The 142,392-nt window shown below is 44.2% G+C and overlaps 1 protein-coding gene and 1 pseudogene across 2 annotated transcripts; one reads left to right on the plus strand and one right to left on the minus strand.

Moving 5' to 3' along the window:
- Nucleotides 1–1,053: 1,053 nt before the first annotated feature.
- On the minus strand, nucleotides 1,054–99,233 carry PIK3AP1 (phosphoinositide-3-kinase adaptor protein 1). The gene is made up of 17 exons (XM_081104812.1): nucleotides 99,170–99,233; nucleotides 93,341–93,757; nucleotides 47,377–47,513; nucleotides 44,945–45,089; nucleotides 41,877–42,019; nucleotides 41,617–41,749; nucleotides 38,425–38,621; nucleotides 35,423–35,612; nucleotides 27,468–27,563; nucleotides 25,366–25,560; nucleotides 23,346–23,411; nucleotides 21,013–21,218; nucleotides 19,576–19,648; nucleotides 12,957–13,112; nucleotides 9,969–10,039; nucleotides 8,498–8,616; nucleotides 1,054–3,695 (listed from the first exon to the last, which is right to left on the minus strand). The coding sequence occupies exons 1-17, from the start codon at nucleotides 99,180–99,182 to the stop codon at nucleotides 3,638–3,640; spliced, it is 2,415 nt and encodes an 804-aa protein (XP_080960938.1). The 5' UTR covers nucleotides 99,183–99,233; the 3' UTR covers nucleotides 1,054–3,637.
- On the plus strand, nucleotides 77,140–77,527 carry LOC308528927 (large ribosomal subunit protein P1-like; annotated as a pseudogene). The gene has a single exon. The product of its transcript is annotated as a large ribosomal subunit protein P1-like (transcript).
- Nucleotides 99,234–142,392: the final 43,159 nt, after the last annotated feature.

The raw sequence follows: 142,392 nt of genomic DNA on the forward strand, positions 1-142,392 counted from the left end.
GTGTGTTCATTCCTGGCCATTAGGAATGAATGAGGAAGACCATGTTGTCTTCTTAATAACACACTTGGAAATAAACAGAACACAATTTATTGATAAAACTGAAGCAAATGTTTATACAGGCAGATTCCTCAAATTTGAGGATTAATTGTTAGGATGAATCTTTCAGAGTTATCCAAATTAGCCACTTGTCTTTCTTAGAAATAAATCTGTTACTAATGCTTCCTCAGCCAACCAGCTGCAAAAGCACACATTATTCTTTGAAAGAGGAGCACAGAAAACCAGCTTACTTCCTGGGGCCTACGGGAAGGAATGTGAAAACCCCAGCTATTGGGGTGACACAGGACAGACCAGGACCTCTCCTTTTGAATAACAAAGCAAAATAAAGGGGTGGGGATAAGGGCGGGGCATTTAGATTGACTTGGAAAAATACTCGTTGGGGTCATTTACATAGTATCACTTTGCCTAATTATGACAAAGCATTGAGGATTACTCACCTCATTAAATATGTCAAGTTCAATTATTTGATTGCAACAACCAACCTCCTGTTCATAGTATCTAAGTCTTCATACTTCGTTGCTTATATAGTTGGGTTATGTGCTCACAGGTTTTAATATAATATAAAGGAAGAGTGCTCACCTAGAAACTGGAGGACAATGTACCTCGTACAGTTAGAGGCAAAGGCAATGGCAATGAATATGACTAATTATTTTACTTCCTATTGCACCAGCTTGTAAAATCTTGGGGAAGGATGGCGACAGCAGAGCTGCCTTCCAAAGCATCATATAGGAAACTTTTTCATAGTTTCTTTGGACACCTTGTTATAACATAGTTTGTGATCCTCATTTTATTAAAATCTATGGTTTTGTTACATAATGTATTCCTAAAAATATATACAAAAGTTGGGTAGTGGAAGTTGAATAAATCTGTATTATAGTGGGTGGTTCTTTATGTAGAAAATGACAATTTTTTTTTTTACCTCATCATCAGAGTGTCTTTGATAACACACGGTAGCAGTGTTTCATCCAAATTTTTTCATTTTCTTCTTTTATTTTTACACATGACCAATCATTTTGGAGGTTCAATGAACACCTAATGAGGGTTTAAGACTGCCATTTTTAAAAAAATATATTTTAATGATTTTTTACAGAGAGGAAAGGAGAGGGATAGAGAGCCAGAAACATCGATGAGAGAGAAACATCGATCAGCTGCCTCCCGCACACCCCCCATTGAGGATGTGCCCGCAACCAAGGTACATGCCCTTGACCGGAATCAAACCTGGGACCCTTCAGTCTGCAGGCCGACACTCTATCCACTGAGCCAAACTGGCCAGGGCTAAGACTTGACACTCCTGATCACCTCCATCCATGTCTCAAGTATATCACATTAATGAGACCCAGGTTTCTCAATAGCACTTTCAATTTTATGTTTTCCACTTATTTTCACATAGGCAGTAAGATATTTCAGTATTGCACAAACAATGATGTGCATATAAAGATGCTGACACTATTGACTGGCAATAGGTTTCATCATGTTATTGATTTAAATGTTGGTCAATCAGAGAATGCACAAAGATATAAGTCTGGCATCCAACGCAGGGATTAGAGGTATTGAATATTTTAAAAGTGTAGCTTTTATCAAAATCAAGTGTGGCAAATACAGAGACTGTCTATAAATAACAGGGAGGACAACCATACCAACATGATAATGTCTTGTTCTCCTTTTATCTCACAATTCCCTCTTTCTCCCAAAACAGTGGCAAGGAGAGTAAAAGGGCCATTGCAGAGTGGCTACCATGTGCCAGGCATAAGGTAGGTAATTTGCATAAACACACACACTGTCTCTCTCTCTTTTTCTTTTATCCTCACCCAAGGATATGGAGAGAGAGAGAGAGAGAGAGAGAGAGAGAGAGAGAGAGAGAGAGAGAAACATCGATGTGAGAAACATTGACCTATTGCTCCCCTTACATGCCCCAACTGGGGATCAAACCCACAACCTATGTATGTGCCCTGACCTGGAACCGAACCTGCAACCTTTTGGTGTATGGGACGATGCCCCAACCAACTGAGTCACCCAGCCAGGTGCACAAACACTCTCTTGACGGTCATGGTCAATAGTGTATTTTATGTCAGGAAAAAACAACCACCAAGACCTCAGAAGCTATTAACTTCAATAGTCCTTGTTCGCTGGTTTGAGGAATGAGATCAAAAAAGAACCTTTCATTATTAAAAAAGAACCCAATAAAACTATACTAAATGATCTTTAATAGTGTGGCTTTTATACATCTGTGTGGACAGAGAATAATTTCCTGGAAAACCACAAGATTTATGACATTTTTTAAAGAAATAGGTCCAATACTAATTTTATTATATGGTTAAATATCAAATTAAGGACCTGTGTTTTGAAGGTAGATTGATGTGGCAGGAACTCAAAATTAATGACATACTTTAGGCTCTATCTTCTCTGCACAAACAGATTTCCCAAGCCCAGTGGTAATAATAGGTGTATAAGGGAATAACTATTTCTGCTTTAGGTTTCTTCCTTCCCCTTCGGACCCCTTAGCAGAGAAAATGCCAAGGACCCCCTCTCTCTTTATGGCCAGAACTAAGACCTGTAAAGACGGCAGAGCAATAAATGGGTCCCATCCCAAGCTTCTGGTCCCAACCACTAATAGATGCTCCTCGGCAGCATCACTTCTTTGAAAGCACACTGAAGTGTTAATGCCAAGTTTGGGGGGAAGTACATGGTAGTTCCATACCTGGGAGATCATGGGAGAAAGAAAGTTCTGGAGGACAAGCGTCAGTCACTGACTGAATTTCTACATCTGGGCACTTCTTGAGGGAGAGGGCTTGGCTCTTTGGAGATGGAAAGTGTGGTCCCCTAGAATTGGCAGGCCCAGGTTCTGAACTGCCTCTTCCTCTAGCCAACCAAACACTCTCAGCTCCAGACTTCTGAGAGCCTCAGCTCCGACTTCTAGATCAGGGGAGATGGCACTAAAGGCTTTTTCAGATTGTTGCCTGTGACCAGCCCTGGCATTTACACACCCTCCCGCAACACCAGCCTCCTGTTCACAGTCTCCCAGTCTTCATACTTCGTTATGTACATAGTTGGGTATCTGCTCACAGGTTTTAACACAAGATGAAGGAACAGTGCTGGCCAGTTCAACAGAAAAGTTGAAGAATCGTTTAAAAATCAGGGTATGTCTTCTTACTTGAATACTGTAAGTACTAAATCATAACCACTTGTAGAAATTAGTCTGGACTAACAAATAAGGAAGGCCTAATATCAATGCGTTTCAGTAAAATCACTTGCAATGCACATTTCTAACCAATCTTTCAGGCTTCCGACATGTCAAGTTAGAGGTAAGGATCCCCATTAAGTCTCCATCCTTTCGGCAAACGAGGGTATGGATCAATATTCTTGGCAATGGGGACTGAAGTCCTCAGTTTCCCCCTCCTTCGTGCCTTAGTAATGTCTTCTTTAAGGAAAGCCCAAACCAGCAGGCCTGCAACAAGGTCAGTAATGAGAGTGGGTCTCAAGGTCAGCAGTCATGCCATAAAACGTAACATGAAGACATCATTAGCAGGCTGGGAACTGCTCGTCTCAAAGTCCTGGAGCAGGCAGCTTCTAGGAGGCGGAATCAGCGACCTCTGCGTGGAACGGGCGGAGGAGGATGGAAGAGCTCCCTGGCTGGAGGCCTGAAATGAAAGATAAAGCACAAGCATGACCTTGCAGATCATGATGTGAACAGGCGTTCCCTATGTCAAGCACTGCGAAGGAGAAAGTGTTTGTCTCTCCACGTTGAAAAATGCACCGTAACAGTTTGGTGATGACCAGAGGGGAAGGGGGCTGGGGAGAGGGAGAAAAGGGAAAGAGGGGATGAATGGTGATGGAAGGAGACTTGACTTCGGGTGGTGAACACGCACAATACAATATACAGATGATGTATTGTGGAATTGTCACCCCAATAAATTCAGTAAAAATAAAAAAAGAAAATGCACCGTGATATGTATTGGAATCATTCTCCTAAGGTACTATGCTATGTGTATAATTATAATAGATGTTTTTATTTGAGAGGGAAGAGTCTTTAACCTTTGTAATTACTGCATAATAATTTTTTAAAAGAGAGATAAAGCAACTATTTAAAAATGAATTTGATTAAGTAGTTTTTACGCATCCATGATTTGTTGTAAATCTGGTCTGTTATACAGAGGACGTGTTCCTTCATTAATGAAACTGGCCACACATAGGGACCTCCGAGTGCCATACATGCTGGCTGTGGCTCACTATCCTCACGGCACATTAGAATCACCAGTCAAGCTTTGAAAAATACCAACCCCCAGGCTCTATCCCAGACCCATTCCATCATAATCTCTAGAGGATTGGGCTCAAGCATCAGAACATTTTAATAGTATCTCTCCCCGAGCCAGTTGTATTAACCAAGCCTTTCGTTTTCTGATGCTTTTACACCTGGGGCCTTGCTGATCTGGGCCTGAACAGGCTGCCCCTCGGTGGGTAAACTAATTCCTAGAGCTAGTAAACAATGTACCTGGGAGCACACCTTTCACAGTGCCCAGAACTGGAGCGGGGACTACCCACCTGCCCTAACCACCTCAGGGCGAGGTGCCTGACAACTGGAGGCAACCCCTTTGCCCCAGGCCGACTGAAATTACTCAATCTAGTCAATTCTAAATCTGCTAACCATCTCACTTGTTCCTTCCTGTGGAAACCACAACAAAAGCTCCTCTCACCTACGTTTTCCCCTCCCATTCTCCTGACTAAACCCAGTGGTGCCCCTGCTTAGGATCTGTGAGTATAACAGACTGTCTTTTCAACAGCAGTCATCCCTGATCTGTTGACCTTGCCACACCTGAATAATGACAAAACCTTTATTTTAAAACACCAGGAATTCACATATGCAGCCAGGCAGGAGACACACTATAGCAGGAAGGCCCCTTGAGAGAAGAATTGAGAATTTCCGGTCTGCTCCTCACAATGACTTCCTCGGGGATTACTGAATGTGTTATCCCAACACCACATTTGCTTTCCTAAAGCCCTCTCCCTGTTATTTGGGATGGTTTTTGAATAGTCTTAAATGACACTCCAGAGAGACTTGGGTAAGTCCTTTTAAAAACAGGTTCAATGATTGCGGGTGGTATTTCCACATATGTGCTCTAGAACTAATATCAATTCTCTTGGAAGCAAGTCAATAAGTCAAGAAAGAAAGCTTTGTCAGGTGCTGCAATTGAACTGTGTTACCCTGGAGTTGCGTACTTGAGGATTAAATGAATCAATGAGTAAATATTTACTAAATGTCTTTTGAATGCACGTTTTGTATAGGTCAAGGAAATGACAAAAATGGGAAAAGAAAGGCTCTCTCAAGAATGACAGAGAGAGGCAGAAGTAGGAAAAAATAACCACAGATACCCTCAGGAAGGTTGCTGTGGCGCCTGGGAGTAGCTGGTTTTATGTGGTTGTCGTTTTATCCAGAGAAAACAAATGGGTAAATCCCCTTCCATCTCCCCAGTCTACCCTATGAACTGTGGCTTATAGGGGAAATCCAGAGGACAGTCAGATGATACCACTTCTTCCTTCCTTCTTTCCTTTCTTCTTTCCTTCCTTCCTTCCTTCCTTCCTTCCTTCCCTCCTTCCTTCCCTTCTTTCCTCTCTTTCTTCCTTCAGTTCCTCCCTTCCTTTCTTCCTTCCTTCCTTCCTTCCTTCCTTCCTTCCTTCCTTCCTTCCTTCCTTCCTTCCTTCTTTCCTTTCTATAATAGATAAGCATTTATCTATTATCCATCCACTCCTGGATATGGGATGAAATAACAGCAAGTAAAATGGGCACAGATTCCATACTCACGGTGCTGAGAATGTAACAGATGAGAAAGACAAGGAAAGTCAGTACACTCTACAATGTTTTGACCAGGGAAGTCATAACCTATGGGAACATATAGCAGAGACATTTATGCACATGTCTGAAGGACAAGTTCAACTTCCCTGAACCTACCAAACAGAGGTAATGACACCTTCATTGGAATCTTTTGTGAGGATTGGAGATAACTATTGGAAAGAGGATAGCACAGTTTCTGGCTTAGAGTAGGCACTCAAGACGTAAAGCTAATTATTTATCAATATAATTAAAGATCTACTCTTAGCTCTTTTTCCTATGTATGCTCTATGAGCCATACTTTTATCTTCCACCACGAAGATCATCATGATTCCCTCCTGGCCCCACTCCGCAACTGGAGTGGGTCGGCAAACAAACCATCTCTAAATTTCATCCTGGTGAACAGCCCCAGTGGAGGTTTGGAAGTCCCATCTCAAGGAAATGGATTTGTGATTTTAAACATCTCAGATCCATCGGAGAAAAGAAGTATTAAACCAACCAAGGGTGGTCTGTGGGGAGACAGCCTCTGCAGGACCCTGAGAAGCCAGAGCTGGAGACACGATTGTCCAGAGACACTGGGCACTGGTTGCTTTCTCCTCCCTGTGGAGGGCTGAAGTCTCCAAGATAAGCTTAGTTCAAGAACCCAGCAATCTGATATTGGTTAACATTCTTTTAAAGCAGCGCTGCTGTTTAGCTGGTATCATTTTGTAGGGTCATAACATTGGTAAAAAAATATATATTTTTTTAAGTTTCTCTGTTAATTAGTAAATAGCCTTGGTCTCAAGTCCCCTCACTCCCTGACCACTTCAGTCCCTGCTGGAAACTCCACAGGCCTCTTTACAAGTCCAGCTTTAGGATCAACCTGGTACTGCAGAAGTCCCCAGAAGCGTGTTCTGATTCGGTGGTATGCAGGCTATGCCTTAAAGGGGACTTCACAGATTGTTAGTGACTGTCAAATCACTAGTAAATGGCAAAATAAGTTCAAAAACAAAGGGGCTCAGCAAGATTTTGTGTGTTTTTTCTCATGTGGCAGGACCTTACCTAAGAAGAGGATGGCATTGCCAAGTACCCACCCTATAGGGACTAAGGAGCCGTGCAAAGATAAAGTGCATCTATCTGTCCCTGCTCTTGTCACATCTGCCTTCCCTGATCTTGAAATATGCTGGGAACCTACAACAGGTGGGAGTGTGAAGCCTCTTTCCAGTAACCTATAGTCCACCTGTGGTAGATGACTTGAGACTAACTGTTTCATCCAAACTAAACAGTACCAGTCCATGCATCCATCCATTCATTCATTTACATGGTAAATGTGAATATTTGTTAAATTTCTAGTATGTTCTGGTTACGGTGGTAAGCATGGAGAGAGTAGAAAAAAAATTTTTTAATCAAAAACAGTTTCTATTCTCTCGAGGTTCACATCAACTTGAGGAGACAGGTATATGAACATGGGCCACAATGTGGAATGAAGTGTAATAGAGGTGTTTGGGGAAACACAAGAAAGTTCACCCAAGAGCATCAGGGAAGGCTCCAGAGAGGAGGTGATATTTGGACTGAGTCAATCTCCTAAGCAGAGATTGAAGACAGCATTTCAGGCGAAAGGAGCAGATTGATCAAAGACATGGTACCAACTGGCACAGCTCCCGGAGAATTTTTAAGGGGTGGAGCCTTGGTGAATACAGCAGGGTGGTGGGACTTAAGGCTTGATGGAGACTAGAGCTTGCTAAAAAAAAAAAAAAAATACAGAATTAAATGTGAAAGCGTATATGCCAGGAAGTGATATCCTCAGCTATTTCTGTTCTGGAAAGTGCTCTCTGGTTGCAGTGTGGAGGAGGGACCGACTGGAGGCAGAGAGGTAAATATGGGCCTATGTGGATGAACTTAGGTACCGGCAGATGGAGGGGGGGGGGGGGCATCTGAGAGCTGAAAGAGCAGCAGAATGGACAGGGCCTGGAGACACACTGGATGTGGGAGCTGCGAGGGAGGCAGGAATGGAGTTAAACTAAGTTGAGGCACATGAATGTTAATTAATTCAGCCAAGTTCACAAGTGACAGCCAGAGGAGACCTGTCTCCAGGTAGCGTGGTACTAGAGCCATGCTCCTCGCCACCATACCATGCTGCCTCTCACCTTAATTTTCATTCCCAATTCCATCTTGCCTCCTGGTTCCCAAAAGGCACTGTCTCCATAATACAGCCAAGGGAATTAGTTAGTAGGGAGCTAAATTCTAATAAAATAGATACAAATTATTCAAAAAGTTGATGTTTGCCAATGTATTTCATCGATGAAATATCCCATTTGCTATTAAAAATGTGTGCAACTGAATAAAGCGTCGCTTAAATTAATGAAGCGTCCACACTGAAAAATCACAAATGCAGACACTCATTCTCAGGTCATCTTAGATGTCCCAGCTCCTCCTCTCCCCTGGGATTTATCTTCCACCACGAAGATCATCATGATTCCCTCCTGGCCCCTCTTCTCCCTGATGCCCTACTCTGCAACTGGGATGGGTCGACAAACAAACCATCTCTAAGTTCCATTCTGATGAACAACTTCAATTAACAACTTAAACAGGATTCAGAAAGTGAGGGAAAAACTTTCCTATCAGCTTCAATGTTACCTCTGTGAGGCCGCTCGGGGAGGCACCCTGGGGGGCCTATCGATGGGCAGGGTGGATGTTCCGTCCACTTGTAGGGGGCCTGGACTCCGACTTCTGGTAACCTCAGGGACTTCATTATCCTACAGTAACAAAAACACAAGAAGGACTGGTGAAAATTACATCCAGCAACCAGCATGTTGAAAGTTCCCAGCATATTTCAAGATCAGGGAAGGCAGATGGACAGATACCACTATCCCCAAAGCCCCTCAGCCTCCTCAAGCTTTGGCTGAAGGTTATTCACAAACTTATCATCAACCCAGCAAAACCAGGGCAGCTTTCCATTGACTCATGGAGCCGCTCAGGAGACAATCAGGCCCACAGGATCATTAATGGTCCTTGCTATTCAAAGCACAGTCTCTGGGCCATCGAGGTCAGCATCACCTGGACGCTTATGAGAAATGACAGGATCTCAGGTTCCTCCTCGGACCTGCTCAATCAGAACTTGCATTTTAACCAGATCTTAGGCAATTCTTATGAATATTAAAGTTTGAGAAACACTGCTCTATATAACCAGATAGAGCTGGAGAATTTTTATTTTTAAACAAAAGTCCCTTTGGTGGACAACAGAACCGTCATAGGGTAAAACAAGCTGTGCACTGAAGGGGTGGCCCACTCCTAGGACCCTTTCTCAGGGAGTCTCCTGGGCGACCCTTTCCCATGTGACCCTTCCACTTGTCCCAGCCCCTGGTCCCTGAGTCAGAACCATAAGCCAAATTGGGCCTCGGCCTAAGTCACCCAGCTACTCCCTACTACTAGGAGGTCCTGTGGCTCTCAAGGGACTAGTTGCCACTCTACCTGTGGAGGCAGAAAAGGCCAGGGAGCTCTGAGAAAAGAGAGCAGATATGCACAGAGAAGTAGAGACGATAGAGTTGCGGCCCTGAGAAACACAGACCGGTGGAATTGGCTCTAGCATCTCGCCATCCTGATTTAGGCCCCAAACTGTGATCACTGTCCCTGATTCCCTGAGGCTCATCTAGCTCCTTCTCATAGATGCCCCTTTGGCTTAACTAGACTGAGTGGATTTCTTCCCTCCCTCCCTCATTCCTTCACTCCCTTCTTTCCTCTGTTTATTGAGATGAAATTCTAAACGTAAATTAAATCATTATAAAGCCAGCAGCTCACAGTGGCATTTAGTATATTCACAATATTGTCCAACCACTAACTACCTCTATCTAGTCCCAAATCATTTTCATCACCCCCAAAGGAAACACTACCCTTTGAGCCGGTTCTGCTTGTTTCCCCCTCCCCCCAGCCCCTGGCAACCACCAATTTGCATTCTGTCTCCATGGACCTACTTATTCAAGACAGTTCATATAAATGGAAGCCCACGGTATGTGATCCTTTGTGTCTGGCTTCTTTCACCTGGATTTCTATTTCTTGCAATAAGATGACCCCTAGGACAAGACAGATGGGGGTCTCGGCTCTCACTCACCTCATTGTCCCCCTCCATCCCGCTGCTCACACTGAGTAGGCTCCGAGTGCTGGATCGGTTGCTCGTGCTGCCTGAAGGGTACAAACAAAATCAGTAGTACCTTCGATTCTCTCAGGCTAAAACACTATGCACAACTCTAGCACTTACTTTTTTTTACCAACAGCAACAATACACAAGCTGTGAATATATATGTGTCTTCAAATGTTGCCATCTTATACCATTTTAATAGAGGTCAGTTTTTCTTTCGGTATAAAACAAAATGGTTCACCTTTTTATTACATATCTTGCTTTACAGCTACCATTTACGGAGGGCTTCCCACACATTATCCTATACAGTGGTTCTCAACAGCGACCTAATGCCGCGACCCTTTAATACAGTTCCTCATGTTGTGGTGACCCCCAACCATAAAATTATTTTTGTTGCTATTTCATTACTGTAATTTTGCTACTGTTATGAATCATAATGTAAATATCTGATATGCAGGATGTATTTTCATTGTTCGTGACCCACAGGTTGAGAACTGCTGCTATATAATAAAAGGCTAATATGCAAATCAACTGAACAGCAGAATGACCGGTTGCTATGATGCACACTGACCACCAGGGGGCAGATGCTTAATGCAGGAGCTGCCCCCTGGTGGTCAGTGTGCTCCCATAGGGGGAGCGCTGCTTAGCCAGAAGCCTGGCTCATGGCTGGCTAGTGCAGCGGCGGTGGTGGGAGCCTCTCCCACCTGCACAGCAGCGCTAAGAATGTCCAACTGACGGCTTAGTTGATGTCCTAAGAGCCCCCGGACAGCAAGAGGGCCAGGCTAAGGGACCCCCCAAGTGCACAAATTTCATGCACTGGGCCTCTAGTGTGGTATAAAAACATGATTGCTTAACCCCTATGAAAATGCTATGTGGTACTAGTGCTCTGATTTGACAGACAGGGAAGTGGAGATGCTCTATTTCTCACTTGTTTGGGCCACTTCTGAAAGCTGCAAACAAATTTTGTTGAAGTTTTCTACTTAAATTATGTCAAACATGTGCATGTATCACATTGTACAATCCAGAGGGAATGTGGGCAAGCAAGTCATCAGCCTGCAGAGGGTGAGGGCCTCAGCCTCCCTCATAAATGAATGGTCCTTTCAAGCCACTGTGTTTGGGGCGGTGTGTTACATAGCAATAGGTAACTGAAACTGTGTAACAGGGACCGGATGCAGTCTATAGCCACAGGGTAGGGTAAAATCCATCAGTGTCATTTAATAATATTTTCTAGCCAGATGAGCTAGCCATCCTAGGTTATAAATGGTAAGAAGCACCATTCATGTTTTCCATTCTGTTCCTACCCCAAACTAACTCAAAGTAAAACACATGCATAAAGTCTTTAAAATTCATCTGTACCTGAACCGAGGACTTTGCCTTTGTCTTGTTAAATTTCCCCTCTCCCTACCCTACAATGGACGGCCCTCACTGTGAGAAGGTTTATACCACTCCTGTCCTCCAAAACATCTGAGAGATGAGCCACATGCCCCTTGCTTCCTCCATCACCTGTGACCACTGGAAAAATCTCTCTCATTTCTGGACTTGTCAGAATTCTCTAAATTGCCTTAAGGGAATTTTAGATACACATTATCACCCTCCATAATGTAAGGGGAAGTTCTCTCTGTCCAGTCTAGATTCCCATGTGGTCATGTGATATGCTTTGGGTCTGTTTTGACAGGTAACAGTGGCAGGAATGTTAACCTGAGAGGAGCTGGATTCCACTCCCATTTTGCCACTCACTGGCTGTGTGACCTTGGGCAAAACTCTTTCCTTTTCTGGGTTATAAATACTCTATCTATATAGTAAGGAGGGAGACTAGTTCAGAGGTTCTTGACCTAAAAGTGAGCATTAGTGTGTGTGTGTGTGTGTGTGTGTGTGTGTGTGCGCGCGCGCGCGCACAAGCATATGCATTTTTCATAAAGTGCATCGCGAGCAGGTATCAGATCCACCAAGGGGTTTGTGATGCAGAAAAGATCAAGAACCCTTGGGTTCGATGACCTTCCTGTTCCGGATTAAATAATCACTATTGCCATCATTCCCAATAGAAACTAAGGCACAGAGAAGTGAGGCAGCACGCCCCCATTATACCTCTATTGCCTGACATTCCTATTCCAACATCCAATGCCAATGCCTGCCATTTAGGGAGACGTGAGTCCTGAAAGTCAGCTTGTCTCTGGCTCTTTCACGGCATTCCTAGCTGTTTTGATAACACTAAAATGTATAAAAGAAAGTAAACTCCATCTACTGGGGTGGTGAAGTCAGCTAAGACCGCCTTGGATGTGGAAACAAGTCCCCAGCTCCTGCCTGCACATCAGCGCCTATTGTCTACTGCAATCAGGCTCCTATTCAAGCTTTTGAGCCAAAAGGAAGACATTTCCTAATTAAATCCTCACCCATATTGTTGGAATTCTCAAATTTGAGTCCATTGTTTTCTAATGTTTTTGACTTTGTGCCCTTTCCCTCTACTTAACACCGTTGAGGAAGCAAAAAGAATAATGGTTAAAGTCTTGGCCCTGGACCAGTCTACCTGAGTTCAAATCCCAGCTCTACCACTTACCAGCTATTTACTGGAGGGCAAGGCACTTAGCCTCCAGTCTCCTCCCATGCAGTCATTATGATAATTAAATTAAAGAAGCTATGGAAGAGACTTAGCATGTAGTAAGTGCTCAGTGTTAACTGGTATTATACTAGATTCTCCTATTCATAAAAGGGATAGGGTAGCAATTATACAATCTGGCTTTAGGGAGTATTTGTGTAATGGATCTTCGGTCCCTGAAAAAAGGTGAAACTCACAGGTTAAATGCCCCTCATTTCTTACACCTCCCAAACCCAAAGCAGGTTCCTATTGAGATGTGCGGGGCTCATCACAGAGCCTGTGTCCAAGGCCCAAAGGCACCAGCCAGCGGGAGTCAGCTGTGAAAGCACCTTCTCCCCACCCGCCCGCACCAGGCTCAGCCTGCTCACTCGCTGTGCTGGACGTGCTGTCTGTCTTCCAGTCTCCCCGCCTTAGCTCCGTCCTTGGGGGGAAGACGCTTTTCCTGGGGCCACTCTCATAGACTCCAATCTCCACTTTGCTGGGCAGCAGCTGTGAGTGCCTAATTGGGACGGTGATCTCCAAGGCTGGAATGAGAGGAAAAGGGGATTAGCTGCAAGGCACGAGGCTGCCATTTACCAAACTGCTCGGCTGTTCCCTCTCCATCTGCCTCCCTCACCGGAACCTGGACGGTGTCTGGAGGAGAGCAGAGAGGAGGGGAGGGAAGAGGAGAGAGAAAAGAGGAGAGGAAGAGGAGGGAGAACAGATGGGGCTCTGCCCAATTCAGCACCGAAACTCCACAGAGTCCTGTGTGACCATTGTTGGGGAGCAAAAGAGAGAGATGGAGGATGTGAGAAAGAGCAGGGAAATGCTTCCTTCCTGGGTAGTAGTGGAAAGAACATTTGATTAGGGAAAGGTCTGGGGCTCCAGCTGTGGAACGGGAGTCATTCAGTTGACCTCTCGGGATCCGTTCCCTTTGTGAGGAGGGGGTGTGAACATCATTGATCCTAATAATAGGTTATCCTGTGCATTAGGTAGAATTCTCTTTTTTCCCCCATTAATTTCAAAGAGGAAGGGAGAGGGAGAGAGAGAGAGAGAGAGAAACATCAGTGATGAGAGAGAATCATCGATCAGCTGCCTCCCGCAGGCCCCACACTGAGGATCGAGCCTGCAACCCAGACATGTGCCCCAACCTGGAGTCAAACCATGACCTCCTGGTTCATAGGTTGATGCCCAACCACTGAGCACACCAGCCAGGCAACATTAGGTAGAATTCTAAGAGCAGCCATATTTTTAGCTCCCTGAAACCTCCCAACACCATGAAATAAATGCTATTGCCATCATTCCCAACAGAAACTAAGGCACAGAGAAGAGAGGCAGCACGCCCCAGTATACAGCTGGCAAGTGGGACAGCTGGGCTTCGAAGCAGGCTCCAAAGTTCAGGCTCTTCAGCGCCACTCACACTGCCTCTCAACCCTTAATAAGTGATGGATGATGGGTGGGTGGCTCACAACTGACAACAGAGAGTTGTGAAAGGAGGCCCAATGGCCTGAGAAAGATTTCGTACGTGGAAGACTGATGGATGGTTTTAGACCCCACAGATTCAGAAAGATAGATTATTTCTTTGCTCTGCAAAGCATTGACCTGGTATCTCTCTCTCTCTCTCTCTCTCTCTCTCTCTCTCTCTCTCTCTCTCTCTCTCCCTCTCCCTCTCTCTCTCTCTCTCTCTCTCGTTTTTTAAATCCTCACTCAAGGATATGTTTTCCATTACTTTTCACAGAGAGTGGAAAAGAGGAAGAATGGGGGGGAGAAAGAAAAAAAAAATTTATGTGAGAGACACACTGATTGGCTACCTCCTTCAAGCTTCCAAACGGGGCTAGGGGTCAAACCTGCAAACCAGGTATGTGCCTTTTGACAGGGAATCAAACCTGAGACCTTTCCATATGTAGGCTACAACTCTAACCACTGAGAAATACCAGCCAGGGCTGACCTGATCTTTTTATTGGCTTAGCCCTGCCCAGTGGTTGGTCTTTCTCACTAGATTTCCACCCCTGGGTTCTATGCCCAGAAAACAACTCCTGCTGTATAAGCAGAACAAAACATCTCTAGGCAGCACGCTAGCTTCCTCCCCTGGGAAGTGTAAAAGCCAGGTGAGCTCCCCTAGCTGCCATGAGGCAGGACTTCTGGGGAGAGGTGCAAGCTCAGGTGTACATGCCACCTTATCTTCCAGGTACCACTTCCTCCTCCACCCCACTCTTCTATGAGATAGGCATAGCAGGAAGTTCAGGGAGTCCAAGGGTAGGTGGCTCTGTTTGCCAAGGCCAGAAGTCTGCCAATAAGGGCACACGGATAAGCTAGACCAGTATGAAAGAGCTGGTGTGAAGACAGGATAGACCAAGTGTATGAAAAACACCCTGCACAGAGAATATGAAAAAGGTGCATTTTTGGCCCTGGCTGGGTGGCTCAGTTGGTTGGAGTGTTGGCCTGTACACCAAAAGGTTGCAGGCTCAATTCCTGGTCAGGGAACATACCTAGGTTGCAGGTTCGATCCCCGGTCGGAGCATGTACAGGAGGCAATTGATCGATGTTTCTATCTATCTATCTCCTTTCCATACTCTCTAAAAATCAATAAAATCATATCCTCAGGTGAGAATATTTTTTTTAAAAAAAAGGTGCATTGTTGGTTTGTGAAGGCACAAGCTCTCCTCATTCTAGAGACTCCAGTTCCAAGTGCAGTGCATGGCCTTAGTATTAAACCAGCTTTCCAGGTCTCTATGTAGCACACATCTTTCTCACCTCCTTGGGCTCTCTTGGTTACAACTGAATAGTGGGAGCACCCACCCATGCTTGGAACTACATGAGCAGAGACCAGCAGGGTGTACCCGCATATGGGTGTGAGCCTATGGGTTTTTAGAGTCCAAATAACTGTCTTACTTTTCTGTCTCTCTCAGCTTTGACCTAGCATGTTTTGTTGTTGTTGTTTATATATTTTTTATTGATTTCAGAGAGGAAGGGAGGGGGAGAGAATCATTGATCAGCTGCCTCTTGCACTCCCCCTATTGGATGGAGCCAGCAACCTGGGTGTGTGCCCCAAGGAGGAATTGAACTGGACTTCCTGGTTCCCAGGTGGACACTCGACCACTGAGCCACACTGGTTGGTTCCTGGCATGTTTGTTTTTTTTAAACAACAATCTTTTAAAGGGAGGCTCCTGTTTGTTTCACTCACTTCAATGAGACAATAGTCTACTCTCAACCAATTCTAGGAGGAAGAAAAGTAGAATACATAGGGGGGAAAAAGGGGGAGTCAAAAGTTAAAAAAATCAAGTAGAGCCAGTCTAAATGTCTACAAAATCCTGACAGCCTTTGAACAAAGGAACAATGCCAGGAATACTAGTTATCATTACTAGATTGCGTAGGACTTTCCCCAAAGTGCATTCACATGTGTTATCATACCTCCTTTGAACGTCACCATTTCTCCATTAAGTAAATAAGTCAGGTGTAACCATGAATGAGGAAACTGAGGCACAGAGTGGTTCAAGGTATTGTCCTGGATTATAAAATGATTCAGTGACCAAGTGGGGATCAGAAATCAGGTTTCCTGGGACCCAGCCTGCTGATCTTGGACCTGCCCCGACTGGCCACAGACACACCCAGAACACAAATATTGATTGTCTTCTCTGTGGGGCCGGGGTGTTCAACAAGTCAGGAGCCACACCAGCCCTCCTCTGCTTTCCTACACCCTCACACCGCCCTGCACCATCCCAATACGAGCAAAATAGTTCCCTGGGCTGAAGAAAGACTGGAAAGTTATTATGAACAGATCCTTACTTTTTAGTTATCCGTGGTGTGCTAACCCAAATTAAAGGAAAAGGGTCATTGTTTTTCTTTCCTAAGGCAAATGAAGTTCCTAAATGAAGAGGGGCAGTCTTTCTGTCTAGAGTGGGCTCCATTTCTGGGAAATGTCCTTTAATCAGAAATGCCACCATCAACCCTCATTTTAGATCAATGTTATTCTGTGCCAGCGGTTTTCGGTTTTTTGTGAAGCAGAAATCTTTCCTCTAGTAAAAACAGAAGCTCGGTGTAGAAAACAAATATTTTAAAGGAGCTGTGATGGTTGAAGCAGAGTAAGTGGCCTCAAACTCTGTTCCAATCCTAATCTCCTCCCCCATCGCCCACCCCACCCCCAGTTCCAACCCCCCATCCCCACAAGCATGCACACCATGTGCAAAATCCCTGGAATAGGCAATTACAAGTTAGTATGTTACTAAACATATATATATGTAATCGAGTTTTATGGAGATAACTTATAGATCATATTTACTCAACCACAAATAATGCCTTCTCTTTGGCAGGTGCTCTGAAGCCCTTGGGCCACACCGTCCAGTGCAGGGTCCAACTCCCAACTGCTGCGGCTTCCTCTGGTAGCCAGATTGCAAGGGTCCCCTGCCCCCACCCCCAGCAGGCCTCAACCGAAGACATGGGAGCCGTTGTCTAAATGCCCTGGCTCTCTTACCCCTCGTGCATCCCCACATGCATCACCAAATTGCAGCTTTCTTGATGCTGCCTAGATTTAAAAGCTTGAATGCTTCCCTTAATCAAGGCTTCTTTTGTTGAGTGTATGTGTTCTAGTTTTAAAAAGCACCTCTGCCCTAGCCGGTTTGGCTCAGAGGATAGAACGTCGGCCATCAGAATGAAGGGTCCTGGGTTTCATTCCGGTCAAGGGCACACACCCCGGTTGCAGGCTCCATCCCAACTCTGGTTTGGGGCATGTGCAGGAGGCAACCAATTGATGTGTCACATCGATGTTTCTCTCTCTGTGTCTCCCTCCCTTCCACTCTCTCTTAAAAAAAAAAAAAATCAATGGAAAAATAACCTTGGGTGAGGATTACCAAAAAATAAAAATAAAAAGCACCTCAGTCCCTTTACTACCCAGAACCCTACTGTCCAATCCAAGGATGACTTGCAGATCTTGAACCAGATTTTCTGCCTTTTCTCCTTTCTCCTCCTCTCGCCAGCAGGGCAGACAAGTGTGGACTTAACTAGTGGCGGCACACATTTAAAATCCGGTCGCTCCAGCAGACATAAGAGGTCATCAGGATGATCCCTCTGACCTTCTGCCATGGGTGTAACCTCTTTACATCCTTCTTCTCCCAAATATTAAAAATCATTAATACTCACTAGGCTAGTATTCTATGCAAAACACTGTGCTAGGCTCTCGCCGGGAAAACCAGACTTACACAAATAAAAGTCTAACTCGTGAGCTACTGGGTAGCGAAGATTGTGTCTTATGGGTCTCTGTCTTTGGCAGGGTGCTCGGTGCTCAACAAGTATTTGTGGAATGAATGAATGATGTCACCAAACATTTTACTGAAACCAGCCATACCAACAAAGATTTCTTGAGCCCCATCAATGTACTTGCTACGTGTATTGGATTCAGTCGAGACAAAATTCTTACCCTTACAGAGCTTACAACAAATAAGGGGGTGGTGTGTGGGGGGAATAACCATGAGAACAGGAACACAGGATCATCCAGTCTGTGACGTGTAAAAGGAGAGGGTAAGCAGTGGCACAGGAAGTGAGTGTTGGAAGTGCTCTGGAGAGAATGGCAGAGAGGGCTTCTCTGAGGAGGAGAATTTACAGCCAAGCACTGAAGGATGAAAAGAGCCAGCCGGTGAAGATGTGGGAGAAAAGTAGAGAGAGGACAGCATTGGGGACAATGCTCTTGGCTTGACAGAGCGACAAAAGAGTCCGTTTATACTGGAGAGCACAGAGTGGAGGATGAGCCAGGGGGCAGTTATGCAGGACCTTGGAGGCCAGAGTATCCTTTTCCTCTGTCTGGAACAAAAGTCCCTGGAGGGTTTTGAGCAAGGGAATGGCACAATCTGATTGTTTTGTTTGTTTGTCTGTTTTACAAAGTCTTGGCTGCAGTTTGTAGGATTAACTGTAGAAGAATAAGAGTAGACATGGGGAGACAATGGGAGAGGCTCCTGCGTTAACCCAAGAAAAGGTGATGGCCGTTTGGCTGCAGCTGCAGCCTGGGAGATGGTTGGAAATGAGCAGATTTAAGTTGCATTTTGGAATTGATGCTTTGAGTGAAGTATCGGCACTCAGAGGCAGCAAAAAGAAGCATCAGATGAAAGGGAAAACAGCAGTTCTATAGATGCTCTAGTGAGGAAGGAATGCAATGGCCTGGAGTGGTCCAGGAAGGCTTCACCGTGAAGGGCTGCCAGACTGGGTCCTACAGTCCAGTAATTTCATACAGATGACATGGGAGAGGCATGAGCAGGAAGTGGCAGGAAGACGTCCTGTTTGAAGACTAGGGTGCTACCAGCCTGTCCAGGTTCAGGGGAAGTTGGGCTGTTGATGGCAGCTGGAGAAAGACTTAACTCTTTATGTAATGAGGCTCCATTCAATATCTGAGAGCCCCTGGAAGCTTTTTTTTTTTTTTTTTTTTTTTTTTTTTTGCCAGCTCCTCTCGGTGTAAGGCTGGCTAGAATAAACCGTAGAGGCCCACCTGCCACAGGTTCTCAGTGGGAATATGCAGTGTGAGCAAATGCCCACTCCTTGCAGGGTGGTGGTGCCACATGGAGGGTGAGTCAAGGGGAGCAGAGGGACCTGGTCCTCAGTATGCACAACTGGGATTCATGGCCATGACACATGGCTGGAGCCCTGCTCGGCTTCTGAAACAGTGTGTGGTGTGGACACCGATGGCACAATTCCCTGCTTGAATCAAAACAGGTACTATGCAAACGGGATTTTCTCCTTTATCTGCACAAAAACCATATCTTCTTGGATGCCCAGGGGACAGTTGGTGCCTGGAGAGAAACCATCCTCTTTGAGTGGGAGGGTAGAGGGATGCAGAGTTCAAGCCATCCATTCATTCACTTGCTGACTAGCAGGTCTTATGTCCCAGGTACCAGACATAGAGAATTAACAAGACGAAGCCATTGCCCAAAAGGACCTCACAGTCTAGCGGGGGACCCAGTTATGTAAACAGGGTGACAGGTGCTGGGCAAGCAGCAAAGTCCCTCACCCCAGCAAGCCACATACCTGTCTGCTTTCCTGTTTTTTGCTTCTCTCTCTGTCTTCGGGTGATGCTATCTCTTAGCCGTTTAAGATTTTCCTGGGGAAAAATTAATTTGGTTTTAGAGTATGCATCAGAGTTATATGCCCTCTAGACACTAGAGTTTCTTTCTGATTTTAGGCTGTTTGTAAGATATATCACATTGCAATAATATCTCCAACATGCAAATGAGGCTGGGTGCATTTGCAATCTGCCCTCGGAGAAATCCAAGTACTCTTAGAAGTTGTGCCTGAAGAGAAGAGACACCTTGTCCACAATAAAGTGTTTCCCAGCTCCCTCCCAGCCTTATAACCCACTGCCATCCTCCTTGTATGCCCCTTAGCCAAGCCAGTCTGTTACCTGCTCATAAACACTCCATGCACATTCCTGCCTCAGAAATTGTGTTCTGATTCCCCTGACCTTCAAGGACATCAATTGCTTTCCATAATTTTGTTGCAAGCCTGGGTCAAGGCTCCCCTTCTCCCTAAAGCCTCCCTACTCTGCTCCGGTCCTTTGTGACTGCCCATGCCATCTGGCACTGGGCTATGCTGGATGCACGTGTGCGTGTGTGTGCGCGCGTGCGCGCATGTGTGTGTGCATGTGTGTTTTCTTCAGAAACACTGTGAACTCTTAAAGGGCGAGACCAGGTCATGCATCTTTCTGTAATTCTGCAGTCAGGTCTATTGTAGTCATTCAATAAATGTTGAATAGACGCGAGGGTAGAAATTTGTTGCTATTTTAGTCAATAAACAACAACCACTGGAAGTGAACAGTCTGCGCATTCTAGGGAAATGTCCCCGGGACTAACATCCAGACATGCAGAAGGTTCCCATGCGAGAGGCCAGACTGCAAGGTGGGTTGGGCTGTGACTGTGACTGAGAGACTAAGGTGGGTCCACGGAGCAGTAGGGAAGCACTGGAAGGTGTGTGTGCGTGTGTGCGTGCGTGTGTGTGTGTGTGTGTGTGTGTGTGTGTAACTTGGGTGGTTTTATATCTATGACTTATTTTATCGTATTTCTTGGGAGCTTTCCAAGTGCTCTTTGAGTTCTAAAGTGTGAAAGTTCTGTGGGAGTCTTGCCACTACGAGTAGAGACAGAGACTCTGGAAAGAAAAGGCTGGAAAGCAAGAGCATAGGGCCCCATGCGGAGGGAAGCCACAGCCACAGATTTGGGGTTTACAGTTGAGTCTTTGTTCCTGATCTCTAGCCTTGCGACAACCAGAAAAGCCACCCAGCTCTCAGCCAGGGAACAGGGGTGGTTACAGGTGACAGATCCACACATGCACTGACTCACAATGACACTCAAAAAACGTTCACCGGCCCTGCCGCAGGGGCTCAGCTGCAGCCACACAGAAGACAGCTGTGGACCTGGCCCTCCACTCCCGTCTAGGAGAAACACGAAACCAATTCCTTCCGGAGCCAGCTACCTGCTGGAAGCGAAAGGATTCCGACCGCTTCTTCTGGTTGAGCTGCCACTCTTTGAAGTGGAGCACGGCTTCGTCCACGTTGACGATGCCCAGCTTCACCTGCTCCTGGAGGGTGATGAGCTGCCGCTGGCCTGGCGTTTTCATCCCAGCAAAAGGATCATATATACTTGACGGGGGCCTGTCTCTCCACGGTCTGACGGGAGGCTCTGGAACGGAAGGCAAAACTCAGCTTGACAGCTCCCCCGCTGGGCCGTCATGGATGAGTGGGGTTAACAAGGCTGGCCCTGGGCTCAAGAGGACATGTCTCACAAGAACAATTGCACGTGAAACCGAGAAGGGGCGCAGATGATATGGAATCAGAGAGAGGGAAGCAGCTAATAACGTCAAAGCCTATTACACGAAAGTAGAAAGGGCCACAACATTTTAGGGAGGTCGGAAATCTGCTGATGAGTAAGTGAAATCCTCAAGCCTGCCCTACTGAGAGGCCTTGAGACCAGCACCTCTCAACCTAGGCACCAGGGACATTCTGGACTAATTCTCTGTCATTGGGAGACTGTCTTGTGCACTGCAGGATGTTTAGCATCGTCCCTGGCCTCTACCCACTAGATGCCAATAACACCCCATTCCTCAGCTGTGATGTCCCAGACATTGCCAACTGTCCTGGGTGGGTGGGGGAGGAAAAAGCACCCTCAGTTGAGAACCACTGCTTTAGCCTAGAATCCACTCCCAGAAGGGAATTTACAGGGAAGTCAAGCCAGGATGCTCTCTCACACTCCTAGCTCTCCCCATCCTCCCTGCCTCTGAGCAGCATGGAGCACAAGGATGGTGGACCTATGGGCATCAAATGCCCGAGGAGACTGGCATGCCAATGGAATCATGACCCAGGGCCAATGTCACCCGGTGTAAATTAGGTGCTGGGTCCCAACGGGCCCTCCTTGGGTTGTGCCAACCTCTCCTCCACATTACAAATTCATAGCTCTCTGCTGTGGAGATTCAAGGGAAATATGAAGTGAACCCCTCTCTCTCCCCGAGGCTGTGACTCCACAACGTTCTGTGGGGACTGAGCTACCTGCAGAGGTGATGGGGCCCCTGGAACATGGGAAGACAACTTGACATTGGACTGCTCGGTTCATGTGGAGCTATCCTCGATTCTACATTTCTCTAGCAGGACCCGATTTGGGCACTGTGATTCAGGGAGTTGGCAAGAAGGAAAAAAGAGAGGTGGCTTCACCAGGGGGTATTCAAAAAAGCCTCAGGGGAGCTTATCTATCAGTCTTCCCAACTATTCGCTCAGCTGTCTGCACACACTCACATGCCTTTCTCCCGGGTTTGTCCTTCTGAAGTGCATTGCAAGATAAAATGTGGGGAGAAAACAAAACGTACAAGCCAACCAATTCCAACCTACAACCTCAGGGATGCCTTCCAATGCTTAGAGGGTGCCGTCGATCCTTTCTAAAGAATCATCAATGGGATAACATGGAACGCCTCTGTTTAGCACAAGGAAATTCATCAAGAAGAAAAGAGCACCTATCTCCTCAAGCTTCCTTAAAAAAGTCTTTAAAAATAAGAAAGATGCTATCCAATGGCAAGCAAATGCCTCTTAAATAAGCCAGAGAAAGACAAGTATCACATGATCGCACATGCATGTTAAATCTTATGAACAAAATGAACTGATGAACAAAATAGATCCAGAGACATGGAAGCATGGAACAGACTGACGAATCTCAGAAGGAAGGGGGTGCAGGATGCGGGATGTGGGAAGAGATTAACCAAGGAGCTTATATGCATGAATGCATAACCCATGGACACAGAAAATAGTGCGGTAGGCTGGAGGGGTGGGGAGGGAGGAGGGTGTGGTCAGGTGGAAGGGGGGGCCCAGGGGGACATCTGTAATACTTTCCACAATAAAGATAAATTTTTTGTAAGTAGTTGCATTAACATATAGTTTAGCTAGGATAGATGGGTAAGTAACATGGTGGGACTGTATCACCGGGTCAAGACTGAGTGCTGGGCCACCCACTTTCATCCTGTTGAGATTGAACTCGATATTCAGATTATACTTTTGTCTGCTGTTACAGATACTTTCTAGAGTGTTACAATCCCTGGTGTGATCAATTCCTACAATATCTGTGGGCACCCCAATCTCTTCTCCCCTCCCTTTCCCATCAGGACGGGATCCTCAGGCAGCTCCACCCCAGGTATCTCCAGGCCCTTCCTATTTATCAACGTCAACTAAGGATCTGCCATGACACCAGGGAATCGCTGAAACGCTAACACTGCTACCCCCTGGAAGTTCAGGTCAGACGGAAGGGAGCTGAGGACAGCTGGCTTACCTTTCCTGACGCTCTCTGAGGAAACATAGAAATTCCCAGGCCGCTCTTGACTTTTTTCTGCAAAAACTGCGAGATAAACAGTATTCTAGGTAAAAGCCAAATCAGATCTCTTTCTAAAGGACTTTAAAATGTCTTACACATTTACAAAAATTACCAAGACCTTGTTCAAAATTAATAATCAAAATCACCTCACACCTTGGACTACTGTATGCATATTATTACATATTTACATATTATTATTATGTAAATCAAAACTCTCAGAGGAGCTACTAATGAGCAGAAGTTGCAGGGATTAGGAGCTGAGGATAAGCCAAACAGACAACGTCTCAAACCCAGAAAGACAAAGCCAGATCATTACAGAGAAGAGTGATGTGAACGATGTGTACTGGATCCCCGAATGCCCGAAGCGAGCCATGGAACACCTTGAAGCTTGCACATAAAAGGAAGCGCCACTTAACCTGTCAACGAGTGGCATAAGACAGAACTCGGGCGGTGGAACAGGTGCAATGGGCACAGCTCCAAAGGAATTTAGATGAAGTCACATGAGCGGCAGACCCATCAAGGCTAATAGGGAAAACTAAAGCGACAAATGGCCCGCTAGTGGCCTGCACAGTGGCTAAGACTCCCTGGGCTCTGCACAGGACTCCCTGGATTCAGATTCCGGCTCGCACTTACGAGCCACGTGATCTCACACAGAGGCTCGACCCCTCCCGGCCTCAGTTTTGCTGTCTGTAGAATGAGAATGATAACAGTATCTTCCTTGTTGGGTTGTTGTGGGGATTACATGAGTGAATACATGGACAGCACTCAGACAAGTGCCTGGCACATGTAAGCTCTCAATTGTAGCGTTGATTATCATTATTCATATCTAAACCTTGAAATTGATGCTGATAGGACAGTAATACCTAGACATGCTACTTAACACGACTTAAATCAATACAGTGCTTTACAGTTTATAAAGTAGTTCCCCATGTATTATTTCATTTGACTCTTACAATAAGGCTATACAGAGTATTATTATGATATATTCATCAGTGCATGCATATATTATTATGATACCCATTTTGTAGATGAGGAAGCTAAAGAGAGTGCAATGACTTAACCACTGTCCTATACTGTGCAGCTGGTAAATGTAAGGGCTAGGGCATGAACCCAGGTTTTCAGGTTTCCAAACCACTGCCCTTCTTGTCATCTCCTACCTCTCTCCTTTCCTTTGCTTACCCACCGTTTCTTAGCAAGTCCGTTAGTGCTCTTTAAGGAATCACCCATGCCCCTGTTTTAACTGCCTCCCCGAAATGAGCTGTGCCATCAACACCTCATCCTTCACCCATGGACACAGACAATAGTGCGGCATGCTGGGGGAGGAAGGTGTGGTCGAGTGGAAGGGGGGAAAAGGGGACATCTGTAATACTTTCAACATTCACCCTCGCCATTTAGGCCCATTTGCATGTCTCTTCATTGGTTCCCTTACAAGCAGACCTGGGACAAGGATCCAAGCACAAGTAGTCTATGTTCAAATCCTGAGTTCAAATCCTGGCTCTGCTATATGGTAATCAAGCAACTTCTATAAGCCTCCATTTTCCTCATCTGTAAAATGGGTATGATAATGGTCCATACCTAATAGATTATTGTAAAGATTAAATGACATGCTCTGGATAGAGCACTCTTGGTGTATTTCAATAAATGTTAGCTATTAAGAATTAATAATAATAAGAGTTTCAAGAGATAAAAATTTAGCAGGATTCTTGTCTTGTGGACTCCCAGGAAACTTGTGTACCTCTCTGTCTTCATGCTGTGTATGAATGCTTTCAGGGAGGCCAGAACTGAATCTGATCATTGCCCCTAGTCTAGTTCTGGAATCTGCCCCAAGCTCTGACCTGTCCCTTGGGGCTGGTTGGAGACCCTCAGACCATCTGAGTGATGCTGGTTCAGAAGCTAGAGGATCTAGGGACTTCCTGCTGAGCAGCCCTGAATAGCCCCCCACCCCCCACCCCCCAGGCCTCATTCCCTGCACACTTGCCTTTGGAAATGTACGGCTCATTGTCGGGCACCTGGTGAGCACCAGAAGCACTGGCCTCTGGCCTGGGCACTGGAACGGGGGGCCTGCTGGCCAGGTCCAGGGAAAAGGCCTCATCGTCTTCCACTGTGTGATAAACATCTTCCGGATCCTGATGGAACGGCTCCTTCTCCAAAGCGGCGATGCCCACATTATTGCCTAGAAACACAGTAAAAGGTGACTGAACGCAGTGGTTGAGAACCCCACGCAAAGCAACTGAGAAAACACTGATGCCACCTTCATTTGCCCCCATCAGTGCAGCAAAAGGAAGTGAGCTCTCGGCTCTAGCATCTTAACTTTACTGCTGAGACTCGGTTATTCATCCCATTCGAACTAAGGCAAGGGGCGTACAGCCCTAAAGCCCAAGGACACTTGGACCCAACCCCTGGGTCTGGGCAGCACTGTGAGGGTGGCTCGGAGGCCTCACCACCAACAGCGCCAGCACCCTCACCTTCAGCATCAAGACGGCTATAGCGAACCCCTCCCAGGACTTCCTCTGGGCCCAGCACTGCTCCAAGTGCATTACCCACATCATTTCCTGTGATTGTATAACAGCGCTGTGGAGTAACGATAATCATTATTCTCATTTTGCAGGTAAAGAACCTGGGGCCTTGGGGATTTAAATAACTTGCTCAGAGTCGCTTAGAGCCAGATTGGGGCCCAGGAAAACTGATTCCAGAGCTTGTGCTCCTAACCAGCACACTCTACTGCCTCTCTCGCAACCTTCGCCGCCCCTCTGCTCCCCAGGGACCAAAGGACTGAAGCTTGCCTCCCACCCTCTGTCCCTCAGATTTTCTCTGCCTCCTTCCCGGTAACAGGCTGAAATGCTCTGAGCTTAGACCCGAACACAAGGTCCTCTTTCTTGGCTTCGGGAGTCTCGGCAGACCTGTATGCCAGCCACAGCTCATACATGAGAGCTGTGTGACCTTGAACATGTTATGTAACATGTTCTCTGAGCCTGATTTCCCTCTGAGACCTACTCACAGGAATAGTGTGAGGAGAAAATGAGATAATAAAGGGAAAGCACCCACTCAGTGTATACTCATAGTAGGGGCTTTCCTCTCCCTTCCTTCTTCTCTCTAGCACCGTTCAGCCAACAAATCTGTATGAAATGCCTGATGGAGATGCAGGGATGAATGTAGCTTGGGTCTTCTTCCTACAGGAGTTCTAATCTAGTATTTATTAGGGATTTTTCATTGCATTTTCTGAGCTGTGGGGAGACTGCTCTTGACTTCCCTGTGATTTGCCTACTAATACAACTTTTCTTTGCTCTTTGCTGTCAAAACTATTTTTCCCATCCTGTGTTCTTAGCACTCTGCCTTCTACACCTATTTGATCAATAGACCCCACTATAAATTATAAATGATTGAACAGAGTTAAAGAATTAGTCAAATAACTTAACACCGTCCACCTTTGACACCTTCAATAATGATAAGGAAAGAATACCAACAATAACACACCTTTATTACCTGCTCTATTTCTGGCCCTGCTCTGAGGCCTAATGTACAATAACCCATTTAATTCTCACAGCATTCATTTGACTTTACCACTTGGGAAACTGAGATACAAAGGAGTTGAGTAACTTGCCCAAGTTTTTCCTGCTAACTGGGGAGGAATTGAGGCTGTGTTCTTAGCCACTATGCAATTCAGCCTCAACTTAATAATAGTGGTGCATATTCTCCTTCATCAAAGAGACAGTGAATCAAATCTTATTTTTCTTTGTGTCCCCCAGCCCAACATCCACAATAGTGATTTGCTCATAGTAAGTACTCAATACATTTTGATTAAATAAAAATAAACATGTGCATTTAAAAAAAAAAAAAAAAAGGTCTTGCTGAAGGCAACTTGTTTATCCGGATGAATCGCTGCAGGGGTGGGAACTTCTGGCCCTCTGGTAACAGGCTGATGGGGGAAGAGCCAGAGGGGTAGAATGCCTTCAATCACCCACATGCCATGGACATGGAAGCCCATTCCTTGAGTGGAGCGACTTTCACATGCAACCAGGTGATGCCTTACACGTGTTTTTCTTCCTCTCTTCTGCTTCCCTGCTCACAGCTACCACTTACCTTCTAAAAACCTGCGGATCATAGAGTCCTTAGTGTCCCGGGAGAAACCTTCTCCGGCGATCGGGTTAGACGTACTTGCCTGAAGCATTTCAACATCTAGAAGGAAAAGGACACTAAGAGGTAATAAGTTGTTCTTCCACACAAGCAAGGAGATCTTTCAGATGAATACAGAAATGTTAACAAATCGAGAGATCATGAACCAAGAGATTCAAGAATGCATTAATCTATTCATCTACTCATCTATTCATCATACTTATCTATCCGCTAGAGACCTGGTGCATAAATTCGTGCATGGGTGGGGTCCCTCGGCCTGGCCAGTGATCAGGGCCAATCATGGCCATCTTGCCCAGTCCCATTCGGGGCGGTAGCAGCCAGCGACTGGGGAGGTTGGCCGGCCGGGAAGGGACCACGGGAAGGCTCCAGGGCATGTCCGGCCCTCTTACCCAGTCCTGATCAGCCAGACCCCAGCAGCAAGCTAACTACCAGTCTGAGCGTCTGCCCCCTGGTGGTCAGTGCACATCATAGCAACTAGTCGAGCAGTCAGTCAACCGATTGGTTGGACACTTAGCATATTACACTTTTATTATATAGGATTCATCCATCCATCCATCCATCCAACTACTCAATAAGAACACATAGTAAATGTGGAGTATAAAGAGCAACATTCACAATCCTCAGGCCCTTTCCTGGACCACAGGGCTCAAAAGGTTAGAATATAGTTTAAAGTTGAAGAGTATACAATCTGGTGAGTTTGTATTCTTTGTAAGTGTGATATAAGGAATTGGATAGAATTCCTCATACAAATTCACCAGATTGTCTTTAGCTGGTCCCCAAAGATCAAAGTAGTAAGGAAACAGTATATGTGTGTATAATAATGAAATTCAAACCATTTTTTCTGAAAGTATACTATTCAACTTCAATCTACATATTTTGCTTAAGCAAGTAAGTCCTCAGTAATTGTGTAATATGAAATAGTGAGTACAACCTCTTCATAATATCAAAGCTCTACTTTATTTTCTTTTTAATTTTATTTTATTGCTTAAGGTATTACAAAGAATATTACATATGTCTCTCTTTTTATTTTTTGCCCCTTGACCTTCCCCCAGCCTCTCCTACCCCTCAGTGTCTTGTGTCCATTGGTTATGCTTATATGCATCAAAGCTCTACTTTAAACACAAGGCTGAAATTTTACTCCAAATACACATATTTCAGAGTCATAAAGAACTGTACTGTTGGTTGCTCAGGTTTAAGTGGATTTACTGTGGTAACTGAATGGTTTTCACACAGTTTTCGTCTCCATGGGTTTATGCTTAATAGTGAAAGCTGAAGGTCACTGTGCTTTCTCCTTATAACGAACCAATTACATGGGTGACCTAAAATCCAAGTTCTTGTTTTGCTTTTGAGATGGTATTATTAGGATTTTGAGGTGGTACTATGTTGCTAGAAGTGGCTCTAACACATACATTCTTTCCAATTGTTGCATAATGTTCCGTTTTTAAATACACCACAATTGATCTACTCTTTGTTGTTCATGATTCCATTTTTTTTTTCTGTTATAAACAATGCCATGGTTACATATTTTAAAATTAAGCCTATTCTTTCAAATGCAAATGCCTTTTGAGTCCTGTGGTTCAGGATAGGGCCTGAGGGTTGTGAATGAGGCATGGTCTTTGGTATCCTGGAGACCTAGGTTCAAGTCCTGGTTCTGACACTAGCTCTGCATCCTTGAGCAAGTTACTTGCTATCACTGAGCCTCTATATCTCCATCTGTAAAGTGGGGATAACTAACAGTGTCCACCTCATAGGAAGACTGTATGTGCCAATTGAGACAATGCTTATGAAATCTTATCAACAGTGCCAGGCACTAGAAATTAGTGGTAATCATTATCATTATATTGAGGTAACCTAGACAGTGTATTGGTTTCTTGCTGTTGTAACAAACTGCTACAAGCTTAGTGGCTTAAAACAAGAACATAACATATTATCTTACAATCCAGGAGCTCAGAAGTCTGAAATGGCTCTCACTAGGATAATCTCAAGGCTTTGGCAGGACTACATCCCTTTCCAGGAGCTTGAGGGGAGCATCTGTCTCCTTGACCTCTCCAGCTTCCAGAGGCTGCCTTCCTTCCTTGGCGCCAGGCCCTCTTCCTCCAGCTTCAAAGCCAGCAGTGTTGGGCAGAAAGCTCGGCTGAACCAAGTCCTCCTCATGGCACCATCTCTGATTTCTTCTTCCATTTTTAAGGACTCTGTGATTACATTGGACCCACCCCGATAATCCAGTACATTCCCTTTATCTTACGGCCAGCTGATAATTCCACCTGCAACTGTAATTCTTCTTTGCCATGTAACCGAGCATATTCACAGACTCAGGGACATTATTCTGCTTACCACAGCTGGGACCAAATTACCAGTACCGTCAGCCTGGGAGTAGGACACACTCAATTCAAGCAAGACCATCGTGTCCACAGAGGACTCAGCAGCCCTGGCCTGATACAGGCACTGGTCTCTATTGAGTCCCTGGATGTACACTGCCTTTAAATGAAGTTACCTGAAATTGATCTTATTGCCATTTATATTTTAAATAAAATGGTTCTTTTCATACTGAATTGAATATAAATATCTTTGAATTAGACCAGGAACAGCAAATACATACATTGGCCTCCATGTCCCTATTCCATACTTAAGGCAAACATTACTGATCCATCATAGCATTGTTCCTGGCCTCAGAATTCTTCTCAACACAGCTCCCCAGCCACTCAATACCAGCTAACTGACACTGGCACTTGAAATTATGTTTAAGACACTATTACCATACCTATCTCAGGCAGTAAGTCCTAGTAGTAGTAGAAACGACCTTTATAATAATAAAGAAAATAAAAAGCACCTCACTGAAGGAGTTCATGAGCAGCAATAAGAGTCGCTCAAACTCTAAATTTGACAACCCAAGAGTACATACAACCCAGGCACACCGTGAGCAACACACGAGTGACTGAAACACAGAAAATTCTGGAGGTGCAGGGACAAAGGACATTTTGTAAAGGAAAGCAGGAGAGTAAGTCCCTGCATTCCTGGGCGCTTGGGGTTTGTACTTCAGATTACAAGTGCTTAACCTTCATCCCTCGCCAGTTAAAAATAAACTGAAATGTGCCGAAACCTGCTGGTCTAAGGAGAAAGCGTGACGTTCTTTCATTTCAGCGGAGAGGAAAGAGATAAAAATACAAGGAGCCTCCGGGGCCACAGTCTCCTCCGGGAAGAGGCAGCTGCGGAGTTATCCTGTACTTTACTGAGGGAGTCCAGCAGAACGAACCCTTTCCCGGGAGGAAAGACGCATGAACAGATGAGAGGAAGCCTGGCAGGCACTTAATTCGGGAATCAGTCCAGAGGAATAATGAATTTGCAAAGAAGCCCAGGTGATACTCCTCATGGGACACAAATGTAGATTACTTAGCTTCAGTAGAAACTCCATTCAGATTACGTGTTGTTAATTTAATATAAAACCTAATCTGGGTACATAATACAGTAAAATGTCAGATACTGAGAGACTATTCTTCTGGAAAAGCTCTCCACCCCTGAAAGCAGGCCAACGGAGTGTTGTTCCAGTAAGTATTTTTATGGCCAAAAAGAGCCTCAGAGGCAGGAGCAGCGTGACTGCCCCTTTGCAGGTAACCTGAAGCCTGACAGGTTTCTAGGTGGAATTGTTGCTTTGATTGACCATGTCACTGAGAAAGGCCAACCTTCCCATACCCCCGTGGAGATGTAATGGGAATGAGACAGAAAGACAGAGAGAGAGAGAGAGAGGGAGAGTCACATATATACAGAGAGAAACAAAAAGAGAGATGGGGCGCGGGGGCGGGGGGGGAGGGAGAGTTGCAGTAGGAGAGGAACAGAGACAGAAAGATAGACAGACAGACAGAAACAGGGGCAGAGAGATAGAGAGGAGGGCAGTCTGAAATGAGAGCAGCTAAGGAATGGTTGGCAATGAAAAAGAAGGGGCTAAGAATGAAGGGGTTAGGAGAGGCAACCAGTTAAGTTCTGTGGGTTCTGATACAGACAAGGGCTTCAATGCAGCACTCTGGCAAGCACAGACTCTCTGCCGTGCAGGAAGGATTGCCCGGAGGGATTCGGGGGGGGGGGTGCAGTGAGCACCATGACTTGCTAAGTCACCCCACCATTCACCTCCATGGCTGCCCGCTCGGGGCACCGTATCCTTTTCCTTCATGGCACCGTCATGGTTTGTAGCTATCTATTGCATTAGGTGGGCCCTTTGATTAATGTCCAGCTCTCCTGCTGCAAGGGAAGCTCTGGACGGCAGGGATCATGCGGCTTTTGGGCTGACTTCCGTCACCTGGCACGGCGACTTAACGCACGAGGGGTTCGGTAAACACTGCTGAATGCATGACTGTGTGCGTGCACAAACCAACGAGGAGCACACAAATGAACGCGTGGAGGTATGTGGGCCTTGTGAAGGAATCTGGGCATCTCCCAAGCTGAGAAAAGAGAAGGGCAACTCGGGCAGCAGGAATAGCACAAGGGAATGTGCAGCAGCATGAAAGGCAAGTCCACCTGGAGCGGCTGAGGGGTTGGTTCCACCCTGAGGTGTCCCCCACTCAGGACACCTAGCAGATGTCTCACTACCACCTCTCGGGAAAGGGAATGTCAACTAACTGTTCCGCCCCATGAAGTCTAGGATGGCTTCTTATTTCCTGGTGCTCTCGAAGTCAAGAAACAGTTGAGCGCCTACTGTGTACAGCACTGTGGATAGCGCATGCTTCCTAGCTGCGGGAGGAGCAGATAACCGGAGAAGAGGGTGCAGAAGGACAGCGCACAGTAGTCTGCATGCAGTGCCCAAGGAAAGCACGGGGGAGCACGTTAAATGATGGTGGTGAGGATTTTATCGTGTTAACTTTAAAACATTCAATCCAGTAGCTTTCACTGTGTACCTATGTCCTCAATGCAATTCTCTGTACATTTGGAGGATCAAAAAGCAATAGACATCAGGAAGTGCCCTGAGCCTCCCTTTGCCCTGCTGGGTCAGTTTCAGGCCTGGACAGGACAGGAATAGAATGAGTTCTTTGCTGGTAAGACCTCATGCCTTGCACCCAGCCCCACTGCCCCTAAAGCATTGATTGGCTCCAGCAGCCAGTGTCTTCCCGAGATGGGAAGCAGGAGAATGGCAGAGCCTCAGCAGCTGCAGGAAAGAAGACTCGTGAGAGTGTAGACAGGGCAGGCGGCATGTTCCAGAAGCAAATCGGTAACCACAATTTTGCTTACAAAGGCGCCTCCTTCAGCTGGGCTCAGACCTGACATGGCTGGGCTGCAAGGCCCTTCACTGTGCCCCCAGCTTGGAAGGGACCTAGCTTGCAGAGAGGGGCTGTAATCGGAGAGCTCAGGTAAAGAAAAACTGGAGATGACCTATTACAAAGACGCCAGTTACCAAGGGGGTTGCTAAGGGCTAAGTCAGCTCTCTGCCACACACAAACTTGAGCTGCAGAACCCGGCGAAGGGAGCAGGGGTGCAAAGGAAAAGTTCAAGACAGGGGTCAGATGAAGCAGAACAGCCTTTCGGATGGATTAGGGTGACTGCTGTGAGTTTAGTTTCTAGGAGGGAGATAGTACACATTTCACCTTTTGCCCCTTTCCCCTTTTGAAGAAAGACAAGCCTCTGAGATAGTTAAGCAAAGCTAAATCCACAAGCATATTACCTTGGAAACAGCTGAACAAGGGCCTCCCAGAAATGGTTTCCGAGGCCTTAGCACCCAGAGCCTCAGGGAACCTTTCCAAACAAAGTGTATTACCTAAGTCAGAGGGCCACCCGGACCACCATATCATTCTCTGAGGCAAGGACAGGGGCAAAAGATCAGGACACAGTGAAAACCCCCAAAGGGAGGTGTGTGTTGATTTTCATTTAGTGTTTGCATAAGCTTGACCTTAATGAAGACATTTATTTCTTACATAGTAAGGTGAGGGTGTTGATGGTTTAAATCTGTGGAATCTTGAACAAAAAATTCTCAAGAGAATTGGGAGCAAAGTTGAAGGTTTGGTAACATAGAAATGTAATTGCCACCTGGTGGCAGCATATCTAAACTAAAGATCCTGAACGTGAGAGGGTGTGTGTGTATGTGTGCATGCATGCTTGTGTGTGTGCGTGTGCGTGCGTGCGTGTGTGTGTGTGTGTGTGTGTGTGCGCGCGCGCACGCGCACTCACCCACGCAAATTCAGGGGGAAGGACAGATTGGAGTAGAATCAAAAATCTCAGGGTCAGAACCTAACCTTGCTCCCCAGACCCCCTCCATTCAACATTGTGAGTTTCCCTGACAACCTTCCTACTTGGTGTTTGTTTTAGACTCCCTTTGGAGAAGAGGGCCCCATTACTCTCCCTTTTCCAAAACTCAAGTCAAAAGAGGCAGATTTGTCCCAACACAGTGAGTGACCTCCGAAGCAGTGGTAAGGAGCTGACCTAACGCCTGCACTCCATGTTTGTCCTGAGAGCAAGTGAATGAATGAATGAACACTATATTCCTTAAAATGTTATTTGCAGGGCAGAAGTGATGATGCATGGTCTCTGGCTTCCCAACTGGGCAACATTTGTTCTCCAAATGTTCTTTTGTGAAGGGGTCTCTGTCCCAGATTAGAAAGGACTGTGTCTTTGCCCCCCTTGTCTTTCCAACACCAGGAGAAGCGAGTAGCTGAAACACAGTAGATGCTCGAGAAATACTTGCTGGGTACATGGACATGTATGGATGTGCAAGGGCAGGGGGCACCAGAGGCTACCTGAGCTCATGTCCAGGCCGTAGAAACAGCAAGCAGGAAGTGAAATAAGCCAGTCAGAGAAGGACAAGTATCACATGATCTCACTCATATATGGAATCTAATGAACAAAATATATCCAGAGACATAGAAACATAGAACAGATTGCGGAATCTCAGAGGGAAAGTGGGGGAGGGTCGGGGGGGGGGGGGGGAAGAGCGATGTATGTATATATGCATAACCCACAGACACAGACAACAGTGGTGGTAAAGGCCTGGGGCGGGGGACAGGAGGCAGGGATCAGTGTGGGGAAAAGGGGGACCTATGTAACACTTTCAACAATAAAGATTTTTTAGAAAGAAAGAGCAAGCAGGGCTGCAGCCACTAAGTGGTTTTTCTAAAGGAAACCAGGACTAAACTTCGTGGTGTTAAATGGAAATTTCTGGCACAGAATAAAGAATATGGTCCTAGACACAGAGAGACCTGGGTTCAAATCTGGACTCCAACAATTGTTGACTTTGGGAAAGTTGTGTAATCTCTCTGTGCAGCAGCGTCCTCATTCATAAAGTGCAGGTTAACGAACACATTCTTGTACAGGTGCTTTAAGGATTTTGTGAGATAGAGGATATGGATGGTGGGGGTGACACCCTCTCTCCTCACCTCCCTGCCAGGTCACCGCTCTTTCGGAAAGAGCTCCCACCAGTCCTTCCAGTCCTCCCAGTCAGGTGCTGAAAGGGAGCTTCTACCACTCTCTCCCTCTTTCTACCCCCTCCCTCAGAGGAGCAGCCAATCTCACCAGCTAAGCACTTAACAACCATTGGACCACACCTTCCAGGTGCTGGGTTTGCAGGGTCAAGGGTGCTGCTAGTGTCAGGGTCTGCCTCTGGCCCCCTTTCACGCCCACTCTCCCTGTTGCAAGGCATCCTCTTGGTGCCTGCTTGTCTATTCATGGGTGGGACAACCAGGCCCACCTCCCTGGGGCCCAGGACCTTGCTGAAACTTCCAGTCACGCAATAGCCACAGCAGAGGAAGTTTGGAGAAGGATTCTGCTTGTCTCAACACATGATGGCAGCTCTAACTTTGCATAAAGCAGGATCTTCATCTCTCTGGGGTCAGGTGACAGTCAGCAGGGACTTCCCCCATCCACCAGAGTGAAGAAAGCCTTTTGTCAGCAGAAACATGGAAGCAGAACTGGGCTGTGCTACTCACAGAGGTCTTCAGTGGCGTCGGGGACGAAGGTGGCCATGGACTCGTACAGTTCCTCATCACAGCCCGGGTTGAGAGAGCATTTCATGAGCAGGTCTGTGGAAAGGTGGGCCATGGACTCATACACGTCGTCGGCCTCCTCCCCTTGCATCAGTTCCTCTTTGATGTGACTCTTCAGCATGTCCACAGTTTCCTGAAAGAGAACAGGGGACCCACAGGCACACTGAGGCACCCCGAGTGGGCTTGTGACTAGCAATGCCAAGGCTCCCATGGGTCAGGGCTTTGGCCCCCAGCACTAAGCACAGACCCACACATCCAGGAGACACTCGTTAAGGTACAAAGACCAGACAATACAAATGTACAACCCTCTCGTGAGCACCTGTTGTGGGCCAGGTCCGATGATGGGTATTTGACTAGACATGCAACGTCATTCTTTCTACCACTGCTTGATGGAGATGTAACATTCCGAGTTCACAGATGAGAAAACCAAAGCTCAGAAAAACCCACTGCCTTACCGTACATAGGGCCTGCAATCCTGGCTGCTGAGCTTTCCACGACTCCTAGTGGTTCCTCAAAAGGGAACAAATGGCATGCGAGGGTGTAACCCTTACTGACAAGCCACATGGAGATTCAAATGGGATAAATGGGCTGTAGCTAAGGTGTGCTTGCACTTCTGTGTAGTCAGAGTCCCTCAGGAACCTCATTCACTAGTCCCCGCTCCTGCCAGCAGACTGCTCCAGAGCCCTTCTCCAAAGTGCCTCCTTGGCTTTATACCCTGTGTGCCCAGGAGAGATGGTGGGGCCGGCTGCCCTCTCTCATCTGGTCTCTAGGTGACAGTGAAGCCGGAGAGCTGGCTTCTCTGAAACCTCTGCACAACTTTTCAAGGTAAGAAACTTTGGTGTTTCACAATCCTTATTTCAGCATCAACCCACAGAGACATGCATTTTCATCATCGCTGCCCCAAGAGAGCTTATCTGCTATCGGCACTCCATGTTGGTTTCCTAATGAGACCCAGGGAGTGGACCAGGTGGCAGCTGTGAGTGTTGGAGACTCAAGGTCTGGCATTTGGTTTTGATTTGGTGGAAAGAGGAAATGGACAGTTCTTGGAGGTCAGAAACAACACGTAGGGACAACCTTTTGGTACAATGCTGAAGATGCATTGGTTGAAGGGGATGACAGCCAGAGAACAAGGGTGATATGAGAAATGTGAGCCAGACTAACTTCCATGCAAGCTGGACATGCATCCTCCAACCTCCCTGTGACATTCAGTAAGTAGGATAGCAAGCCCCGGCGTTGGCAGAAAACCAGGTTCAAATCCTAGCTCCACCCTTACTAGTGTGTGACACAAGGCACAGTTACTCCATCTTTCTGAGCCCTGTTCTTGATTGTTAGAGGGAGAGAACAATATTGTCAACTTCAAAGGATTGTGGTAAGGATTAAAAGAGATCATGCATTTGCCAATCAAATAAATTTAATAGGTAGCAGTGATTACTATGAACACAGTATTGTCCTTAATAAAAACTATTGGCACGGAAATGAAACACTGCATTTTATACATTTGTGACTTCAAAGTAAAGCTGAGTAAACATTCCCAGATGGTGAGCACCTATAGCCTCATTTATGTCAACGATGCCCCAAACAGGCATTCAGGTTATTCTATTCACTCAACATACTTAGTCACCCCCAGACTTTGGAAAGACCCCTCTATGTGCAACAGCGAGTCATTGTCTTGTAGACTGTCAAATACAGAGCAGAGTTCAGTTTCTGGGGCTGTGTTGGGCTCACTCTTGTCTGGAGATAGAGAGCCAGACAGGATTGTGTTTATTGTTCCTTTTGAGGTCACAACCCCATTCCAGAGGCCGAGGTATTCCTACGTCCTGATAATGGAGGAAAACAAACAAAAAAGGGTAGAGTCAGGGGGAAGGGCAGCTGCCTCTAAGACAATGGACGCAATCCTGGGTATGGAATAAAGTCTAGCCACGGGGTGAGATTACACTCAAAGAAGGACCAGAAGTCATGATGAAGTGGGATCTGAGGGTCCAAAACCAGATGAGCAGATAAGCTGGGCATATCTACCTTAAGACAGGCAGAGGCTCAGAAAGAGACGAGCTGTCAGCAGAAGGTGGGCCTTCACGTTGGACTCCCTGAAACCTCAGGTGCAGAGTTTTATAGTGCTTTCTGCTGAGAAAGGAACCAATCCTAATGTTCATCTGAGCCTGATGGTGGGTGAGGCAGCTGGGAGCGTCCCACCAAGGGGCCTTGGAAGTGGGTGGGGAAGTGATTAGGGAAGAGGAATCAGCATCAAACCTTCAGTAGATTCATTCCACAAATGCCTCTTTAAATTCTTTAAAGGTGGGCCTCAGTACCTTACCTATCTTGTTTCCTTTTATCCTCAAAATAACATATGGGTAGAGTTATAATTATCTTCCTTCTGAATACTAGGAAACTGAGGAGAGAGAGAGAGAGAGAGAGAGAGAGAGAGAGAGAGAGAGAGAGAGAGAGAGAGACACGATTTGTCCAAAATCATGTGGCTGACAAGTGTTAATGTGGGAATTTGGACTCAGGTCCATGTGATTCTAAGGCTCTTCTTTTTTTATTCTCATCCAAGGACATATTCATTGACTTTTTTTTTATTTTTTTTTTAGAGAAGTGGGGAAAGAGAGAGAGAGAGAGAGTGAGAAATGTTGATGTAAGAGAGAAACATTGATCAGTTGCCTCTGCACATGCCCCCACCGGGCCAGGGATTGAACCCGAAACCTAGGTATGTCCCCCAACTGGGAATAGAACCCACGACCTCTCAGTGTACGGGATGACACTCCAACCCACCCAGTCACACCTGCCAGGGCTCCAGGGCCCATTTCTTAAGGCCACACATATTGGCCCCGCCAGAAGAGCCACACAAGGACATGCTAGATATGAAATCTGACCATGTCTCTGCTGAAAAGACAGCCCTAGGACAACACAGTGCATTTCCAATCCTGGGGCCTCTCCCGCCTTGACCTTACCACGTATTCGTCGATGAACTGCCGCAGATCCCTGAAGCCATGTTTCTCGGCAATGGTGTTGGGGTAGTGGCCGTGTTTGTTGGCCACACTGTATGCTTGTAGGGCTCCCGGGCAGGTGAGCAACAAAGCAGTGAGGTTCTTCAGTCCGTACTTCGCAGCAAAATGCAACAAGGTGGGCAGCTCTTCATCCCTCTGATCTGAAAAAATGTCAAGGAAACTTAATGGGCAGATAACATTGAAGGCAGAGGGCACCCTTGTTCTGGGATTCGAAGCTGGCATGCCTAATATGGTATCTAGCAGGCACTCAATCGTTACTTCTTGGTTGATTGACTTCACATCTGACAACTTCCTCAGGGCATCACTGAAGATTATGCCCTCAGATGACAGAAGAAATGGTATTTTAATTAATTAGAAAATCTAATAATACCCTACCTTCTTTCTCTAAAAGGATCAGAGAATCCTGAGAAATAATACTAATGCAAAATGTGATTTTCTAAAGGTGTAAATAGCAGCCACAAAGTACAACAGGAACCATGTTTTGACCTCCTCTGCAAATTCCAGGGTACTTTAAAGCAATTGTTTTGTGCTTTAAAAAAAGAAGAAGCAGCCTGGCCAGTATGGTTCAGTGGTTGAGTGGTCAACCTATGAACCAGATGGTTGTGGTTTGATTCCTGGTCAGGGCACATGCCCAGGTTGCAGGCTCGATCCCCAGTAGGGGATGTGCAGGAGGCAGTTGATCAAGGATTCTCTCTCATCATTGATGTCTCTATCTCTCTCTCACCCACTCCTTTCCTCTCTGAACTCAATAAAGACATCATATATATATAAAGAAGTCCATCTTCATAGCTCTTATTCCTAATTTCATAAAGTATGTCAAGTAATTCTGAGTATGTTGCTTAGTCTTTCCCTGGGCCTTAGTTTTGAACCAGAAAGTATTTTCAGGCAATCGTAAAGGGAACTAAAAAGATTAATGGGATGGGATGCAGTAAGGTCCTTGTTTAAAATAGGTTTTGAGCCGAAACCGATTTGGCTCAGTGGATAGAGCGTCAGCCTGCGGACTGAAAGGTCCCAGGTTCGATTCCGGTCAAGGGCATGTACCTGGGTTGCGGGCACATCCCCAGTGGGAGATGTGCAGGAGGCAGCTGATCGATGTTTCTCTCTCATCGATGTTTCTAACTCTCTATCTCTCTCCCTTCCTCTCTGTAAAAAATCAATAAAATATATATAAAAAAATAAATAAAATAAAATAGGTTTTGAATGTTCATATTAATGCAATGGGAACCCTAGGATGTATGTTAACCTCTGATTGGTGAGAAACAAAGTACTGCTGAGAGTCACTGGATCCCCATGACTCCCTCTACCTACTGATAACTGAATACAGCAAGTTAAATTCAACCAAGAAACAGACACCAAAAAATCTTTTTTTGGTCTTGTTTTCATGAAAGTTGACTTCTAAACCCAACAGTAATATTTAGACAGATAGATAGATAATATATGTATCTAGAAATACACATATATGTTTCTGTACATTTATATAAATATATGTATATGTATATATATATATATATATGTATATGTATATATATATATATATATATATATATATATATATATATATATATATATGTTTTTAAATAAGACAAACCTAGCTTCCTGTTCACCAGGATATGATCCTTGGGATGAAGGGTCTGAAAATGTCCCCAGGATCCCACATTATCAGGCTATGACATACTCCTTCCTGAGCCCCATGTTTAAGAATAGAGAATATTAACACCTGCTGGAAGTGATGCAAGAACATTCCATAGCAGGACAATGCGGAGAGGTACAGGAGATTGCCCCCAGGAGAAGGACTTGAAGGCAATCTAACCTCATCCTGTGGTTCTCTTAGGCTATGGAAGGACAGAACACAGGCAGAGGGTAGCCAGGACGCGGGTCCCATTGTGCAGTGCAACTACGGCATGAAGGAAGAGTGGTGTCCACGGAAGCACCAGCAGGCCTCATCAGAGGCCTCCTGTCCAACGTGCCACGCACCCTCCCCATGCAAATGGTTCTCCCAGCTCCAGCCATGTCACACATGCACCCAAGACTGCTCCTTCCTCATCAAACAAATATTTGTTTTGAGCCTACAGTGAGCCACCAAGCACAGTCCCAGCCCTCACTGAGCTAGCGAAGAAGACAGACACAGCTGAGGAGCACTAGGACAGTGGATACCCAACATGCTAGGAAAGTCCCCAGCACGCAGATGGAACCTACCGAAAGTTCCAGAAGTCTTCCTGGGAAAACGCAACCTAAGCTGCTATGGGGAGACGAAGAGAATTTAGCCAGGCAAAAGGCAGTCAAGAAGAACCGGAAGAACTGTATTCTCAAGTCAAGGTGGCAAGAGGCAGGGCAGAATTTTCATTAGGTGAAAGGAGTTCATACCTTCTGTAGAGCAGAGCTCAGAAGCCAAGGGAGCGAGTAGAGAGAAATGAGAGCAGAAATGCAGCAGGAGCCCTTGGGAAGAATTTTGCAAGCAAGCTGAGGAGTTTGGGCTTGTGAACAAACTCCCACGAGACTGCCTATTGTCTTCACTGGCAAAGAAGTACAGACAGAGAACCCAGAAGGCTGGTGACCCTTGAAGCCCTAGCAAGGTCAGAGCTGTGCACCCAGTTAGTCCAGACAATGGTAGCTGAAGCAACTTCCCCACCAGATAGTCACGTAAATCCTTATTGATAAGATAGTCTGCCTATTACTGGAAATTGTCTGATGATGGGCTAGTCTGTGTGTTACTGGAAATTGCCTGCCTAAGGGCTATGCTATGGGTGTATCCCAGATCAATAAAACATTGGTGCGGCCTGAGCACCAGGGGAAGTCCTTCCTCTTGAGTTGGACTTACCCGCCTAGCCCCCATTATTTCCAAATTATCTCTTGTCTCTTCTCTTTCATTTGTGTGCGGCTCCTCTTCCAGATCCTGAACCCTGAACCACGCGGGAGGTGGAGGGAAACATTTACAACAAAAGGGTCTTTAGGAAGGGGGTGTGGTACTCAGACGTACAATGTGGAAGAATCTCTGGCTAGCCAGTGAGGAATGAATGCTTCTCAAAGGAAGGGCTGTAGAGCAGGAAGCCCTCAGATGTATGGGTTGACTCTATGCTGAACAAGCAAACTGGAATCACCCACAGATGGCTTCTTGAGGTTTGACTGTTGACTTACTTGTCATCATATCTTCTTCTTCCAGCTGGTTGATTCCAAAGAGGTGCAGTCCACTTGCGGGGATGTTGTTCTTCAGGGACTCAGTGAGCAGTTTATCGAGTGTCTCTGTGTTGTAGGGCACAATTTTAAAGGCCTGAATACAAAAGTGAAGACAGTCAGATTTTAAATCAAGCTAACCCCACCCAGCAGATTCAAGGCTGATAAACCAGGAGCTGAAATTACATGTCCAGAAGACTCAGGTTTCCTTTCAACATCTTTACCTGACACATGAATTCCACAGGATTCGCAGCATTGGACAATAAATTCCCGATTTCTTCCATGTCAGTGTAATAGCTGATACTGGCTTCGCACACCACTAAATCCCCGGAATATATCTTCAGAGAAACATTCCCAGATGAAAGGGCTGAACAGAAGAAAAGATACTTTATTTTTTTTGTTGTTTTTTTTTGTTTGTTTGTTTTTTGTTTTTTGTTTTGTTTTGTTTTGGTTTTTTTTTTTGAGTTTTAAGGTAGTTTTATTTTATTTTTTTTCCTTTTTTTTTAATTTATTGCTTAAAGTATTACAAAGGGTATTACATATGTGTCCATTTTATCCCCCCGCCCTAGACAGTCCCCTAGCCTCCCCTATCCCCCAATGTCTTATGTCCACTGGTTATGCTTATATGCATGCATACAAGTCCTTTAGTTGATCTCTTACCCCCCTACCTCCTGGCCTCCAACCCTCCCCGGCCTTCCCGCTGCAGTTTGACAATCTGTTTGAGGCAGCTCTGCCTCTGTATCTATTATTGTTCAAAAGTTTATAATGGTCTCTATTATCCATGAATGAGTGAGATCATGTGGTATTTTTCCTTCATTGACTGGCTTGTTTCACTTAGCATAATGCTCTCCAGTTCCATCCATGACATTGCAAATCGTAAGAGTTCAGAAGAAAAGATACTTTAAAAGTGCCCAGGAAGAACAAGTGTCCAGAGAAACTTGTTATGGATTCGTCTTAATGGTGAAGAAATTAGTTGGGGGCTGGAAGAAAGAACCTGGAGGTGAGCTGGGGGTGGGGAAGTGAGGGAAAGGACAGAAGCAGATGAAGAGCAGACTAGCACATGACAGGGCTCAGAGTCAGAGGAATTATTCTCATTGGGTCTGAAATTTAATTTTTGAATGATTTTCATGTTTGTTCAGTACTATAGGTCCAGTGCTGCAATAAATAGGAAGAAGAGTTGAATTTAAAGCAATTTCTATAAAGGCCAGTGGTTGCCAGAAGGTGGGAGGGATCCTGGTAGGTGGAACTCCACACTTTGGTCACATCTGGCCAGTAGAACTGATTCACTGCGCTGCTGTCATTACTATGAGCTCTCTCTGCGTGCTCTCTTCTGCCCCACAGGAAGGGGTTTTGAGGGGAAAAGAAAAAAGTAAAAATACCCCAACCACAAAGATTCAAGTCATAAAAGAGGAAATGCGACAAGTAGAGAACATGGAAAAAAATTCAACCTCACTAGTAATCAAAGAAATGCAAATTAAAACAATGGGCTACTTTAAAAAACATATCAAATTAGCAAAAATATTTAATGATGATGGTGATGGTATAGCAAAATAAACTCGACAGTAGCAATATTTCAGAAAGCATTGTTTTCCAGGATCCTTAAAAACACCCATTATTTCAGAGATTCCATCTGGAGGAAATAATCCTAAACACAAAAGGGAAAAACATCTGCTAGCTAAGGGTGCTCAGTACGTATCCTCATTTAAAACAATAAAAATACAACAAGAAATCGAAAATTACATAAATATGCAACAATGAGGACATGAAAAATGAAAAGATAAGACTTATTCTCAACTGAGTATCATGCAGCTTTTTTTTTTTAATATATTTTATTGATTTTTTACAGAGAGGAAGGGAGAGAGATAGAGAGTTAGAAACATCGATGAGCGAGAAACATCCATCAGCTGCCTCCTGCACATCTCCCACTGGGGATATGCCCGCAACCCAGGTACATGCCCCTGACCGGAATCGAACCTGGGACCCTTCAGTCCGCAAGCCGACGCTCTATCCACTGAGCCAAACCGGTTTCGGCGAGTATCATGCAGCTTTAAAAATTATGGTTAGCTCAGCTGGCGAGACTCAGTGGTTGAGCATCAACCTATGAACCCGGAGGTCACGGTTCAATTCCTGGTCAGGGCACATGCCAGAGTTGTGGGCTTGATCCCCACTGGGTGGCGTTCAGGAGACAGCTGATCAATGATTCTCTCTCATCACTGATGCTTCTTTCTCTCTCTCCCTCTCCCTTCTTCTCTGAAATCAATAATAAAAATATTTTTTTTAAAAAAAGTATGGTTATAAGATACAAGTCCAACACAAGGAACTGGCTTTATAAATTATGGTGCATCTAAACAATGGCTTACCTTGCAACCAGTAAGCATCATGTTGTAAAAGAATATTTATTAATGTGGATAATGGAAGTGGGCTCTGAGACAGTATGAAGCCATGTACATAGATGTGGAAAAATACAGAAACCAGTGATTTCCTTTGGGGTGGGCATATGGGTAATTTTCTACATACTTCCCTTTATGGTTACTTTATTCTTCATGTTTTCTGTATTGAACACACATTATTTTTGTAACAGAAAATAAATGTGTTATAAAATGGAAAGTTATCCCCTAGCTGGTTTTGTTCAGTGGATAGAGCATGGGCTCACAGACTGAAGGGTCTCGGGTTCGATTCCAGTCAAGGGCACATGCCTGGGTTGCTGGCTTGATCCTCAGTAGGGGGCATGCAGGAGGCAGCAGGTCAATAATTCTCTCTCATCATTGATGTTTCTATCTCTCTCTCCCTCTCCCTTCCTCTCTGAAATCAATAAAAATATAAAAATTAATAAAATAAAATGGAAAGTTATAAAGCCCATGTAATAGCATGGGGGGGGGGGGAGGGATGGGGAGAGAATAAATATAAGATTACATAAAAAGAACAGAATATCAGGTAATAGATACTACTGAAACAACTATGTTTTTAAAAATTGTGAAAAAGGCCCAAAAGCCTGAATGGTGGTCTGATGACTTTTTTTCTGACTTTTCTCTAATTTCCAAGCAGTTTAATATGTTAACTTTCTAATGATAAAAATTTTAATATAGCCATTGTCTTCCCCCCCCCACCCCACCCCCGCATCACACATCGATGTTTCTGCCATTCCTTTTCCTTTAAGCAGAACATGACAACCAAATGCAAACCTTGGCTGACACTTTGCTCAGCTGTTGAATAGACAGACAAGGAAAAGAAAGCAAGAGGGGCCCTTCCCTGGCATGATGCCTAATCTCTGGAGGTACCTGGGGCGACTTACCGGGAGCCTTCACGGACACGGTGTACTCATTCTCCAGCTTGCCTTCCACCCTAATGGAGGGAGAATCCTCTGGAGAAAATTCGGCTTCGGTCGTCACTCTCTCATCCAGCTTACATCTCACAATGACGTAGACAGTGGTTTCTGCCTGAAATGGGACACCAGTCATCATCCCCTTTCCCTCCTGGGTCCCTTACGAGGGTGCCCAGCCAGCCGGTCTCCCGCTCCCTGAGCCCCAGCCTTATCTAGGGAGGCTGTTCTAGAACAGGGTGGGTCTGCGGTCCACTGTTTGCTTCAGGCCCCAATGATATAGGTTCCCAAACCCAAGAGTAAACATTTATAAACCTTTATAACAATTTGATGGAGTAATCTTTTGTATGTTGAACCTAATAGAAATAATTTAAAAACCCGAGTGTTATATTTTATATGCCTTATGATATCATTTTTATAGCTTTTCTTTTATATTGTATTTGATAAAAGCATCGGTCCATGGCAGAATTGGAAATTTAAAAATAAAATTTCTAAAAGTTCCTCACCACAGACAGTTGGGGAAGCACTATCCTAGACTAGTCTTGCTACCCAACTTGAGGTCAAGGGACCAGAAGACCTGATTCCCCTGGAAGCTTGTTAGGAATGTAGATGCTCAGGCCCTACCTGGACCCACTGAACCGGAGTCTGATTTTACCAAGACCTCGGAGGACGCATGCACCTTATAGTGGGAGAGGCACCTGCCTAGAGAAGCTCTTTTGTTCTGCAACTGAATGCTGTTCATGGAAGGACAAAAATAACTTACTGTGGGATTAATTCTCCAAAGGCACTGAGCACACTGAATAGCTATTTTGCTTTGCTTTAAGATCTCTTGCTGAGCCTGCCAAATAGAATTATCTTGTTTCACTGGGCCTGATTATTTCCTCTAAGACACTGAACTGGTAAGAATAGCCCCTCCCCCAGCCCCCACCCCCAAAAATAAACGTGCAAAGGAGATATTTCTGGCCAAAGCGAATCCCTCAATATTTACCCTAAGATTCTGCTATAAAGTCCTTACAGTACCCCTCATGACAAAGGCTGTGATTTCACAACAGATGAGGAAGGGGCGTGGTCCTGGCTCCTGGGGGCTGCTGAGGCTGAGGGTGAATGGGTTGTGGTTAACCTGACTCCTGCTGCAGGCCCAGCCAGCTCCTCCTCCCAGGGAGCGTGGGGAGCCAGACAGAATGAGTGCCTCTGTTCTATTGACAGTCAGGACCTAACCCCAGCCCAGCTGCCTCAGGACCCAGAGATCTAGAGTAGGCAACAAGGAGCACGCATCCTGGGTTAGGGAGAGCCTAGATGGGAGAAGGAACAAAAGCCTGGAGAACCAGGGAGGCATGCGAAGGGCATCGTTCTTTAGTCCCAAACCCGGCACTGACTGGCACCCACCATCCTGATTACAGGATGAATAGCAGGAAGGAGTGCGGATCGAACTGCGAGAAGCATACTCCATTTAAATGGCTGCTTGGCCTTGCCAGTCATCTCGGGCCTGGTGTCACCAGATTCTGATTCCAAGAAAGCTGGAAACACAGATTTTCACGCCTAATTTTTAAAACACTCAGCAGTCCAAAACAAACACGTTTGGGTTCCATCCAGCCCAAGCAGCGGTTTGCAACCCTCATGTAGAAAGTCCTTGCCTTGTGGCCTCAGGCAGCATGGAAAACCACTCACACGGCCAAAGAAGCTGGTCCTTCCCATTGCCACAGCTCTCCTGCCCTCATCTCAAGGAGCTCACAGGGGCAATTTAGCAAACTTATCCACAGGGAAGCATTTTGCTGCTCTGAACTAATATAACACATTGTTGATCAGGAAAGGAAAGACCTATCAATTGATGAGAAACTATCAATACTACAGTAGACTTCAAATGACAGTGGCCCTCACAAGTCACCTGTTAGCTTATGTCCCATCCCTGAAAATGATACATTATGCTTAGGCATCAATCTTATCCCTTTAGCAAGCAATATTTGCCAGCAAATTTAAGCCATCAAGTTCCATGGCACTCACTTGGGCCATGCCAGTGGCCAGTAAGTGACGAAGGCAGCTCTCAAATGCCTCTCATCCTTTCCTCCCAGAACTACACTCCGCAGGTGGCACAAGTGTCCTGTAGTGCTCATGTCTGCTGGTCTTCCACCTGTTCTAAGTTTTGGATCCATGAACTAAAAGTCTTAGATTGATGGCACATACATTCCTGGACTTGTCTCTCTTTCACTTCAAAGAGAGAATTGTGCCCAAGGCCCAGATACTGGGGTTCCCAGGGCAGCTACTATACAGGGAACCCCACAGGAAGGCTGGGATTACTCTAAGGTGCAACAGGTGAACCCGACTCCCTTTACTCCAACAAATGCATCCATTGAAAAGCCTGAAAGCCCATGTTCTGACATCAATCCACCCGCCCCAGAAGTGCCTACCCCACAGCGAATGCGGTCTGGCTGCACCACCATCAGGTTCCCGGGGGAAGTTTCCAGCGGCAGGCTCTGCTGCTTCGAGTAGGGCAGGACCTTCTCGTCCTCAGTTTCAGTGTCGGTGACTGAGTCACAGCCAGAATCTATAGAACAGAGAACAATGTTGAATGGGATAGAAGGAAGGAGAACTGATGGGCAGGTTCCACACCATGAAAGCCCCAAACATTACCAAATAGGAAATGGTTCTGAATGTTATACAAATACAAGCTGAAGGGAGTGACTCAGGAAATCGTGAAAGAGAACCTAATTATGAGAAGTCAACCACCATGTAGGCCACCGGGAAGGGTGACAGCGAGGGGCTGAGGTGGAGAAGAAAGTCTGAGGCAGACAACTGTCTGAGGCTGGCAAGTCCAGGCTCAACCAATAGGCTTCCAGAAGCTTTACCTCGGGACTTATTGCAGGGCGGCCTTTGGTGGGCGTGAGGAGAGGAGGCTCCTTCTTCTCAGGTTGGGTCAAGAATGGACTGTCCATGCTCGCCCAGCATGGCTCAGTGGTCACAGTTTGATTCCTGGTCAGGGCATATGCCCAGGTTGCAGGCTTGATCCTCATGACTAGCCAATGTATCCTCTCCCGAGCCACAGTGAAAAGCAATCATTTTTAACAAATTTTAGATCGATGTAACCAGGATTCAGATCAGTACCACAGCTAACACCTCTACTAGAGCATGCACAGATTCAGAGCAGGTGAGCAGGAGTGTGCAGATGTGTGGGTGATGGCACACACAAAGATGGTCTTGAGATGGTGTGAATGGAATCTGCCAGAACTCCAAGGCAGGGGCTGTAAGCCAGGGTCCATCCATTGATAGGATACTTGTGTGCAAGGTTCTGGGTGTGCATGTGTGTATGTTTGCCTGTAGTTTTCTGGCGACAGTTCCGAGATTTAATCAGATCCTCAAAGAGAGACAAATGGTAAAAAATGGTTAAGGGGAGAGGGAAGGTTCACCGTCCTGTTCTTGGGCTTGCTGTCTGTATTCCCAAACCACTTACAGAGCCAGCCAAGTATGACAGGCACTGAGAGGACATGAGGATGGACCAGACATTGATCCTGCCTTCATAGAGCCCACAATCTAAAAGGGAGGCTGGATGAGAGGTCAGGGTTAGCCTGGCTGATCCCTACAGGAGGGCCTCCCAGGGAAGGAGTCGGCTTCCTGCAGAGCTTGTGGTGATCAGTGCTGGGAGAACGCTGAGGTGACTGGTGGGCATGTCCCCACAGAAAGCTATAACCACAGGCTTGCACACTAGACCCCCAGTTCTTGCCAGCAGAGAAGTTGTGCTCCCACAATCTTGGAGGTTGAGGTGGGGGGAGCAGAGCTAGGGACAAGGTCCTAGGCAAGGACCCCAAGACCTGCTCAGGCAAGGGGAGGGGCTAGAGCCTGATATCTGTGTTGACAGGTGTCTACTCACTCTCCCAGAGTGTGATGGGCATTGAGGCACACAATCCTACTGCTCCTCCCTCTCCATATTTTCTCCTAAGGTGCATTATTCCAGAAGGCCTGGCTGAGTAAGTCCAGGTCTCTGATCTTATTTGTGCAACAGAAAACCAGGCAGAATATAGTGCTAAGAGATGGGGCAAAGGACCCTGGGAGTTCCAAGGAGCGTAATATTGTTTTTCACTAGACATCAGAGCTATCATACTCCTATATCTCTCCTTTCCTTTCCATTCCTACTGACTCCCCTCACTCAGTGCTAATATCCCTCTCCAATCGTCTCTACTTCCCTGCTCTCTCAGCCAAATTAACTGAAGGCTACCATTTTCTCTGCTGGATCTGCCCTTTCCCACACCCTTCTCTCCTTGATCAGCTATTTTTAAAACATCTAGGGCTCATCCCCATGACAGAGCTGCACACGCCACCCAAACAACTTCCATTGACCATGGAGCCTATGAATGAGAGAGTCCAAAAGATCAGGGATAATGAATATTACTCTTCTTAATAATTACATGCTATTATATCAAGCTTCAATTTTTTATTATTAGATGACTGAACATCCCAATTTTTCATTTCTGAGGTTCTTCCTGGAAGAGAAAATAACCCTACTGACTTAAAACATTCAGTCAGTTACTTAAAACTGCAAAACACTACCCAGAACTACTTATTAGTCCAGAATTGTTTAGATACTCTCTTGCCAATTACCGATTCTAATTGATTATACAGGCATAATCTCCTTGGGATAGACCAATCTACCATTGCTTCAAAAAAGAAAAACTTCTTTATTTCTTCCAAATTGCTGACCCATTTGTCTAGCCAAAGAGTCAAAGCTCTGGTAATTACAGTTAACAAAAGAAAATATAAATAAGCCAAATGAGAAAAAGATAATAGCAGATATGAAGAATTTTTAGAAACACATTAATGTGATAACTCTATGCTCAGAATTTTAACAATTTCAATACAATTTTTATAGAAAAACATAAATAATCTCAAAATACGTAGAAAACTAAAAATAAATAAATAAATAAAAAAGAAAGAAAAATATAAATGTTGATAGAAATAAAAATACGTAGAAAACCTGACTAAATCAATAATCATGGGGAAAAAACTTCATTGGTTTTCAAATAAGGCCATATACCATTTCTTGCATTGTTTTTTAAATTGTTGTTGCAATGATGTTCTCCTTTATAATATTCATTTTCCTATCTAAGAAAATTATCCAGCCTTAATCGGTTTGGTTCAGTGGATAGAGAGTCAGCCTACTGACTCAAGGGTCCCAGGTTTGATTCTGGCCAAGGGCATGTACCTTGGCTGTGGGCACATCCCCAGTAGGGCGCGTGCAGGAGGCAGCTGATCGATGTTTCTCTCTCATCGATGTTTCTAACTCTCTATGCCTCTCCCTTCCTCTCTGTAAAAAAATCAATAAAATATATTTTTTTTTAAAAAAAAAATTATCCATATATATAAAACCCTAATAGGCAAATAGACGTAACGGCAGAACAACCGAACAACCAGTCGCTATGATGTGTGCTGACCACCAGGGGGCACGCATGGAACATGGCTGGCGTCAGCAGCAGGAGGCGGAGTGTAGAACATGGCAGGCATCCACTGTGACGGGATGGTGGAGCAGGTAAGCAGGAGTGCCAGACCCAAGGCAGGGCACCGGTCACTGTCATTGGGAGAGCCTCCGGCGGTTACTGAAAATTCTTTGCTCCCACACAGTCCTGCCCGGCGCTTGCACCTGCTGCTGGCACTGGCCCTGACCGCACCTGCTGCCAGCACTGGAGCCACCGTTCACACCTGCTGCCAGCCCCGATCGCTTAGCACCATCAACAAGGGTGAGCGGCGGCTGCCAGCCCCAATTGCCCCTCAGGGCTTCTCCACCTCCACTGCTCCTGAGGGGCGATCAGGGCTGGCAGCCTATCGCACCCACTGCCAGCAATGGCTCCACTTGCACCCACAGCCACACAAGAGCCGCTGCTCACACCCACTGCTGGTGTCAGCCCCGCTTGCACCTGTAGCCAGCGCCGGAGCCGCTGCTCACACCCGCACCTGCGCCGGCCCCAATTGTTCCGTGCCCTCAGCAGGTGCAAGTGGGGCTGGCACCATCAGTGTGTGGGAGCAGTAGTGGCAGGAGTGAGGCTGCTGGCAGACAGGGGACCGGGGCCCATGGTGGGAGGGGCCGGGTAGGGGCCCAGAGGATGGACTGAGACCCCCACCTGTTCCCATAGCAGCCGCATGGCCCAGAGTCCCTTTCAAGGTGCATGAATTCGTGCACTGGGCCCCTAATATATATATATATAATATGTATCCTACTAAAGTTTTTTAAAAAATCAAGAGTACTTTTATTTTATATTAAAGTTATAAAAAAATTAAACAGAGTAATTAAACATAATTGCCCACAAACTAAGCTCTGTTCTCATGAAAACATAGTATGTGATAAAGAAAGCATTAAAAATCAGTTTAGAATAAAGAAAATAGTTGATGAGAAAAATGGCTCAGGAGATGGTGCTAGAGAAATTCAGCTATTTGGGGTGGGTGTGGAGGGGTAGAGGGGTTATTTAGAGTCTTCCTAATTCTCATAATTTCCAAAATTAAATTTAGATGAATTAGAGATTGAAATTAAAATAAAGTAAAACAAATTTTAAAACTTAAAATTATGAAAATGTGGTTGAAAGTTTTATCATTGGCTTAGGGAAAGATCTGTTCATCTTAAACACATGAAGAAATACAATCCAAACAAACAATAGAGTTGATGACATGAATTTAAAACTTCAATAAACAAAAATGTAAAAACATAAAAACTCAATCATATGTTTATAAAAGCATTAGTCATAATAGTCAAAAGTGGGGGAAAACCGAAGTGCCCATCAACTGATGAATTATATCATTCAGACATAAAAAGGAATAAAATATCAATACATGCTACAATATAGATGAACCTTGTAAACACTATGCTAAGTGAAATAAGCCAGCCACACAAAAACCCCACACATATCATAATATTCCAATATATGATATGTTAGTACAGGCAAATCTATAGAGACAGAAAGTAGATTAGTGGCTGCTGAGGGCTGGGGAGCTGGGATTGGGTGGGGCAAGGTCAGGAAATGATAGTTAAAGGATATGGGGTTTCTTTTTGAGATGATGAAAATACTCTAGAATGAGTTGTGGCAATAGTTGCGCAAGCCTGTGACTATACAAAAAAAATTATTGGCGGGAAGAGATTAACCCAAGAACATATGCATATATGCATGACCCATGGACACAGACAATAGTGCAGTGAAGGCCAGGGGATTGCGGGAGTGAGATAGAGAGGGTCAATGGAGGGAAAAGGGGGAAACAGCTGTAATATTTTCAACAATAAATATACCTTTTGAAAAATCATTGAATGGTACACTTTAAATGGGTAAATTGTGTTATGTAAATTAGATCTCAATAAAGCTGTTACCAAAAAAATCCCAGGGCAAATCACAAACTGGTTAAACTTTGAAATAAATATGCCAAGGAACTAATCTCCTTATATATATTAAATGGTCATAGAAATCCGTTTAAAAACACCCAAAGCCCAAAAAGTAGATAATTCACAAAGAAAAAAATACATATTACCTCTCTCTCTCCACACACACACACACACACACACACACACACAAACACAAACACACACTCATTCATTATCACTAATCACCATGGAGTTACAAATAAATACAAATAACATATTGCTATTTTACCTTTTCAAATAAGGAAATGTTTGAAGGTGAGGTAGGGTAAATACTCTCATTTGATGCTGACAAAAGTATAAACTGTTACGATCTTTCTGGAAAGCCATGTGTCCATATACCGAGAAAGGGAAAGTCTTTTAAATGTTTACACTTTGGGCCACATAATTCTACTTCTAAAAATCTCTCTTGAGGAGGAAAATAAGTGTTCAAAATGTAGACAAAGATAATGAGCCAAGACCTCTGCTAAATCATTCTTTCCATCAGTGAAAATCAGAAAGTAACCTAACTGATGAAAAAAATATCATTTTCAGAGACTTTTAGGTAAAGGTTTACCACATTATGGGAAGCAAAAAAGGCAAGATATAGAATCATACATCTTAGGGTGTTGGATATTGATTATAGAAAGAAAACTGCATTTTAAATGTCAGAAGAAAATGCGTGGTTGGATTGTGCACAGTCCTTCCCTCCCTTCCTCTTTTCTTCCTTCCAACCTTTCATGTATTTTCATATTTTCTAAGGTGAGAAGAACCGTGGTAATGGAGCAGGGGGTAAGAAGGAAAGTGGCAACTGAGTGTTGGCTAATTATTTCACCACTTGGCACAAATGAGATTGATCCTAACAGTGCAGCACTCGGCAGCTATTCCCCAGATCAGATGGGCCGTGGAAACAATTCCTTGAAACAGGGCTATTCTTGAAGTCCCCTTAGACAGCTATCAGCAGCTAATTCATTTAGGGAATCCAGGCAGGAGGCCACTCACTCCCCTGGGCAATTCTGGCGGTGCTGATTGACAAGCCATCACTTTGTTCCTCCCAGCCAAGTTGGCCTCTTCCATGGCCCACTTCAGACTGGGCCAGAGTACAGCAGATGCAAAGTTTCCTCCGAAGGAAATGCCAACCCAGACATAAGCACTACTGAAACCCACCTGGCAGAGTGAGATGACCCCAAACTTTTTTTTTAAACATGGAGACCCGCCTTGATCCCTCACCACCTTGAAGACAATACCACCTTTGCTGTCCTGAAACTCCAAAATTACATGTTTGAGTGAAAACATTCTGAAAACCCCAAGGATCCTCCCTAATATCAAATATTATTAAGATACCAATAGTATCCTCACTGCTTTAAAATTTAACAATGTACCTTGGCTTTAATGAGATCTAGAGATACTGTGGAGATATTATAGAAAAATACTCTCTTTGTGCATTCAGCTCCCCAAAGTCTAATCTATAAAGGACCCAAGTGGCAAACACTCTTAGAATCCAGTGGCAGGAAAAGTTTATTCTTCGGAGAACCTGCTTGCTTTCCCTTAGACGACAGTAAGAACAAGCTAACATGAGGGTGTATTTCCCCTTTTGCCCTTGCTGCCAAGTGATAATTTTGGTCTTTAACTGCCACTATGTTCTCAAGACCAAGGTCTTTGGTCTTGCCTGGTTCTCTTTGTCTTCATATTGTGTTTAATATTGAAGCGTGCTTCCAATGCTTTGGAGATTGGGCAGGATGTGAATTAATATTTCTCAAACTAGCAAAAAGTCCTCAGATATAGTCCCTGTGAGAATCTCTGCTTGGGCTTTTCACTTCGATAATAATGCCTTTATTGTGGGATCCAAATGCAAAGATATTCCAGGTTATCTGGATGGTCATGTTATAACTGGGTCCTGCCACAGGGCTGTGGGGCCCATGTATGTGTCTGCAATCATTTTGCAGCTAAGGTCATGCTCCACTGAATGTCAGGGACTAATGAGGAAAGAAGGGGGGGCGGGGGTAAGATGATATGTAGATGAGGCACTTGTGACAAGTGAATACAAGGTTTCTGGCACCCTACTACACCTGGAGAAATGTGGGGGGGGAGAGTCAAGTCCCAAAATACAACACCCCACCCGGCAGAATCTGCGAGCACCACAGCCTCATGCCCCGTTCATGATGCTGCTCCAATAACCAGCATCGTCTATGACACGAATATAGTCAGCTTGCCTTTTAATTTATAAATCTATTGGTATCTTGTTCATGTGTTTTGCTTTCAAAATTGGGAAATAACAGTAAGCATAAGAAGTTGAATATGTTTATACATATTAAGTGGCATCATAATAATCTGTCAACAACTAAAGGTTCATAATTTTTCCCCTCCACAAGGGAGTCTATATAGTATTTGGACCTAAAAAAAAACAACAACAACTATGCATTTTAAATAAAACGAGTATATGTATGCACTTGGATTCACAGCCAGCCACATGAAGCAGCATATCAGGCAAGAGGACTGGTGACAGACACCCTGCTATTACTAATAATGTTAACAATAAAAGTCACTATTTACTGAACAGTGTGATGACTACTTAAAAGTCTTAATCCTCACAATGACCCTGTGAGATGGAAATCACTATCCCATTCCCATTTTACAGATGGGAACACTGTGCCTAAAGGATTGAAGTAACCTGACTAAGGAATGCAGCAAGCCAGCAAGCAAGGGGCAGGCGCTTGCCCCAGGTGTCTGTGCTGCCTCCTTGGTTGATGTGGTCCAGGGCAGGAAGCAGCGTCACTTACTATTCCTGGTCTGGGTTGTGACTGCAGCTCAGGAGACTTGATGTGGGTTTCCCCTTACCAATCCCTGGTGGGGCTGCCTTGCTCTGAGCAACGCCGCCCTAGTCAGGATACAGTGACGCGCCACCGGGGCCGACAGGCACATTTCAACAACAGGGTTCAAGTCAAGAGGCACCAAAAGCCAACTGGTCCAGCGAGGGTCCTGTGTGCTCGAGGGGCCTCTGACCCAAGGCTGCGCTCTCTTACTTTCCAATTAACTTTTCTGACCATCGCGCCAGTGTTTACTGCATCTGTCCTGCATGCTGTCTGACACTCAGCTGGGAGGACAGGGTAAGGAGAACAAGAGAATGGCATGTGCTGATTTTGGAGAGGTGTTTTCGGAGTATACAAGCTAACTTCTCTTCTAAGGTAATGCTAAGCTTTGGGAAAAGTATAAATAAAGATTGTTCTTTAAAGCGACCACGGTGGCCATTTGTTGAGCATTTACTATATCCCGTACAAAATCCTTAACATATATGATTCTATTTTATCACAACTAAGGAACTGCTCATTCTGTCCATTTTACAGATGAGAAATCTATGGCACAGAAATTTAAGTCAGTTGTCCAAGTCATACATACCTGCTGTATGGAAATTTCACCCCCAAATCCATGCTCTCACGCACTCTGACAGCATTTCCCACAGTGTGAGCCACGCACCCTGGTGGTACGAGACACAATTCTAAAGTGTACAGCAAACATTCAGGGATACTGAGAAAGCAGTGTGAGAAGGTGGTCGCATTCATTTCTTTTAATCCCACTTATATCAAGAACAAAGGCTCCATTGGGCAAGAGGGGGCCTTTAATTCCTCTTTAACATGCATATCCTCTTTGCAATACAGAGAGAATAGGCCATAAGCCCACAGGCTTCTGTAGGCATGATTATCTAGTAGAACTGAATACATTACTTTTCATTGTTTTATATTTATAGTTACCTTTTTATATCAAGAGACTGGTTTTTCATTTATAGTGACAAAGTTTCCTTTTAATATAAATTGACAAGGAAAATATTGTAAATAGTACAACGGAAAAGTTCTAGAAATAGTTAGTGGTGATGATTGCACAACATTGTGAATATAATTAATGCCACTGAGTTGTAGACTTGAAATTGGTTAAAATGGCAAATATTATGTTATATATATTTTGCCACAATTTTTAAAAATTGATAATGTAATATACCCCCTTAATTCATTGACTACTTTATTTTTTTAAAAATATATTTTATTGATTTTTTACAGAGAGGAAGGGAGAGAGAGATGAGAGATAGAGAGTTAGAAACATCGATGGGAGAGAAACATCGATCAGCCGCCTCCTGCACATCTCCCACTGGGGATGTGCCCGCAACCCAGGTACATGCCCTTGACCGGAATTGAACCTGGGACCTTTCAGTCCGCAGGCCGACGCTCTATCCACTGAGCCAAACCGGTTTCGGCTCATTGACTACTTTAAATGCGTGTATTGGCTCAGACAGTGTGGGTCAGTGATTGAGCATCGACCCAGGAACCAAGAGGTCACCGGATCAATTCCCAGTCAGGGCATATGCCCAGGTTGTGGGCTCAATCCCCAGTACAGGACCTGTAGGAGGCAGCTGATGGATGATGTTTCTCTCACATCAATGCTTCTATCCCTCTCCTTTCCTCTCTAAAAATCAATAAAAAACATATTTCAAAATAAATAAATAAATGGGTGAATTGCATGGCACATAAATTATTTTAATAAAGCTGTTACAAATAAACTGAAAACCATGTTGATGATTCTCATATGACTGAAGTTTGAGAAAAGCTGAATTATACAATTCTGCTCCATTTTGATAAGCAAAGTTTATTAGTGATTTTTAAAATAAGGTAAAGTGCAGGTGGAAAAAGGGGAAGACAGCCTGTAGCATAAACATGTTGATTTATTTTCTCTGAGTTTTGGATGCCAAGGAAAAAGAAAGTGAACAGAGAAGAAAATTAAGGAGATTACATTTCAACTGAGAATGAAGAATTTTTCACCCATCTAGCCAAAAATGGAATAAAAAAGAAATGGTCATTGGGGCCAGACAGGGAAATGTGTGTCTCTGGGCTGAAATTAAGTAGGAGATCATCAATTTGTGTCCAGAATTTCTAGTGTGGCTGATACAAGAGAAAGTGGAGAAAATTCAAGATTTCTTGGAAGAAGGCAGAAATGAATTGACAAGCAAGCCAGGTAGTGGGGTCCACAAATGAAAGGGGCCATGTTCCCTCTTCATTCGTATCCTGGGCCCGGGACCCAGATTTAATATTGCACAGATGGGGCAGGAATACAGAGAGGTGCCTGAAGTCTGAGAAACCTCCGAAGGCTGTTCCACTCAGAATAAAATTTCTCATCTATTATAAGTCTCATCCATCTAACCAAGCCACAAGGATGAAGTCATAAAACAACTCTCTCAAAGCCCACCATAAAATGTGCTGAAACCTGAGCCTCCTCAACACCTAGCAAGTGTCTACTGAACGTGAATGACATGGGTCCCATGGGGGATCCCAGAAGCGTGTTCTCTATAGCCTGGGCCTTACGGAGCTTACAGCTGAACTGGGAAGACGGCGCTCCACTTACAGAAACTGAGAGCTGTGTGATGCCCTCCTCGCAAGTACTAACCTGTGTGATGAGACCGTAAATATCACTGTTTATGAAATGAGTTTTGTTTCTATGTGTTTAGAAAAGTGCTGGGAGAGAAGTTTCGTGAAATTGAGAAAGAATTCCTGAAGGATAAAGAAGAGAAGTTAACTTACTTCAATTAGGTCAAATAGTTTTTGAGCACCGAGGCTACCCTTCTGTGAAAAAGGTATATTTTCTATTTAAAATAATAAAATAACTCATGATTCATTTCTTTATTCCTTCAACAAATATGTATTGCCTATCAATGAATAACACATATTCAAAGCCTTGGCTAGGCCTCTCCCCTAAGAAATGTTAGGATGAGAAAATTTCTGTCCTCACTAATTTTGGGGGACCAAAGAAGAAACAGATTATTTCCAACTTCCAGAAACAAATAAGAACAGGAATAACTTTAAAATAAAACATTATGGGAAATAAGCAGGGATTTATAAAATGCAGTTTATGGGCACCAGAAAAATCAAAGAAGGAAGGACATCCCCAAAGAGTTGACAAGTTGAATCTTGAAAGGCACAGAGAATGCCGAAGTGGGGTCAGAAAGACTTTGCTCGCAGAGATAAAGGTATGATTAAGGGCACAGAGGCATGGGAGCAAATGATATGCTTGGGCTACAGAAAGCAAAGTGGGGGCAGTTTCTAGACTGGGGTGAGGAATGAGAAAGGTAGGGGAGCCTCAGTGTCAGTCAAGGAGTTGGACTGTATGTCAAAGAGTATTCATGAGAAAAAGAAATTCTATGAAATACAGATCGACCCTGGCTAGATGGCTCCGTTGGTTAGAGCACCATCCCATACCCCAAACGGTTGCAGTTCAATTCCCAGTCAGGGCACATACCTAGGTTGTGGGTTTGGTTCCCGGTCGGGGCACGTATGAGAGGCAACCCATCGACATTTCTCTCTCATATCCATGTTACTCTCTCTCTCCCCCTTCCTTTTCCTCTAAAATCAATGAAAACATATCCTCGGACAAGGATTAAAAATATAGATAGTTAGCGCTGGCCAGTGTGGCTCAGGTGGTTCAGTGTCAGTCCACCTATGCACTGAAAGGTTGATGATTTGATCCCGAATCAGGGCACATACCCAGGTTTCAGGTTTGATCCCAGGTAGGGGTATATGGGAGGTAACTGCTCAATGTTTCTCTCTCACATCAATGTTTTTTTTCCTCACTCCTTCTCCCTTCCTCTTTCTCTAAAATCAATAAAAACATATATATGTATGTGTATATATATATATATATATATGTATATATATATATATATATATATATATATATAGTTTTATTTTTTAAAGGCTGAAGAATTTTATTTGCTTGTTTTTGCTATAATTCCAGACACACAAACAGGATGCATCAGCTTTTGTAAATCTGGGTCAGAATTGAGAGGGCGAGAAGCTGACCACCCATCACACTCTGAGCAAGCTGCTGTTACCAAGCCAACATCTTGCTCTAACCGCTTTCAGGAGCAAATAAGATGCTATAATTAACCTGATGTCTGAAAGTGTACCACAAGCATGGTTCACAAAATGCTTAGAATAATGATTCTTAAGTATATCAAGCATTTCTCCTACTACCTATCTTGTTTGCACCAGCTAGTAGCTAAGAAAATCAATGTCATGGCTATTGTTGTGTCCTTAGAAAGCATGAGGGAGACCTCAGACCCGGCCTTGTCCCCAAATTCCAAATGAAGGAGCCAAATGAAGGAGCTTTTCCTCCACTGTCAAGGCATGTGGGTCTGAGGGGGGAGGTGAGAGGCTGGCAATGGTGGGACTCAGATCTTGAGTTTCAATATCCCCCTTCTCCCCTCAGCTTCCTGGCAAACATCAAGACTGCTTTTTCATTTTCATTTTAGTCATCACCCTGGGTCTTTCTTCACCCTTGTTTACCCACCTTGGTTAATGGGTATTGAATTTCCCGTCCAACCAACCCCTTTCATTCAAAAAGGTTCCAACACAGTGAAAAGTATACCCAACCCACAAGTAACCCCCAAATGCACATACAGTTATCAATCAGAATAAAATTGAGGGTCAGTAGAATACCAGAACCCTTCCCTCCACATTCTTACAGGCACTAAAGCCAGGGGACAGAGGAGGTGACGATTATTTAGTGGCATTAGAGTGAGTTCATTAAAGTGACATGAATAATTGTCCTTGTCACCTTCATCATCATCATCATCATCATCATCATTTGCCAGAAAGGTAAGGCAGAGTCCTGTAGACACATATCCAATTCAGGCTTTAGATAAACTCACGGTGACCACTCTGTCTCCCTGGAAACAAGAAGAGAGGAATAGAAGGGAGGAAGAAGACTGAATCTTCTCCTCCCACAAGGCCATGCTGACTTCCTTTCCCAACACAGGCTGGCTCACCTGTCACATCCAACCTGCTTTGGCATCCAGATGTTCGGTGCCAGCTGCAGATACCTGAGGTTGCCCAGCTGCACTAGACATCGGTGGGTTTGCAGCGCTGGGTAGAGGGTTCTGGATCAGGAATCTTCCCCAGTCTTTTCCAGCTCATGTACACAAGGAGTTATTCTTCTTTTATTCACCAGGTAATCCCCATGATTGTCCCTCAAGACACTTAAAGTTCAGGGTAAGGGAGCAAGGCAGGAAGGAGGAGAGCAGACCTCAGGCTTCTAAGACCTTTATCCAGCCCCACCTAGTTGCTCTAAATGAATTAGTCAAAGTGTTAGTTTTGTTTTGTTGTAAAGCAAAGGATGACGGTTCTTCCTTCCCCTCCCCAACTCACCCACCCTGCTCTTCAGCTTGAATAAAAATAGCCCCACATTGAGACTGCCATGACAACCAACTTGTGTTGTCCACCAATGATAAAAATCTGTCTGCACACCTCCCACCCTCCCAGATGGGGCTGGAGCCCTCTAACCCTCTCCCCAGTTCAACTTTCAGCAAATTTCCGATAGCTAGATCCAATTTACTCCAATCTCATCCAAGAAGCCAAGGGTTACTGGGAGTTCTGGCACCACCCAGTGTCTCAGAACTTTTTAACTTGTTCTCATTTGCTCCTTTCACTGTCGCCAGGTACATGTGACAGATGTGACAATCTCCATTTTACAGGGAAAACTGGGGGAGCCCCACGTCATTAGCTGCTGGTTTAATGACAGAACCACATTTAGAACTCAAGGTTCCCATCTTCTAACCAGTTCCCAGACTGAAGGAAAAGCTGATCTCAGGACCCCAATGGAGAAATAATTCTCCTGGGTGTGCAGCTTTCTGGCCACAGACGGAAGTTCCCTCAACCAGTCTCTGGGATAAATCTAGGAAGGCTTGCGGGAAAACTCTGCTGCCTCGCCATGGGAAACGGGTTTCACAGAAACCCACCTCTTGGACCCAGCATCTCTGGGACTGCTCTAGCCAAGCACAGCTTCATTGGCCAAGTTTGCCACGGTCCTTAAGGAGCACTGTTCATACCTGCATTCCGAAGGCCACCCCTGGGGAGGAAGTGCTCCACTCGGACTCTCAGGACTGGGGGCCTGCAGGCCCCTGTTTCGTCGTTCAGGAAACCCCAGTGTTGCTAATAAAGCTGTAGATACCACAGCCCCGGTGAAGGCTTCCTCTTTCTTCATCTCTTTCCGACACTTATAAATGTGCTTCCTCTCTCTATGTAAATTTTGTTCAAGAGGCCTGGCCCAGGCTTGTGATGAGGCCATTAATAACTAGTCTTTAAACAGCCTCTTTTTGGTTTCCTGGTCCAGGAATCAATTCCAATCTAAACAGACACTAATGCCTGGGTTTACTAGTGTCAGGGCAGACAAATGGGCTTCATTTGTGGAAGGCCACAAAAATGCGGTTCCTTTTCACTCAACCAAGAACTGGGAGGTCAAAGGCAACTCTTGATAATAGAGCTGAGCTTAGGAAATTGTGAAGAAAATTCCCTTTCTTTGTCTCCCTACCACTCAACCTTCAAACTTCCCGGAAAGGCTGAGAGGGTGTTTTCCTGCCCTCACTTTTGCTGACCCTTAGCACTCTAACCAGCTGAGACTCCGAAATTGGACTGGTCAGTTTCACTTTCCATTTCTAGGATGAGTAACTTTCTCTCACTCCTCACCCTGAAAGGAGTATCTGGCTTCACATTATGGTCAAGTTGGGGTGGGGACGTGATCCACCTGGGTGATGGTCTTAAAGAGATACAAAACAATAAGATGGCACTCCAAATTTGACTTAAACAATTATGGGCCAAAATAAAAACTCTTTAGCCCTGGGCTGCTGATTGTCCCCGGTAATTAAAACCTGAGCTACTAAGGGCAAGGCTCTAAAGCAGTGATGGCGAACCTTTTGAGATTTTGAAAAACCCTTACCTAACTCTGGTGCCGTGTCACATATAGAAATTTTTTGATATTTGCAACCATAGTAAAAGAAAGATTTATATTTTTGATATTTACTTTATATATTTAAATGCCATTTATCAAAGAAAAATCAACGGGGGAAAAAAATGAGTTCGTGTGTCACCTCTGACACGTGTATCATAGGTTCGCCATCACTGCTCTAAAGACTTTGTAGAATATTTCCTAGCAACAGAAATGCAGCTACTGAGGGCTTCTGGGACAGTGCAGTCAGCAAGGCCACAGAAGGCCTGCACTCAAGTCCCAACTCTATTTACCAGGGTAATCATGACTTTTCTAAGCTTCAGTTTTCTCTTCCTCAAAATGAGTTTATACCTGTCTGGCCTGCAATAAGCTTGTTGGGAGTAAGTGACAAACACACAGAAGCCCTTTGAAAACTGAAAAGTATTAGATAACGTTAAGTATTTGCTATTTTTGTTATTATTCATTTACCAAATGGAGAGTTTCTACGAAATGATGCTCCAAGTAGAAACGGACAGGTGTGCACCTCTGCTTCCCATAGTCCAGAGCTACACAATCAAATGGGCCCAGGACGTGAGTATCAGGCAGCCTAGGGATGCTCCAGATAGCCAAGGAGACAGGAGACAGCTGAGATCCAGCCACCTCAACATAGGAGCAGTGAGTCGTGATTCTCTACAACATAATTGGCGTTCTGCCCCCACCGGATAACCCAGCAAGTTTGTTCTCACTTGGCAGCCAATGAGGATTTTAAAGCGGGAACCAAGCTGCTTTGGGCTCAGGGTTATTGCTGTAGTAGAAGCCTGCACTCCCCAGACATGGTGACACTCTCTTAGAACAAGGCAGCAAGGCAAGGGGCAGCGTGGCACAGCAATAAGCTCAAGGGCTCTGCCTGCGTTCAAACCCCACATCTGCCACTTTCTATCTGCCACCCACCAGTGCCTCAGTTTCTCCAGGTGCAAATGGAGAGAATAATACCACCTACCTCATACAATAGTTGTAAGTACAGAATAAGTTGATTCTTATAAAATACTTAAAAGAGCACCAGGCAGAGAAGAAACTCAAGAGTCATTAGCAATTACTGTTGTTTATCTGTTGACCAAATTGTTCTTCCACAAAGACTGTGATTTCCCTTAGGGCAGATTCCCTGACATTCATCTTTGGATCCCCAGAGCCTAAGACGCAGTGAGAAATCAATAAATGCTTCTTGCATGAATAGATGGGTCAATGGATGAGATGAAACCAACCACCTAAGTGACTAACAAGAGAGAAAGTACAACACAGGGAGGACCACAGCAAGGCTTCACACCTTGTGGCTTTTAGTGTGGAATCTGGAGGGAAACAGGAAAGTAACGTCCCAATTCATGCTAGCAGGCTGAACCCAGCTGCCCTGAAAATTCGCCGTGGTGCACTGCGTTAGTCCAGGTTTTCTGAGAAGCAAACAGTAAAATGGGATTAAAATGCGAAGATTGTATTAGGGAAAATGCCTGAGACAGAAAATGGGAGTGGGGCTGGGAGACCTATCAGATGATCTGGGTCCAAATGAAGAAGGGGGGAAGGAAGGATGGGTGGGAGGGTCCTAGACCACTGAGCTGCCTAAGGAAAGTTCTGCAGATCTGTCAGGGGATCCTCAAGCTGAAGCTGACCACTGGAGGCCCGTGTCTTCCAGGAGCCGCCCTGCTATAGTGTCCCTGCGGAGCTCGGTCACCGGAAGGGAGCAGCCTGTGGGAAGCGCAACCTTGGTCAAATGCTGTGATGGTTTCACAGCACAGCCCTGGGGCCCTTGGTCAATGCCACTCCCAGCAGCTAGGGGTCTGCCGGGTGCAGACAGGCTAGCCCTGAACAGCATGGAATTTGGGGCATAGACACCGTAGACTTGATCTCGGCTCTTACCAGCTGGTTACCTTAGGCAAGTTACTCAACTTTTCAAAGCCTCATTTTCCCTATTTGAGAAACGGAAATTATAATTCCAACGTCTCAGAACTGTTGTTGTCAAACACTCTAACCCACAGTAAGTGCTCCATGAAAGGCAGTCGCCATATCCCTGACCATTATTATTATTAATAATGAAGGACTTCTATTAGCAATTAGGACATGAGAGCAGCCCCCACTGTTGCACACATGTATTTTAGTTTTATGTCTACCCCAAGGACATGGAACATAAGCCTGGAACCATGGTTTGGCAATATCACAATTCAAACAACCAAACCAGTTTGTCTACAAATTAAAGGTCACAGGGACTTTCCTAGTTGGGCTATTTCCTGGAGGGAAGGTCAAGGTGGGTGGTAGTGTGTCAGAATCCATCTACAGCCACAAACCCCCCTCTCCTTTCTACCATGAGCCGCTGTCTGTCTGCAGGGTCCCTCAGCTGTCCCCTGGCAGCTGTCTGTCCTTCAAGGAAAGCGAGCCCAGGCGACCCTCCCCCAAGAAGAGTACCATTGCTAGGCTCTTTGCTATGCTGCACACGTTCTGAGCACCTGTTTTGGAATTCTGCTTGCTTTTGTCTCTGTGACCTTAATATTTTTTAAACCTTGGCCAACATTCTGGTAGTGGCCATCGCCTGGCTACTGCTGGCTTCTGACCGGTATATCTGATTGGAGTCACAGAGTTGTCACCTTCGCAGCCTGGCGATGACCTGAGGCCATGAAAGCTGTAATTGCCTCAGGTCGGCGGGCTCACGCCTCTCCCAGCCTTGCTGACCCTCATGCCTTGGTGGCAGTAACAACTAAGAACCTACAAGGAAGGAAAAGGAGCCCCCAAACGGGAAACCACACTGTTACCTCTTCCTCCATCACCTCAGAGGCCATTTCTGCAATCCCTCCCTTCCCAGAGAGTCACCAAAAACACACATTGGGATTTCGGGGCGGAGGGTGGGGTGGGGCTGTTTGGTTTTTGTCTTTGAAAAAATGACCTTCAGTTTTTCTAACCGAAAAGAGTAAAACTTAAACTAAAAAGTATTGATTTTGTTTAATAATTAATGGCTTAAGAAAGCTGATCAAGCTGTACTTCTAGAATAGTAGTCTCCACTTTAATAGGAACTTTACTGGGGAATTTAAGTTTCTGTGTTAGCACAAGAGTCCAACCCTGGAACTGCTTTGTTTCAGCCTGAGGCTGGAAAGCAGAAGGCAGAAAATACAGGAACTAATTGAACCCTCCCAACAAAGCTGAGCTGGACCTTCCCATCTGAGGGACCAGAAGGTCACTCTCTGAAATGGAAGTAAAGCCACAAAACAGAAACAGGCTGGCCACTTGCTCGTCAGCCTCCAACATGAACAGTAAGCCCATCTCTGGACGTGGCTTTTCCCCATGGGTCCCCCCAGCCAGAGCCAGAGAAGCACTGGGCCAACCTGACACCAGACACGCCCAGTGTCTGGGACAGAGAATTCCCATCACCAGAGACAAACCATGGTTGGGTCACCTTTTGCCCCATTTACACACAAAAAATATTTACAAGTACAAGTCAACAGCCTCTTGACACCACCTTTGCCTCTTATTTACATTAATCCCTCCCAGTAATTTTTTAAAATATATTTTTATTGATTTCAGAGAGGAAGGGAGGAGAGAGAGAGAGGAGATAGAAACACCAATAGTGAGAGAGAATCATTGATCAGTTGCCTCCTGCACGCCCCCTACTGGGATCAAGCCCACAACCCGGGCATGTGCCCTTGACTGGAATCAAGAACCTGGGACCCTTCAGTCTGCAGGCTAACGCTCCATCCACTGAGCCAAACCAGCTAGGGCCCTCTCAGTAAGTTTTTAAAAAATCAATCAGATGCTGTTTCCTTGCATATCCAAGTTCTTGGGAAAATTATACCCTGAGGTAAAACCTAACGTTCTCATACTCCTTCCTACCTCTCAGGTCAACTATCCATCAGCTACTTAACCCCAGATGAGTCACTTCTCTGTTCTCAGCTGTGCTCCTCTGTGTTAACCCAGAGTGGACAATACAATTGGACTTTGGAGGCCCTGTCCAGCCCTGCCACTTTGTGAGTCTCACCCTACTAAACACAAAGTGCAGTCCTGTGATCTTCTGCGAACATTTCTCTCCCACAAGCCCAGTTTGGTTAGGTACAGTATGAGACCGCAGCATGAGAGACACTTTGTGGTTCAGAGTCCAGAGCACGAGCGCAAAATATCGTCTTCACTGCTATTTTAGATTAATTACAGGAACCGCTAGAAATCTGATCAACACTGGGACCGGAGTCAAGAAAAATCTATTCTAGTGATTCCCATCATCTCACAGGAGAGGTGGGAATGTTTGTAAATGTCCTGCCAGAGTAATGAATTAGAGTGGAGAAATTGTGTAGTTCTTAAAGCTTAGTCAATATTCTGACATAATTTTGTATTTAAACTTTTAAAAACTATTATTTTTATAATATGAACCATGGGAGGGGACATCTGTCAGAAGGGTGGCTGAGTTCAGGCAGGTTGGAAACTGTTCCCTTGCAACCTTTTGTCTCTCTGTCTGCCACTCTCCTCAGCACCTGTGCCCCTCCCACTAATACCCATGATCCACAGGACCCTGTTCATGGGCACTCTTCCTCTCCAGGATTTTGCAGTCCCTTTGTATGTGGTGTTTTGCAGATCCAGCAGTCACAATACGGTTGATTTCCCCTTTGGTCAAGGTTCAGCAACCTTCCAACGGTGGGCGTGCCAGACAGCCCCTGTAGGGGGCGGGGAGGGTGGCGCGCTGGTATGAGTGGGCAGAGAGCACCTGGAAGGCTCTGTGCACAGAAACCTCCCCCACCTCCACATCTTACTAATAAAAGCGTCAGTGGAGTTACGACACAGGGGATAATGCAAATGCCCTGGGGAAAGGTTCAGCTTCATGGTCACACCTTAGAAGGAATTATTTTTGAACTAGAGGCCTGGTGCTCAGATTTGTGCACCGGTGGGGTCCCTTGGCCTGGTCTGCAGGGATTGGGCTGACACTGGCTCTCCGACATCCCCTTAGGCGTCCCGGATTGCGAGAGGGCACGGGCACAGGCCAGGCCGAGGGACCCCACTGGTGCACTATTGGGTCAAGGAGGGACCACGGGAGGGCTCCAGGGCATGTCCGGCCTGTGTCGCCCAGTCCCAATTGGCTGGACCCCAACAGCAAGCTAACTTACCCATTGGAGCATCTTCCCCCTGGTGGTCAGTGCCCATCATAGCAACCGGTCGAACGGTCGGACACATAGCATATTAGGCTTTTATTATATAGAGTATTAGATCACCAGGGCTTAAAAGACACTTAAGAATAAGTTAGAGCAAAATTCCACTCAATAAAGGATTTTTAAAAATCACGATCAACTTCTATTTGAACACTTATTGTAACAAAAACTCCCTTCTTAAAAGGGTCTACTCCACTGATGGGTGTTTGGAATTATCTGTGAAAGCTCATCTTTATATTTTGCCAACCCTGTAGAATCTGATAAAATGGTTCTCCTGCAATAAAGAAAATCCCAACTTAAAATGCCTTCAACAATAAGGACATTTATCTCTCAGACCAGAAAGTACAGCAGTTGGGGGTTGGCTAATATAAGGGCTCAATGACATCATCAGGGCCCCAGGTTCTTTCCACTTCTCTATTTACAGAAATTTTCAACTGGTGTGCTGCAAGAATTTTTAAACATGCAATGCCTGACTATTTAGTCAGTGACATTGAACTCTTTTCCCTTAAATTGTTAAATAAAAAAATGACTGTAGCCAACACAACAATAGCTGTCTGGTGTAAATGCCCTGTCTGGAACCATAAATACATAAGTCATATGTAAAAAGGTAGCACCCAGAATGAAACACCATACTTGGTGGAATGCAGTGAAATTACAATATTCCAAGATTGGGGAGCTATATTTTTATTAATGTAGCTTAATATAGTTATAGTTTTCAGTGGCAACATCATACTGTTGGTTCCTTATCAATCAAGTAGTCATCTATAACCTGCAGTTCATTTTTACAAGTTAATGCCACAGGGGATTTCTGCCATGCTGTGTTAGTTGAACTGCTTTTATGGACCTAGGAGCAGAATTTAGGATCATCCAAATTGAACTGGATCAAGATAATTCTGAATAATTCTTATAATTCTTATAATCAGATCATTATGATAATTCTGAATTCTGCCTCTCAGTGTAATAACTACTTAGCCACCTACAAATGTTATCCATCTATAAATCTGTATTAGTTTGCTAGGGCTGCCATAACAAAACAATACGGATGCGATGGCTTAAATAAAAGAAACTTATTTTATCATAGTGCTGGAGGCTAGAAGTCCAAGATTAAGATGTTGGCAGGTTTGGTTTCTTCTGAGGCCTCTTTCCTTGGCTTGCAGATGGCTGGCTGCCTTCTTGCTGTGTCTTCAAATGGTCTTTCCTCTAAGCACACACATCTAGGTCCTAATCTCTTCTTATAAGGGCATCAGTCATATTGGATTAGGGTTTACCCTAATGAGCTCACATTCCCCTTAGTTACCTCTTAAAAGACCTTATTTCTAAATACAGTCATAGTCTGAGGTACTAATGATTAGGATTTCAACATATGAATTGGGGGTGGGGGTGGGGGTGGAGGTGGACATAATTCAGCCCAAACAAATCTGAAATCTGACTTTTGTATTTGCCTCAAAGGCAGAGAAAAACTGGACAGGAAATCTGAGACCACAGTCTCTGCACTCCACTAGACAATCCTTTAAGGATAATCATTAAGGGATAACCATTAACCCAATTACCTTCTTGTGTTATGCTCAGATCAGCCTCTCTGGAGAAGGGATTTTGACTAAGTTTGGGAGAGTGTTGAAGAGAGAGATCATTCTGGAACTGGAGTATTTCTAGTTGAGCAAAAAGAGGACTCGATCAGGGTGTTTCCACAGGCAGAGTGGGTGACTTTGGACATAAAGATGCTGAAACAGGAGGCTGCTGAGCAGTGAATCATAATGGAAAAGGCTGAAGGAAAAAGAGCTAGAAGGTTATCAAATTCAATTACTTCCCAATTTCACTCAGGACATGCGTAGGGGCAACTGAAACTGAGACACTGGTAATTATCCTGAATGTTCATAGCGTAGACTGACTAAGCCTGTCTTCATCACTTTGGTCTGCAATTAGCCAGGTGGGCAGTGATGACTTGGCATTTTGCCTGGACTTGAAGAGCCATGTTTCCATAGACATGATGAATGGAAAGCAATTGGTATGCTTTCTCAATCTTCTCTTTTAAAAATATACACACACAAATATAAACAATAAATAAATATAGGGGGGTACTATTAAAGCAACTACACATAAATACTAAAGAATTAAGTAGGTGGCACTGAAGAGTAGGATTTACATAAACAAACACCTGTTCTAGTTAGCTCAGTTACTCACTGATCCTTAACTGTTCCTTTTTATATTAAATTGCATAATTTAAGAGGCAAAAGTCTGCTCTCCAGGTGCATTTAGAATTCTAATGCCTGAAGCTTTAGGGTACCATGATGTTATTAACCCCTCTGCCAGGGTTTGTTTATTTGTTTGTTTGTTTTTAATACTCATCCAAGGATATTTTCCCATTGATTTTTAGAGAGAGTGGAAGGGAGGGAGGAGGGGTTCACTCCCACACACGGGCTAACCTGAGCCAGGGATCCAATCTGCAACAGAGGAACGTGCCCTTGACCCGGAAGCAAACCCCTGACCCTTCAGTCTGCAGGCCAATGCTCTAACTCAGGGGTGGGCAAACTTTTTGACTCAGGGCCACAATGGGTTCTTAAACTGGACCGGAGGGCCGGAACAAAAGCATGGATGGAGTGCTTGTGTGAACTAATATAAATTCAAAGTAAACATCATTACATAAAAGGGTACGGTCTTTTTTTTTTTTTTAGTTTTATTCATTTCAAACGGGCTGGATCGGGCCCGCTGACTGTAGTTTGCCCATGGCTGCGTCTAACTACTGACCAAACTGGCTAGGGCTGTTTGTTTGTTTGCTGGTTCGTTCAGTTTTCCTTCTTGCTAGTTTGAGCAAGCGCTCAAAAGATGGGAAATCGTGGTTGGAGTGTCTGTAAAGGTCACTCAGCCCAGCTCCTATATCAGGTGCTTGAATCTCCTTTCCCATACCAAATGCCTACTTAAAGCCAATGATACTGGCACATGGGAGTTCACCTTGGCAAGACCCGCCTCCTCTGGAGGAAGCTCTCTCATCTTCAATTTCCTCAAAGAAAAAATTATCAAGGGAGAAGAGAAGCACCGTTTTTCATTCCCGACTCTAATTTGTATTGCCTTGGTCACCGTTACAAAATTAGTCTGTGATGCCATGACACCTGGGTGGAGAGAGAGCTGTGTCACCCCATCTTTTTTTTGGCGGGGGGGCCCATTAATAGATGCTTTTTAGCCACTTACCAACTGACACCAAGCCTTGACTCTGGCCTCTAATCAAACCCTTCACAGGGTTTTATATAAACTGAAATTTACATTCAATCATCACCATAGCAACCATCACACAGAATTAGATACTTCTTCCCCTCTGACATAATCTACTTTTTCAAAAAAGCTGTTTTTCTCTATAGTTGAAAATCCAAGCTATTCAGAAGATAACCATTAAAAATCTATTTTGAAAAACTACATTTAAACATAATGTAAAAATGTTCTAAAAATACACATTTGAAGTGGTTTCTAGACACTTAGCACGATATACTTTCTGCCTCTGCTGGTGGCCATACATTGCTGAAGTCTTAAGGATTGGGTCCTGTGTTGGAAATTATTAAAATAAAGACAAGGCTTCCCTCCTAAGTCCGACAACCATCTCTTGCAAGATGCCCCAGGATAACAACCCCAAGCTAAGGCAGAAAATTCTAATTTCAAAAAGGACATTTGTACTCATCGCATTACTCCTGTGCACCTCAAGATCTTTACTTCTCTGATTCTTTGGTATAGCAGATGTCCTATACCAAAATGTCAGAAAAATCTTAATGCATTTTCTCTGAATGAACACTCAAGGTTGTGTCTATATATATAGGAAATGAATGAAGCCCATCCCGGTCTCAACACCAGAAACTAGACTAATGGCTAATAGTTCACTTTTATCACTAAGAACTGGTACACCTCACCAGAGTACACACACTTTGAGATTCCTGGAAACTGACTTGCTCCCAGTGCAATTCTGCCGCTTAGGACTTATGGCTGAATTTCACCCCAAATGATAAAGAAGGCTCCCCCAAATGCTCCTACCAATCAGGTGTTGTGAAAAGCAATGAAAGACAGCTCTTTAAGGTTTTCAGTCATTCTTTTCTATCCAAGACCACTGACAGCTACTGGCAAGGAAGGGGGAGGGAGAAGAGGGGAGGTTGGTGGACAAAGGGTATTTCCAAATAGTTGCCAAAATATCTGATATGCCTAGAAGTGAGAAATCTTACATACTAAGTGAAATAACATATGTGGGGGAAGTGCTAGACCAGACAGGGGATGCTGGTTTTCTCTCAAGTGCCAACATCAGTGGAATGGGGTGGATGTCTAGAACCCTGAGTGAGACCACTGCGGAGGCCAAATCCCCACTCAATGAGAACAGATGCCTTGGTCCATCAACGAAGTCTGACCTGGAAGCAGGCAAGCTGCACTTTACAATATGTCCCACTGTTCCAGACCATGGGAGGGGGAGCCCAGGTAGTGCTGGAGGGGGACTGGGGAAATGCATGCTCTATGTTACTTGGGAGAGTGTGTAGCAATAGTCAAAAAGAAAATCCAATGAATTCAAAACCAATGAACATGTGTCACCAATCTTTTTTTTTTAAATATATTTTATTGATTTTTTTACAGAGAGAAAGGGAGAGAGATAGAGAGTTAGAAACATCGATGAGAGAGAAACATCGATCAGCTGCCTCCTGCACACCGCCTACTGGGGATGTGCCCGCAGCCCAGGTACATGCCCTTGACCGGAATCGAACCTGGGACCTTTCAGTCCGCACGCAGGCCAACGCTCTATCCACTGAGCCAAACCGGTTTCGGCATGTGTCACCAATCTTAAGAAAAACTTTTGAGGCACAACTGGCAAAAATTAAGGCAGAATGAGTAACTTCCAATGTCTGAAAAAGATAAGAGCCAACCAAACACAATCCATATTAAGGGGGAAAATGTCCCAAGAAGCATAAAATGTAGAAAACTTAAATATGATCACAGAAATCATCGATCGGAGCATTGGAGGTGACACCCTCTAACAGTATATCATGTTGCAAATTAACAAGACAAACCAAGGATGAGATTCAAGTCCTTTATAAGAGATGCAGGGTCTCATCAGTAAATACAGGCAACCAACACTGGAGTTCTTGGCTTTTTGTTTGTTTTTGCTTGTGTAAAGATCAGTAGGAAGATTGCACTCCCCAGCACAGCCTCCTGGTAATGATGCAGATGTGTGGCTTTGTGGTCAAAAGGAGCGGAGCAAAGAATGTCATTTTTAGTATCTTAGGGCAGTGGACTTACTTCTTTAGAAAAATATAAATAAATATATCCACAAAAGCCACAAAATTCAGCTTGCAAGTTATTTATGTCGATTTTTTTTTCAGAGTTTCTTAGATGATCAATATAGAATCTATAATGATCCCAGGGTGGCTGTGGGGTGGTCATTCCAGTGGTCATCAAACCCACGATGTACAAACCTGTCACTGGTGTGAATTTAGCAAAGCGGGAGCACCTCCAAGTCTCCCCAACTCTGTTCAGGTCCATGAAGGTTGGAGTAGAGGCAGCCAGACTGTAGTTCAGCAAGAAAAGCTGGGGACCATCCTCACCTCCCTCGGGTCCCTGGTGCCACTTCTAAAACTAGATTGACAACAAATGATGGGCCTCGTAGCTCCTGCAATGGAAATAACTGCATCTCCTCACCCTCATCGCAGAGGGAATTGTCATACCTGACATGCGTTCCAGGGATGAAAAGTTTATTGAGTATTTACCACATTCCAGGCAGCGAGCTAGATACACGGACGACCCAGCTGGATAGATTCTGCTTTGCAGCTTGCTTTCTATTTTAGCTCATGGACAGCTCACCTCTGATTGGTCTTCTTGCTTTATTTCTCAAGGACCTCACTGTCTTTGGGTCATGAGATCTAAGCATAACAACTCCAGAAGAAAGAGAAAGGCTCAACAACAGGAGAATGCTTCATGTGTTCACCATGAAAGAGGACAGAAAAGTGACAACAACAAGCTCTCCAAAGCTCCATGTCTGAGAGAGGACATCTTAGAATCATTTAGGACATGTCAACAAAAATCTGAAATTCATTTTACTTCAGGAAAGAAGGTTAACAGAAAGCTTCCAATGGCTTTTTTTTTTTTAAGCATTCGGTTGCAGGACCATAATGAATAAAGAGAATTTGAGAAGGTTTGTTATATCGGTCTTTTTGAGGCTAGTCTCAAGAAGGACCAACATGCCCTAAGACAGAAAATGTAACAGGATGGAGAATGGGGCCCGGGTGACAGGGCAGGGTGCCTGAGCCAGCTGAGGTCTAGAGGACCTGACATATGTACACGGGAAACCCAGGAGCTCCATGTTTAATATATTGGAGTATACATAGGTTTTTTTCAGAAGACAAAAGGCGCTGCTGCTAAAAGAAAAAAATAATCTAAGAAGTACTCCAATAAAATTGCAGAAGTCAGCAGGACCCAGATGGTAGAGAGCATTGAACTATTCCCATGGTCATTGGTTCCCCATTTGGATTTTAGAGAACTCATTCTGGTGGAGGAAGGGCTGGAGAGGTATGAGATGGAAATGAGAAGCCAATTAGAAGGCAGGTGTTGATGAGCTAAGATAAAAGTCAAGCTACATAATAAACACGATGATCTATAAAAATTATATAGATCCACATGTGTAGGTGTTATAAATTCACAGAAAAGGATCAATTCATTGAAAAAAATAAGTTGCAGAATAATACATACACAATGACTCTACTAATTGTGAAAAAATGCCTCTGTGAATGTTATATAAATTCATTAAAATGGTCTGGAAAAATACACACCCCACTGTTTATGGTAGTTAACGTTTAAGGGATAGAATAAAGATTTGGGGAAGTAAAATGAATATTTTTACTCTTTCCTCTACAGACCTCTGATGGTTAGAAACTGATCCGGAGACAGAGAGGCATTGGAGTCAGGTGGACTGTCGGGCCTTGGAGGGAAGGTAGGGGAGGATGGGGGTAAGGGGGAGAGATCAACCAAAGGACTTATATGCAAGCATATAGGCCTAACCAATGGACACGGACAACTGGGGGGGGGGGGGGTGAGGGCATGAGCGGGGGGTAGGGGATAATGTGGGGATAAGGACACATATGTAATATCTTAATCAATAAAAAATATATTTAAAAAAGAATGTATTACTTTTATCATTGTAAGAGATTTCTAAAACTTAAAAAATAAAAGATACAGTTTCTGTGACAAGAAATGATTGGAGCCTACATAGCCATGAGAACAGAGAAGGGAGAATAAACCGTGCAGACAGATGCTGACAAAAGAGCAGAGACCAGCCTGGGTGAGGCTGGAGTCAGTTACATTTCCTGATAGCCCCAGGAGGTGGGCATTTGCACCTCGTTTTACAGATGATGAAATGGAGTCTTGGAGAGCCTTGCCCCCAAATCTAGAACTGGTTACCAAAGCCAGACTAGAACCTTGGCCCACCTGACTCCAAATCTTTCTGCCTTAGCCAACTGATTACCTTCATATCCAGGGCCTTTTTAACTTCCTTTCCCTTGCTCAAATGCGACCTGATGCAACAGTAGGGAGCTAGGGCACTAGTTCTAACAGCACAGGAGAAAATGATAAGGTTGAAACCTGCTCCCATCTTCCCGATGGGCAGTAAGTCCCAGATGCTGAAACCAGCTATTAACAGACCAGTGCCCGCACGCCAGCTTAGCTCCTGTGGATTCTTGAGTGGAGGGCCTATGTTTTCTACAGAATCCGTAATGCCGCTGCAGCAACTAATATAGCACCAAGTCCTCACTAAATTCACTGAGTGGGTGTTTAATAACTATATATTAATGGGAGGGAAGCAGGCTCACCTGAAGCAAATATGAAACTGCATTTGATTCTGAAAGCATTTTTCCCCCCAACAACTCAGGATGTAGGCAGTGAATGCACAATTGTGACAGATAATGGCTGTGATCCTACTGAGAGAGTAATTTTATCACTCTGTTTTAAAGCTGCTTCGGTAGGAAAGCAACTATAATATCTGTGCTCCAAGACTTCAATCAAACAGACAACCAAGCAAAAAGCCGTTACTAAAATCTCTGTGTGCCCACACCATCCCTAGGCACAATGGCGAACCCTATAGAAGGAAAATCCATGGCCTCTTCCTAAGGCATTTACACTCTGGCTGGGAAACCAACCCGAAATTCAGAAAATGATTAGATAAAAGCCTGTTTCCTCTGGATATCCAACAAATGAGGTCCATAGGACTCCAGAGAGAGGAGAAACCATGGGTACTAGAATCTAAAGAAGAGGGACTTGGGCAGAGGAGTTAAGGCTAGAGACACAAAAGAGACAGGGCTGCTCCCCAGCTTCTTAGGACCATCATGGCATTTCACAGCATCCAGAAAAGCACCCACAGATGTCAGGCTATTCGCCCCCCGCATGGCATGGCTGCATGGCCAGAACTATTCAATGTCCTGACCACCACTCCGTACATTTCTGTGCCGACAGGCTATTGCAGACTTAGGAACAAACAATCCCACGCCATATACCCCTTGGGATTTCCACTGTTTATTCAATAGGCAACACTGGCATCAGTCTTTGTCATTCCAGCCGACCACCATTCCCCACCCACACCACAGATGAGATGAGGCCTGTGCAAACACACTGCCTAAGACCTGTAGGGTGAATAACTACTGATAGCAAAGGGGGGTTGGTGATAAGAATCAAAGGGCGAGGATATGTCAGAGGAACTTAGTGCTTGATGCTATCTCAACAAAATACACTAGCCTGTGGAAATTTGCTATAACATCCGATCAGAAAATCTCATTTCTCATGTAAGTAGGATCTAAATGCATTCAGCTCTATGTCCAACTGACATTGGGGAAAAGACTGCCTCCAAAAGTAGGGCCAGCCCTGTCACTGGGCTGAAACAGTCTCTCCAAAAGCCCCAACCAACAAAAAGTCCTCTGAGATAAGAGGGACAAAGCTCTTTAATTTTTTTTTTAATTTTCCAATTATAATGAACATACAATATTATATTCGTTTCAGGTGTACAACATAGTGATTTTGCATTTATGTAACTTACGAAGTGACCACTCTGCTAAGTCTAGTATTCATTGGGGACAACCTCTTTATTCTGCTGAAGGTCCTTATCCCACTGACTCAAGTTGATCTTTGTAATTTTTCCCCCCACTCTCCCTCCCCAACCACTTCTTAGCTCCAATAAAATGCATTCTGTGGTTTCCTGCCCCTCTATCCTGCCCAAGGTGTTCCCTCATCCTGGGACATCATTCCCTCCCATTCGCACTAATGCCCCTGAAATCCAACCCTCTACTTCGGTGCCATCTCCTCCATGCAGTTTTCAACTGACCACCCTGTTGAAAGTGCTTTTTTCTGAATTCTATATGCATGCCAGTCCCATAGGAGGCATCTTTCATTCTTATGGACTGAACTCACCCACTAGGTTGAGTCTGCTTGCTTTTCATCTCTCCAAAGTATCTCTTCCTCTCCATTCTCACCGCCTCTGTTGAGCTCAGGCCCACATCACCCTGGAAGACACAAATAGCCTCCAGCCCTGCCCACATAGCCACCAGACTGAACTAAAAAAAAAAGTCAATTCTGATGATGTTAACCCTGACTTTCAGCCCTTCAATGTCTCCCCAAGGCCTTCAGAGCAGTCTAAGCTGCTTAGGTAAGTTAGAGGCTTTTTAGTATCTGATCTTCCCTCTAACCTTCCCAGGAAAGCAATGGACAATTCTAAAACTTTAGTGCCCATTAGAATCACCTAGGGTACTTGTTAAAAAATACATATACCCGCTTTCCCCAGCTGCCAGGAAGGTGCTCGGTTCTTCCGAGGGAGCTAAGGCCGCATTGGGGTGAGGCCCTCACTTCATCCAGCGACTAGCACCGCTCCCGGAAGCACTCGCCCAGCACCCACCCACACCATGGCCTCAGTCTCAGAGCTCGCCTGCATCTACTCTGCCCTTATCCTGCACGACAATGAAGTGAGGTGATGGTGACAGAGGATAAGATCAATGCCCTCATTAAAGCAGCTGGTGTAAATGCTGAACCTTTCTGGCCAGGCTTGTTTGCAAAGGCTCTGGCCAATGTCAACATTGAAAGTCTCATCTGCAATGTAGGGGCTGGTGGACCTGCCCCTGCAGCTAGTGCTGCGCCAGCAGGAGGTCCTCTGCTGCTGCTGCCCCAGCTGAGGAGAAGGAAGTGGAAGCAAAGAAAGAATCTGAGGAGTCTGATGATGACATGGGCTTTGGTCTTTTTGACTAAACTAGCTCTTTTGTAACACAGTCAATAAAAGCTGACCTCTGTTGCAAAAAAAACCCCAAAAAACAAAAACAAAAAAACAAACAAAACATATACCCAGTCCGTTCCACCAGACAGTCTGGTTCATTAAGTAACTCGGAGACCCCAGGAGCATGAATATTGAAAAAAACAAAAAAGGAGGTGTTCAATTATTCATGGGAAACATGAGTAGTTACAAAATTTGAGGTTCAAAATATTTGGTTCTTCATCAAAACGAAAAATATATGGTTCTGATGAAGGTATTGTGAGGATCACATTTTGAGAACACTGGGTAGACACATTGTGCAAATGGGACTAGAAACAAGTATTTTTTGAGAAGCCATTGAATGCAGTGGTTAAGAGTAGAGGCTTGGGAGCAAACCTGAATTTTCCACAAGCCATTGGGAAAGTAACTTACTGTTTCTCTGCCTCATCTGCAATATACACACACACACACATATATATATATATTATGCAAAGTGTCCCCTCGGGAGTTTGACCAGGAGACCGGGAGTTTGATCACTAGCTATGATGTGCGCTGACCATCAGCAGGTGGTGCGGAACATGGAAGATGACCAGGGGTGGTGACGGGGCACTGAGGGAGCGAGGAAAGGAGGAGGCGGGGAGACGGGGAGGCAGGGAATCTAATGGGCCCTGGTCGCCGGCCAGGCCTAGGGACCCTACCCAGGCACGAATTTCATGCACCGGGCCTCTAGTAGAGATAACAACAGTATTTATCTTATAGGTTAAGATTAAATGAGATGATTATTATAAAATGGTTAGCACGGCATTTAGCACGGTAAATCAGTTCTATAACTGGTGGAAGAAAAACAGTGAAAAGCAACAATGTCCAGGTTTTTATTTTGTAGTGCTTCTGGGGAAGAGATTTTAGGGATTCCCAGTATCATTGGCAAACGTTTATCTAACTTTAACCTGAAGGCTTCCAATGATGAGGGCCTCCGGGCACTACCTCCTGAGGCAACCTTTCCCTTGTTAAGGCATCACAGAGGTTAACTTCTTTCTTAAGTCTAGTAGAATTCTGCTTGTCAGATATCACTGTCCATGAATTCTAACCTGCCCTTTGGAGCATCATCAAACAACACCAGTCTTATTTCCATAAGAGTCCTTCAAAGGTTTGAAGGTAATTACCATGGCTTTCCTTGGTATGTATTTTCTTCTTGATGAAGATAGTGAAGTACAGGGATGAAACGCTGAGCTCAGAGTTAGAGGCCTGGGCTTTTATCATGACCAGCTGGGCATCTGTGGGCAAGTCACTTGACAATGCTGAGCCTCCGTTCCACTCTAGCCCCAAATTCCATGATTCTACTATTTCTTCTATTGTTTATTTCTTCTATCCTCGGGCACAGTTATTTCTTCCATTCCTCAGGCACGTTTCCAGACCCCTCATTGTGGCGGTTGTCCTTTGCATTGTTTGACAAGAACAGAACAGCAGTCCCCCTTTGGGAAAATCCTTGATTTCTCACTCACACCAAGTGGTTTGAATGGAAGATACCAAGTTTTTAGACATCTCACACCCCAGGCTATCAACATGGGCCAATCCCCTGGCCACAGCTAACTGGCCTCGAGTTAGGCACCTTACCCAAGTTTAACTAATTAGACCAGAGAGAACAATTATTAATTCCTCTCTGGAGCTGGAATTGAAAGGAGTGAGGTGACAGCTCCTAGGGGCTATAATTCTCCTTTTTGGAGCTGACTTACCAGAGAATGACACCTACATGCAGAGAAACACAAAAAAAGAAGGGTGGTGAGGTAATCTCATGAAGTTCAAGTCCTTGGTTCCAGGTTCTCTCTGAGGACCAACTGCACTCCTGCCCTTCCCATCATTTGGTTAATTCCCCTTTTGCCCTAGCTGGGGTTCTCTCCTTACAAACAAACAAGTCTAGAGTAATACACGCCTTTCTAAGCAGGCCTCAAATGGAGATAGCTCTGGTTTATCTGTCCCCCTTCCCAACCCTTTCAGCTAACTCTCCACTCCCCCAACCTTCTGCCAACAGCTATTTCAGATGGGTAACTAGAGTCCGTGTATAATACAAAAAGGGCTATCACACCCTGGCCAGTGTTCTCAGTGGTTAGAGCATTGGTCCAAGCACCGAAGGGTCACTGATTCGATTCCCAGTCTAGGGCACGTACCTGGGTTGCAGGTTCAATCCCCAGCCCCAGTCAGGGTGCCTGTGGGAGGCAACCAATCCATGAGTCTCACATTGATGTTTCTGTCTCTCTCTCTCTCTCTCTCTCTCTCTCTCCATCTCTGTCTCCCTCCCTCCCTTCCACTCTATCTAAAATTAATGGAAAAAATATTGAGACCGGATTAATAAAAACAAAAAAGGGCTGTCGCTTTCTTTAGTCTGGCCCTTGTTCAGAAGGGCATTTCAAGACTCCATCTTAGAGCAGTCGTGCTACTTTGCTGATTCATATTGAGCATGTGGTCCCCTCAAACCCCCAGCTCTTTTTCATGTAAACCATGGAAGCTAGGCCTTTCCCTTCGCTATGCTACAATCCTATAGTTGGGTCTGTTCTGTTTGGGGGGGCTGGGGGGTGAGGCTTGTGTCCGAATTGCAACTAAACACTTAGCCTTGTTAAATGTTATATGTTGGATTGGGGTGAGTGTTCCAGCCTGCTGGGACTGTTTGACTAGGATTCCATCATCAGTGACAAAGCTTCCCGACGGCTCTACCAAATGCACCGGGTTACAGATGTGCCAGGGTGTTCATTCCCTCGCTTCTCTGCTTGATGGAATGAAGTTTGGGGTTCTGAACCCACATTAGCAGCTTCCGACTCTGGCAGCCATATCATTTTCTGAGTATTCCTATTTCAAGTCTCCACAGTTATGGTAACATAGGGAAACTAATTGTTTTATAACATAAAAGTATTTACTAACAAAATGCTCATTTTCAAAATTGGTCCCCACTTAAACATCTCCGCTTGCTTCATCTTAGTCTATAGTCTCATCCCTCAAGTCACACTTTTATTGCTTGTTCTCTCCAATATTTAGGATTTCTCCACAATAAACTATAAATGCAATGCAATTTTGTTTTAGGGGTAATTCTAGATTTTGCAAAAGATGTAGAATTTTATGAGGTTGATGAAAGTGATGTTAGAAACCTGTTTGAATCACAAGTAAAGCCACTGTCCATTGGAAAGGTTACCAACTGAATGGGAGAAAGTTCACAGGGACATTGCCCAATAATTAAAATCCAATGATGAGAATATATATATATATATATATATATATATATATATATATATAGAGAGAGAGAGAGAGAGAGAGAGAGAGAGAGAGAGAGGCTGGGACGCCATAACGGGTCATGACTGGACAGGAAGAGGTTGCAGGCACAAGTGAGGCCCGGAGCAGAGACAGATACAGAGATGGGGAGCCAGCGAGCCACCGCGCCCCGGCTCCAGCCGGCCCCCTGGAGCCAGAGCGGACACAGACAGGGACAGGGACAGGGCCGCCCACAGCCTCCCCCCACCTCCCGCGGCAGCAGCGCGGCTCCTGGGGAAGCAGCACAGCTCCCAGCGGCGCTGCGGTTCTACCGGCTCCGCGGCGGCCTGCTGCGTGCGATATCACACAACGGGCTACTGGTACATAATAATTGAGAAGAGGCCTTGAAAACTGTCAAAGTCAAATGTGTTGTGAATTATATTTCAATTACAGTCATTCTTTAAAAAGTCAAATGTGAACTAAGGAATATCATCTTATAAAAGCATCAAATTGTGTAGAAACATGGACTCAACCCTTTTTGCATAAAACCCAGGAACAGTTGACTCAGTCTTTGTGTGGTTTAAGAAATAGCATACAGCTGAAATTGGAATCAAAACGGTTCATATGATCAAATTTACTTTCTTAAGTTTTAGTTTTGCCTTTCAAAGTAAAGTCCCAATAAAAATTTTTCTCAGGATCAGTAAATCTTTGGATTACGAGGGCGTCCTAAACTTGAGTTGTTGCCATTGTTGCAACTTCTAAATCACTCTCCGGGAAAACAACTGCCCTGCCCGGAAGCCATGGTTAACTTGGGCTCTATGTTACCATTAGGTAATCAAGTGCATGACATCTGTCATAACTACAAGCCACGCCTTTTCTTCTCTCTTCCTAGATGGATGCTCAGGAAACTCATTCTTTCCTTAATGGATACTGTAAGGAACTATCAAAGGAGCCTGCAAAATATCTCAAGTCCCTTTTATTATTCAAAGAAAGATCCCTAACTTCTGTGTACACTGGACACTTCTGGCATTAAGTAACTAATGGGACAACCGGTCCCCTCCCTCTGGACACATGAACTCTGCAAGAGCTATAATTGAGTGTGACTTTTTCATCAAGTCTTCCCAGGACCTTGCAGAGTGCCACCCCCTGGCAGGCACTCCATAAGCTCCATAAATATTTATTGAACATAAACATAAATTAACAGCTTCATCTCTGTCACTTACTGTGTAACACTGGACAAGTCCTCTATCCACTCTGGGTCCTACTTTGTTCATTTTAAACTAAAGGGGCCGGGCCAGGTGATCCTGAAGTTTCCTTTTCTGATGTTAATATTCTGTATTCCCACCTTGTGGACTAGTGGTTCCTGACTCTGTTTTCCAATCAGAGACTTGAAAGCTAGATCGTGTCCATAGGACAGGCAAGTTTTAATCAGATGTACACCCTGGAAGGCGGGATGTTGAAGGATTTCTATAACCTATGGGACTCTAAATTCTAAGTGACAACAAAATAAACATTTAGGCCACCAAATTACTGTATGGTTATCTTGGCATCCCATTTTTCCTGAAAAACATAACACAAAAACCCATACTCACAGTCTGAGGCTTTGAGAAATGATATTCAGAAGGTTTTATGAAATGAAAGGGGGACTCTGTTTCAGAACAAGTAACAGGTTAACTGCATTTGGAATGCCAAATGCCACATCCTGCCACAGAACTGTTTCCTCACATTTCACATGCTCACAAACAAACAAATATATACATACACACATACATACATATACATACATAAATATATGTCAATAGTTAATGCTAATATTCTTCTACCTGCAAGCTTTAACTTTAGCCACGGCCTCAAATATTAGCTGTATATGTAAAAGGAAGCGTATGTTAGTCCAGTTTAAAAGTAGAGCATTTTCATTTCATCATCAGCCTCCCCTCCTCTATTTCCTGTGTTATCAGATGTTAGAGAGAGAGCCAGCGGTCTGATTGTGAAACTAGCAATTTGGCAGACAAAATACACACGTTCAACCAGCATTCTTTCAAATAAGAACCTAGCATGGATCTAACCTCCTGAGAGTCACAGTGAAGATACACACCAGCAGAAGGCATAAACCCAGAAAAATAAAAAAAGGTACCAAGGAATTCCTGACCCAACAGAGCCGACTCCAGAGGTCTCCTCTAACTCCAGGGATTTCTTCAGTTCCATATTCTCCTTCAGAAAGCGCACACTCAGTTTAACCTCTGCTCCTAATAGACTCCCATAGCCCATGGAGCTAACAAGTCCAATTGTTAACTAGCTTCTGTAATGGCATATCTGATTCTTTTGTGGGACAGGCTGTCCTATCTGGTATTTTTAAGTTTGGAGATAGTAAAAAAGACTCACTCTGAATTAACTTGGAGAGTTTCTGTTTAGTCACATCCTGACTATGTGACCACAAGACATGGAAACTGATGCTCCAAATGGCACCAGCAGTGCAGGCCCCTAAGGAGGATGCTCATGGGGGAAAATTTTTTTCCTCCAACTGGGGCATTCAAAATGGGCTCAAGTGTAAGGAAGATGGACAGCCATCCATGGATGTACCCACTCATCTAGTCATCCACCCATCTCTCGTTTACTAGGTAGGCGCCTACCATGTAAACATTGTCAGTAGAGACCAGCATTGTCTGTTTGATTCTTGTATGTGCCCTGACTGAGGATCAAACTCGCAACCTTGGTGTATTGGGATGATGCTCTAACCAACTGAGCTACCTGGCCAGGGCAAGACCAGCACTTCCTTTAAACACAAACACAGTGAAAATGAACTAGTTGCCAAATGGTTTCTTTCCCCACAGAAAAGACATTTTTCTGTGTCTTGGGAAACCAACTGACTGGTGTTTGTGTGTCAATTTTACCAGACTGGGTAAATTAGGAAGTTTTCTGCTCATAAGGCCATATGATGAGCCTACTGTGGTTTCAATGATTTCTCTAATGGGCAGCTAAAAAGTCATTTACAGCATAAATCATCCTATTTCCTTGGCCATCTCAGACATACTTTCAGTCATGTGAGTGGCACTGGAAACAAACTGAAAGCTGTCAAAACATCCTGTAATCGTAGGGAAATTAACAGACCCACTTTGTCATGCATATTTGCCCCCATTACCTTCCTATGAACCCACATTCATAAATCTACATGTCGACCATAACAAACGGTATGTGTAAAACATGAAATACATGAATTCTTTCCTTCTCACACAGATAATAAGACTGAACTTGGGCTAAGTCCATAAACAGGAAACTATTTTTATGTCATTTAAGCTCCTGTTTAAAATTCTGGTGTGAAAGATAACTTGTTAGCTGAAATAATATACTATATCTTCATGGGATTTTGAAAACTATCAGACTGAGACCCAGCAACACAAGGTAAGAAATGTAAACATCACACAGAGTTAAAATCATGGAACCTCCTGGCAGTAAAGGTTTGAGATGCTAGCGTGTGCTCTTCCGAGCATTTTTAAAGGGTAAGAACTGGCCCAGGGTGGCCAAACGACTTGCCCAAGGTGGCAAACCAGTTAGTGTCAGCGTCCGTTAAATATACGCCCACATTCTCTTACTATTTGTCACAAAGAGCGTAGTAACCTAAGAAGACATCAATTCAAATCTGATTTGACAAGAGTAAGCATGTCTCAAAGATATGTAGCTGCCCCCTCTTTGAGCCATTAACCCACACCCAGTCAGTGACGCTACAGATATTACAGCAACAGCACACACCAACACCATGTTGCTTCCCCTTACCCAGAAGAGCAGCCTGATGAAGTCGAGAAGACCCAGGAGTTTACACAACGCAACTTAACCTGAAGCTTGACCTACTCGGATTAGCTGGGTGCAAGCCCAACTTGGTCCATAAAATCCCCATGACACCAACATTTTTCTCTTTTAAAATCCCTAACTGAAAGTAAAACATGAACACAGTAGAAAAATTAAAACAGTGGAGAAATGTCTAAAAGAAAAAGTTCAAAATATCCTTTATTCACCCAAAGCAACCACTACCAACAATCTTTTGTGTATTCTTTCAGGAGAAAAGTTACACATACACACACACACACACACACACACACACACACAATTTTAAAAAGTTATGTATAGTTGGTTCTAGCACGCACATGCGTGTGTGTGTGTGTGTGTGTGTGTGTGTGTGTGTGTGTGTTTTATGAGCACCCTGGTTTGATTCTGTCTTCACATTGCTTGCCAGGAGCTCAATCTCACTAGTTCAGATGATATACTGGTCACTTCAAGGACAGAAACCCTGTTGTTAATCAAAGTTAATTTGCTCTTAACTGACATTGTATTTCTGGACAAAGGGACAGAGAAAGCGGAAGATTAGGGATGGAAAGTAGGAAAGAGGAAATTAGTGAGAAAAGGAAAGAAAAAGATAAAGAAATAAAGAGAAAGAGAAAAAGATAAAGATACAGACCAGCACCTGACAGATGCTCATTCAGTACTTTCTGAATGACTGACTGCCAAATAAATGAATGAATGAAGAAACTGGGATAGGCATATTTTTACACATGACATTTAATATATCAAATGATATGGCCCAAGTTCTCTAAAAAGTAAGCATCCTTTTTGATCCACGCTCTCTAGTATGGTAGCCACTGACCATGCGTGACTATTGAATATTTGAAACGTGTTCTTTCAGTGTAAAATATACACCAGATTTCAAAGACTTTGTATTTTTTAAAGGATGTAAAATATCTCATTAATAATTCTTATATTGATTATAAATGAGAATATTTTAGATATGTTTAGGTTAAGAAACCATATTTTAAAAATTAATACACCTGTTTCTTTTTCTTTCTTTTTTTACTGCAGCAACTAGAAAACTTTAAATTTCATATGTGGCTCACATTATACATTTTTTTTGGATAGCACTGGTCTGGACTGTAGATACTACTATAGCAGTGACTATATCTGTCTTTCTCTGATCTATCCCAGCACCTAGTACAGGGCCCTGAGAATAGTGAGTGCCCAATAAAGATGTACCAGATGAAAGGTTGTCTGTGATGTCTAGATCAGGCAATAACTAGGCCTCAGACTGCAAGGCAGGAGGCCCTGGCCCTGATCCTAGCTCTAACGTAAAAGCAGCTCTGTGGCCTTGGGTAAGTCATTGAACATGGCGAGGCCTTGTTTTCCTCATCTTTAAATGGGAGATAATATCTGCCTTTTAGGAAAACTGCATGGACCAAATAAAATAATGTCTATAAAGGGCTTTGAAATGGGAACATAGATGTCCGGTCCCTCCAGAGTTGCAGTATTCTCTTCCAGCAACAGTCCCAGGAGAAGCCAGATGCAGAAACTACTGAAACAACAGGGTATGAAACTAGCCGACTAAACTCCTGTCGCTGATACTTCGGTTCCGGCGCATTAGAAAGCTTGGGTCAGGACAGGGCAGACTAGAGAGTCTCACACTCGTGGCAACGCCAGCATTCATTACCCCTTTTCACTGCGTCCACCAACACAGCTGGCAACGGGGCTTGCAGATACTTTCCTTGAGGGGCCACAGAAAGACCAGCAAACTGGGAGGAGAAGGCTGTCTCTGGGCGGTTGGCCAAGCAGCAGAGTGGCCATTTTCACTATGACTCCTGGGGCTCACAGCCTTGTGGGAAGTTTATAATCCTGGGGGACTCTCAGGCCTCAAGGGAAAAGTTCCATGGGCACAAAACTCTTATCATGGGCATTCATCCTCGTTAACGGTTTTGGGCACAGCTAGGAGGGTGGAGGTATCTGATTTTACAAGGCGATCAGGGTACCTGGCAAGGGGAGTCCAAAGGACACTTAGGTCAGGACAGGTGCAGACATTTTCGTGACACCAGGATGGACTTCACCATCTCAGCTGGGCATCTTCTTCCCCAAATCAAAGATCATTTCAAAAGGGAAGACTGTGTGAAGAAAGCGTCCTTTAGCAGGGGGGGTCTTGAGGAGTTGACTGCAGCCGAACCCACCGCAGAGAAAAAGCAGACCCAACAACCCACAGCCCCGAAGTGGGAGACCAGCAGAACAAAAATAGTCCATTTCAAGCGGCCCCAGGTCAGATTCTTCCCTCAGGCTCTGCAAGGCACCAAGGAAGCCCCAGAAGTCAATGACTTACCATCAGCAAGGCCACCACACCTAGGACAGCAAGGAGGGTGCAATGACTTCCCCTTTGCTGTGAGGGTCTGACTCTTCCCCCTCTTTAAGGGCTGCTGCCTGTGACGTGGAAGGGAGTTGTGCCATGGCCAAGCTCGGAAACCTTGGGACCAGTGCCCCGTGACCTGCATCGTAACAGCCCACAGGGCCTGAGCTGCTGCTGACTCGTCCAACCAGAACACCACGGACAGGACAGCAGGCACGGAGCAGAGCCAAGAACACGACTACCCAGCAGAACCAACTGTGGAGGCTCTCTGAAATTCATATTCCCGGGACCAACCCCCCAAGGTTCTGGTTCAGGAGGTCCGGACTGGGGCCCAGGCGCCTGTATTTTAAACAAAGTGCGGGGCAATGCCCGGCCTGACGTGGGAACCTGTGGGCTAAAGAAACTTTGTTTTCCCTAATCCTTTCTCGATCCATGAGGTTTCTTCATCCTTCTTATCTCCACGAGGATGAGGAGAGCGGGGAGAGGGGACTTAGAAGAAAGCAAGGCCGAGTGGAGAGCATTCGAGAGTCTGAAGGCCCGAGGTTCCAGAGTGAGCTGTTCCCGGTTTTACTCGTCATTTAACCTCTCTGAACTTCAGTTTCCTCCTCTGTGGAACGGTGGTAAAGCCATCTACCCACTCGGGGCTGTGCGGGGAATAAATGCATAGGCAGTGTCCATGACTCACAGTGGCTGCCATACAAGCATTTGCCTGATTATGAGCTCTCTCTGTGAAGGGAAGGATGGGTGCAGAGCTGTTCTCCGTATGAGGATCTTTGCAAGAGACACTGTAAATCTGAATAATTGACTTAGGCGTAAAGGGGAAGAAAAGGCGAAATAAACTGCAAAAACAAAAACCTGTAGAAGGGGGGCCATGGATTCAGGTTAACGGGGGAGGCTGGGAGGTGCACAGAGGAGGGGGGAGAACCTGTCTCTGGGAGGCTACACAGATATGTTTGGGAGGAAATCAACAGATTCACAAAGTCTTAGGCACAAAGTTACATGAAGATTTACTGCAACGTTACGTATAAAGGGAAAAATGGAAATAACCTAAAGATATCTTTTTCTTTTTTAAACATTATGATGAACATACATCACTTTATTTCAGGAAAAAAAAAATGTTCCTTTTCAAATGCAGGGAAAGATTTTGGAATCCATGGATTAGCTGAAAGCATGTTTAAATATCTCAATGGTTCTTCTTTTAAATTCCAGTTTAACATCCAGATTAGAATATTAATATCAACAAAGGAAGGCCAGATGTGGGGCAAAAGAATCATGATCTGGGGTAACATCAGAACTTCTGAAGCACAATGGGTATGAGAAGGATGGAGGAGGCAAAGAGAAAAGAAATCACATAAAGAAGCAGACAAGATCTCTGAATCATATTAGGAGAATCAGAGCTAGTGCTTCCCTTCCTCCTCCACACAGACAAACACACACAACGATGAGAACTTTTGAAATAAAACTCAATATCGCCCACCAAGTCCTTTCCCACACAGGCTCACAAATCTATTTTTGTATTCCAGTGAGATTTGCAGCAGAGAATAGAGTTCCAGTAAAGAGGAAATAATTTCTGTGCTGTAACTGGGGTTTTCTCACTTCCTTCTTTTAAAATAATCACCCAACACGTCCAAAGTTTCAGAACAACAATATAGTCTCTTTTTTTTAATATATTTTATTGATTTTTTACAGAGAGGAAGGGAGAGAGATAGAGAGTTAGAAACATCGATGAGAGAGGAACAACAATCAGCTGCCTCCTGCACATCTCCTACTGGGGATGTGCCCACAACCCAGGTACATGCCCTTGACCGGAATCGAACCTGGGACCTTTCAGTCCGAAAGCCGACGCTCTATCCACCAAGCCAAAACGGTTTCGGCTCAATATAGTCTTTTATGCACTAAATATATATCCCTGCAGACATTTTGGAACTAAACTGCATCCGTGAAAAGTTCTAGGTAATTTGCTTAGAAAACTTATAATAATATATTACGGCGCAGGGGCTGGAAGCAGCCTTCTACATCATCTGGTCTAACCCATCATTTCGCAGATGAAGATCTTGAGAAATAAATTGGTTGCTCCAACACACTGAAGTCTCTAATTAAAACATCTGCTCGATTTTAAGGTAGCTGATAAATTTGGAAAGAGGGGGTGGAAAACAAAACCTCTAAAACATTTTTAGTGGAGTAGTAATTATGAACAACGGGCCTATTAAATGAAGACGCCGTAAGGATTGTGATGAAAGTGTACTTCTACTCCAATAGCAGGACGACTTACTTACATCTGGAAAACTAAGAGATTAAAATCTGCCAGAGCTAACTCATGGACTCTGTGAGCAGGGGCATAGGAAGAGAATTCAGGAGCTCTACCCTGAAATCTGCTGGCCTCAGCGCCAACACTAGCCTAATTTTATACTGAAATCAATGGGCATCCAGGAGTCGCCCTGATGTGATGATGCCTCCATTTCCAGAAAAGTGAGAAAATGGTCCATGCACAGCAGAGGTGCGTGACTCCTGACCTGGTAAAGGGAGGGTGGCTTAGAACCTTCCTCAATGTGGACCCCTGACCGGAGGCACCAGCATCACCTGGCTGCTTGTTAGAAATGCAGGATCTTGGGCCCCACCCAGACCTACAGAGTGAGAATATGTGTAGTTCAAGATCCCCAGGGCCTCCTGAGAAACACTTAATTACATAACGCAGCAGTAAGAAAAAGTATAATTGATGACCGGTAACTGCATTTAACCTAAGTTTCTGGAATAATTACCTCCTTTACCAGTTCTACTCTCTAAAGCTTTTTTTTAAAAAAAAAAATATTTTTATTGATTTCAGAGAGGAAGGGAGAGGGAGAGAGAGATAGAAACATCAATGAGCAGAGAATTATTGGTTGGCTGCCTCCTGCATGCCCACACTGGGGATCAAACCATGATCTCATAGTTCGTAGGTTGATGATGCTCAACCACTGAGCCATGCCAGTTGGGCGCTATTGATCTTTAGGCCTTATTTTAAATTTTAAATGGTCTAAAAATTAGCCTACATTTTAAATGGTCTCATTGAATATCTTATTAAGTAGTCATGTTTTTTTTTCACAAAACATCTCAAAGTTAAGAAACAATGTAAATATAAATATTCTGAGAGCTTCATCATCTCCAAAGGCCACCCCCTCCATCTTTGCATGCTCTAATTGATATTAAGCTTTCCTGAAATTTGTCTCCCCGTAGCTTTCAATAACCCTACAATCATAACCCCATGATTATTGGCCCTACCAGTAGTTTATCCCTTTATCAAGTTTTCATTACATTTCCCACTGGGATTTTTTTTTAATGCACAAAGTCAAAGAAACAAGTTTCAGGTATTTATTTCTCATAGACCTGGGGCAGCTTATAGTAGTGGGGTATATGAAATTTTTATTTTTTGCTTTTATTTTGGGATACCTTAGGAAAACCTCACAGGTACAAGTAGAGTATTAAAATAAACTATCACAATTTCTAGAGAATGTAACCAAGGACATAATTATGCCAGATTTCCAGTGTTGGGGATAATACTATCCTTAAACATTCTTTTAGCCTGAAGCTTCCTGGGAATCAAAGCAGGTGTGAAATAGGGCAAGAAGGTGATGCTTCAAAAATGTCTGAGACTCCCTAGCCTAGGAGAGTTGTAGACTATTAGCCCTGGAAAATGTCATAGGTCAAGTCTAATTCCGCCTCCTACAGAAAAGGAAAGTGAAACCCAAAGAAGCTGAGTGACTTGCCCAATATTAGCCATCTCCTTAGCAGCAGAGCCAGGCAATGGAGTGCCTCTATCGCAGTTCAAAAGTCTTTTTGCTACATTGCCAGGCTCAGAGTCTTAAGTTTGTTAAGAAAGCTTGTCTGGCCCGGCCAGGTGTGGCTCAGTGGTTGAGCATTGACCTATGAACCAAGAGGTCACAGTTCTATTCCTGATCAGGGCACATGCCCAGGTTGCAGGCTCGATCCCCAGTGGGAGGGCCTGCAGGAGGCAGCCAACCAATGTTCATCTCTCATCATTGATGTTTCCATCTCTCTCTCCCTTCCTCTCTGAAATCAATTTTAAAAAAATGTTTTTTAAAGAATACTTGTCTAGCATAAAAATCAGAGCTATTGCACATAACTGGGCTGACCAAGGGCAATGGCTATGGAGACCCCAAAAGCAAATCCAAGCCATCCTGTTACACACCTCAAACCCCCAAATTCACAAATCTAATACCAACAAGTTACACTGAAGCCATGAGGCTCCTTCCTCCTCTGTTTCCTAGAATTTCACTTGTCCCTGTGTATCCACCGATTCTGAGCTGCAGAGATTTTCTACTAAGCAGCTTATTTTACTCTCTCATTAAAATCGACTTTCTGATGAAAGTTTCTTTGCTCTCAGAACAGGAACACCACTATGAAACACTTCATTCTTTCTGAAACACTTGACACTAAACACTCATAGCATACTGAGCCAGAGTTGCTAGTAAAAAGTAAAATACAGGCAATCAATTTATCCAGGCATCTAAACATTGGGTACATCCAAACAAGATTTTAGTGCCAAAGTGAGCAATCCAAACAATATTTTAAAAATCCTTTTTACCACCAATTTTTAAAAATAACACCACTGTAATGTTTTAAAGAAAAATCAGTTAGAGGATAGAGCATGAGGTGCCAGTACAGTGATATTTCATCCAGGGAGCTCTGATTGATTGGTGGGTGGGTCCCAGTGGCCAGCCCACAAGATTATAATGAACCATTGCAGTGACATAATCTAATCCACAGAAATAACCAGTTGTGCCTCACTTCTTTGTAAATGTAGGCAGATCACAACTCTCTCAAATCAATGAAGTGTGACCAAGCAAGTATGAATCATGTGCTTTTTCTACCATCGTGATCGTGTCCTTCTGAAATAAAAATGAGCAAACCCAGGAAAAATTGCTAATCTAGGTCCCAAGCATCTCAGGTGAGATCTTTAGGCTAACACTAGTCATTTATGTGACAAAATGAGCTGGGGTCCCACTGTGTTCCATGACCTGCTTGTACTTATTGATTTAAAGCAAACTATTCCTGATTTAAAAGCATCTAGGGAGTTATACAGTATTAACTTTTTCTTAATTTAAATACAGTTTTATTGATTTCAGAGAGGGAGGTAGAGGGAGAGGGAGATAGAAAAATCAGTGATGAGAGAGAATCATTGATTGACTGCCTCCTGCACCCCCCACACTGGGAATCGAGCCTGCAACCTGGGCCTGTGCCCTGACCAGGAATCGAACCATGACCTCCTGGTTCATAGGTCGACATTCAACCACTGAGCCACGCCAGCCAGGCTACAGTATTAACTTTTTAAGGTCAATAAAAATTTGTGAATTCTTAATTCGGTTCACTAAATGAGATAGATAGGGGACGATGAATTAAATTAATGCCCAAGTCCCACCAGGGATAACTGAACATAGTTACATCACTCCATAATTTTCCAGGCTTCTTTGTTGGCATCGGGTTTACAAGATCTTAAGAGAACAGAAGAAAACGCATAGCCTGCTCATAGCCCACGGTGAGGCAAGAATGGAAAACAAAAAGAGGAAGAAAGCCTGTGACATGTATTCATCCAAAAGTATATCTTCCGTTACTGTTCATCAGAGTGTACGTCATACTTCCTGGGCCACTCAAGTCGTTAGCCCTGGCAGAGGGGATCGGAATGTTCCCACTTTACAAGAAGAAACAGGGCAAAAAACAGAAGTTAGGCTGGCGGGAAACGGACGGTTGTTTCCCTATAAATATGTTATCCAAAAGTGATACCTTTTCAACAAAAATCTTACAGTCATGTGATGGTAAAATGGAAATGGCTTGCAAGCCAGAAGGTTGGCAGTCTTGTTCCTCACACTCCCACCAAACTGAGTCTCATCCTCCCACCCCCACTGCCCTCTCCTGGGCTGGAATCTGTGTCCTGCATCTCCCAAGGTGTAGGAAATTCCAACAGGCTTTTGTCCGAGCTCAGAACCCAAGGGAAAGGTTCACCTTCCTCACCTTCGGTCCCAGAGACCTATCCTATCATGATCCCATCCCAGGAGCAGGCTGCTCTACACCAGTGAATACAGCTGGGGCTCTTAGCATAGTGAGGTCCAGGTGCGTTTTGTAAAATAAATGACTAGTGTCGACATGACGGAGTCTCACCTGAAATGCCTAGGGCCTGGGTTACTGTTTGTTTTTTTAATCCTCACCCAAGGATGTTTTATTGATTTTAGAGAGAGGAAAGGAGAGAGGAAGAGGGAGAAAGAGGGAGAGAGAGGAAGAGAGAGTGTGAGACAGAGGAAGAGAGAAGCACGGATGTGAGGGAGAAACATCAATCCCTGCCTCCTACACACCGCGACCAGGAACGGCACCTGCAAGCTTCCTGGTGTGCTGGGCAGCATCCCGACCAACTGAGCGCCCGGCCGGGGCAGGGTTAGCCATTCTCCTAGGGCTCGCTCGTCTGTACCTCGGAGGAGACCCTTACCTTCAGAAATGGCTTTCTTCACAGCTGCCACGTACGTCTCGGGCTCGTCGTCACAGGTGAGCTCCTGCCAGTGCGCCCACTCTGGAAAGAAGTCCAGGAAGTCCTTGCAGTTCTGCACCCCGCAGAGCAGCCGCACCATGCGCTGCGGCGGGTGGAAGGCTCTCTGCAGCAGCGGCAGCTGGGCCGGCCGGCCGAAGTGCTGCACCAGCTCGGCGGACAGCAGCACCACGATGCAGCGCGTGCTGAGGAAGAAGGTCAGGTCCTCAGCTGAGAAGAAAGTGTCCGGGCCCAGCCGGTAAGTCAGCGTCTTCTGGCCACGGACCTGCCGGCTGGACAGGAAAAGGTCCTGGAGGTATTGGCACCATTCCTCCGCGTCCGGGCTGTACACCAGGAGAATGTCACACCTTCGGAACACCCCTGGGCAAGAACAAGGCACTTATGTCAATACGCCTGCTTTCCATGACCTGCAAGATATACCATCCCGATGGAGAGCCGGGCACCCACGGTCTCCCACTGTCCACCTCCAGCGGGCCTGTTTGACTTCTTTCCCGGCTTCCAGCTGGTGTTACAACTATACCAGACTCTGCTTTTGCCCAAACATGCAATGCCACGCCAGATGCTTGCATTAGCTATTGCTTCTGCTGGCCTACTCTTCCCCCCATGGCTGGTACAATTCACGATTGAGTTAAGCAGGGCTTTGGGGGCCCTGGCCAGGGTGGCTCAGTTGGTTGGAGCATCATCCCCTGCACCAAAAGGGCACGTACCTAGGTTGTGGGTTTGGTCCTCAGTTGAGGCGCATATAAGAGGCAACCAATTGATGTTTCTCTCGCCTCTCTCTCTTTCTCTCTCTCTCCCTTCCTCACTCTAAAATCAGTAAAAAAAAAAAAATGTCCTTGGGTGAGGATTTAAATAGCGTGTGTGCAGGGGAGAGTGTCTTTTGGGGATCACTTGGCCCAAATGCCTGTTTTACAGATAAACAAACACTTCAGCTGTGAAGATGAAGGGAATTACTTAAATTCACACTCAGTAATTAGTCACAGAGCCAAGACTAAATGGGTTAAGAATGAGATCTCAGAAAGGCTGTGGTCCTGTACATTAGTGATGAAGAAGCCGTTGGCATTGTCCTCAGTGGGTTGACAAGTGATGGCAAGGAAGTGAAGAAGAGATTGCTAGAGCATAAGAAGTTCCCTTAAGAAGACAGTGTGGGCCTAGAGCAGTGATGGCGAACCTATGACACTCATTTTTTTGGTGGATTTTTCTTTGTTAAATGGCATTTAAATATATAAAATATATAAAATATATATATGTCTTTGTTTTACTATGGTTGCAAATATCAAAAAATTTCTCTATGTGACACGGCACCAGAGTTAAGTTAGGGTTTTTCAAAATGCTGACATGCCGAGCTCAAAAGGTTCGCCATCACTGGCCTAGAGCATCATCCCAGTACGCCGAGGTTAAAGGTTCAGTCCTCCATCAGGGCACATACAAGAAGCAACCAATGAAGGCATAAGTGGAACAACAAATCCACATTTCTCTCTCTACTCAAATTTTTAAAAAAAACAAGGCAGTGTGGCTCCTGGAACACTGGCTGATGAGCAGGAAACCAGTGACTACAGAGCCCTGACCACGTGGCCCTGAGCCACTTATGCCACTTTTATGAGGACATAGTGACCCAAAAGCAAAACAGCAGATTTAAGATTGACGACTTCTAGGCCACGGAGGGAATAAGTACTCACCCCTCCCTGCCTCTCTGTTAACAGACATCACAAAACCTGTGGTTCATTAAAGAGCTCTTGTCATCAAGGAAAGTTTAAATGTTAATAACAGCAGGAACTGAGTGTGGAGTATCCGGGAACTCTCTATCTTCACAGTTTTTCTATAAATCTAAAACATCTAAAATAAAAATTTAAATATACAGTTGAAATAAAAGGCACTTATGAGATTGGCCTCTTCTAATGAAACAAGGCTTTTAGTATCTTCACACAAATATACATATTTAAAATGTCTCATTCCAGGGGGTCTGGTGTTAAATTTTACCCCCTCCCTCTCCCCCCTTCCCCGCCCCCACCGCCCCCCCCCCCCCTGAGCAAAAGTTCTTGAGAAGGAAGTGGTCACTTCCTCAGACCAGTTAATATCACAACCTATTTGGTCACCACCAACTTGTAGTGTGACTTCCGACCAATATACTAAATCTAAGCAAATTTTGCCTCAATGTAAATGAGGACAACGGGATCTGTCGCCATCCTGGATTTTGCTCTGCTGCTGAAATTGAAAGCTGGGGAAGTTGTAAAAAAAAACAACAACAAAAAAAAGGCCAAAGTGAAAATTAAAGTCCCTCCACAACATGCTGAGCAATGTTCTAAATGCCTTGTAAGCAACTCTATCTCCTATAGGGGGCACCCCTTTCTTCAAGAATAATTCCCTTCCTTTAACCAGAAATCACTTCTTCAAATATGCTAACTCAATTCTCTCATTTTTTGGTTATTAAAAGAAATGAAATACTTGAACCGACAAGTGGTCATAACTGCTAGACTGGAAAAGGTGTCTGTAGAGCTTAAGGGACAGGTTTGGCTCTAGAAGGAGAGAGGAAGGAAAGCAGAAGAGCAGGGGGCTGGCTGGTGGCAATAGGGAGTGAGGGTCGCGGTAACAAACACAGTGGCTGAGCAGTTCCTTTAAAAGATTCAGAATCCACCTGAGGAGAGAACAAAGAGGAAGTGCTTCTCAGCCCAGGCCTTTTCTGTAATCTGTGGGTGGCGCTGGCACATGATACCTCTGTCCTGGAGCCCCATGTTTGAATCTGCACTGAAGAGGGATGTGACATAGGGAAGGTCACCGGGGTAGGGAGAGAGCTGGAAGTTGCTCAGAATTTTCAGACTCTGAAGATTTCAAGTTTAGAAACTTGTTAAGAGTACTGAGGGACCTCAAGGATCAGACGGAAAAACTAAAGGTTCCTTCAAGCCTTGTTTTCCTATAAGTACAAGGATGGTAGAAGGATCTGGAGATAAGATAAGCAGGAAGAGGTAGGAGAGCTTTCTTCAAAGGTCTGAAGATGACGCATGGAGAAGACAATTCTAGTCTTCATCAGCCACACTCGCCACTAAGGAAAGTTATGTATGGCCTCCTTCTCCTCTCTCTCATGTGCAAATTCAAGAGGTGCCATCAGATGCCAAGGACAGGGAGCCAAGATTTTCCTTGATTTCAACACGCAAATACGTCTTTCAAAAACAAAAGACTAATGATTACCCGTCAGTAGAAGGAAATTTAAGGAAACCACATGATTCAGCCATGAAAAGGAATGAGGTACTGCTGATGCATGTTAAACCTGGATGAACCTAGAAATTATTATGCTCCATGAAAGAAGCCAGTCACCATACTACATGATCCCATTTATATGAAAGTCCAGAGTAGGGAAATCCATGGAGACAGAGAGTAGAATTTGGGAATGGGGAGAAGGAGGGAAGCAGGGGGTGGTAGCTGAAACAGAAGTTTCTTTTTGAGGTGATGAAAATGTTCTGAAATTGACGGTGGTGATGGTTGTGCATATGTGTGAAGATACTAAAAACCACTGAATTGTACAGTTTCAATGAGCGGATTGTATGTGAATTATATCTCAATAAAGCAGTTTAAAATGAGAAGGGAAAGGAGGGGGAGAAAAAGGAGGAGCAGGAGAAGGTGGAGGAGGAAGAGGAGAAGGGGGAGAGGAAGAAGACAACATGGAAGAGTGGCCGGGATGACTCCAGAGCCGACAGCATCTTGGCAAGAGATGCTCTCACCACTGTGAGCTGCCACCATGGGTCACTGTATCTCCAGACCTCAGGGAGCCCCAAGGGCCCCAGAGACCCAACTCCTATTGGCAGCACCTCGCCGCAGAGGATGCTGACACTTCCAACCATCATAGGCGTCTGCAGAAGCCACTACAGGGCCCGTAAACCCCAGGGTTGGCCACTGGCTTTGAGTTCCTATCAGCATGGGAGCACACCGTCTAGCTGCTTCAGCCACACTCACTTGAGTGATGCACACAGGACTCTAAGGGAGGGCTTCCTCCACCTCCTCCGCCCAACCCCCATCCCTGCCCCATTTGCTTCCCAGGCCTAACAGCCCAGGGCCTGTTCCCAGCCATAGAAGGAGATGGGCACTTCACTCACCTCATCTCCTACTTCTCCCCAATCACCCACCTGCTCTGGCAAACTGCTCCTTCAACACACCACATACACCCATTGATTGTTCTTCTACCTGGAGTACCCTCTCCCCAATGCCTACACACACACACACACACACACACACACACACACACACACACTTCAGGTCTTTGCTCAAATGTTTACGAAGACTAACCTAGCCGCCTCGTTTAAAATTATAACCCCAGCCCCCTTTACCCCTCTCGATTGTTTTCCCATGCACTTCTCATATCCTGTCTTTTCCTCCTTAAGTGTATTGCCTGCCTTCCCCCACCCCTCCATAAGCTGCATGGGGACATCGCTTCCGTCTGTTTCGTTTACTGAACGTACACTTGACACCCAGAGCAGTGCCTAGAAACAGCAGGCGGGCATGCAGTATGTGCTGCGTGAATGAATCCCCTCCAGATAACTCTGCTTCAGCTCTCCAATGGAGTGCGCGGGTGAACCTGCTGTGAGCAAGGGTTCCCTCTTCACAGCACAGCTTCTTGACCTCCAGAGCCTCGCTAGGGGGGCAGGAGGCGGTGAGCGACCTCTCCACCGCCCGCCCTTACATAGGAAGCCTGTGTCGCCAAGGCCAAGAGAACGTCAGCATCGGCCTTTCCGACCCCTGCTTCCCAAGCGCCATCGGAAGGCTGGATCTCGGGGGCTCTAGCCTCTGCCCACATCCTCCAAGAGCGGTGCCTTTCCCCGGCCGGCTAGGTTTTGTTTTTCAAGAGGCTTTTACATCCTCTTTTCACGGGTTATCGCTACTAAAACGTCATAAGATGAGCAAGGAAAGCACGAGTAAACCCACTTGCAAACATGGTAACGGTACTATTCTCCTCTAGGAATTGTTTGTTTCTGCTTCCCTCCACAAGCCTGTGCACGCGGGAGCAGAGACCAGCGTGTCCTGGGCGCCATTAGAGAACATATTTAGGTGCAAATGATCCCTCAACGTGCGTCGTAAGTGCTCATTCGCTGTCTCTGCTCTCATCGTTATTATACGGTTCATCCTAAGTCGCAGCGAGTGAGTGGCCTGCCAAGGGCGCACACCCAGGAACCAAGAGGAGCTCAGAGATTAATCAGCCTGCTGGCACCTTTAGATGGACAGATACCCAGGGGTCCCCGTTCTCCAAAGTTCCGCAAAGGACACAGGAGAAGTAAAGCTGAAGGAATTGGTGTTCCGAGGTCCCCACCGAAATTCCAGAGGAGAAACAACGCCTAGAGGGGAGAGGAAGCGGGCTGTGGCCCCAGGGCCGCGGAGACCCCCCAGGGCCAACCTGGGGCGGCCCGGGCGGCCCCTATCGGCCCGAGGAGCGTTTCGCCGGCGCCGACCAGCCGGCTCTGCCTTCTTTCCCTCGGACTCCGGGTTCGCAGAGTTGGAAGAACAGGGGAAACGACCCTCAGAAGGTCCGAGAGCTGCTGACGAGGGCGAAAGCAGACTTAGAAGCTGGGGGCCGAGGAGGGCCCGCGGGGGCTGCAGAGACTCGCGCCACAGGCTGGGAAGGGGAGCGGGGGAAAGTCGGGTGGGAGGCTTGCGGCCGGGACCCGGGGAAAGAACAGAAGAACACGGGTCTGCACCGGAGGCCCCGCCGAGCGGGGAGCCGGGGGGCAGGGGGCAGAGAGCGCGGAAGGGAGAGAGGGGACCCCGCGCGGGGCTGCGCCTACGCACCTGAGGCTGCCATGCCGCCGGGCGGCTCTCATGCCCGGCTCGCCGCGCGCGGGGGCCGCTGCCCGGGGCGGAGGGGGCGCCGGCTGCGCTCGCACCGGCCGCGGCTCTGGCGCTTCCTCCCTCCGGGCAGCGCGGCCGAGTCCCCGCGAGGGCGTGTCCACAGGGCCCGCCCGCCGGCGCCTGCGGGGCGCAGCGGCACCTGCACCCCGGCCGGCCGTTGCGGAGGGGAAGTGAGAATCCCCGTCCCGGCCGCCAGCCAGCTCCCCGCACGGCCGCCGCTCCCCCCAGCACTCGGGCGGGGCAGCGGCTGGGGCTTCCTACCACGTGCGCCCCCTCCCCTCGACTCCCCTCGACTCCCCTTGACTTCAGCCCGATCTCATCTCCACACAGGGCAGCCCGAGCTGGAGGGGGCGCTGGGGGGGAGGGGAGGGAGAAGGTGGAGCCCCCCAGGACCCCTGTGACCTCTAGCGGGGTGGGGGGGAAGTGGGGGTGATGGGCACAGCTGGCCAAGACCTCTCCCCATCCCCTGGGGCTTTGTCCCGGACCCGCTGCCCCGCAGGAAAGGGGAGGGGGCAGGAAGGGGAAGAGGCACCTTCCCTGGCACCTGGCCCGGGTGCTTGGCGTTGCCCTTGGTTACCCTCCAGTGACCTTTCGGTAACTCCCTGGACCTGGCCTCCTGGCGGCACATGAATATTAATCATCGTGTCATATGATGAACGGTGAGATAATTATCTGCTTGTCTCCCATGCATGTGAGGTAGCACCCGTCCTTGTCTTCCTGGTAGAGCTGTAGAAACGAGCCCCGAACTGGATCTTGCTCAGAGGCCGCCAGGGAGAAAACGCTCCGAGTTCCCTGAGGGCCTGAGCCCGGAGGCAGAGCTCTCGCTGAAGGCCTGGTCCTCCCTGTGCCGGCTCCTGTCACCGATCTGTCCTCTTGGGTCTCCAACCATGCAGGGTCCAGAGGAGAACGAAACGGAACGGGTTTAGGAATGGTGTTGCCCAGGTTGAGGCCGGTCATTCGTTTTCTACTGCTGCCGGAGAAAACAAATGGCCACAAACCCAATGACCTAAAGGTCAGACATTTACTATCACACCGTTCTGCACTGCAGGAGTCCAACGTGAGCCGCCCTGGGCTAAAATCCAGGGTGGGCAGGTAGGGTTCCTGGCAGGAGAGCCGCCCTGGGCTAAAATCCAGGGTGGGCAGGTAGGGTTCCTGGCAGGAGAGCCGCCCTGGGCTAAAATCAAGGGTGGGCAGGTAGGGTTCCTGGCAGGAGGCTCCAGGAGCGAATCCACTTCCTGGTCTTTTTCAGCTTCTAGAGACGACACACTCTGGCTCATGGCCCCCTTCGCTTCAAAGCTGGCCACAGAACACCTCTCTGACCCTGCTTCCCGGACGTCCCCTTTCTCTCCGACTCCCTCATCTGCCTCCCTCTGCCACTTTTGAGGATTGTAAGGATTACATTGGTCCTACCCAGAGAATCCAGGAAAATCTCCCTATTCTAAGGTCAGCTGACCAGCAACTTTAAGACCATCTGTAACCTTAATTCTCTTTTTCTATGTAACATAACATGTTCACAGGTGCTAGGGCCGCGGTTCTCAACCTGTGGGTCGCAACCCCTTTGGGGGTGGAGCGACCCTTTCACAGGGGTCGCCTAAGACCATCGGAAAACACATATATAATTACATATTGTTTTTGTGATTAATCACTATGCTTTAATTATGTTCAATTTGTAACAATGAAATTGGGGGTCACCACAACATGAGGAACTGTATTAAAGGGTCACAGCATTAGGAAGGTTGAGAACCACTGTTCTAGGGGTTAGGCTATAGACATCTCCGGGGCGGGGGAGGGCATTACTCTGCCTCCCACAGGCCTGGAATTCCAAAAGAGGAGATGAGCTTGCTACCTGCTATACCTTACACCTGCTCCGTAGGTTCAGGACTTCTCTGCCCTCTAGACCAGGTTAGACACACACACACACACACACACACACACACACACACACAATCACGCACTGTCACAGACCTGTACTGTTCTTTAGTAAAAATTACATAGATATTTCTGTGCAATTATTTAAATTTGTGTCTCCTCCTTTCAACCTTAAGCCCATCAGAGTCAGGATCCAAGCCTGCCTTTTTCACTATGGCACTTCTAGCACTTGGAGCCAAACCTGACACAGAGAATATGCTCAGAAAGTATTTGAATGAAGATGACAGGAAATCCTTAAATTTAAGGCAGAAGGATAGAAGGGACTTTTCAGGCATTGAAAATCTTGAAATCTTAGTCTTAGAGGTGGGGAATCTACGAGGTCAAAATAAAAGCTATTAGAGTAAGGAAAATGGTGAGCTAAACTTTGGAAGTGTTGAGTTCGAGGTGCCCATGGGATATCCTGGGGTCTATGTCATTGTGGAAGAGAGCGCTGAGGCATAGAACCTGGATGGGATGTCACCCTTGGAATTAAAACTGCGTGAGTGAGTGGGGGATAAGGACTAGAGAGCAAGAACCTGGCCTCAAGGGCAGAGCCAGGGGGAAGGGCCATCCTCAGGAGCCACAGAAAGAAAAGTTTGCAAAGGATTGCAGAGCAATCAGAGAGGTAGGATAAGAGGCAGGTCAGAAAAACCAGGAAGCCGAGGAAGGAGGGTCTTGAGGAGAAGGTTGTAAGCAAGGTTGTCACTGTGAAGGGTCAGGGAGAATAAGATTTGACATAAAAATAACAGGTCCGCTGTGGTCACCAGTAACATCTGGGAGAACAACCTGGGGCAGCAGAACCTGGACTGCTGAAAGGTGAAGAGAGGGAGTTGATGAGGAAGGCAGCTGGGACAGGATCAGAGATCTGAACAGAAAGATAGGGGTCCCAAATTCTTATCTCAGTCCTTAAGTTCTCTCCAAGCCCACTCTGGGATGTTGGGCAAGCTGTAAACTCCAAAGACCCTCTGTTTCCTCATGTGTACAGAGGTCATTCCAGTTCAGAAATAATAGGGCTCTATCCTGTACAGTCCCCTATTTGGAGAGCCTTGCTTGAACACTGGTCTTCTAGATTCTACCCTCTCCTGCACCCTCCCTCACTCTCTTCTCAAGCCTGTGGACCTGGCTGGTCTTTATTCCTTGTCGGAGTCTTTTCTCCTGAAGGAATATTCATCTATTTGAGGTTATCCCCTCTGATCACACATACCCCATCCCCCACTATCCAAATGCATGGTCCTCCTTTCAGCTCCAGATGTTAGGGAGTGAAGGCCCTTTTCTGCTTCCCAACCAAGAGAATCTCTGAAACATAGGCATACTCCTGTTTGTTGTAGGCAAATACTTGTTACAACTGGTAGAGGGTGTGTGATGGTTGTGGATGAGGCCTTGAGTGCTAAATCACCTGCTCAAACTCTGCACACTCCCTCTGCTGCACAGCATTGACCTCTGCAATTTGGCCACGAAAGGGACTCAGAGGCCAACATTTCCTTGGGGAGATGGCATAACTAATCCCTGACACTGGCAATCCCACCCGGTTTCTTTGTAGAGCAATTGGGGTTGGGTGGGGGCAAGGGTGTCTGTTTCTGCGTCTTCATTTGATGGCTCCTGTAGAACATGGAGGGGACGGAGGCTGCCCCCTGGAGGGCCCTGCTCTGCCCCTGTGCACTGGCTCTTGGGGCAGGCTCTGCACTCAGTACCGCATGACCCACAGATGGGTTCTAGGCATATGGAGAACCTGGACTTGGCTGCTGCCCAACAGTCTTGTTGGCTTGGCAAACAAGAAGGGCCAGAGAGATGAACGTATGCCATCTAAGGAGCATAGGGGTGAGGAAGGGGGAAGAAATACCTGTTTCTTGTGTCTTCCAAATGTTATAGCATAATCTCTCATGCCTGGGGACCAGAGCCTTTTGCCTGGTTATGGAGACCTCACTTGCACCTGGCTGGCACAAGAGGGCACTATTGCAACCAATCCCTTACTAGGGTGCTGTTCTCAGAATTTCCACAAGAGGACACTATTGCAACACCTCCCTGTAAGAGCAAGAGTCCTCTAGGTCAGCGGTCGCCAACCTTTCGGACCTCACGGACCACCGCTTGGTGACCACTGCTCTAGGTCTATGAATGTATGTTTTCTTTTCAGACTGGTATTCATTACTAGGGTGCTATTCCCAGAATGTCTGACAAGAGGGCACCATTGCAACAAATCCCTTACTATGGTGCTGTTCTCAGAATTTCCACAAGAGGGCACTATTGCAACTCCTCCCTTACTAGGATGCTGTTCTCAAAATGTCCACAAGAGAGCGCTATTGCAAGCCCTCCCTGCAGGGCAAGAGTTGGGGGCAGAATCAGGATTAGAATCCTGGTCCCAATTCCCACTTTCATGTTTTGTTTTGTGTATTTTGGGGGAGTGGGGGGGTGGTAGAGATACTTTTATAAAACCTTATCATATTTCAGATTTAATTTTACTTGAATTTCACAAAAGAAAGAGAAGTTGACAGAATTGCTGAATTCAAATAAATATTTCCTCTAGACAAGAGATACTTCCCCTAAAATATCCCTTCAAGATTAAGAAAAGAAGAAGAAACTGTGAGAACATTAAAGGTTGAAGTCATGATTTTTTTCCAAGGCCATATTTTCAATTTTATTTATATAGACTGACTTCTTGCTCTGAAAGATGAATTTGTTGGCCCAGCCACACTGGCATGAACACGCAGTTGTGAAAATATTGAAACCCTTCTGTACTAGTTAGTAAATATCAGCCACTGGACTCTCCTCAGGACTCTCCCTCTCTCCTGGCTGCCCCATCCCACCACCAGGACCAACCTCAACCCCAATGCCCATCTCCCCAGAACCTAGAGCAGTGATGGCGAACCTATGACATGCGTGTCAGAGGTGACACGCGAACTCATTTTTTTGGTGGATTTTTCTTTGTTAAATGGCATTTAAATATACAAAATAAATACCAAAAATATAAGTGTTTTACTATGGTTGCAAATATCAAAAAAAAAATTCTATATGTGACACAGCACCAGAGTTAAGTTAGGGTTTTTCAAAATGCTAACATGCCGAGCTCAAAAGGTTCGCTACCACTGACCTAGAGCTACAGGGGAAAGGGGACTCTGGTCCCCACTCCCAGGTGCCTTCAACAAGCACCCCTTAGCCCCAAGCAGCTTAGTTTCCACCTGTTTTATATAATGGCCTCAGGTAAGGCTTTGTTTGTAAAAAATATTCAGTGTGGAAACCTTTTGAAAACCCCTGCTCAAGGCCAGCCCTCAGGCCCTGGCAAGTTGGCACAGTCCTGGATTTCCGAGAAAGGAGGCCTTTCTCCCCAAAACGCTAGCTCTTTATGAAGTCAAGTGCAAGTCTTCATCCTGGTGTGATTACCTTGCATCCAAATGGGCAACAGACACAGGCCTGCAGGTATAGAGAAGACCCCTGAGACAGCTCCAAACAGGATGAGGCAGAAGGTGCTGGAGCCCAGGCTCAAGCGGAGGCGGCAGGAAGGGAGTGGGCTTTGCTCCGTGCCCTGGCCTGTGCCAGGTGCTCACTCATGGTCCAGATCCTCTCCAATCCCTGAGAGGTGTTTCTTTGCTTCCTTCCCTCCCTCCCTTCCTCCTTCCCTTCCTCCTTCCCTTCCTACCAGCTCTACTGAGCACCTGTCTGTGCCAGGCGCTGGGCTACAAAGGCAGAGCTAGCATCCCCAAGACCTCATCCCCGTGAGAGCATCATCCAGAAAACGGCTGTGAGCGCGGTTGGTGCAGGATGCAGCGGGAGCCCCAAGGGACTCAGGGAAGATTCTCCAGTGGAGTTACAGCCGGCTGGGACCTGAAGGCTGAGGAAGGGCATTCCAGATGGAGGGAACGGCATGCGCGAAGGCAGGGAGGCAGCAAAGAGACCCCTCTGGTCTGGGAACGGTGGGAGGGCGATGGAGCCCAGGTCCAGGAAATCTGCTGGGTGAGGTTGGGGTCCCAGAACCCACTCTCTGGACCCTCTGCCTTCTTGACCTCCTTTGCTCCCGGCCCAGCTGCACAAATGGATGCTTTGACATTGGAGAGTGGGAGTGAGGAAGGAGGGGCCAGCTGGTGTGTGTGTGGGGCTTGCTTCTCAGAAATCTGCCCCTCCACCTCCTCCTCTGACACCAGGGCCACCGGGAGGCAGCTGGGGAAGCCACCTGTCAGCTGGGCTGAGATGAGGGGAGGTGGGCTGGGGGTAGGGGATCGCTGCTCCCCTCTCTGAGCCTCAGTCTTGGCATCTAGAATATGGGCACGGCAGCCGGCTGTTGGGCTCCTGTCAACCCAGGTGCTCCAGGAAGCCCAGGCCCAGGCAGGACTCCTTAGGCCCTGGTTCTCAACCTTCCTAATGCCCGACCCTTTAATACAGTTCCTCATGCTATGGTGACCCCCAACCATAAAATTATTTTCGTTGCTACTTCATAACTGTAATTTTGCTACTGTTATGAATCGTAATGTAAATATCTGAGATGCAGGATGTATTTTCATTGTTCGAGACCCACAGGTTGAGAACCCTGCCTTAGGGAAGGCCCCGGAGGGAGGTGAGGGCGGGGCTGGGGAGAGCCCTGCCTCATCCTGCAGCGGGGCCTGGGCCAGGCGGTGGGGAGTCCCTGAGCCACGTGGCTGCACTTCCCACCAAGCAGCCGCCTGGTGTGCCCACTGCACTGTCACTGCGGAGGAGGCCCCGGGGGCAGGAGACAGGGCGAGGCTCAGACACAGGATGGATCTCCCTGTGAGCCCTGCAGTGAGAGGTCTAGGGGGCGGGGGTGGGGGTCTCCCCTGTCGGGGCACAGGGCTCAGCTCTTCCCAGAACTCGCTCAAAGCCCCAAAAGGAGGGGCCTATTTCCTGGGGCTACTGCTGGATGACTACAGACTGGCCTGAACCAACAGGAACATGCGCTCTCCCCATTCTGGGGCGAGAATCTGAAGTCAGGGCGTCTGGGGCTGTGCTCCCTCCGAGGGCTCCAGGGCAGGGTCCTTCCCGCCTCTTCAGCTTCTGGGCGCTCCTGGCTGCATCCCTTCAATCTTCACTTGGCCCCTCCTCCCTCCTCACTTGACTTCTCACACGTGCTCACGTACTGTGGTGTTTTTTAGCTATATTTGGCCACCTATTGTTTTCCCTACCAGTAAAAAAACAGCAAATGTAGAAAATTCTTTTCTTGATTTGTTGCTTTACTTTGTAGGTCTTTCCCATAAATCTACCACATTACAAAAAAGATTACAGACCGACTTAACCCTCCCAGAAGGTTAAACCAAACTTTAAAAATGTGTAGGATAAGCCCAATTTAGCAAGATTTTTCATTCTTTTACATATTGTCAATTACTAATAGTTTGTTAAGAATTTTTTCATCTGTGTTCATGGGGAATATTGGTCTGTAATTTTCTTTTTTTTAAATGTCTTTTATGAGTTCAGTTTGGTTCGAATAAAATCTTATAAAAATTCAAAAAAAAGTATTTTATCACTTTTTGGTATGAGGTTTAATCTGGACTTAAAAAAGGTTGAAAGTATTTCCTTCTCCATTTTCTATTCCAGAACCATGTACTAGAAATCATGATTCACTGGTGTCATTCCTGTCATAAAAGTTTGATTGAATTAACCATGAAACTGATTTAGACCTAAACTTTTCTTTGCATAAAAGTTTTGCTATTAAAATTAAACAATTTTTTCTCAATATTCAGGCTATTCAGATTTTGCATTTCATCTTGTGCCAATATTGGTAAATTGTATTCTTTGCAGAATTCGCCCATTTCATCTGTTTTAAAATTCTATTAATATGAAGTCATTCATACTATTTCTTATTATACTTGTAATGTGTAGGATCTGTAATGATAGCCCCTCTTTTATTTCTGTTATTGGTAGTTTCTCTCTCTGTCTGTTTCTCTCTTTCTCTCTAAATGTTTGCCTATTTTATTGAACTCTCCAAAGAAACTGCTTTTGGTTTTGTTAATTTTTCTATTGTTTGTTTTCTACTTTGTTGTTTGGGATCTTTATTATTGCCTTCATTCTGTTTACTTTGTTTTTTTTTATTGTTGAAGGATTACCTATGTCCCCTTCCCCCCGACCCTGGTCCCCCTCCAGCCCACCCCAACCCCCCAACCTCCCACCACAGGCCTTCACCTCCCTATTGTCTGTGCCCATGGGGTTATGCATATATGCATAACAAGGTCTTTGGTTGATTACCTCCCACCCGCCTACCCTCCCCCGCCTTCCCTCCAAGATCCTGCACTCTGTTCCATGCTTCCATGTCTCTGGATCCAGTCTGTTCATCATTTTATTTTGTTAATTATATTCCACATATGAGTGAGATCATGTGATACTTGTCTTTCTCTGACTGGCTTATTTCGCTTAGCATAATACTTTCCAGGTCCCTTCATGCTGTCTCAAAAGGTAAGAGATTCTTCTTTTTTACTGCTACATACTAGTATTACATGGTATACATGTGCCACAGCTTTTTTATCCACTCATCTACTGATGGCTGTTTCCAGATCTTAGCTATTGTAAATTTGCTGCTATGAACATAAGGGTGCATACATTCTTTCTCTTTTTTTGTAATATATTGTTATTGATTTCAGAGAGGAAGGGAGAGGGAGAGAGAGAGAGAGAAACATCAATGATGAGAGAGAATCATTGATCAGCTGCCTCCTGCATACCCCACACTGGGGATCGAGCCTGCAACCAGGGCATATGCCCTGACCAGGAATCAGCTGGTTCCTGGACCAGGACCTTCTGGTTCATAGGTCGATGCTCAACCACTGAGCCATGCTGGCCAGGCTGCATACATTCTTTCTGATTGGTATTTCGTGTTTTTTATGATATATTCCTAGAAGTGGGATAACTGGATCAAATGGCAGTTCCATATTTAATTTTTTGAAGAAACTCCATACTGTTTTCCATAATGGCTGCACCAGTCTGCATTCCCACTAGCAGTGTACTAGGATTCCCTTTTCTCCACATCCTCGCCAGCACTTATCATTTGCTTATTTGTTGATAGTAGCCATTCTGACAGATGTGAGGTGATACCTTGTTGTCCTTTTTTTTTTTTTTAATATGTTTTATTGATTTCCCAAAGAGAGGAAGGAAGAAGGAGAGGGACAGAGAGCCAGAAACATCGATGAGAGAGAAACATCGATTCAGCTGCCTCCTACACACTCCCTACTGGGGATGTCCCGCAACCAAGGTACATGCCCCTGACTGGAATCAAACCTGGGACCCTTCAGTCCAAAGGCCGACGCTCTATCTACTGAGCCAAACCAGTCAGGGCCCTCATTGTCGTTTTAATTTGCATCTCTATGATGATCAGTGACTTTGAACATTTTTTCATCTCTCTTAGCCATCTATATTTCCACTTTGGAGAAGTGTCTATTTAGGTCATTTGCCCATTTTTTTTTATCGGGTTTTTGTCTTCCTTTTGTTAAGTTGTATGAGTTCCTTATATATTTTGGATATTATCCCTTTATCAGATGTGTCATTGCCAAATATGTTCTCCCATACAGTGGGCTCCCTTTTTGTTTTGTTGATGGTTTCTTTTGCTGTGAGAAGCTTTTTATTTTGATGAAGTCCCATTTGTTTACTTTCTCCTTAGTTTTCTTTGCCCTAGGAGATGTATCTGTAAACATATTGCTACCAGAGATGTCTGAGATTTTGCTGTCTATGGTTTCTTCTAGGATTTTTATGGTTTCCGGCTTACATTTAAGTCTTTTATCAATTTTTAGTTTATTCTTGTGCATGGTGTAAGTTGGTGGTCTAGTTTAATTTTTTGCCTATATCTGTCCAATTTTCCCAACACCGTTTATTGAAGAGACTCTCTTGACTTCATTGTATGTTCTTGCCTCCTTTGTCAAATATTAATTGAGCGTAATGGTCATTTTCTGGTGTCTCTGTTCTGTTCCATTGATCTACTAGTATATGCCTGTTCTTGTGCCAGTACCAGGCTATTTTGATTACAGTGGCTTTGTAGTAAAACTTGCAATCTGGTATTGTGATTCCTCCAACTTTGTTCTTCTTTCTCAAGGTTGCTGCAGCTATTCGGGGTCTTTTTTGGTTCCATATAAATTTTTGGAGTATTTGTTCTAGATCTGTGAAATATGCTGTTGGTATTTTAATAGGGGTTGCATTGAATCTGTAGATTGCCTTGGGTAGTATGGACATTTTAATGATGTTAATTTTATCAATCCATGAACATGGTAGATTCTTTCACTTGTTTATATTTTCCTCTGTCTCTTTTTTCAACGTCCTATAGTTTTCCAAGTATAAGTCTTTTACCTCCTTGGTTAAGTTTATTCCTAAGTATCTTAATTTTTTTGTTGCAATGGTAAATGGAATTGCTTGTTTAGTTTCTTTTTCTGATAATTCGTTATTGGTGCATAAAAAAAGCCATTGATTTCTGGGTGTTGATTTTGTATCTTGCTACCTTGCCAAATTCACTTATTAAATCTAGTAATTTTATGGTGGAGTCTTTAGGGTTTCCTATGTACAATATCATGTAATCTGTGAAGAATGAGAGTTTTACTTCCGCCTTTCCAATTTGGATGCCTTTTATTTCTTCTTCTTGTCTGATCGCTCTGGCTAGGACTTCCAGTACTATGTTGAATAAGGTGATGAAAGTGGACATCCCTGTCTTGTTCCTGTTCTTAGGGGAAATGGTTTTAGTTTTTATCCATTGAGTATGATGTTTGCGGTAGGTGTGTCATATATGGCCTTTATCATGTTGAGATATGCTCCCTCTATTCCCACTTTGCTGAGATTTTTTTTTTTATCAAAAATGGGTGTTGAATTTTGTCGAATGCCTTTACTGTGTCTATTGATATGATTGTGTGATTCTGTCTTTCAATTTGTTTATGTGATGTATTACATTTATTGATTTGCAAGTATTATAGCAGCCTTGCATCCCTGGAATAAATCCCACTTAGTCATGGTGTATGATCTTTTTCATATATTTCCGGGTCCAATTTGCTAATATTTTATTGAGGCTTTTAGCATCTATGTCCATCAGGGATATTGGCTTGTAATTCTCTTTGTAGTGTCTTTATCTGGTTTTGGAATTAGAATAATGCTGGCCTCATGGAGAGAGCTTGGAAGTGTTCCTCTTGGATTTTTTTAAATAGTTTGAGGAGTATAGTGCTAGTTCTTCTTTGAATGTTTAGTAAAACTCCCCTGTGAAGCCATCCAGAGCCGGGCTTTTGTTTTCTGGAAATTTGTTTTCATTGCTGCTTCTATTTTTATCAGTTGTTATTGGCCTATTCAGGTTTTCTGATTCAGTTTTTAGAGACTGTATTTTCCTAGGAATAGGTCCATTTCATCCACATTGTCCAGCTTGTTGGCATATAGTTGTTCATAGTATTTTCTTGCAATTCTTTGTATTTCGGTGGTGTCAGTGGTTACTTCACCACTTTCGTTTCTAATCTTACTTATTTGGGTCCTTTCTCTTTATTTCTTGATGAGTCTGGCTAATGGTTCATCAAGCTTGTTTATCTCTTCAAAGAATCAGCCCTTGGTTTCATTGATTTTTTGTACTGTTTTTTTAGTCTCTATGTCATTTATTTCTGCTCTAATCTTTATCATTTCCTTCCTTCTGCTTACTCTGGGCTTTTCTTGTTGTTCTATTTCTTTACATTGTAGGGTTAAGTAGTTTATTACTAATTTTTCTTGTTTTTTGAGGTAGGCCTGTAGTGCTATGAACTTCCCTCTCAGGACTGCTTTTGTGGTGTCCCAGGGATTTTGAGTTGTTGGGTGTTCATTCTCATTTGTTTCCAGAAAGTTTTTATTTCTTTCTTGATCTCATTAGTAACCCATTCATTTTTTAATAACATGCTATTTAGCATCCATGTGTTTGTTTTTTGTGTTTTTTAATCCTCATCCAAGGATATTTTTCCATTGTTTTTTAGAGAGAGTGGAAGAGAGAGGGAAAGACAGAAAAATATCAATGTGAGAGAAACACATCAATTGGTTGCCTCCTGCATGAGCCCTGACCTGCAACCGGGCTGCCAGAGGGATGTCTGACTGTCAGCTTAGCCCCAATCCCCTAGGGAGCAGGCCTAAGCCGGCAGGTGGACATCCCCTGAAGGGTCCCAGACTGTGAGAGGGCGCAGGCTGGGCTGAGGGACCCCCCAAGTGCACGGATTTTCATGCACCGGGATTCTAGTACTTATATGTTCATGATATTAACATTCACAAGACAATGTTATCATTTTTACATCAAATGTTGTCTTAATACATGTTATTTTAAGTGAATTAAAAGGGGAAATAATCATTTACATTTTCATATTTATTCCACTTCAGTACATGTCCATGTACTGTCTAAAATCATCTCTTAAACCAACTAATATCATTTTAGTAGCTATAACAGGGAATCAGAGGTGTCCTTACATAGTAATTAAGACCACTGGCTAAATTAAAAAAAAAATAAATAAAAAGAGTCAGCAGATGTTTGGGCAGAGTTTGCTCTCTTGCTCTCTCCTTTCTGAGGTGACCCTCCTCACTTTCCCAGTACTGTATCCTCTGACCCTTCAAGACAGTTGGACAATGTTTGATCTACCTGAGTTTTAGCTGCCTCATGGGGCATGAGCTGGGGCCTGCTGCCTGGCGAAAAGCTATAAAACTGAGAAACCCAGGGATGTTCACTCCCCTCCAGTACCTGCCTGCTTTTTGTTACCCTCTAGTGCTTTACGTACTAGTACTTGCTGTTTCCATTTGTTTTATCCAGAGTTTATGGTGCTACTTGTGAAAGGGTTGGTCCAATAATAGCTACTCCTCTATTGTTGGAATCCAAAGTCACTAGCATCTCGAGCCCAGTGAGGAGATAGATCAGCTGGACAGTTGCCTGAGGTGCCACTCTGTAAGGAATGCTAAAATATCATAGGAGTAAATCAGAAAAATAGCGCCAATTGCCTTGGCCAGTGTGGTTCAGTTGGTTGGATTGTCATCCTGTACACCAAAAGGTGGTGGGTTCAATTCCTGGTCGGGGTACATACCCAAGTTGCAGGTTCAATCCCCGGCCAGGGCACATAACAGGAGGCAACGGATTGATGTTTCTCTCTCACATTGATGTTTCTCCCTTTCTCTCTCATATCAATAAAAAATAAAGATAAAAAAAGAAATATGGCACCAATTAACTCAAGCTTCCATGGATTACTCCTTATATAATAGATGAAACGCAAATTGTTTCCTCTATTCCTTAAGTAAACACATCATCTCTCAAGTGGATATTTAAGAACTAAAAAATTCATTGATCCAGACATGCCTGCAGGTCAACACACATATAGCTAACTCATTCTTGTAAAAAGTTATGTAATCCTACACAGGACTTTAATATATGAAGTCTCCTCTAGTGACGGAAGTTTACGTAAAAAGTTATTATTTTTCTTCAGGTTAGATGTATCTTTCTTGCCCCTGCAAAGCTATGGTACAATACATTCTCTTAAACGTATTTCTTTATGTACTATTGTTATTCTTTTTGTAGATAGATTACAAAAAGCAATTTTGCTGGATTGAAGGATATGTGCATTTTTTAATACATAATGTTAGAATATTTTCCAGAGAGGCTGTATAAATTCATATTCCACACCCATTTTGATAGTCTCACCAGTCTTTGTTATTTTTGCCACTCTAATAGATCAAAATGCTATACTCTTTATTGTTTTAATTTGTGTTTTCTTGAATACCATTGAGGTTGAGAATCTTTTCATATTGTTGATTTACACTTTTTTTTTTCTGGAAGTGTCTATTGATGTGCTTGGTCAAATTCTAACTGGATTGTCTTTTATAAAATTAGTTTGTAGGAGCTATGGTACATTAGCAACATTTACCCTTTGTCATCAACATTTTAAGTATTTAGTCTATCATTTGTCTTTTGACTTTGCTTATATATCTTTGGCTGTACAAAAATACGTTCATTTTTAAGAGGTGACATCTGACTATTATGTTTAGGTGGTGACCATTAGGGAATCTAGGTTTTTATCTTTTGCTTCAGAAGGTCTTCTTTACTTTATGATTTTATAAAATAGTAGATACACTTGTATCTAATATTTTTATATCTTTATATCTCATATTTAGATTTTTAATCCATCTGGCATTTATTTTTGCATATAATGTGGGATAGAAGTGTAACCATGTTTTCTTCCAGATGGATAGTCAGTTCTGCCAGCATTATATATGAAGTAATCTATCTTTCCCCTCTAAATGAAATGCTATTTTTATTTCTATTAAGTCCTCATTTAAATTTGCTTCTGAACTATTTATTAGGTTCTTCTTATATTACAGTCATTCACTGCTTAACGGCAAGTATATGTTCTTAGGTAAGCAATTTTATAGAGTGCACTTACAGAAACCGAGATCCGATAGCCCACTATACACCTAGGCTACAAATCTGTACAGCATGTTACTGTACAAAGCAACATGAGGTTAAAGCATAAAAGTAAATAATGCTTTAAGAGATGTGGCATACTGTTTTATAGAAAACATTTTTCAACTTCTGTAAGTAGAAGAATAACAATAAAAAGTACAATAAATACATAAACCAGTAACATAGTCGTGTATCATCATTATCAAGTATTATGTATTATACATAGTTGTATGTGCCATACAGTTCAATTTTTCTCTCATAAGTTCCAGAGATATATCTCTAACCAGTAACTAGACATTTAAAACTCAACATTTCCAAAACTAAAATCTATAAACCAGTCCTGATGGTCTCTGTCTTATAGAGCACCACCACCCACCTACCTAAGCCAAAAGCCGGGGTCATCCTCTCTTTCTCCCACTCCTTCACCACCCAGGTCCAGTTCCCATGTCCAATATATATATATTTTTTTGCTGCTTTGATTGCATTCTCTTATCTCCACCCCCACTGACCCAGGTCCTAATTCAAGCTCCATCATTTCTAGTCTGGATCCATGGATCAACCCCCTAACTGGTCTTCCTGTCTAGAGTCTTTGTTCCTCCCATCTATTTTCCGCAAGAATAATCTTTCCAAAGATCACACAAATCAGCATGTCTTTTGCCTGTTTAAACCCTCTCGGTGAATTTTCATAGTAGGTTTTAATCCCTAACGACAGTACCTGTGCTATTTCCTATTCTTCCTCACTGTCTTCTCCCTCTGCTCCTCCCTCCCCATCAACAACCACGCTCTGCTTGAAACTTATTTATAATTCCCATTAATGTGCCTTGCTGTTTCACTTTCACACCTCCTACTCTAGGTTGGTACTGCCCTCCCCATCCCTTCCTCAGGACTCTGGTCAGAGATCCTCCCTCTGGTTAGCTTTCCCTGCTTATCTTCTCTCCCTCTCACTTCCCCTGCCCCACTCCTTGCTACTCCAGCTCGCATGACCCTGTGGTGGATTCTGTTGCCTGTCTCCCCTATGAGACAGAGAGCACCCAGGGGCCCAGACTGTGTCTTGTACACCATTGGACCCCCACTACCTGGTACATCCTAGATGCTCAGAAAATGTTGGCCAAATAGATGAATAAATGCCTGAAGGTCAGGAACAGAGGGGTAGAGAAGAGGCAGAATTTGAGAAAGTGAGTGTTTGCTTGCTCTTAGTCATGGGGAAGCTTCAGGGTAAAGGGTGTGTGTTTTTTAACACTCTGAAATATTGATATACTAAATAAATATACAGACATAGTAAGTAAACCTATAGTTAACTATTATTCTTAATATAATATTATTAAATTATTATTAATAATTGAATATTATTATTCAGAAATGTTTCTAATTATATTTGGGTTTTTTTCTATTTATATTTGTAAATACATTCTCAATCAATCTATTCACTGAAAAAAAGTCTAGAAGAAAATACATCTAAATATATGGAGCTGAAGTGAGATTATAGATGACTTTTCTTCTTTTAATTTTTCTGATAAAAAAAGATGTATGGCCCTAACCGGTTTGGCTCAGTGGATGGAGCATCGGCCTGCGGACTCAAGGGTCCCAGGTTCGATTCTGGTCAAGGGCATGTATCTTGGTTGCGGGCACATACCCAGGAGGGAGTGTGTAGGAGGCAGCTGATCGATGTTTCCCTCTCATCGATGTTCATAACTCTCTATCCCTCTCCCTTCCTCTCCGTAAAAAATTAATTTTAAAAAAAAAAGATGTATGAATTGGCCCTAGCCGGTTTCTCAGTGGTTAGAGTGTCAGCCTGCAAACTGAAGGGTCACAGGTTCAATTCTGGTCAAGGGCACGTACCTCAGTTATAGGCTCTGCCCCAGAGCCAATCAGGGTGCATGTGGGAGGCATCCAATCGATGTGTCTCTCTCACACTGATGTTGTTCTCTGTCTCCCCCGCTCCCTTCCACTCTCTCTAAAAGTCAATGGGAGAGAAAAATATCCTCCCATATTAACAACAACAAAAAGAGTATGAGTTTTATCATGAGAAATAACATTATTTAAAAGACAGCTCATTCTATCTGCAAAAGCAAAAAAAAAGACTTCTTTTTTAGCTGTAGACCTCCTAGCCCCAGGGTTCCTCATGGCCTAGTTTAAGAACCACTGCTCTGTCTTGCATCTCACAGACACGCTCAGCAGCCAAAGGGCTGAGCTGGGGCTTCTCTGGTCTTCTCTACTCAGGCTTGCCTCTCCAGCAGTGCTAGGCCTCCAGGGCCTGGCCATCTGTGAGCCATGCTGTTCTCAGTAACTGGATAAGAAATCTGAGCTACCTCTCCTGGGCAGTCTGCTGACTTTGCTCAGTGGGGTGGGAGATGGGTGTCCTCCGAGCTATGAAGGGGCTGTTGCCTCCTGGAGTTTTCTCTGGAGGGAAGGGTTCCTCCTCTGGGACGCTCTCTTCTTCGCCTCCCCCACTAGCAGTTGAATAGGGGCTCCTGAGACCAGGGCTTAGGTCGGTGATGGCGAACCTATGACACGCGTGTCAGAGTTGAAACACAAACTCATTTTTTGGTTGATTTTTCTTTCTTAAATGGCATTTAAATATATAAAATAAATATCAAAAATATAAGTCTTTGTTTTACTATGGTTGCAAATACCAAAACATTTCTATATGTGACATGGCACCAGAGTTAAGTTAGGGTTTTTCAAAATGCTGACACGCCGAGCTCAAAAGGTTCGCCATCACTGGCATAGGTCAACTAGCTTGGGGTCATTAGTTTTGTGGGTACACAATGTCCTCCTCATCTGGTATTCTACCTTTAAATCTCCTTCAAGTCCACACCACAATTTGCCAAATAAAAGCTTCATTTCTATTTAGATTTTCTGCAAGTCCTTGCCACCCCTCTTCTGTGATTTCTATTGGCATAGGGCCACTGTCTTTTCCAAGTCTGGCCAACCTTCTGGCAGAATTCCATCAACAATCAGCCAATCCAATATTAGAATATTATATAATATACTTGAGGCCCAGTGCACGAAGTTCGTGCACTTGGAGGGGGTCCCTCAGCTCGGCCTGAGCCCTCTCGCAGTCTGGGAGCCCTTGGGGGATGTCCAACTGATGGCTTAGGCCTGCTCCCCTTAGGCAGTTGGACATCCTTAGCTCCCACCACTGCCGCTGTGCTCGCCAGCCATGAGCCCAGCTTCTGGCTGAGTGGCACTCCCCCTGTGGGAGCACACTGACTACCAGGGGGCAGCTCCTGTGTTGAGCATCTTCCCCCTGTGCTGGGGTCCAACCCCAGCATGTCCAGGGGTCCCCAAAGGTGTGGACGGAGTCGGCGAAGACTATCCACCCTCTTCCTATGGTGGAGTCCGATTCGTCCCGAGAGTGGGGCTTACCTAGGGGTCCCTGTTCGGGCGCCTGATGCCGGGGTCCAACCCCAGCGGGTCCAGGGGTCCCCAAAGGTGTGGACGGAGTCGGCGAAGAAGGAATGACACGGAGGCAGCGTTCAGTTGATCATCATAGCCGGGTTCTCTTGTCAGGGTCTCCTGCCAAGTTCTGGTCTGGATCTCCAGCCAGGTTCTGTGTCCATGTTCTCTTGCTAGGTTCTCCAGCCAGGTTCTCCAGATTCTCCAGCCAGGTTCTGTAGCCATGTTCCCTCGCTAGGTTCTCCAGCCAGGTTCTGTCCAGGTTCTCCAGCCAAGTTCAGTCACCAGGTTCTAGTCAGGTTCTCTTGCCAATTTCTGTAGTCAGGTTCAGTCCAGGATCTTTTGCCATGTTCTCTCCAGCGAAGTTCTTCTGTCTGTAGGTTCTGTGTAGGTGCTGTCTTCTTTCTGTCTCCTAAGTTCTGTCTGCTGTTGTCTTGTTTCAACTGTATTTATACCAGTTGATTCCAATCCTATCAATCTCTATTACAAAGGTTAGGGCGTTTCTTATCTCCATTCCAGGGAGTAAAGATTATGTAGCTTAAGCATGATTATTCGTAGTTAAAGTGATTAATTACCCGCCTGGCACTTAGTTAAGGGATTTTATTCCCTCCCTAACTTCAGGGGAAAATCCCTACTTGGGGAAACAACCTTTCTCAGAGAGGCGACCTTGGTTAAAACACATAGTGCCAAAAAGGTGAGCAAACATATTAAGAACAGTATGCCATATATGCCAGGTCCCTTGAAACAGCAAGCATGGACCGGCTCCCGGCACCCCTGGTGGTCAGTGTGTTTCATAGCGACTAGTTCTCACTTTTTGGTCTATTTGCATATTAGCCTTTTATTATATAGGATAGAAATAGCATAATCTATATATATAAAAGGCTAATATGCTAAGTGTCCCTCCCTCAGTCCAACCAGTCGCTATGATGCCCACTGACCACCACGGTGCAGACGCTCAATGCAGGAGCTGCCGAGCTGCAGTGACTTGGCAGCTGGGTTCTCGGGTGACACACCCCGAAAACAGAGAGGAAGGAGCCCAATTCCTTGTGGGGCCATGCAATTCCACCTTCAGCTGTGGGTTATGTTGTTGCTGGGGCACTGTTGGCCCCGAATCTGGTTTACTGCACACTTGCGTTTGAGATCCACACCCTAAATGACAGCAACTTTGCAGAGTGCCCTCTCGCACTCTGGAACTTCTTGGGGGATGTCGGAGAGCTGGTTTCAGCCCGATCCCCGCAGGTCACGCTGAGGGACCCCACCTGCTAGAGGGACCCTGCTCACTCTGTAGATGCCTTTCAAGCCACAGGGCCACCCCAAGTGCCGCTGTCCAGAGAGGGACCACAGGAGGTTGGCTCCAGGGCATGCCTGGACCATCTAGCCCAGTCCCACCCCGCCGGCCACCTTCTAATTAATTTCCTTTCAGTGTGCATGAATCCATGCACCGGGTCACTAGTATTATATGATATATATCCTTTTTAATATGACTAGTTTTTCATTCTAAGAAATTCTCAGCCCCTAGAAAATTACACATACATATGTTGAAATTTCTTCCTGTAGCACCCAAGGAGCTGAGCAGAAAAGGGCCCCTGGTTTCACCGCCTGTAGAACTCAGCAGGCGCCTGCAGACCTTTCAACGTGGACACTTCCCCTTTGGGGCCCTGGAGCCCAGACCTGAACTGCAAAGTCACGCTCAGCAGCCGCCTCTCACAGCTTCACTTGACCACAGCTTTGCTCAAGGACGGCTCCTTCCTGGCTCTTCTCTGCTTCTCAGCTCTGCTTCTCGGCTTGCTGTCCCTCTAGCACAGCGGTTCTCAACCTGTGGGTCGCGACCCTTTTGCGGGTTGAACGACCCTTTCACAGGGGTCACCTAAGACCATCGGAAAACACATATATAATTACATATTGTTTTGGTGATTAATCACTATGCTTAATTATGTTCAATTTGTAACAATGAAAATACATCCTGCATATCAGATATTTACATGACGATTCCTAACAGTAGCAAAATTACAGTTATGAAGTAGCAGCGAAAATAATGTTATGGTTGGGAGTCACCACAACATGAGGAACTGTATTAAAGGGTCGCGGCATTAGGAAGGTGGAGAATCACTGCTCCAGCAGCTCCCATTCTCCCCTGAGCCCCCTCCCTCTCCCTTCCTCACCAGGCAGGCACTTGGGGTCAAGCAGACTCTGCCTCGCCTGTTCCTTTCTCCTTTATCCCATTGATGCCATCCACACAGGCTTCCCTCACTTCCCCCTACATTCTCACTATTTTTTCCCGTTTGTTGTTGTTATTGTTGCTTTACTTTTTAATATAAAACTTACACTTATCAGGAAAGAGCAGGTAGGGTAAGCCCTCGCTTGATCTTCCTGCGTATTGACTGTTGGCTGGAACTGGCTTAAAAAAACAAGAAAAGGGTTTAATGGTTCCCATCTTCCCCCGAAAAATATTTTCTTTAGAGCAAAAATGAGAAATGTGACCATGGTAGGAAGACCCTTTTGAGGTCCATGGAGCAATGCAGTATTCCCGCTATGTTAAATGTATCTGAGTTGATTAAAATTCAGGAAATGCTAGATACAAAAATTAATGAATACTCATTGCAGAAAAATTAAAATATAACCCATTCAAAAGGCAGAAGTAAAGACGAGCTGCGATCTCATCGGCCTGCACTCACGGAACACACTCACGCGGCAGCAGCGCAAGGCTCTCCGGCCTCCCCCATGCCTGTGCGGAACGCAGGGCCACAGGCCCCCATCCACAAGTCCAACAAGTACAAGCCCCGGAAGCACAAGGTTGTTGTGCCTTTGCTTTTGTTTTTCTACGTTTGCAGCAAATTTCTTTGGCTGCACAAGCTGAGCCAAACTGATAAAGTCCCTAGTCATCCCACTGAATGTGAATAGTCAAGTTTCACTGCATACACTTTAATGGGTTTGATTGTGAATTGCTGCCTCAGACACTGAGGGATTTCCATAATTGTACACCTTTGTAAAGTCTGAAAAGTTCTGCATTCCAAAGCACATCTGACCTCTAGGGCTCAAAACTGTGGGCCTGAACACATAAAGGAGTGAAGATGACAATAATGATGATGCAGTGTGGCAGCTCCATGCTATAGGTATTGCTACGCACTTCACATATATTGATTAATTAATCCCCCTAACACCCCACAAGGTAGGTACTTTTCTCTTCACCTCCATTTTAGACATGAGGAAAGGGATTATATTGTACCTACTGTTTTATCACGTGCTTCTGGACCTACTAATGTGTCTTTTGTATCTTTCAAGTGAATGTTCCAGTGAATATTAACCTACAGCTTTAGGACCTGCCTTACATCCTAGTATGTGACTGTGCTGTCACGTAGACAGGCTTCGGGTGTTGGACCTTTGGGTTGTTTTCACACCCTCTCCTGTGGATGCATTTCATCCCTCCACGGTATTCAGTAGAGGTCTGTCAGTTGTCCCTCTCATGCCTTTGACTCTGAGAGGATGGCACATACCAATATTCTTTGGCTCCTTGAAAGGGAGTCCTTTCTGGGGGTGGAGGGCGGGGAGGGAGCGCATGGAGGGATAGAGTAAAATAGAAGAAAAAAACTCATGGACACAGGCAAAATGTGTGATTGCCAGGGGGAAAGGGAGCGGGAAGATGGGAGGTGGGAGGTGGAGGAGGGTGTAGGGGGCATAAATGGTGATGGACAAGACTTGACTTGGGGTGGTGAATACACAATAGAGTGTATAGATTCTATGTTATAGAATTGTGCATCTAAACCCGGTGTACTTTTGTTAACCAGTGTCACCCAATAAATTCAACTTAGAAAAGGAAGGCCTTTCTACCTCTTGACCACCTCCTTTATATTTTTAAATTTTTTTTGTTAATCTAACAGAAACATGTTTACCCTCTCTCTGTTCCAATTTCCCAGCATTTGAGAAATCCGTTTTGCCATTATTGGTGCAGGATCTGGAATGGCAATTGTCTCTCACTTCATGCTACATGTCTTCTTTTGTTTCCTACCCGTAACACCTATTGATTCTACTAACCTTCTTCCCCTTTTGTGTGACTTTGTTTCAGAAGGTTAACATGTCATCTACATGAGATCTGTATTTCTAGTGCCTGATGCTAAATATTTTATCAAATGGTAAAATATTTTGATGTATATTTATTTTCATTCTTTTCTCAGTGTTGCCACTAAAATTGTTTCATGACACTTGTATTAGTTTCCTGTGGCTGCTGTGATAAATGATCACCAACGTGGTGGCTTAAAACAACAGAAATCCATTTTTCACAGTTCAGAAGGCCCAGAGAATGCATGCTAAAGCACTGATGTGACTTGTTCCACAAATGGTAACTATGACAACCATTTATGTTGTGATCTGATCTCTCCTTAAAATTATAGATTGTTTTTAATTATAAAAGAAAAAGTAATTCACACTTATGGTAAAGTGTATAAAATAACACCTCCTTGCTCTCCAAAAGTCCCAGCCCTAGTCCCTGGAGGTAGCTATGGTTAACAGTATCCTCTGTATGGTTCCACAACATTTTCTGTGCATTTGGAAGAACATATTCATTCCACAAATAGTCTCATACAAGCTCACAGCCTGCTTTTTTCACTAAATCATTGTCCTAGCTGTGTTCCCCCAAAAAGCAGACTCTGAAATGGACTTTTGTATCAGAATGTTTACTAGGAAGTGCTCTTGGGGGCTACTTCTGTGGAGTGGAGGGCAGGAGCAGGAGTGGGCAAAGGGAGAAGTCAAGATGCTTGCATAGCCGTGGCCAAGGAAGCTGTCTGCTGCTGAGGCCATCGCTGAAGGAGATGACAGCTGAAGACTGCACTCCCAGACACCACTCCCTGCAGCTGAACAAGTCCTTCTGCAGGGGCTCCCACAGCACGTGCTGAGGTCCACCTCAATGACATTGGGATGGCAGTACAAGCCTAGAGCTGCCCACAGATGCCACATGAGAACTCCAATGAAACAATGGTGTCCAGCTGCCGTAGCCTGCTTGTCTAGCAGAAGGAAGACCCACATCCTTTAGACCGAGTGAGTCTGAGTGTGTGGGACTCTGTTAACTTGAAATTAGTTTCACGTGAATTTTTACTGTCTGGGGACAGTCACCATAACCTTGTGTTCCCCTTTTGGCTGCAGAACTTCTGGTTCCTCTTTGGCCGGGCTGCATGGTGAAGGGCTGAGGGAGAGGACATGATAAGCCCCAAAGCACATTTCTCTGACAAATAGTGAAAACAGAAAGTGGCCGAGGATTCCCTTCCTATGAAACACAAGCACAAAGGTCATTCACACCATGACCGTGGGCCCTTTCTATCACTTCCCCTTGCGGTGGTCTCTTAGTATTTTTCTATGTTCAGCACTTGCTGAATCAAATCCCAAGGTGAGAATTTGGGAGCATTGCCCCATAGTCTAAAAAGACAGGTGCCACTGCCTGCCCAGATGATGTCCCCACAGGGGGCTACGATGTAACTTGGCATACTCAAATGGTAGCTCACACCTTCCTCGCCCTCCCTTTCTTCCTTCTCCCTCAAACTTAGGCAGCCACTCATCCAAAGGAAGGCAAGAGGTAAATTGGGAAGAGGTAGGCCAGACCCCACCCTGGGGATGGAGAACTACTTAAAAACAAGAATTAGGCTTTAATTAATATTATCAGTGGGAATGTACCATTTCAAACCATTTTGAAAAACAGTTTGTCAATCTCTTATAAAGTTAAATAAATACCACATGAGCCAGCCATTCTATAACTAGATAAATGAAAACCCATATTCATGCAATGACTTCTGCATGATTGTTCATAGCAGCTTATTCGTAATAGCAGCTGGAGACAACTCAAATGTTCATTAATTAAAAAGTGTGATATATTCTTATCATGGAACACTAATGAGAAGTAAGAAGGAATGAACTATTGATACACATAAAATATGAATGGATCTCAAAAATGTGCTGAATGAAAGTACATACTGTCTGATTCCATTTATATAAAACTCTAGGAAATTCAACTTAGCCTATAGTGACAGAAAGTACATCCACAGTTGCCTGGGCTAAAAGATAGGAGGGAATCGACAATAAAAGGGCATAGAGGACTGATGGAAATATTATGTGTCTAAATTATGGTGGTGATTTCACGGGTATATAAATTAACCAAAATTCATTGAAATACATACATATTTAATTAAATGGATTTCATTTGATGCAATATATTCCCCAAAAAAGTTGAATAAAAAATAAAATATGTAGGCAAGAATATTAAAGAAAAGTGTGAAAAGGAAGTGAAACCAAAGTTTAAACTTTTCACCTATTTTAACTTATTATAATTTACATTAAAACTATGTGACAGCCCAGCCGGCATGACTCAGTGGTTGAGTGTTGACCTATGAACCAGAAGGTCACAGTTCAATTCCTGGTCAGGGCATATGCTGGGGTTGCAGACTTGATCCCCAGTAGGGGGAGTGCAGAAGGCAGCTGATCAATGATTCTCTTTCATCATTGATGTTTCTATCTCTCTCTCCCTCTCTCTTCCTCTCTGAAATCAATAATAAAAATTAAATAAAGAAAGAAGCCAACAGTGAACATCATATGTAAGGGTGAAATAAGCATTTCAATTACAAGTGCCATTGTTCTGGAGGCTCATTCTAAAGTCATCACTGGGATTCAACAAAGGAAATACTAGTACATACATCCTAGGAGATACATACTAGTATATACGTACATCCTAGGAGATACATACTAGTATATACATACATCCTAGAAAATGTGCTGGAAGGAAGTGGGAGTGTATTTGGTTATAATGATCAGGAGTATAATAATAGCAAACATTGATTAGGGTTCAAAGATACTAGATATTTGCAATCCAAGACCCCACTTCCCACACAACTTTCTAATGTTCTACTCTGTTTTATAAATAAACACAAAGCATTTTTTTTTTTGCAAAAATGTAATACATGCTTAAAATTTTCCAGAAATTAAACAATGAAATAATTTGAAGGAATATTGTATGTACTTGTTTTTTCCCCCAAACTTTACCAGGAGTTGTTGACTATTTAGAAAAATCTTCTTACCTGTAGCAACACCGTAGATACTTGAATAGCCTGAACAACACACCTGTATTAGTAGTTGTCACTTTCCCTGTGATAATGGCCATAGATAGAAGCATCTGACAACTTCATTATGGCTGTTAGTATATTTATGTCAAAAACATTTACATATAATAAAATGCTTTTCCTTTAGTTCTTCCTACATTACATTATCATTCATACTAATGGTTAGAAATCATGATATTAAATAGTTTATCTTACCCATGAATTTCATTTCAGATTATTAAAGGTGCTGTTACATAATTTTTGTTATAAATCAGATGGAATTGAGAACCATTGCTCTAGTGCAGCGGTTCTCAACCTGTGGGTACGCGACCCCTTTGGCAGTCGAACGATCCTTTCACAGGGGTCGCCTAAGACCATCCTGCATATCAGATATTTAAATTACGATTCATAACAGTAGCAACATTACAGTTGTGAAGTAGCAACGAAAATAATTTTATGGTTGGGTCACAACATGAGGAACTGTATTTAAAGGGCCAGAAGGTTGAGAACCACTGCTCTAGTGCAACAAAGTAATTGAAAGAAAGTAGAGGAAAGAAAAAATAGAAGCTGATTGTTAGAGATATAACTGTATTCTTAGAACTCAAGAAAGTCAACTAAAATGCATTAGAATTGGTAACAGATTACTATGGTAGCATCTATAGGATAACTGTAAAAGGTCTGACTGATGGTTATGAAACATGCAATGGTTTTATTTTTCTTCATAAATATCAACGGTAAAGCCTCACTCCCCACCCTAACCCCACTAGCAGGGATGGTGATGAGGACTAAGCATTGCCATGAATGTCGCTTTGGCTACATGTAATAATTTCACTCCATGTGGTGGTCATTTCCTACAGAGGTACAGAGAGGGGCTGGTGAGTAGAGGAGAACAAGGTTTACATTCTCTCTCTTACTCCCTCTCATCTGTTCCCCAGGTCAAAGCTCTCAGCAAAGGAGACTAGACCACAATAATGGATGGTCAGCAGGGAAGGCTTTGCCCTGGGGCCACAACTGTTCTGAGATTTTTCCCATTTTTGTTAAAGACACAGAGGAAGAAAGAAAAAAGAAAATGTTTTAAAGGAAAAGAAAGAATAATAGTAAACAAAGAAGAAAATTATGTATAGGCATGCTCAGAAAAAAGGGCATGCTACCAAATATTAAGGTACTTGGCTCACTTGGGATGTGGAGGAGGTTGGGGGCATTATAAGTGACTTTTCCTTTACATGATTCTATATTTTAAAAACTTGACAATATGATCCAGCAACTCTACTCTTAGATATATACCCAAGATAAGTAAAATGTGTGTCCACACAAAAACTGTACACAAATGTTCATAGCAGCACTATTCATAACAGCCCAAGGGTGGAAATAACCCAAATGTCCATCAACTGATAATTGAATAAATAAAATGTGGTATATACACATGGTGGATTTTTTTTTTTTTTGCAATAAAAGGAAACGAGATACTGATATGTGCTACAGCATAGATGATCTTTGAAGATCTTATGCTAAGTGAAAGAAGCCAGTGACATATTATATGATTCCATTTATAGGAAAAGTCCAGAAGAGACAAATTTATGACAGGAAGTAGATTAGTGGTCACCCAGAGTTGGGAGAATAAGGCGAGTGAAGGGATGAAAGCTAAGGAATACAAGATTTCCTTTGGGGTAATGAGAATTGATGGTGGGGATGAAGGCCAATAAAAGCCAGTGAACTGTACGTTTTAAATGGGTCAACTGTACACTATGAGAATTGTACCTCAATAAATTGTTAATATAAACTTTACAGAGAGCATGTATTACTTTTATGCTAATAAAAGTTAGTGATTTTATATGTTAGCTGTATACATTACCATACATATTTATTATACAGTAGAGATTTGCCACTGAAATTCCAAAATTATTGTAATAAGACTTTGCCTCGCTGAAACCGGTTTGGCTCAGTGGATAGAGCGTTGGCCTGCGGACTGAAGGGTCCCAGGTTCGATTCCGGTCAAGGGCATGTACCTTGGTTGCGGGCACATCCCCAGTGGGAGATGTGCAGGAGGCAGCTGATCAGTGTTTCTCCCTCATCGATGTTTCTAACTCTCTATCTCTCTCCCTTCCTCTCTGTAAAAAATCAATAAAATATATTTTTTTTTAAAAAAGAAAAAAGACTTTGCCTCGGGTCCCCTGGATAATCACTCTTATACATGGGTAGGTGATCTAACAAAAATGGGAAGGAATACAAAAAGAAAAGAAAAAGAAAAGCAATGTATAGTGAGCAGTGAACAAAATGGAGAATCCAGAAAAAGAATCAGCTAAATATAAATTCATTATATGATATTGTAAGCTTTTTAAAACTCTGGGGTGAGGACACTTTCTTTGATGAATGGTGTTGGAATAATTAGACAGTAATTTGGGAAGGAAATTAAATCAGATCCATATCTTACAACACATTGCAAAAAGATACTTCAGATTGATTGAAGTGTTCAATAGAAAAATCATATTAAATATAATAAAAAGGAAATGAGAATAGAGTGTTTATCAGATCTGCAGAGGACTGGTAACTTTCTCAACTCTAAATACAATAGAAAAGTGTCACTAAAACCAGACATTCAAAAGTAATTTTTTTCATTTGTAAACCTTGACAATTAAACAAAATTAAAATAAAATGCCATCAGATTAAAATATTTATTTTAAAAAGACAAAGGATTAATACAAAGATCTCATTCTAGCTATGAAAAGAAAAAAGAATCCAGTTGGTGAATAGGTAAAGAAAATGTCCAGACAATTTGCAATGGAGAATGAATAGTAAACAGACATATAAAAAGTCTCATAATTGCTAGTAATCAAAGTTATGCAAATTAAAGCAATTGCATTCTGAATGCTGGCAGTACTATATTAATCTACATGGTTGCCTTGGATTCTGGACCTTAACTTGCTTCAGCAAATAGACCTTGTTTCCCCTTCTCCCTCTTGTGCAGAGCTAAATTAGTGCTCAAATCAATAAGCTTGTGAGCTACACGAGGTTAAAACTGTCTTCCATTTATTCTCCTTTCCCCCTACCTTCATGTCCCATCTTTTCTAGGGGGAAAAATGTTAGCAAACATGTATCAAAACACACTGCCTCCAAGTCTTCGTCTTCTTTTGTTAAGTAAACAAGTTATAGATCTATAAAGCTTACTTTAATGGACTTTTTAATCAAGGAGCTACCAGGTGTCTCATGGATTCCTTCAGTCATTGTTTACGAAGCAGGAAGGCTCTGAGGCGGTGGCGTGGGGGTGGGGGGGTGGGGGGACATCTCCCAACATTTACAGCTTTCCCTGGCTCCAACCCCTGTCATTGTCGCTGCTCAACATCTGTCCATGAACCCCTGTCTTCCTTTAGTTTTGTGCTTCCCACAAATTTGCCTCTCACAACACAGTGTCTCTCTGAAACTGACTCTTCAAGCCTGTTGATTGACTCTTGCCATATATCCCCCCTACTTCTTATAAGAAAAGGTATTCATTGTTTTATTTTTAGAGTGATGCTGTTAAATTAGCCAAAGAGCAAAAATAATTTAATTAAAAATTTTAAAATAATATTTGTTGCTAGTGCACTGGTACAATCTCATGGCACTAAGAGCAGTGGGAAATGATAGAAGTCCATTACACTGTGCATTCTTTTCGATTCTGTGAATGTGTGTAGGTGTGTGTAGCTATTCATTATAGTAACATTTATAATGGCAAAAGAAAAATGGTGCTTTTTAAATGACCAGCTACAGGGAAAGAGTTCAATTGTGAGCCTAACCTAACCCTTTGCAAAGATTGATTAGAATAAGGATGGACACCTCGCCCAATCCATCAGCCTCCCAGGGACCTATATCATTTATGTGACCTGGCTAAAAAATAATAAATAATAAATAAGATAAACTGAGCCTCTTAGAATCTCTCTTAAAAGAAGCAATACCTATTGCCAATTGAGTGTAGCTATTAGAGCTGGAACACCATCTAGCATCTAGACCAGTAGTTCTTTAACTTTAATATGCATCAGAATCACCTAAAATACAGATGGTTAAAATACAGATTGTGCCCTGGCTGGTGTGACTCAGTTAGTTGAGCATCATCCCAAGCACTGAAAGGTCGCTGGGTTGATTCTGCGTCAGGGCACAGGCACAGGTTGTGGCTTGATCCCCAGTAGGGGGTATGCAGGAGGCAGCCCCCCAAATAATGTTCGGCTCTCACATAGATGTTTCTCTCTTGCTTTCTCTCTCTCTCTCTCTCTTCCCCTTTCCCTTCCTCTCTCTCTAAAATCAGTATATTGCTGAGCCCCATCAGAGTTTCTGATTCGGTAGGTCTGGGATGAGACCCAAGAATTTGCATTTCTTACAAGTTCCCAGACCTTTTTCTTTCTTTCTTTTTTTTTTTAAGAACCATGTTTTATTTAAAAAAATATTTTTATTGATTTCAGAGATGCACACCAGGCCTCTAGTATGCATATAAGATCTTTGTTTAATCTCTTCCCGCCTCCTCCCTCCCCACTTCCCTCTGAGATTCTTCAGTCTGTTCCATGTTTCCATGCCTGTGCATTGAGCGTCTGCCCCCTGGTGGTCGGTGCACATCATAGCTACCAGTCAAAGGGTCACTTAGGCTTTTATATATAGAGATAGATATCTTTGTCTAAGCTCTACATACACATATATGCAACGGTTTTACTATTTCTTTTGCAAAACTTAAATTGTTCTAAGTTAGGGGTAAGATTCTACTCCTGTAATGGGCTTAAACAAGCTGGAAATTTACTTCTCTCTCTTTTTAAAAAAAATGTATTTTATTGATTTTTTACAGACAGGAAAGGAGAGGGATAGAGAGTTAGAAAAATTGATGAGAGAGAAACATCAATCAGCTGCCTCCTGCACACCCCCTACTGGGGATGTGCCCGCAACCAAGGTACATGCCCTTGACCAGAATCGAACCTGAGACCCTTCAGTCCGCAGGCCGACACTCTATCCACTGAGCCAAACCGGTTAGGGCAATTTACTTCTCTCTTGCATTATAGTCCTGAGGCAGGTGATCCAAGGCAAGGTGGATCTATTCTCTGAGGTTACCTTGGAGCTCCACCATCCTTGGGGTTGCCTCAACCACATTTTCCACAGTGGTTCACACCATGTCTATACTCCAGTCAACAGGAAGGGGAAAGGGTGAGGGCATGGAGGCCCTCCTTTTCTTTAAGAAGGGGATCTCAAAGGTACACAGATCACTTCTAATCATTTCCCCCTTCGTCATAATTTAGAACCATACACACAACTAATTGCAAAGGACGCTTGGAAATAGTCTTTAGCTAGCCAGTCATGTGCCTGGTTAAAATTTGGAGGTTCTTGGGGGGAAAAAGTGGGAGAATGAATCTTGGGGGACATTTAGCAGTCTCTGCCACACAGACTATACACAGTGCTTTGTCATTTGCTTATTTATAATGTTCCTCCGAATCAATAGAAATAGATCCAATATGGTTTAATATGTGTCTAATATCTCACAGCTATATTTCATTCAACTATTCTTATATTGGTAAATATTCCAGTTAAGTCCATCTTTCTATACCCATAAAGTTTCTTCAATAAACGCGCTTGTTCATAGATTCTTGCTTCCTAGAGCTTTGGTTTCTGTAAGATGAATTGCCCAAATGAGTCAAAGAATACAGGCAATTTTAATTTTTATATATATTGCCAAATCACTCTTTCAAAAGGCTATAATAATGTTATACATTCACCAGCATTTCCTCATATTACCATTTTTTGCCCCATGTAAATGAGTGAGAAATTCTACCTCATTGTTACTTAAATTTGGATTTCTCTGGGTACAAGTGAGGTTGAGGGTATTGTTATCTTTATTGAAGATTTGGCTCTCCTCTTCTTGTATTGCTGGTTCATATCTGTATCCATAAGGATCCCAGCAGGAAACAGAATTCATCCCAGATGGTTCAAATAAAGGGACCGTAATAAAGGCACTACTTCCAGAGCTGGGGCAGGACTGAGGGAGTAAATAGAATATGGGAAGCTGGTGAGGCAGCCAGAGACAAAACAGCAGGAAGCGGTTTCTGCCTCCCAGGGCTGAAGGGACAAGATAGGGAACTAGTGATCCCTGGTGAGTACGAAACCATAGAGAACAACCTGACCTGTGGGAGCTGTTGAGATGGAAACATCTCGACCTTTCTTTCAGCCCTCCAGTTTCCTGTTGGTTCTTCCCTTTTTCCAATGTCGATGGGCAAGCCCACTAGCAAGGATCCTAGGTGATGCAATCCACAGGCCAAGCTCCCAGGGCACAGATGCAGGCAGATGGCCAAGAATGGGGAACAAACAAGGAAACCAGCTCAGTATCCACTACCTTTTTTCTATCTGTAAGGAAGAATCAAAGTCTGAGAAGTGAGGGAGGAGATGGTAAAGAAATTCACGAAAAAATTTTAGGGTAAAGACAGGACATACAAGATACTAAAAATTCCTATAACATTGTTTAATCAAAAGTGTATAGATGATATTGTCCCTGGGGAAAACTGTCAATTAAAGAGAGAGAGGTTTTGCTCAGCCAGTGTGCTCAGTGGTTGAATGTTGCCCCATGAACCAGGAGGTCACAGTTTGATTCCCCATCAGGGCACATGCCTGGGTTGCAGGCTTAATCCCCAATGTGGGCATGCAGGAGGCAGCCAATCAATGATTCTCTCTCATCATTGATGTTTCTCTCTCTCTCGCTCCGTCTCCTTTCCTCTCTGAAATAAATATTTAAAATATATTTTAGAAAAAAGAGATGCACACTTTAACAACTAGTTATCATTACTCCCCATGATATGGGCAAAAATGTAAAAATGTTGCTACAATCTAATGCTGTTGTGTAACGGGCATTCTCGGTCACTCTAACAAAGTAATAAATTAATAAATTTATTTCATACCGTATTTCTTTTGCTTGATTGACTGTATTTCCAAGCAAATGATATTCTATCACTAGCTGCTGAGGCCAACACCTGAATGAGGCGTGAAACAACACAAATCAGAAGCTGCAGCATGTGGAGTCTGCTCACCGTGCTGGGTGACAGAAGTGATGCTCTGCCTTCCACTTTCCCAATATTCTGTAATGTGGTTTTCACAGTTCTGGGAGGAAAATTAGCAGAAAAAAAAATTAGTGTTCTGCTATTGTGTCCTAAGCATACTGCTTGTTTTACGCAGTCCATATGTAACTTACTCTTCCACCAAATGAACTCTCCAACAGCATAAGTTTAACTAAGAACAAAATTCTCATTTCCAAATAAAGCCTTTTGTTTTATTTTCGTCTTTACTTGCAGGTAGAGAAAGAGGAAGTATCAGAAGAAGCTGTAGGAGGGGATTTTGATCCACTTAAAGAAGCACAATCCAGAAAGGGAACCTCGGGTTCACCTGGTTGCTCTTATTGTTCCAAAGAGGAAACTGTAAGCTAGGAGAGGCAAGATCTCAGGAAACAAAGAAGATGTAAATGTGTAGCAGTTGCCACTCGCCTTTATTATAAACTAGAGGCCCTCTTGCAGTCTGGGAGCCCTCGGGGGATGTCTGGCTAACAGCTTGGACATCCTTAGCACTGCCATGGAGGTGGGGGCGGGAGAGGCTCTTGCCACCGCTGCTGCACTCGCCAGCTGTGAGCTGTGAGCCATGAGCCTGGCTTCTGGCTGAGCACCACTCCCCCTGCATCGAGCATCTGCCCCCTGGTGGTCAGTGTGAGTCATAGCCACCGGTCGTTCCACCACTCGGCCAACTTGCATATTACCCTTTTATTATATTGGACTAGAGGACTAGTGCACAAATTTGTGCATGGGTGGGGTCCCGCTGGCCTACCCCAATGGGAGCCAATCAGGTCAGGCCAGCGGGGGGGGAGGGGACACAGGAGGTTGGCAGGTCCTGCCCCTGATTGGGGTTGGGGGACTGATTGGGCCGGCCAGGGGGAGGGGCCACGGGAAGTTGGGGGGGGGGGGCGATTGGGGCCCCGATTGGGCTGGTTGGCTGCCGCAGTGCGCGTCATAGTGACCAGTCATTCCAGTGCTCTGGTTGCTTGGCTTTTATATATATAGATCAGCAATTTCCAACCAATGTGCCATGGCACACTGGTGTGCCTCAAGAATTTTTTAAATATGCAACACCTGACTAGTCAGGGGCACTGACATCCTTTCCCTTAGGTTGTCAAATAAAACAAAGACAGCAGTCAATACAGTAGCCGTCTGGTGTGAGTGCTCTGTCTTGAACTATATGTAGGTCATATAATAGAGCTGCTTCTTATTGGTCACATTGCTTAATAAGGTTGCGTCTGGTTGGTTAACTCTTGGTACCAGAAATCCTTATATAGAAATACAGGCACATGATTTTTTTTAAAGTCATTTTGGAGCAAAAAGGGTAGTTACTGTTATTATTTTGTAAATCAATCAAAATTATACCTATTTTTTGTTGGATTGGCAAAAAATATATTTTTGGTGTGCTACAGAATTCTAATAATTAGTTTATATGTGCCATAAGACGAAAAGGTTGAAAATCACTGTTATAGGTCATTCTGCAAGGGTTTTTATCTGCTTGTGGTCCAGCCCCCCTCTCTGCTACCACAAGCCTCTCAGAAGGAAGACCTTTCTGATGCAGGCTAACCACTAGGTGGCACTGTGCACTGCTGGACTAGTTGTCGTATAATTGCCCAGCTGAAGGGCTTTAGTTTCTATGGACAGATCCTTTTCAGGCCTGCAAAATCATAATTCTCCAAAATCCAGAAACTCAGCCAGTTTTGAGAGCCATCTCATTTTTATCGTAAAGGAAAGAATTTGGGGTTTTGGATTGGAAGGGTTCTCCACTTTAAATATTTTCTGGAATTAGTCCCTTCCTAATTTATTACTGTAAAGTTCGTCCAGCCTCTAAGGCAGTGGTTCTCAACCTTCTGGCCCTTTAAATACAGTTCCTCATGTTGTGACCCAACCATAACATTATTTTCGTTGCTACTTCATCACTGTAATGTTGCTACTGTTATGAATCGTAATGTAAATATCTGATATGCAGTATGGTCTTAGGCGACCCCTGTGAAAGGGTCGTTCGACTGCCAAAGGGGTCGCGACCCACAGGTTGAGAACCATGCTCTAAGGGTTTCTCAAAGTGCCCAGTGGCAGGTGAGCTATGAACTATGCAGCTGGAAGACAACTGTGTGCAGTGTAGAGTACATGGAGATTCTTCATGTGACCCCAGAAAAAAATGAAAACCTCCCAAACACCTCAGTCCTTGCTGAACCTGTTGCTCATGAGCAACTTAGCAACAGAATAAGGAGCTGCACTTGGAAGAAGTAGAATCCAGACATAACCCATGAGAGGCACGTCTTTGAGATTCTAAGAAACAGCAACTAAGACATCAAGTGGCAGGCCCTGTCCCCTTCATCCAGAACCTTCCAGGCTCCAATGGCCCTCAGCTGAGAATCGCATCATGTCCAGTAGATCAGCATCATCACCTTCCATCCAACTTCCACGGGAATGGTGTTGACAATGTTGTCTGCCATTGACAACAGTAGCATCCTGAAGACAAGTCTTCATTTGATTAATGAAGACCAAAATAAGAAGCACAGAATCCCAGGCATGCCTGGGTCCCAAGACCTTGAAACCACCCTGATCACATAGTAGGGCATAAGAAAAACTTTAGTAAGTTCTATGAGGTCCACATTTCACAAGCAACACTTTGGTCACAATGCAATAAAATGAAACTATTAATAAAAAATTTTAAAGGATTCTATACCCAGAAATCTTAAAAACTTTATATTAAATGATGTAATGGTTTAAGAGGAAATGCAACAAGAAGAAAACTTTTTGTAACTATGTGTGGTGATGGGTGTTAATTGCTTTATATAGAGATTGTAGTGGTGTAACACTGATATACACATTTGTCAAAACTCACCAAACTGTACACTTAACATAGGCACATTTTCCCCATATATATTGAGATGTAATTGACAAATAACATTGTGTAAGTTTAAGGTGAACAATGTGATAGATTTGTACACATTTGTACACATTTCACATATTGTGAAATGATTACCACAACAAAGTTAGTTAACCCATCCATACCCTCACATAGTCCCCTTATTTTGTTTTTCTGGTGAAAACATTTAAGATTAGTCTCAACAAACTTCAAGTATACAATACAGTATTATTTAGGTACATATTATTTTAGTTGGATCATATATCCAAGTTGATTAAAATTTTAAAAAGGCAAAAACAAAAACAAAAAAAAACCGTTCCTCAAATGTCTGGGGTCGGTCTTCACTGTCTGCTCATATCTAAGAAAGGAGCAATAAGAAACTGTAAGTTCTGTGTGAGGAGGGCTTTTCAGCTGGAGGTTTCATTGCAGAGTGATCTGGATGGGCTGTTTGTGGGAAATTCTTGATGTAAGTATCTTTAGGTCTTTCCTAACAAGAAGACAGTAAGGCAATTATTAAGAGTATAGACTGAGACTAAAAGAAAAAGAAAAAAGAGCATAGACAGGCCTGATTACTTAGGCTCAAATAAAGGGTCTCCCACTTACTTGCTAAATTCCTAATCTCTGGGCCTTAGTTTGTTTACCTATAAAGTGAGGATGACTATAGTGCTTATTTCATAGAGTTAATGTGATAATTAAATGAGTATATATATATATATATCACTGTAGTAAATACTAAATAAACATTAGCTATTGTTTCTATCCAATTCTGGCTAAAGAAACATAAGGGAAAGTCTCCCTAAGAACTTGGGGGAAAACTTTTGCTTTCCTAATGAAAAGATCAAGCACTGTTTTTATGCTTTCTTCCTGCTTTAAGCACAGATGCAGTACCTTATGGATGAGACACTTTGGACTGCCTTAACTCTTGCAATTCTTTGGGATTTAAAATATTTTCCCTAAAATGCAAACCTATAGCCAATTTAACTGTATGTCCTAGGCTAATTGTTCATCCACACAAATACTGAATATTTTAATATCTAAAATGAAAGTCCTAACAATACCTATTTCATAGTGTGTCAAGAGCACCAAGTGAGAATCTGCATATGAAAGTCCTTTGTAAACTGTAATAAAACTACATTAAGGATAGCTGGGTGTTTATTTACATGTGCTTTTGTATACACTCATTTTTTGTAGAATGAGTAGTAGGAGTTAAATTGGCAAAGAAGAGAAAATATGAGTCAGTGCGTGGGGAAAATGGTATGATATGGTAAAGAGCAATTAATCTAAACTAAATAAAATTAGAGGAGAAACGTGAGGCATTCCTTTCAAAATAATGATGCCACCATTATTATAATTATATACTGTTTTGAAAATTCATCCTAATGCAGTGAGATATGAAATATAAATAAAAGAAATGAACATCAAAAGGAATAAACAGCCCTAACCTGTTTGGTTCAATGGGTAGAGCGTTGGCCTGCGGACTGAAAGGTCCCAGGTTTGATTCCAGCCAAGGGCATGTACCTTGGTTGCAGGCACATCCCCAGTAGGGAGTGTGCAGGAGGCAGCTGATCGATGTTTCTCTCTCATGGATGTTTCTAACTCTCTATCCGTCTCCCTTCCTCTCTATAAAAAATCAATAAAATATATATATTTTTAAAAAGGAATAAACAACAATTATTATTTGCAGGCAATGCCCTTTTGTATTAGAAAATGAAAAAGAACTGGTCAAAAGTATTGAAATTAGTAAAAAGTGAATTTAGTAAAGTAGCTAGAAGCATATTAACATATAAAGAAGCAATAGCTTTTCTCTACCCAGTTGGAAAGGAGTGAAATTTTGCCTACATGTGATTCTAAATACACATAGCCTTGACCTTCCAGACAAGTTCATTGTCCAAACCAGTTCTTCCCATTGTTTTTGTCTTTCCTTCCCACCACTGGGATATCCCCTTCAGCCCACACTGACACTACCCTGAGGATAATCTCATGAATTACATATATTCATGTTAATTAGTACTAATGAGAATAAATTTTATTTTAAAGATTCTGTGTTCACACTTTGGGTGCACCAGAATTCTGAGAAGTATGCTTAAGAGAACCCCTTTATAAAATGGCTTGTTTGGGGTTTTGGTTGCTTTTGTTGATGCTTATCTCCCTTTCAGTTTCTTTTAGGTCTCACTCCTTACATCCCTCCAATAACTGTTTGTTGTGAAATACAATAACTTGTGGACTTTTGTGATAAGCTTGCAATAAATGCCAGTCTGTCTGCACATGGAAGTAAGTAATTACTTCTCTCTCTTCTCCACCCATTTATCACCCAGACACAGGCTCTGGGGAGGCACCACATCCTCTCAGCTGAAACATTCCTCTCCCCCAATCTATCTGCCTTGTCCACCAACACCTGCTGAGGATTTTATGGCCATAATCTGGGCTGCCTGCAGCTCTCTGAGCTCAGGTGAGCACGCTCAGCTCCTCGGTATGGAAAATTGTGCCCTTTCTGGCCCCAAGGGGACTTTGGCCCTAAATTTAATTTGAAGTTGAGGAATGTTATCGGGCCGAAGCTGTGATTGGGAGATCTGAGTAGCCAGAACAGAATGTGGGAGGTGGGGGTAAAAATGCCCCTCCTTTCATTGAGCCAAATTCATACCAACAAAGGTAAATGGAAGGGCTTAAGCAAGGGTTTGGTGAGGGAATGTGATTCCTCTTGCTCTTGAGTTCAGCTAAGCCTTTGTCCTTTCATTCTGAGCACAGGCAAAAGAGTAGGTAGGAAATATTACCAGGCTTGGTGGATATGCCTACTGGGCGGCATAGCTCCATGTACTGCCTGCTGACACAGCTCCTGACCCCATCTTACATCACTGTGATGCAATGCCAAAACTAAGAAACCCACCTTGGTATATTATTATTAACTAAACTCCACATTATATGTCATTAGTTTTAACTAGTATTAACTAAACTCCAGGTTAGATTTCACTAGTTTTTTCTAACTAATATCCTTTTTCTATTCTAGGATCCAATCCAATATACCACATTGCATTTAGGAACTAATGTGCTTTTTCTCCCCCTCCTCCTCCCCCTCCCCCTCCCCCTCCTCCTCTCCTCTTTGTTCTTCTCACACCTAGTTCTGATGGCTCTCTGCCTTCTTCCACTCCAGGGGGAGAACTTGGATTTGCTTCTTTGTCAAAGCAAACAGGTACAAAGTGTTTTCTGATTCCCAGCTATCACTGCTGCCTACACTCCAACTCTTACCCACAAGCCAGGTATCTGCACTTTGTACAGTTCTTCCTGCAGTCGTGTTATTTTAAAATTTAATTATATTTGAACAAAAGGGTGTGGCAAGAGGGGTGCCTGCTGTTAATGAGTAATAGAGAGCAACAGATAGACAAGGTGCTTCCAGTTGGGCCGGGTAATGTTTGGCTCCCAGTTCTCTCCAAAATGGCCTCTGAAATGTGAGTTCTTTTTTTTTTTTTTTTTAAATATATTTTATTGACTTTTCACAGAGAGGAAGGGAGAGAGATAGAAAGTTAGAAACATCGATGAGAGAGAAACATCGATCAGCTGCCTCCTGCACATCTCCCACTGGGAGAGAGATAGAAAGTTAGAAACATCGATGAGAGAGAAACATCGATCAGCTGCCTCCTGCACATCTCCCACTGGGGATGTGCCCGCAACCCAGGTACATGCCCTTGACCGGAATCGAACCTGGGACCTTTCAGTCCGCAGGCCGACGCTCTATCCACTGAGCCAAACCGGTTTCGGCTGAAATGTGAGTTCTTGATTCAACTTATGTTCTTGGCAGTCTCCTCATCCCAGAAGGCTAGACCACAGCTACCACTCTCCTCCATTTGGACCGTTGCTTAATGCCTTGAGTGGATTAGACGACATCATGCTCACTAATCCCACCCCAGCTGTTTTCTTTTCTTTCTTTTTAAAAAAATATATTTGTATTGATTTCAGAGAGGAAAGAAGAGGGAGAGAGAGAGAGAAACATCAATGATGAGAGAGAATCATTGGTCGGCTGCCTCCTGCACACCCCACACTGAGGATTGAGCCCACAACCCAGGCATGTGCCCTGACCGGGAATTGAACCAGGACCTCCTGCTTCATAGGTTGAAGCTCAACCACGGAGCTACACCAGCCAAGCAAGGTTGTGGGTTTGATCCCCAGTCCAGACACATACAAGAAGCAACCAAAGAGTGCATAATAAATAAGTGAACAACAAATTGATGTTTCTTTTTTCTCTCCCTCTCTCTCTTCCTCTCTCTCTAAAATAAATTTTATTAAATGTTAAGGCTTACTATGTTTTTTCCCTGAAAATCAGTTAATTTAATTTAGATTAGCCTGATCTTGCCAGAGATTTATTTATTTATTTATTGGTCTAGGGCAGTGGTTGGCAAACCATGGCTCGAGAGCCACATGCGGCTCTTTGGCCCCTTGAGTGTGGCTCTTCCACAAAATACCACGTGCGGGCGTGCATGTACAGTGCAATTGAAACTTCGTGGCCCATGTGAAGAAGTCGGTTTTCGGAAAGGAGATAGACGAAACAAGTATACCAGACGAGTGTGGATGGGAGAGTTGGAAGGGGTCGACCTCAGCGAACGTACCTCAATCAGATTGAGGACGTTTTTAGCAAAGGCCAGCTTAGGAGTACCCTAAATAAGTTAATAACAATGTACATACCTATATAGTCTAAGTTTAAAAAGTTTGGCTTTCAAAAGAAATTTCAATCGTTGTACTGTTGATATTTGGCTCTGTTGACTAATGAGTTTGCCGACCACTGGTCTAGGGTTCTTTTATTCAAACTGAAATTGCTCTGTTCCTAAGACATGGAACTTTTGGGATCAAACCCAGAGTAAACATCAAGGTCTCTCTACTTTTTCTGGTCAGAACTTTATTAGCTCCCAGTACCCTGTGACTCCAGGGATCTCTGTTCTTACAACACACAAGTAGCTGTGTTCTCCCAGGCCTTGTTGGATGTTTTCCTGTGCACATGAAGCTTAGCATTTGGCCAAAGACTGAATTTCCATTAATGGAATCCCTCTGCATATTTTTGAGCTACTTTTTTTGTGCATATCTCTCTTCTCTTCTATCCTGCCTCACAAATCACAGCCACTGCAGTAGTCTGGAACTCTGATCACTGCCTCCTCAGCGCAGCAATATCTTGAGCTCTGCTTAGGCTCCACCTCCTTTTCTCCCTGCCAGGGGGTATATGATATCAACACAACCTATCATAAGAGGATGGTAACTTTGATCACTTCATTAGGATGACAGCTGCCAAATTCGCTTATTCATGTATATGCTGATAGACAATTAAGTTATTTCCAGTATGGGGATTACATTCATTTGCTAGGGCTACCATAACAAAATACCACAGACCTGGTGGCTTAAACTACAGAAATTTAATTTCTTGAAGTCTTGGAGGCTTCCCACAAATTTTGATATGTTGTATTTTTAGCTTAAGCTCAAAGTTTTCTAATTTCCCTTTCAATTTTTTTTTAACCCATGATTATTTAAAACGAGGGTCAGCCCAGTTGGTGTGGCTCAGTGGCTGAGCATAGACCTATGAACCAGGAGGTCATGTTTTGATTTCCCTTCCATGCATATGCCCGGGTTGTGGGCTCGATTCCCAGTGTGGGGCATGCAGAAGGCAGCTGATCAATGATTCTCTTTCATCATTGATGTTTCTATCTCTCTCTCCCTCTCCCTTCCTCTCTGAAATCAATAAAAACATATTATTTTTAAATAAAAATGAGAGTCAGAGACCCTGGTTGGTGTGTGGCTTAGTGGCTCAAGTGCTGACCCACACACTGAAGGGTCTTGGGTTCCATTTCCGGTCAAAGGCATGTACCTCGTACCTCGGTTGCAGGTTGATCCAGGCCCTGAATGGGGGCATGTACAGGAGGCAACCAATCAATGTGTCTCTCTCACATGGATGCTTTTTTTCTCTCTCTCCCTCTCCCCCTCTTTCTCTCCCTTCTACTCGCTCTAAAAAAAAGAAAAAAAAATGATGGAAAAAAATATCCTTGGCTGAGAATAAAAAATAAAAAATGAGGGTCAGAGAATTGAGTGATTTGTTGAAGGTCATAAAACAAATTGATTACCACAAAAGATGAAGAATTGATTTCAAAGGTTTAATGATGACTGGTATCCTCAACTTTCTGAAAGGGTGATAGATCTAAGAACTGACCGATAGACTTTTTCAGAATTAATAGTGTCAGACACTATGAAAAAGATTTTGCACAGCAACATCATTATCTGTTTGGAACACCTCGAGTTTATTGGCATCATTAACACTGCTTCTAGGAGAGCATCTGTCAAGAAGAATCTGACTGAGAGAATAAAAGCTTTCAGAGAGATCTACAGAGTAATTTTCAAGAAAAGTTTGACGGGGAAATTTTTTTTTTTTATGCTAAGGTGACATCTACTACAAGTAACATGTGAAGATTATGTTTTCTTTTTTTAAACTGAATGTGAGAAAAAGATTGAGATGTCATTCATCACTTTAGTGTACTTATTTTTCCTCTTCTGAATATGAGATGTCACCCATTCTATGAATAGATGAACTGTTCTTTGTTTTATGTTGTGCTGTATCTACAGTATTTCAAGTACTCCACAGTGTGTGCCTTGGAATTTGTTATTTCTGCATTTCAATTGATTTGAGAAGAACTGTTATTGGATCAATAAGACAATGCTTGAGAAGAAATTATAGACCTGTGCTGCAGGCAAAATAATGAGTCGTAAGCATATGTAATTATATAAGACATTCAGGATAGCATAGTTTTAGTGACAAATAACAGTGCTTAAACTTTTGAAAAGGCATTTAACTTGATCTTTGAGGCACTACATAAAAAAAGAGAAAAACCAAATTACTGGAATCTCTTGAGTTCAAATTCTTCCAACTATCTGTTGTATGAATTTGAGTAAGTTATTTAAACTCTATGTGCTTTATTTTCTCCATCTCTAAAATGAGATTAAAAATAGTACCTATCTTACAGAATTGTTTTAAGTATTAAATAATATATGAAAGGGTCTGGCCGGCGAGGCTCAGTGGTTGAGCATCAACCTATGAACCAGGAGGTTGAGGTTTCACTCCAGGTCGGGGCACCTGCCTGGGTTTTGGACTCAGTCCCCAGTGGGGGATGAGCAGGAAGCAGCCAATCAATGATTCTCTCTCATTATTGATGTTCCTATCTCTCTCTCCTTTCCTTTCCTCTCTGAAATCAATAAAAATATATTTTAAAAAATAATAATATAAGGAAAGGAGAGTGCTTAGCTCAGGACTTAGCTTGGATTTCCCACTCAATAAATAGTAACTCCTATCATTATTCCACAAATTCATATGTTACTCTGATTTTTCCCCCTAAACTGATAGGTACTTAAGATGTCTGTATTAATTTTTACAGTAATAGTTACTATGTTATCTACAAGGAACATAATTAAGATTCACTCACAATGATGAAACTACTCTTTATGATAATGTAGTATCATATCATATTTAATATTCCCAAAGGCCAGCGTTGGAAGACCACTGCATAAAGAATGAGCAGATGTGAATTCTATGCCCAGTTTTATCTGCTCTGCTTCCATCCTTGAAGTTGGTCTAAATCTCCAATGGCTCTGCACCTGCATCTTTAGACCCTTGAAAATGACTCAGCCTTGGAGTCTTAGGGTCACTTCTGCTCACAATTAGTTCATTGACCAGAACCAGTCACCCATTTGTTTGTGTAGCTGGCACATAGTAGGCTTTGAATAACCAATCTTTTAAAAGATTAAATGGAAACAAGTTTGAGCGTTTGCTCAGTCGGTTTTGTTAGATGGGCAAAATGGGTTTCGCAATGCCCATTTTGCTAAAGCTCAGCAAAGATATACAAGTACTTTCTGTGATTTTACCAAACTTTCTTTTACTTATTTAAAATTTTCCTAAGGACTTCCTTTGGTTTTAAACACTTTTATTTTCCCTAACTCAGATGCATTTTATGCCCTTTCAGGTTTCAAAAATGAAAACACATTTTCCATGAAAACATCCTTCCTTTGCTGCCTACTTATAAATAACTCCTTTCTGGTGATTCTCCCTCCCCCCACCCCCTTTATAGTCTCCTAATAAAGATAAAAGTGAACTGCCTGTTTGGTTTTTCCTGAAAATCGGATGAACAAAATACCATTTGTTCAGGTAAATATAGATCAGCACAGAATATGATATCAAGGGCTATGAAAAAAACCACTTTTTGAAAATAAAAAATATCCCTGCATCCTCTTGAAACTGTTAACATATATTTTTTAAAATTTTCTAATTAATACATTTCAACTTTAAGCTTTCTTTCTTTAAATTTTATTTTATTGTTATTTTTATTGATTTCAGACAGGAAGAGAGAAGGAGAGAGATAGAAACATCAATGACGACAGAGAATCATTGATTGGCTGCCTCCTGGATGCCCCACACTGAGGATCGAGCCTGAAACCTGGGCATGTGCCCTGGCCAGGAATCGAACCCGTGAACCTCCTGGTTCATAGAACCACACTCACCCAAGGATATC

The sequence above is a fragment of the Myotis nattereri genome, assembly GCF_964212035.1.
Source record: "Myotis nattereri genome assembly, chromosome: 13".
In the NCBI taxonomy this organism is placed as follows: Eukaryota; Metazoa; Chordata; class Mammalia; order Chiroptera; family Vespertilionidae; genus Myotis; species Myotis nattereri.

Bases quoted from the DNA above. Each gene is read 5' to 3' on its own strand.
- PIK3AP1 (XM_081104812.1), bottom strand. The intron at 47,514-93,340 runs GTAAGGGTCTCC...TCTGTTCTATAG, and splicing joins GAAGAAAGCCATTTCTGAAG to ATTCTGGCTGTGACTCAGTC. The intron at 10,040-12,956 runs GTGAGCAGGCTG...TGTACCCTTCAG, and splicing joins CAGCACGTCCAGCACAGCGA to GCAGCACGAGCAACCGATCC.